At 44.3% G+C, this 111,747-nt stretch overlaps 1 protein-coding gene across 3 annotated transcripts; it reads left to right on the top strand.

Moving 5' to 3' along the window:
* The first annotated feature begins 7,000 nt into the window (after positions 1 to 7,000).
* Positions 7,001 to 91,807, top strand: RELT (RELT TNF receptor). 3 transcript variants are annotated; one of them, XM_077451474.1, is made up of 11 exons: positions 7,001 to 7,093; positions 42,190 to 42,275; positions 64,607 to 64,726; positions 65,960 to 66,138; positions 69,378 to 69,457; positions 70,972 to 71,220; positions 75,793 to 75,876; positions 77,088 to 77,169; positions 77,989 to 78,210; positions 80,472 to 80,652; positions 89,338 to 91,807. In XM_077451474.1, the coding sequence occupies exons 2-11, from the start codon at positions 42,234 to 42,236 to the stop codon at positions 89,347 to 89,349; spliced, it is 1,251 nt and encodes a 416-aa protein (XP_077307600.1). In that variant the 5' UTR covers positions 7,001 to 7,093; positions 42,190 to 42,233; the 3' UTR covers positions 89,350 to 91,807. The 3 variants fall into 3 exon arrangements, with proteins under 3 accessions (XP_077307600.1, XP_077307598.1, XP_077307599.1); XM_077451472.1 differs by having other exon boundaries at positions 77,986 to 78,210; XM_077451473.1 differs by lacking the exon at positions 7,001 to 7,093 and adding an exon at positions 12,618 to 12,711 and having other exon boundaries at positions 77,986 to 78,210.
* The last annotated feature ends 19,940 nt before the right edge of the window (positions 91,808 to 111,747 follow it).

Genomic DNA, 111,747 nt, shown 5'->3' with positions numbered 1-111,747 from the left:
TTTCAAAAACATAACGCGTGCTCTTCAGGAGCCCGCCGCTACATGTAAAAATGGTTTGGTCCATAAGAGGTTTTGAACTGGTTATAAGTATAATGGAAGACAAAACTTTGCTTTTTTAGGTTTTCTTAGCCCCTGTACACACGGTCGGAGATTTCCACAACCAAATCCGTCGGATTTTGCCCGTCGGATCTTGTCCGAAACTGTTGCATACACACGGTCGGACAAAGTTGGCGAAAAATCCGATCTTTCAGAACGTGATGACATAATTTCATTACGATGGGACTACATTCAGGCTAGTAGCCAATAGCTTTGATGTAGGAATTTGATCTGAGCATGCGTGGCACTTGGTCCGATCAAAATTCTCTACAAATGATCGGAGTATGTCCGATCAAACCAGTTGGTCGGGAAATATTTCCAACATGTTGGAAAATTGGGTCCGACGGATATTCCGACGGAATCAGTCCGATGCATACCACACACAGTCAGATTATCCGACGACACAGTCCGATAGGACACATTCCGACGGATTCTCCGACCGTGTGTACAAGGGCTTAGAGTGGAGAGAGGTTAGAAAACCTGTTATGTTTTTATTGCTTTGTGGTCACCAAATAAGTCTAAGCCCCTGTACACATGGTCGGAGATTCTGCCAACCAAATCCGTCGGATTTTGTCTGTCAGATTTAGTCTGACGGATTGTGTCCGAAACTGTTGCATACACACGGTCGGACTAAGTTGTTGAAAAATCCGATCTTTCAGAACGTGATGACGTAATTTCGTTACGATGGGACTACATTCAGGCTAGTAGCCAATAGCTTTGATGTAGGAATTTGATCTGAGCATGCGTGGCATTTGGTCCGATCAAAATTCTCTACACATGATCGGATTACGTCCGACCGGCCCAGTTGGTCGGGAAATATTTCCAACATTTTGGAAAATTGAGTCCGACGGAGATTCGGACGGAATCAGTCCGATGCATACCACACACAGTCGGATTATCTGACGACACGGTCCGATAAGACGCATTCCGACGGATTCTCCGGCCGTGTGTACAAGGCATAAGTCTTCTAATGAGGACACAAGCTCTGGTGGCCACCAAGGATTTCCCTCACGTCCTGTTTTGGCTATGGAACAGCAAGTGAAGGGAAATCTCCCCAATGGGATACATATGGCAAAAAAATAAAAATGAGAGGCGTTATTATCCACCCCCTCTAACCCTACTCTATCCAAACATTTTTGCTTTCAGTTCTACTTTAATAATATATAATGATAACGAATATCCTTGGTGGTTCTGTGGTAGATCCATGTCTATACATACAATCTTACTCAACCACCAGACATTAAATATAATTGTATATAACAAGTACTGAAAGCAGCAGCTACTACAGTGATAAATAGACCAGATTACATTATTTCATATGCAATAAAAAATAAAAAAAAATAAAAAAGCAGGGTTAGCGGAAACCCCTTGTAACGGAACATCAAGTGTGTAGAACCAGAATCTCATCAACAGTCCCTGAGAAATAGAAGGTGGTTTACATCTCCGATATCCTCCACAAACTGGACTATAGGCTTCGGATGGACCGTCTCTTTTAAATATCACCGAGTTTCTACTGGTCTACTCCCTGCGTAATAATACATCTGTATACATAACAGCCTCCCCGTAACAGTACAGAGATAATGATATGTTTTCTCCGGTTCATTCACCACCACCTGTCTGCACAATAGGTGTGTCATTTCTTCTTCATATCAACATAACAGACTATAATCCATGTGCACAATGCAGAAAAACATGCGGGAAACTGGAAGACAAAATATTTTTGGGGAGGATTGGAGTGTGGTCAGTGGCAGGAGCCTGTCTATCTATATGTTTGTGACCACTGAAGGTGTTATCGCCTCTGTCTCAGGACGATGAGTCACGAAAGGTTGGAAAAACATAATTATAGAGATAAACAAATTATTCGAGAAATAAAAATAAATAGTCTTAGAAAAGTGTTAAAGTGATCCTGTATTTTCCCCTTACAGGATATGGCAACAATGTCACAGAGGGGCCGACCCACAATGCACTTGCTCTATGTGCCATACGTTGAAGTGCCATTCATTATGATTGGCATCTCAACACATTGTACAGTAGGGTCTAACACACAACAATGCACCACCAACGCATATACTTTCCATTGTGGTGCTATTCTTTATGAATATGCAACATAATGTGCGTTAACGTGTGTGCAGCAATGCACTGTAATGGAACACATGATTGTTAATGAGCCTCTTACAGTACTCGCAAGAACACTGCTGGGTCTTCCAAGATTTCTTACAGGATCCCCGCAGGGTCTTCCAGGATTCCTAGGACCTCCACTACCAGAGCTACCTGCCATCTGCCATGACCTCTGTCTGTACCTGACTGCTCTCTTACCTGCTGCCTGCCATTACCCCTGTTTGGACCCGACTGTTCTCTTACCTGCCACCTGCCATGACTCCTGTCTAGAACCAACTACTCTCTTACTTTTTCTTTTTCTTTCTCTTACCTGCCAACTGCCATGCCTCCAGACTGCACCCAACTACGTACTCCCTTCTCGGCCACTTGCCATTACCCTCTGTCTGGACCCGACCACTCTCTTACCTTCCACCTGCCATGACTCTGGTCTATAACCAACTACCTTCTTACCTTCCACCTGCCATGACTCCTGACTGTACCCGACTACTCTCTTCTCTGCCACCTACCATGACCCTCTGTCTTAACCCAACCTGACTACTCTCTTACCTGCCACCTGCCATGACTCCTATCTGGACCCGACTATTCTCTCACCTACCACCTGCCATGACTCCTGTCTAGAACCAACTACTCTCTTACCTGCTACCTTCCATGACTCCTGTCTAGAACCAACTACTCTCTTACCTGCTACCTTCCATGACTCCTGTCTAGAACCAACTACTCTCTTACCTGCTACCTTCCATGACTCCTGTCTGGGCCCAAATACTCTCTTCTCTGTCACCTGCCATGGTCCCCTCTCTGGACCCGAATACTCTCTTCACTGTCACCTGCCATGGTCCCCTCTCTGGACCCGAATACTCTCTTCACTGTCACCTGCCATGGTCCCCTCTCTGGACCCGAATACTCTCTTCACTGTCGCCTGCCATGGTCCCCTCTCTGGACCCGAATACTCTCTTACCTGCCACCTGCCATGACTCCTGTCTAGACCTGACTACTCTCTTACCTGCCACCTGCCATGACTCCTGTCTAGACCTGACTACTCTCTTACCTGCTACCTTCCATGACTCCTGTCTGGGCCCGAATACTCTCTTCTCTGTCACCTGCCATGGTCCCCTCTCTGGACCCGAATACTCTCTTCTCTGTCACCTGCCATGGTCCCCTCTCTGGACCCGAATACTCTCTTCACTGTCACCTGCCATGGTCCCCTCTCTGGACCTGACTACTCTCTTACCTGCCACCTGCCATGACTCCTGTCTGGGCCCAAATACTCTCTTCTCTGTCACCTGCCATGGCCCCCTCTCTGGACCCGACTACTCTCTTACCTGCCACCTGCCATGACCCTCTGTCTGATCCCGACTTCTCTCTCACCTGCCACCTTCCATATCTCCTGTCTAGACCTGACTAGTCTCTTACCTGCCACCTGCCATGACTCCTGTCTGGACCTGACTACTCTCTTCTCTGCCACCTGCCATGGCCCCCTGTCTGTGCCCAACTACTCTCTCTCTTTCACCTGCCACCTTCCATATCTCCTGTCCAGACCTGACTACTCTCTTACATGCCACCTGTCATGACTCCTGTCTTGACCCAAATACTCTCTTCTCTGCCACTTGCCATGACTTCTGTCTAGAACCAGCTACTCTCTTACCTGCCAAATGCCATGACTCCTGACTGGACCCGACTACTCTCTTACTGTCCACCTGCCATGACTCCTGTCTAGACCCGACTACTCTCTTACCCGCCACAACTCTATCTAGACCTGACTATTCTCTCACCTGCCACGACTCCTGTCTAGAACCAACTACTTTCTTACCTGCCACCTGCCATGACTACTGACTTGACCAGACTACTCTCTTCTTTGCCACCTACCATGACCCTCTGTCTGGACCCAACCTGACTACTCTCTTACATTCCACCTGCCATGACTCCTATCTGGACCCGACTATTCTCTCATCTGCCATCTGCCATGACTCCTGTCTAGAACCAACTACTCTCTTACCTGCTACCTTCCATGACTCCTGTCTAGACCCAACTACTCTCTTGCCCGCCACCTGCCATGACTCCTATCTGGACCCGACTATTCTCTCACCTGCCACCTGCCATGACTCCTGTCTAGAACCAACTACTCTCTTACCTGTTACCTTCCATGACTCCTGTCTAGAACCAACTACTCTCTTACCTGTTACCTTCCATGACTCCTGTCTAGACCCAACTATTCTCTTAACTGCCATCTGCCATGACTCCTGTCTGGACCCGACTACTCTCTTCTCTGCCACCTGCCATGGCCCCTTGTCTGGACTCGACTATTCTCTTACCTGCCACCTGCCATAACCCTCTGTCTGGACCCGACTACTCTCTCACCTGCCACCTTCCATATCGCCTGTCTAGACCTGACTAGTCTCTTACCTGCCACCTGTCATGACTCCTGTCTTGACCCAACTACTCTCTTCTCTGCCACTTGCCATGACTTCTGTCTAGAACCAACTACTCTCTTACCTGCCAACTGCCATGACTCCTGACTGGACCCGACTAATCTTTTCTCTGCCGCCTACCATGACCCTCTGTCTGGACCCGACTACTCTCTACCACCAATGAAAGGGGCACTTTTCCACTGACCATTAATATAAAGAGGACCTTCAGCACTGACCACCAGTGTTAGGGGTCCTTTCTCCACTTACCATCAATATAAGGTCTGATGACCTTTTCCACTAATTACCAATGTGAGGGGGGCTTTTTCACTGAACACCAATACAAGGGGCACTACAGTGACTACCAAATGTAAGTGACCCAAACATTAATCACCAATGTAAAAGGTCTCTTCTCCACTGACCACCAACACAGGAGGGTCCTTCTTCACTGATCACCAATATGAGGGGCCATGTCTCTACTTACCACTAATGGGGTAAATAGAAGGAACTTCTCCACTGAGCCTGACTATCAATGTCATTTAAAGTGGTTGTAAACCCTTACAAACCACTTTGACCTACAAGTAAACCTAGATTAAGGCTTACCTGTAGGTCCAAGAATTATCTCCGAAAACGACACGGTTTAGGAGATATTTGCCAAAAGACAGGCACCGCTGTCTACGGCGCGTGCACCGTAGACAGCGGCGAGCAGGTGCACCGAGCGCGCCGCTGTTAACGGCGATGTGCCACGAGTGGCGGCTCCTGTGCGCATGTGCGGGAGTGAGGTCATCGCGGCTCCATCGAATGACAGCGCCGGAGCAGCGAGACCCACCAAGAAGATGGAGGCTCCGTACACAAGGGGACAGCGGTGACTTCGCTGGCTCCTGTGTCAGGTAAGTGACACATAATGGACTACTATGCAATGCATAGTAGTCCATTATGCTTTGCCTTTGCAGGGAATCAAAGAGGAAGTAAACTCATCAGGGTTTATTTCCTCTTTTACACATCTCCCACTGACACCAATGTGGGGGTGGGGTGGGGCTTTCTTCACTGAATACCAATATAAGGAGCACTACAGTACAGTGACTATGAATTGTAAGTGGCCCAAACACTGATCACCAATGTGAGAGACCCTAGAGAGGCTATCAATGTAAGTGGCCCCAGCATCAACCACCAATGTATGAGGGTTCTTCTCCACTCACCACCAGTTTAAAGGGAAATTAAAAAAGTAAAAGTTGTACAAAAATAATAATAAAGAACAATATTGTAAAAAATGATTAAAAATACAAATTATAAAAAATAATATTGAAAAAAGAATTTAAAAAATAGCAATCATAAAAATAATGAAAATATTATATAAAAAAATGTAAATGGTATAATAATAATAATAATAATAATAATAATAATAATAATATTGTAAAAATTAAAAAAATATGGTAAAAAAATTATATTGTATAAAATATTTAAGAATAAAAATTGTAAAAAAAATAATAAAAAAGAATATTGTAAAAAATAAATAAAAAATAATATTGTAATATATCATTAAAAAAAATTGAATAATATTGTAAAAAGTTATTTAAATAATACAAATTGTAAAAAACAATATTGTAAAAAATATTTAAAAAATAAAAATTGTACAAAATAATTAAAAATAATATTGTAAGAAAAATGTAAAAATAAATAATAGAAAATAATATTTAAAAAAAAATGAAAAAATAAATAAAGAAATTAAATTTGTAAAAAGATAATAAAGAATAATATTGTAAAAAATTATTTCAATAATACAAATTGTAAAAAATATTGAAAAAATAAAAATTGTACACAATAATAAAAGATAATATTGTAAAAAATATATATTTTTTAATAATATAAATTAATTTTGTAAAAAATAATGAAACTAATTGTAAAAAATAATATAAAATAATACTTTAGAATATAATTTAAAAAAAAGTTAGAAATAATAATAAAAATAATAAGAAGAAAAGAATAAAGTAAAAATGATTAAAAAAATACAAATTGTGAAAAATAATAAAAAAATAAAAATGGTAAAAAAAGAAAAAATTATACTTTAAAAAAATAAAAATGGAAAGAAATAGTAAAAATAAAAGCTGATATATGTGTTTGCGTATTGTGTTAATACATCAATTGTTTTTAACAGGACATTTTTGAGGTTATCAGTAAAAAAAAAATGTGCTCCGTCAGTAAATTTTTCATATTTTGTCAGTAAAAAGTGCTGGGGGAGGTTGGCAAGGCTGCTGGGCTCTGATTGGAAGTCTGTACGATCACCATCCCGTCCCATAGTAGTGGATCACTATATGATGAGTGGAGGGAGCGTGCTGTACCCCCGTGCGGCCACTAGATGTCGCCGGCGGGCACTGCGGTGAGGGGGCGGGGCGGAGGTGTGCGGGATATAGAGCTGAGCGCTGCGCACACATCACATTGTACCGGCAGAGGAGCTCCGTGTGATCGGCACTGTACAGGTGAGAGAACACCGGGCACCGGAGAATCCGAGCTGCCGGGACAGCTGGGAGGATGGATGGAGGGGGAGGGGGATGATCTGCAGCGGCGATGTGTGAGATGCTCTGCGGGAAAAGTTATACGGAGTGTTGGGTGAGATGCTCTGTACGGCTGGAAACTACAAAGGTGATGGGGAGGAAGTGATGCTCTGCAGTGTGTGAGTAGAAGGGGGAGGGGCGATGGTCTGCACAGCTGGAGTCAGGTGTCAGCCAGGGGACACGACTTGTGATAAGAGATGATCTGCAGGAAAGGGGGGCACACTAGTGGGAAGGATGATCTGCAGGAAAGGGGGCACACTAGTGGGAGGGATGATCTGCAGGAAAGGGGGGCACACTAGTATGAGGGATGATCTGCAGGAAAGGGGGGCACACTAGTGGGAGGGATGATCTGCAGGAAAGGGGGGGCACACTAGTGGGAAGGATGATCTGCAGGAAAGGGGGGGCACACTAGTGGGAGGGATGATCTGCAGGAAAGGGGGGCACACTAGTGGGAAGGATGATCTGCAGGAAAGGGGGGGCACACTAGTGGGAGGGATGATCTGCAGGAAAGGGGGGCACACTAGTGGGAGGGATGATCTGCAGGAAAGGGGGGCACACTAGTGGGAGGGATGATCTGCAGGGAGCAGACACTTGGTAGGAGACACACCTGCGATAGCGATGCTCTGCAGGAGGGGGGCACATTGGTGTGGTTGATGATCTGCAGGAAGGGGGGGGGGGGGACACGATGCTTACTAATGATGCTCTGCAAAGAATCCCTAAAAGTAGTATGCAGCATATAGGAACACCGATGACCCTTGTTGAGTGATGCTCTGCAGTGGGGGGAGGGGGGGGTGATGCTCTGCGGAGATGAGGGGTGATCTGTGTGACATTGGCGCCTCTGCAGAGCTTCCTCTGGGTGTCTCTTCTCTCTGATCTGTATCTCCTGTCCTCTGCATACAGGACCCCCCCCCCCCCCGTATGCCATCACATGGGGCTCATTCACCATCTACACCAACACTAGACCATCAGAATTTGCCAGTCATTACAATAGCTGGCTGCTGTGGGCATCTGCCCAGAGCCGGTGTTTGGTGTGGGTATCTGCCCAGAGCCGGTGTGTGGCTGGTGTGGGCATCTGCGATGTGTTACACCCGGATGTAGGGGGTGCATGTACACTGACATTGGGGTGTTCGGGGGGCTCAGTGACTCCACAACTCTGCGGTTTCCTGCCGGAATTTAGGAAATGAGGTCACCCGGAGTAGTGGGAGTCCTCCGCTGGTGATCCTGTATACATCTATTGGAGTGTTGTGTATATTTTGCTCATTCTGCTCAGTGCATATTATATACATTATACAGTGTCTGTTGGATATTTATTTCTATGTGAGCCCAGCTGTTCCTGATGTCTCTTCATGATTTGTAAAGGATCACTTTTTATTTTGTAAACCAAACAAACATGTTATACTTACCTGTCCTATGTAATGGTAAGTATAACGTGTTTCTCGGGTTGACCCCCTGCCACTCCTGGCTCCCCCCAACTGAGTGCCCCCCAGAGCTTGTGTGTGTGTGTGTGTGTGTGTGTGTGTGCTCGCTCCCGAGCCAGCTCTTTATGTCCTTGGGGTAGAGAGCGCCACTAAGCCCCTCTGCTCCCTCCACACTGGCTGTGATTGACAGCAGTGGAAGCAGATGGCTGTCTTTGAGCCATTGAGGAGGAAGAGAGCTGCTGCTCTCGTGCACATCGCTGGATTGAGATGGGGCTCAGGTAAGTATAATGGGGGGGGGGGGGGTAAGCTGCATTGCAGAAGACTTTTTTTTTTTTTTTTTATCGTGTGTGTGTATATACACAGAGCTTTCCCCAAAAAATTGCATTTGAAAGACCACTGCGCAAATCCAGTGTGACATAAAATATTGCACCATTTTATTCTCTAGGGTCTCTACTAAAAAAAAAAATTATATAGTTCCACTGCTAAAGAATGTTGTGATTCTTGGCAGACTGCCTGTGGGTTTTTATTTATTTATTTATTTTTTCTTCCTTTCTTTTGAAAGCTGTGGCTTCAGAAGAGCAGAGAGAATTATTTGCATAGAAAGAATTGTGAAACACTTTTTGTCAAGATCGCAACTGGGGGTGGAAAAAAAAATTGCAATAACAATTCTTGACGATTAATCGGGCAGCTCTAACCAATGGCAACCAATCAGAATACGTTCTACTAGTGTCAGATCAGTACAGGGCAGTTGCTATAGCTACTAAAAATGTTTTATATACATTTATATTATACTCCTTTTTTTTTTTTTTTTTTTTTTTTTTTTTTTTTAGAACTGCTGCATCTGCCATACTGATAATAAAATTGTAATATTGTTTGCTAGTTGCAATGTTCTTCTGGCTGGCTCGCCAATTCCTTGTCTGTACTCCTTGAGATCTTTGCACTGTCTGCTACTCTGCTTTAAAGTATATTTTGGATTTGGATAGTGAGGTGGGGGATGGGGGTTGGAACCTCTTAGGTTTTTATTGTTATCTTTGTCCCCATTAGGGAGACTCACCCTCTCTATTTGTCTCAATCACCAGAAATGAAAGTAAGGGTCAATCCAAAATTTTAAGTTGCCATGAAAAAACATTTCATGGGAAATCTTGCAGTGGGGTGGGGGATTCCCTTACATTGTAAAGATATCCCTTCACTTCCTGTAGAGTAACAGGAAATAAAGGGAAAACTCCCAATCGAAACACAGTCGGTAAATAATTACCTAACAGTGGTTTTTAACCTTCTATTTAAAAAAATAATAATATAATTTTGCTCTTTTAAATGATTAAAAATAAATTAAAAGAGCATTATTATTATTATAATTATTATTATTATTATTATTATTATTATTATTATTACATATTTTTTTTTTTTTTTTTTTTTAATAAAGTTGATTTTTGGAATAATATACCGTGTTTCCCCGAAAGTAAGACAGTGTCTGTCTTACTTTCTTTTTATCCCCAAAAGCCCCACTATGTCTTACTTTCGGGGTATGTCTTATATTGGAAAAAAATCCCAGCATGCAGAGCTGCACTGCGCTACAGAAGAGGACTACAAGTCCCAGCATGCAAGGCTGCACTGTACTACAGAGGAGGCCTACAAGTCCCAGCATGCAAGGCTGCACTATGGAGGACTACAAGTCCAAGCATACAAAGCTGCTATGCTCAGCAGAGGAGAACTGTAAGCCCACACAGCCCGGTATGTTGGGACTTGTAGTCCTCCTCAGCTGCATCTTGCGGTTACATAAGAGCTGCAGAGAATCTCTTCACACCCCCCCTCCCCCCTCCCCCCTCCTTGGTCTCTCTCTGTATGACCAGCACTGACCTGTGCCGGGAGGACACAGCGCCAGTGACACCTGTCGGCAGTGATCCGGGACCTGGCGCAATAATCCCCTTCTCTGTGGTTGCGTCGCGCCGTTCTGATCAGGCGGCGGCTGTCACTCACAGCCGAGCAGAGTGAAGCCACCTCCCCCTCCTCTTGTATGACTACACAGTGCTGTGTATGGAGGGGGAGGCGGCTTCAGTGAAGCCGCCTCCCCCTCCTTCTCCTTCATGGACAGCACTGTGTAGCCATACAAGAGGAGGGGGAGGCGGCTTCACTCTGCTCGGCTGTGAGTGACAGCCGCTGCCCGAGACTGATCAGAACGGCGCTGTCTCTTCAGTCGGAGGGGGAGGGCGCTGGCCTGGCACCCCCCCAGGGTGTGGCACCCGGTGCGGCCCGCACCCCCCGCCCCACTCTTAGTACGCCACTGGAGGCGGCAATACCCCCGTGTTTCATCGAAAGTAAGACATATGTCTTACTTTCGGGGTACGGCTTATATTAGCCGACCCCTCTGAAACTCCCGATACGTCTTACAATCGGGGGTGTCTTACTATCGGGGAAACACGGTAGCTTTGAATTCAGGAAAAGTTTCTTAGACCAGGGGTCTCCAAACTTTCTAAACTAAGGGGCTTGTTACTGTCCTTAAGACTTAAGGGGGCCCAACTTTGGCCATTGGGAGTAGGAAAGGTGCCGACGTTAGTCTGAAAAAAAACAGTGCCCCATTTTTTTGATGTCGTTGGGAGGAATTGCTCCCTGTCGTTGGCGTCATTGGGACGAATTGCGCCCCGTCAGGGGAAATTGGTGCCCCAAGGACCGGATAAAAGCAAGCAAAGGGCTGCATTTGGCCCCCACAGTTTGGAGGCCACTGCTCTAGACAAAGCTAGAAGCTGTGTTCTAATGCTGGCCTTGGTTCTCTAAAATCTTGGGTTCAGATTTGGTTGGCTCAGAAGAAAGTCCATGGATATAATTTTACACTGTTGGCCATTTTAATATTAACTAAGCTTTTTAAAGTGGAAGTCCATGCTAAAAACTAAAATCCCTGCATCTTTACCCACCAGCATTCTAACACTTGCGATTAACGCAATTTTCAAAATGGGTATACATACCTTTTTTGTCTGCAGGTGATCAGACTCGATCTCCAGCGACGGAGGCTCTGCAGAGGACGGAGCCGACAACAGCTGTGGAATGAATGGGGAGTGACGTCACCCATAGATTTACTATGGGGCTTACATTGTTGGACGTGTCGTCCTCATCCGCCTACACAGCGACGCCGCGGCTGACAGCTTAGTGTGGGATCCGTTCGGATCACCTGCAGAAAAGCTATGAATACTCCTTTTCTTTACGGGGTTGGAGAGGTTAGTGTTAGAATGATGGTGGCTATAGATGCAGTGATTTTTAGATTTAGCATGGACTTCCACTTAAACATAGCAGTAGCTTTTCAAGTACGCATGTATAAATTCCTGACACTATAAAACCATGGTATAATTTTCAGGAAAGTGCTACCTATTTATTAAATCTCAGTCTATGAGCACCAGTCCAAAGACTACCCCTAGGCCTCGATGATCAGTCTGCTGCAGGCCAGAGGAAGCATTTCCCCAGTCTCCTCTCCTCCCCCCCCCCCCCCCCAATGAACACCCTTCAACATTGTGATTTTATATTCATTCCCACGGTGAGGGGCTGATCTGTGTCCAGACATTTTGTGAATACAACTAAACTGCACAGGTACTCGGATTTATGGGATTTTGTCATCTCGGAGCAGGCATAATTTCAGGAAATAGGTGGTGACCCTGGATGGTGCCAACTTTGTTCAGGCATCATCTTTCTGTGAGGGGTAGTAAATACCTGGAAGTGTTACATTGACACCTAATTTAGCCACATTCACTGACAAGCATGTACTAAATATCCAATGCAAGGTCTACTTTAAAGTGCCCTTGTTGGCACAGGGTCATCTTATATACAGAAAAAACATTCCTGCTAAAAAGTGTGACTGTTTCCTTTCACCCTGCGACCCATTTGTTTGAAACGACGCGCTGCTGCAAGTATTTTGTGTGTGGAATTCCTGCTCCCCCCGCTGCATGCTGTGGTTTGGTCCACCAAACCATTACGTTCATACAAGACATCTGAGCCGGTAGGAGTAACACTAGCCATTTGTGGTGCTAACAAGGTATTTAACACAAGTAAATACTCGGAGCAGCCCAGGAACAGCAAAGCAGTAGAGCTTCAAGACAAAGGCCACCAGAAACGTCAGTACATTGCCTCTTCATGTAGCAGGTATGTCATTGTGGTGGAGTGATCCTGGGCTGACAGGGTGGTCACTTTTTTTTTAGTATAATCTGTTGTAGATCGATTATCTGCAGAGATGCTCTTCTGTGCTGTGTTCAGGATAGAGGCTGTTGGAAGGGTCTTTTGATGACTCTGGCCAGACCTCCTGGAAGGTTCCTTTTTGTGATCGGTATGCGCATTTGTTTCCAGCACAGGTGATTGGCCCCAGGTCACCAAAAGTACTTATGTGTTGGAGCAACACATGGCTGGATGGGGGTGATTTTGAACTCTTTTACCTAAAAATATGCAGAGATCAGATTAGACCAGCATTTCTCAACTAGGGTTCCTCCTGAGATTTTTAGGTCTGTGACTAGTGGGTAATTGCATAGATAAATAGATGGATAATCTGGATGAAAAAGACACCGGTCCAACCAGTGCAACCACATACACCCCCTCCCATATATACAATCGTATTATTACAATTAATCCAGAGAAAGGCAACCCCCCCCCCCCCCCCCAGTGGGGGGAAAACTATTTTTTTACGACCCCACAACAGGCATTCAGATATTCCCTTGATTTAACTTTATCTATAAATATTAGTTTACAGTTATATTCTGTGCATTTAGGAAAATTTCGGGCCTTTTTAAAACTATCTACTTAGCTTGGCAGAACCATAGCCCTTTGCAATGACCAATTGATCTCCCACCTTCAATAAGGTGTGGGGGGTGGGGGCAATTTATGCCTACACTGACCACCAATATAGGGGGGACCTTCTACACACTGACCACCATTGCATATGATGACCTACAGTGCCAACCATTGCAAAGGGGGACTTTCTACACCTACACCGGCCACCATTGCATATGGGCAACCTTCTACACCTACACTGGCCACCATTGCATATGGGCAACCTTCTACACCTACACCGGCCACCATTGCATATGGGCAACCTCCTACACCGGCCACCATTGCATATGGGCAACCTTCTACACCTACACCGGCCACCATTGCATATGGGCAACCTTCTACACCTACACCGGCCACCATTGTATATGGGCAACCTTCTACATCTACACCGGCCACCATTGCATATGGGCAACCACCTACACTGACCCAGTTTTTAATGGATAAGGTTGCCAAATTTTCTAGGGGAAGAATGCCATTTTAATAAACAAAACAAAAAAAACTTTTGTTCTGTTAGCCCTCATTCACTTTAACATGAGCTCATTGTGTTTTGGTCACCATAGAGTTTTAAATGGGACTGTGTAAACGTGTTTTTTGAGTTCTCCCATTTAATGCCAAAAGGGATTCTTCCCAAAAGATGGTAACATTAGCAACAGATTGCAGTTTCAGTGCACTGGCCCTCCCCATTTTGTTGTAGTACACAGTGTTGGATTTCAGTGTTTCTCCTACCCCATTCAGGTCACATGGAGGCTCCTCTGATCAGGAGGTCACCATCTCTCTTCCACCCATCTCTCTTCAGAATTCTTGTGCTGTGATGATGGAACTCCTGTAACCTGAGGAGCTCCAACTCTCCAGAATTCCTGAGTCCGTGATGAGATCTATACTATTCCTTCTAAATGGGGCCTCGCGTCATTGGAATCTCATTTTGGAACACTTATTACATTTTCTAATGCGTGATAGGGGTCATCTGGATGATCAATTTTTTTTTCTTGCCACTACAGTCAAGATTGAAGTGGAAGGATGGAAAAATTAACTGGAACGAATTACATTCTAACTGTGAATGTGGTCTTCATTCAGGAAAAATTTGTACTCATGTGCATGTCCATCCCAAAATCGAATGTACAAGTCACATGGCAGTCAAGTGAAATCTTTTGCCGCGTACACACGAGCGGACTGTATGGCGTACTTAGTCCGTCGAAACACATTTCAGCGGACAATCCGCTCGTGTGTGGGCTTCAGCAGACTTTTTCAGCGTGCAGTCCGGCGTACTAAGAATTTCGGATTTTTCGAAATTCTGTCCGTCGTACTTTGGTTTCAGCGGACAATCCGCTCATCAGTATGCTAGTTCGACGGACTAAGAATGGCGCATGCCCAGAAAGGATTTACACGGCGGAAGGGTGCTTTGCTGTGTCTTGGACTTCCTATTTCTAGTCCCGTCGTACGTGCTGTACACGTCATCACGCAAGCTTTCGACGGACTGTTTGTTTGTGCATCCGTGTGTGGTCAAGTCCGTTCAGTCGAAAGTACGACGGACTGTTTGGGCATCCGTGTGTGGTCAAGTCCGTTCAGTCGAAAGTACGACGGACTGTCCGTCGGATTGTATGACGAACTAAGTACGCCATACAGTCCGCTCGTGTGTACGCGGCATTTTAGAAATCATTTTTTTTTTTTCATAAAATTTTGTCAAGTTCGTAATGGCATCATTAAATGCTCTTAATCGTTATTCTAAATGTCCACCTGAACGTTCAAGTGAAATTCTCCTGGTGTATGTCCAGCTTTACTCTTCAGCACCTCTTTAGTGTTTGCACATCAGGAAAATCATCTCCTCCAGCCAGTGAGGCACCCATTGAGGCGTAATGACTCCTCACACAGTGATGTGATGAAATGGTGTAAATGGCAAAGTATTTCATTAGAAAAACAAGATGCTTGGCTTTCCTGGACATTCTGTATAGAATGTTTTAGAGAACTTCGCATTTCCCGTAAAGAATGTTGTGTTGGTGTAAACTCTGCAAGCTTAACATAAACTTCCCTGGAGGCGATGGGCTATGTCATTACCCATAATCCTCTACATTCACCCTTCTCCTTTTTGTCTCTTTTGTTCCTGATCGTTACTTTTGACTATTGTTTGAAGATTGGCTTTAATGCCCATTCCCTACTGATCAATTGTTATCCCCTCCATGTGTATGGCCAGCTTGAGGAACCCAAAATCAGGTTTTTCTCCCCACCAGAAATGGTCTTTTCCCATTAACAGCCAAAAACCACACAATTCAGAGAACTTTGGTTTTTGGGCCTCATGCACACTGGACGTTCAAAAAAAAAACGCCAGTAGCATTAGCTGTAGAATGAGTTTTGCAGCGTTTTTATTTTTTAGTTTTTTTTAACTCTCTAGTGTTTTCTTAGCTTTCCAAAAATAAAAACTATACTCCCACAAAAGCTTATGGCTGAAACACTGAGGCCGCGTACACACGGGCGGACTGTTCGCCCAACTTTGTCCGCTGAACAGTGTTTGGGCGGACAGTCCGCTCGTGTGTGGGCTTTCAGCGGACAGTTTCAGCGGACAGTTTGACGGACAAGGTTTTTCGGAAATTCCGTAAAACTGTCCGCTGAAACCTTGTTTCAGCGAACAGTCCGCTCGTGTGTAGGCTTGTTCGTCAAACAAAGTTGCGCGCATGCTCAGAAAGGATTTTCACGCCGAAAGCTATAATGCAGTGTATAGGACGTCGTATTTTTCGTCCCGTCGTACGTGCCGTTCACGTCATCGCGCACGGTTTCAGCAAACTGTTCGTCCGTCGTGTGTGGCCATGGCATTTCTCAGGCCGCGTACACACGCGCGGACTGTTCGCCCAACTTTGTCCGTCCAACAGTTTCGGCAAACAGTCCGCTCAAACTTAGCATGGACGGACAAAGTTGGGCGAACAGTCCGCGCGTGTGTACGCGGCCTGAGAAATGCCAAACTAGCCATGTTCTTTAGCATTTATTCAGCTTTTATCAGCGTTTGAGGTGTGTGTGTGTGTGGTATTTTTATTTTATTTTTTACAGCTGGAAAAACTCCTCTTAAAATCTGGTTTCCCCGCATCCAATTCGCATAGCAGGAGAATGTGACTGGCTTCCTATGGAGCCGGTTCACATATCTCCATTGCATGCACTGCACAAAAACGCTGTACATCTTTGGCTCAGTTTCAGGAATTCAGGCATAGAATCGGCCCTGAAATGGGGAACAGGGACGCACATCGCTCCTGTGTGATCCGCAGCGGGTTATAGTGTGAACCCGGCCTTAATGTTTCTGTAGGCCTCTTGGCAACCTCCCTGTTGGTAATGTCACTGTTGTGCCAGTCATCTCCTCCACTTGATGACTGTGTTCCATGGTATATCTAATGCCTTGGAAATTCTTTTTTACCATTCTCCTGACTGATCCCTTTTAACAATCTCTCAGATTGTAAGCTCTAAGGAGCAGGGCCCTCTGATTCCTAGTGCATTTGTACTGTCTACCCTCAAGTTGTAAATCGCTATGTAAACTGATGGCACTATATAAATCCTGTATTATAATAATAATATTATTAATAAAAATGAGATCCCTCTGATGCTTTGGAAGCTCTCTGCGGACCATGGCTTTTGCTGTAGGATGCGACTAAGAAACTGTCAGGAAAGACCTACTAGAACAGCTGAACTTTATTTGGAATTAATCAGAGGCACTTTAAATGATGGCAGGTGTGTACTGACTCCTATTTAATATGAGTTTGAATGCGATTGTTTAATTCAGAACACAGATACATCCCCAGTTTATAAGAGGGTGTGCACACTTATGCAACCACATTATTTTAGTTTTCTTTTTATTTGTACAACCCCCCCCCCCCCCCCCCCCCCCCAAAGATCCAAAGATTTCAGTTTGCTTTCCAATTGCGTTGTACAGTTTATAGGTCACATGTAGCTAGTTGCCACCCGCCCTGCCATCAAATGATGGCGGGAGTGGTGCTGCTTTCATTCTGGGACGATGTCATATGACGGTGTCCCAAAAACGGCCGCTCTCACTGGGGCCCCGATTTCTGTAAAGAGCCGATCATATGTAAACACGGGGATGCCAGTAATCGGCGCTCCTCCGCTTAAACTGACAGTGTGTGGTGAGGAGAGCCGATCAGCGGCATCTCCACGCAGGGGGACATCTACATGTAATCAGGGCATTGATCATCAGTGCCCTGATTACAATATAGTGCCAACACTGTCACCAATCAGTGTCCACCAGTGGCAGCCATCGGTGCCACCAATCGGTGTCCATTAGATGCCAATCAATGCTGGCTATCGGTGCCACATATCAGTGTCCATAAGTGCTACCTCATAAATGCCCACCAGTTCTTCACTGATAAGCACAGATAGGATGGAGAAAAATTACAACATTTACTGCAGGGATTAAATACCACCAAAAGAAAGCTCTATTTGGGTGAAGAAAATGCAAAAAAAATTTGTTTGGGTACAGTGTAGCATGACCGCGCAATTGTCATTCAAAGTGCGACAGAGCTGAAAAATGGCCTGGGCAGGAAGGTGTAAGTGCCCTGTAGGCAAGTTGTTTAGAGGTGGAAAAAGTGTGTGTGTGTGTGTGTGTGTGTGTAAAATATATATTCCACTGTACTGAATGAATTCAATTGAGGCTGGACCTTCTGCTTTACGTTTTTGGAAGATCTAAATGAGATTGTACAGTTGGCCTGTAAAGCTTTAGACATGCAGTGTACTCTTGACCTGATCAGATGGATTATTTGTTTTGTTTTTCCCCCCCATTCTTGTTGAGCTCCACTGGTGGTCGTTCCAGCAGTGAAACTGAATTGGGAGGGGGGTGCAGCAGGACGGGATAGGGAGGGGTGTGGAGACTCTCCATAGCTCAAGTAACATGGAGTCTTCTCTTGTTTCATCTCATGCTATTGGTTTGGATTCTTTCTTTACATTTTAAAAGCAGTCTGCACATTTTGGTTTCAAGTTTTGCAGCGCTAATCTTGTAAAATAGAGACGCTTTAGCATGTTTTTTTTGTTTTTTTTTTGTTTACCAATGTGACATGAATGCTAAATATGGCCCTTGGCCAGGGACTGTGTGACTGGTTTTAAGGCTCGTGTGTGTGTGTGTGTGTGTGTGTGTGTGTGTGTGTGTGTGTGTGTGTGTGTGTGTGTGTATCTGAACCGACTTGGGTGGAGCATATAATAGGATGTTGTGTGGGGCGAAGCCCTGTGTCATTACATTGTACAAGGTGAGGTAACCCGGCTGTACTACATGGCCTCTCCCTTGTCACCTGGCCATAGTTTAGAGCTGCCACCTCATCCCTTTGAACCAGAACACCTTTGAATCACACGGGTTCTGAGGATAATTAAATGCAGATAAGGCACCAAGTGAGTTTAATTACCACCTTTTTAATTGGCCACAGAACCCGTGTGTTTGGGTTCAAAGGGATGAGGTGGCAACCCTACCGTAGTTGTAGGCCCCAAGGTCTGGTATTTGAATGTCTCCTGGTGTTGTGCCATAACCAACTGCTCCGCTCTTTCTAAAATGATCTTCTAGATGTCTATTGATCTGGCTGCAGCTACGTCTCATTGACCGCACAGGTTCGCCATTCCGTTTCCTACCGCCTGTGCAATCGATGATGTGGTCTAGTATTTGCCTGCCCTTTCTTAGCTACATAAGGACAAGAGAAGAGTTTTTAGACTTTTTTTTTTTTTTTGATTATCATTGCACAATTTAATGAAAATTGGTAAGCGTCGTAGCTTTCAGTTGAAGGAAATGCTGAAGTTCAGGTTTTAATGCCCTGTCCCCAGCTACATCACTAGCTTAGTCTCAAAATACCAACCTGATCGCCCTCTTCATTCCTCACAAGTTCTCTGGCTCTCTAGCCTCTCTTCCCTCATCACCGCCTCCAGGACTTCTCTCGAGCCTCTCCCATCCTCTGGAATTCACTACCCCAATCTGTCAGACTGTCTTCAAATGTATCCACTTCTAGGCGATCCCTGAAAACTTTCCTCTTTAGAGAAGCCTATCTTGCCTCCATCTAATAACTGCACTATTTTCTCCATTAGCTCATTCCCCCCCCCCCACAGCTGTTACCCTTTTTGTATAACATGACCCTCCCTCCTAGATTGTAAACTTTAACGAGCAGGGCCCTCTGATTCCCCCTGTATTGTAAGTGTACTGTCTGCCGTAATGTTGTAAAGCACTGCGTAAACTGTCGGCGCTATATAAATCCTGTATAATAATTATTATTATTATTATTATGTATCACTTCAGTCTTGCACACTAATACTGACTCCTCTCCCATGTAGGGCGGGGGAAAAAAAATCGAGTTGAGAGGTCAAATCATATTATTTTTTTATTTTTTCTCACCAGGACCACCGCTGACACCGCGCCAGTCCTGAGGAGCTGCGGGCAGGAATTTTTAGGCCGCCGCCACAGCCTCGCCTAAACTCCTGCCCGCAGATCCTCAGGACCAGCACGGTGACCATAAAAAAAATAAAAATGTACCTCGTAAGGTGCGTCTAGGAGGCATTCTGATTGGTCGGCTCCACTCATGCGACAGCACTGACCAATCCCGTCAGTGCTGGAGAAGAGAAAGCCGCAGGGATTTACTGGACTGGTAAAGCAGCGATCTGATTTGTCGTGCGGGAGATCGTCGACTGTACTGTGGGACCGGGGAAGGGGGTCAAGTGTAAGTTTACCTTACAGATTTTTCTGTAAAAGGTGAACTTGCACTTTAATGACTCTAGCTGGCAGATGTGAAAAGACTGATCGATTAAAAACAAAAAAAAAAAACTGTACACTTCATCTGGGTTTTAAAAAAAAAAAAGAAAAAAAAAAAGATTGAACTGAATGGTCCGCATTTGTGAAAGGGGTCTTGGCAGTATTTTATTTTCTCCCTTTGCTATATTGTATGTAGATTTTTTTTTTTTTTTTTTTTTTGCAGTCTTCATTTCATTCTTCTTCCCCTTCTTTTTATTTATTTATTTTTATCTGTTGGTAGGTAAAAATAGCTCTTCGAATTATTAACCTCTGACACATCCAGGGATGATCTGACGGGTATGAACGAGGAAGTCCCACCATCCGTCTATGATGGATTTCCACCTCCTAACAAACATTTTACTTCCTCCCCCCCCCCCCCCCCATTGGTCATGTTTTGTTCTATGGAGGATTAAAGGCCTGATCTAACACACCAAGATGTCACGTTTATCAGACTCCTTCCTTGTGGCCCTCAACTGGTTTAAGGATTTAAAATCGATCTAACCTGAAAACCTGAACACTAAAATTTCATATGAGCTTTCACACAGTCATTTCAAATGGTGTTTTAAATCCCCTGTGACTTTTTTTTTTTTTTTTTTTCCTTAAATCGACACCCTTTTAACCGATTGCTGACCGCTCTATAGCAGTTTTACACAGAACGGTGGTCAGCCTATGTAAACAAGGCAGAATGTTGTTCTGTTAGTAAGGAAGGCATGGCTAGTGTGTCTCTGCCAAGCGGAGACATGGAGCCATCTCTTCCCCTAGGAGAAGCACCTCCCACACTGCAAAAAACAATGGCTAGGCGCACAGTTAACTCTTTGATTAACCCCCATGTTAACCCCTTTCCAGCCAGTGTCATTAGTACAGTGATCTGCATATGTTTTAGCACGGATCACTGTATTAGTGTCATTGTCAGTTTCTGACTGTCCACCACAGTATCGCAGTCTCTATCGTTTAGAAGTCGCTGATCGCCACCATTACTAGTAGTAAAAAAAAAATAATGTAAAAATAAAATAAAATCTCTCATAGTTTGGTTAGCGTAAAAGTTATAGCATCTACAATCAATATATGTGTAATTTATTATTATTATTATTATTATTATTATTATTATTATTATTATTCGAGAGAGATCTCGAGCGAAGGAGATCGCTATCTTTTTCAACATTTTTACTAAAAATGTAGCAGAATCAATATTGGCCTAAACTGATAAAGACATTTTTATTTTTTCAAAATTGTCGTGGGGTGTTTACTTTTTTGCACTATTAAAAAAAAAAAAAAAAAAAAAACTGCAGAGGTGGTAAAATATTAAAAAAAAGCTCTATTTGTAGGGGGGGGAGAACATATATTTTATTTGGGTACAGTGTTGCACAACCACGCAATTGTCAGTTAAAGTAATAGTGTCGTATTCCAAAAAAAATGACCTAGTCATGAAGGGAGCTGAAGTGATTAAAAATGGAACCCTGGTGATCCTGCATGTAAGTCCTTATTCAGGCACCTCCTCTTATGGGGTTAGAACCCTCTCCCAGTTTTACAAACACTGCAGCTGCTGACTTAATAAACACACTCACCTGTCCAGGGCGCCCGCGATGTCGGCCGCCCGAGGCCGACCCGTCCCTCGGCTCTCGGGTCCCGGCGCCGCCATCCCTTGTAAGGGAAACAGGCAGCGGAGCCTTATGGCTTCACTGCCCGTTTCCTACTGCGCATGCGCAAGTCCCGCAGCTACTGCGCATGCGCGAGTCCCGCAGCGCTTTCTGAATGGGACGCGCTGTGTTCTGGAACACACAGTTCCCAGAACACAGCGCGACTCATTACCCAGAAGACGCCGCGACGAAGACAGAAGATCTCCGCGGAGGAGGAAGAGGAAGATTAGGAGAAAGTGCCTAGCAACAGGCATTTCTGGTAAGTAAAAAAAAAAAAAATGTTTTCATTTTTTTTTTTTTTTTTTAGATTTTTTTGTAATTTTTAAAAAAATTTTGTTTTTCAGGGTGGCCCTCCCCTTTAAGACCCCTTTCACACCAGGGCATTTTGCAGGCGCTATAGCGTTAGAAATGGCACCTGCAAAACGCCCTAAAGAAGCTGCACCATTGTGTGTAGTGTGAAAGCCCCGAGGGCTTTCACTCTACAGCGGTGCGCTGGCAGGACGTCAGAAAAAAGTCCTGCCAGCAGCTTCTTTGGAGCGGTGTGTTTACCGCTCCTCCACCGCTGCTGCCCATTGAAATCAATGGGGCAGCGCTGTAATGCCGCCGGCAAAACGCCGCTATTGCTGCGTATTGCCGGCGGTTTTAACCCTTTCGCGGCCGCTAGCGGGGGGTAAAAGCGCCCCGCTAGCGGCCGAAATGCGCTGCAAATCCGGCGGTAAAACGCCGCTAAAAATAGCGGCGTTTTACCGCCGAAGCAAGGTGCGGTGTGGTGTGAAAGGGGTCTAAAAATGGGGTTTTAAAACTTTTCTAGGGAAAAAACATTGAATTGGTTTTGATTCACAGTGCATTAGAAAACTAAGTTTCAACCAGTTAGACCCCTTTCACACCACACCGCACCTTGCGTCGGCGGTAAAACGCCGCTATTTTTAGCTGCATTTTACAGCCGGATTTGCGGCGCATTTCGGCCGATAGCGGAGCGCTTTTACCCCCGCTAGCGGCCGCAAAAGGGTTAAAACCGCCGGCAATACGCCGCAATAGCGGCGTTTTGCCGGCGGCATTACAGCGCTGCCCCATTGATTTCAATGGGCAGCAGCGGTGGAGGAGCGGTAAACACACCGCTCCTTCACCGCTCCAAAGAAGCTGCTGGCAGGACTTTTTTCTGACGTCCTGCCAGCGCACCGCTGTAGAGTGAAAGCCCTCGGGGCTTTCACACTACACACAATGGTGCAGCTTCTTTAGGGCGTTTTGCAGGCGCTATTTCTAACGCTATAGCGCCTGCAAAACGCCCTGGTGTGAAAGGGGTCTTAGGGTTTACTTCTACTAAAAGGCCAAACTTTTGCTTTAGTTTCGGGTGGAGTGGAGAGGGATTAGAACGCTTGTCGGTTTTTATTGCTGTCTGGGTCCCCGTTAAGGAGAAGCACCTTCTCTATTTGTCTTGCTTACCTTTCTCATTCCAAGTGAAAGGAAAATCTAAAATTTTTGGGTTGTAGTAGAGGGGAATCTTCCAATGGTGATACTGGTTCTGGTGACCTGGGGGTCCCTAAGGAATTCCTCTAATCTGCAGGGATTTCCTCTCACTTCCTGTTTGGCTATGGGACAGGAAGTGAAGGGAAATCTGCGCAAGGGGACAGAGATGGCAGAAGAAAATCTGACAGGATATTACCCTCCCTGATTGTATCCAAAATGGGAAAGAAAAAAGTTTTGCCTATAGTTCTACTTTACTACTGTTTTACACTTCTACTATTTTTGTTCTAAAAATGTTTTTTCGCTTCCAACAAACATTTACAATCTATAGAATGTGATGACGGCTCACCTAAAATAAGACATTCTGGGTCACCAGCCTCGGTCTGCTTCCCAGCCACCAGCTGGCTGCCCTGGTGACACTCGGGTCACATTTTATGTAAATTACATTTTTATGCTCTAGTTAACATTTTAAAAGAGTTGGCATTGTTTCAATGGTGCTTGTGACATTTTTATCGGTGTACTCGCAACATTTGGATTTGTGTGCCATTTTATGACTATAATAATCAGTTGTAGCCAGCCCTAGTTTTATACTGGGCGGGAGGGGGATGCACCGGAATTTAGGCCACCGAAAATAGGACTTTCAGCGTTGTGCTGAAAGAAGGAAAAAAAAAAAGGGCAATAATGGCCGCCGAAAACTTAAAAAAAAAAAAAAGGGGAATAAAAAAAAAAATTCAGCAGCTACAAACACTGTAGCTGCTGACTTTGAATAAGGACGCTTATGCCCTGTACACACGGTCGGACATTCTGACGACCAAATCCGTCTGATTTTTTTTTTTTCCAACGTATATTGGCTCAAACTTGTCGCACAAAGCTGTCGGAAAATCCGAGCGTTCAGAACACGGTGACGTAGAACACGTACAACGGGACTATAAAGAGGGCAGTAGCCAATAGCTTTTGTCCCGTTATTTATTCTGAGCATGCGTGGCACTTTGTCCGTCGGAATTTAAACAATCAGATTTTGTTGTCGGAAAACTTTAGATCCAGCTCTCAAACTTTTCTGTATCGGAAATTCAGACGGAAAAAGTCCAGATGGAGCCCACACACGTTCGGCTTTTCCGACAACAAGATCCGATCGCACGTTTTCCATCGGAAAGCCCGACCGTGTGTACAGGGCAATACAGTGAACTGCCCTTTGTTCAGGAAGTTGGAGAATTCTCTGAAGGTAAGGGCACAAGCCAGCCATACGTACAGTGGGACTCCATTGTCCATGGTATTGGTACCAGCTGAGCATCATTTTAATGGCTGTAAGATACCTAAAAAATGTTGTGGGGGGGGGGGGTCACGGACTGGTGGAAATCTGTATAAAATAGCTCAGTGTCCTTGCTGGTAACCTCCATATCATCATCTACCAACTCCAACGGGAGGGAGTTTCAGATCACTGGTGTAGTCACTCTATTGTGTTGGTAATGAAGGAGCCACATTGACATTTGCATTGTTAATGAGATTTGGACGCTGTGACTCGGGAGGGAGGAGGACTGAGGAGTCATTATGCGGATCACCGGGGTGTCTTGGATCTGTGACCCAGAGCTGAATCATCACTATTCCTGAAGTCTTGAGTCTTGCTAAGATGAGTGTTATATTTTCTATTGTACTAAAACTTTTCGAAGAAATGGAGCACAACTGTCCAACAAATCTTTCTTGACTTTACTGGAATGCTGTGGTCTCCCTCCCCCCATATTTTATTTATTTTTTTAAGTGATTAACCCTCAACTTGTAAAACCACTCCATCAGTTTAACTGCTTGTCTCTTGCCCCCAGTAGTTGTACTGCAAGCAGATGGCATCTGTAGGCTGGGCGACATACTGGTACGTTGTGGCCTTTTCTTCTGGGTTTGGCCATGAGTTCGGCAGCTGATTTCAGCTAAAGCATTTTAATTTTATAAAAGTTAAAAATTAATTTTTATGACCTACAATCTGGTTGCTTGAAGTTTGAACGGGCCCCATATTGGAAGAATCCTATTCACATGTGTGGCTTGTACATCAGTGTCCTGTCTGTTTTGGGGATTTTAAAAATCGCTGCTGCGTTGATGTTTTGCTTCCAGGAAAACTTGCGGTGTGTTGGGTGTAATCTTCATGTCCAGACCTGGCCCTCCACCCTGAGTGTGCATGTTCTGTATGTGCCGACAGATAAGACTGTGTGTTTACTCTTCAGTGCCTGGATGGGTACTGGCGCAGGATAGCCGGCTCCATGATTATGGCTTGTATAGCTGTAGCCGGCTGCATATTTCAGGAAGCGTTGCTTGTAGTCCATGCATTAATGTGTATTTTTTCTCAAATTTGATTTTATTTATATTCATATTGCTGTGTGGGGTGTGTTTTTTTATTTATTTATTTTTATTATTATTTATTTATTTTTTATAAATTTTTTTTTTTTTTTTTTTTTTTTTGTGTTTGTTCGTGCGCAATGTAATTTTTTTATTTATTGCAGTGCCTTGAAAATGTATTCATACTCCTTGAAAATGTTCAAAATTTTTGTCATATTACAACCAAAAACGTAAATGTATTTTATGTGGTACTAGAGCAGCCTTTCTCAACCTTTTCAACAGACGAACCCTTGAAAAAAATTAGAAATTTTATTTTTACAAATAAATATGTGAAAAGTGTGGCGTGCATTTTGAAGTCAGGGAGGCCCCCCCCCCCCCGAGTCAATACTTTTTGTAGAACCCCCCTTTTCACTGCAATTACAGCTGCAAGTCTTTTTGGGGATATCTCTACCAGCTTTGCACATCTAGATTGAATTTATTGATTTGCATTTTAATGAATGAAATAAGTATTTGATCCCTTCGCAAAACATGACTTGGCACTTGGTGGCAAAACCCTTGTTGGCAATCGCAGAGGGTCAGACGTTTCTTGTAGTTGGCCACCAGGTTTGGAGGGATTTTGTCCCACTCTTCTCTGCAAATCGTCTCCAAGTCATTAAGGTTTCAAAGGTTGGTAAATCGAACCTTTGGCTCCCTCCATATTTTTTTCTATGGGATTAAGGTTTGGAGACTGGCTAGGCCACTCCAGGACCTTAATGTGCTTCTTCTTGGGCCACTCCTTTGGGGCCTTGGCTGTGGGTCATTGTCATACTGAATTACCCATACACAACCCATTTTCAGTGCCTCGGCTGAGGGAAGGAGGCTCTTTACCCCAGACTTAATGATACATGGCCCTGTCCATCGCCCCTTTGATGCGGTGAAGTTGTCCTGTACCCTTTGCATACCCCCCCCCCTCCAAAGCTTAATGTGTCCGCCTCCACCCCCATGGCAGCATTTCACCTCCTCCAAACACGACGAGTTGAGTTGATGCCAAAGAGTTTGATCTCATCTGATCACAACACTTTCACCCAGTTCTCCTCTCAATCATTCAGATGTTCATTAGCAAACTTCAGACAGGTCTGCACATGTGCTTTCTTAAGCAGGGGGGCCTTGTGGCGCTGCAGGATTTCAGTGCTTCATGGAGTATTGTGTTACCAATTGTTTTCTTGATGACTATGGTCCCAGCTGCTTTTTGAGATCATTGACAAGAGTCTCCCTTGTAGTTCTGGTCTGATTCCTCACCGTTCTCATGATCCTTGACACGCCAGGAGGTGAGATCTTGCATGGAGTCCCAGACCGATGGGAGATTGACAGTTATTTTAAGTTTCTTCCATTTGCGAATAATCTCACCAACCGTTACTTTCTCACCAAGCTGCTTGGTGATGGTCTTGTAGCCCATTTCAGCCTTGTGTAAGTCTACAGTATTGTCCCTGACATTCTTGGACAGTTCTTTGGTCTTTGCCTTGGTGTAGAGATTGGAATCTGATTGCTGTGTGTGTGTGTGTGTGTGTGTGGTGGCTTTTTTTTTTTTTTTTTTTTTTCAGATGACAAGCTCAGATTAAGAGTGCTCCATTTAGGAGTGTTCCTAATCTCAGCTTGTTACCTGTATAGAAGACACCTGTGAGCCCGAAATCTTGCTGATTGATGGGGAAGCAATAATTTCATTCATTAAAATGCAAATCAATCTATAACTTTTGAAATGTATTTTTCTGGATATTTTTGTTCTGTCTCTCGGTGTTTAAAATAAACCTACCATTAAAAAATATAGACTGATCATTTTTGTCAGTGGGCAAAATGTACAAAATCGGCAGGGGATCAAAACACTTTTTTTTTCCCTCACTGTATGTTTAGGGTCATTGAGACCGGGGTGGAGGTTCACCTCCCAGCAGGACAAGTTCTGTTGCAAACTCAAACGGGTTTTCTTCTAAGATTTCCCTGTATTTTGTCTCCCTCCATCTTCCCATCCACTCTGACCAGCTTCCTTGTCCCTGCTGATGAAAAGCCTCCTCAGAACATGATACCGCCACCACCATGTTTCACGGTGGGGATGGTGTGTGCAAGGTGATTGTGCAGTTTCAGTGTTATGGATTTTATTTATTTATTTGCTTTTTAGGCCAAAAAGTGGAATTTTTGGTCTCCTCTGACCAGAGCACCTTCTTCCACATGTTTGCTGTGTCCCCCATGTTTCTTGCAAACTGCACATGGAACTTCTTATGGCTTTCTTCTTGCTACTCTTCCATAAAGACCAGATTTGTGGAGTGCATGACTAATATTTGTCCTGTGGACAGATTCTCATACCTGAACCATGGATCTCTGCAGCTCCTCCAGCGTTACCATGTCCCTCTTGGCTGCTTCTCTGATTTAATGCTCTCCTTGCCTGGCCTGTCAGTTTAGGTGGACAGCCATGTCTTGGTAGGATTGCAGTTATGCCATAATCTTTCCATTTTCGGATGATGGATTGAACAGTGCTCAGTGAGATGTTCAAAGCTTGGGATATTAAAATATATACATTTTATAACCTCACCCTGCTTTACACTTCTTCACAACTTTATCCCTGACTTGTCTGGTGTGTTCCCTGGCCTTCATGATGCTGTTTGTTCACTAAGGTTCTTTAAAGCCCCATACACACTATATCAGATTTTCTGCAGATTTTTTTTTTTTCCATCAGATTTACCAAAACCATATAATATGAGGTCAAACCTTTAGGGGTTTCAATGTGTATGCAATCAGACAGGCCCTTGCACTACATGGTTTTGGTAAACCTGAAGGAAAAAATCAGCAGACAATCTGATCGTGTGTACGGGGCTTTACAAACCTCTGAGGGCTTCACAGAACAGCTGCATTTTATACTGATATTAAATTGCACACAGTTGGACTCTATTTGCTAATTGGGTGACTTCTAAAGGCAATTGGTTCAACTAAATTTTAGTTAGGGTGTATCAGAGTAAAGGGCTGAATACATATGCATGCCACCCTTTTCAGATATTTATTTGGAAAAAACCTTTTATCATTTTTCTTCCACTTCACAATTATGTGCCACTTTGTATAAAGCTGGCCATACACCATAACATTTTCTTATTCAATTCCCTTCAGCGCCTAGAGGCGATTCAGTTCGCATTGTGCGCTATATAAGTATTTCATTCATTCATTCATTTAGATTTACCTTACCAACTGTGTAGTAAAAGGGCCTGCCTGATTGCATACAAACTGAAAGTGTTTAGATTGGACCTCGTATTATATGGTTTTTGGTAAATCTAAAGGAAATCTATAGAAGAAAATTGTATAATGTATGGCCAGCCTTAGCCCTTGTACACACGGTCGGAGAATCCATCGGAATGTGTCCTATCAGACCGTGTCGTCGGATAATCCAACTGTGTGTGGTATGCATCGGACTGATTCCGTCGGAATATCCGTCGGACCCAATTTTCCAACATGTTGGAAATATTTCCCGACCAACTGGTTCGATCGGACATACTCCGATCATGTGTAGAGAATTTTGATCGGACCAAGTGCCACTCATGCTCAGATCAAATTCCTACATCAAAGCTATTGGCTACTAGCCTGAATGTAGTCCCATCATAACGAAATGACGTCATCCGTTCTGAAAGATCAGATTTTTCGCCAACTTTGTCCGACCGTGTGTATGCAACAGTTTCGGACAAGATCCGACGGATTTGGTTGTGGAAATCTCTGACCGTGTGTACAGGGGCTTAGTCTATCACTTAAAGTCCCAATTTAAATACATTTTATATTTTTGGTTGTAACAACCAAAAGGTGGAAAATGTTCATGGGGTATGAATACTTTTTCAAGGCCCTGTGTGTGTGTGTGTGTGTGTGTGTGTGTGTGTGTGTGTATATGTATGTGTGTGTGTGTGTATGTGTATATATATATATATATAATTATAATGTGTGTGTGTGTTGTACACTCACATCAGTCCCTGCCTTCAAGGAGCTTACAATCTATAGGTTCCTAACTCAAATTCATTCATATATACATAATTAACCTAGTAGCATGTTTTCGGAATGTGAGTACATGGAGGAAACCAACACAGGGAGGACATACAAACTCCTGGCAGGTAGTGCCGTCAGTGTAATGTATATGCACTTGGCTGTATACATACTAGAGACAGTCTCGGCTAAATACAGTATATAAATGTTCTTGAGGTTTTGGGGGGAAATCGGGGCATCCAGAGGGGAGACACCCAAATGCAGCCATTCGTAACCATGGAGGAACAGTGGCGCCAGAATCCCAGTGCTGCCAAGTGACCCGCTGACTTCTCATTTCATTTTCTGATTCTTTACAGAACATAAAGGTCACCTGACCATCTGAGGTTTCACATTTTGGTTATCAGGTCACCTGATCTGCAGGATGCCCTGGGGCCCTCCTGTATTATTCATTTCATTTGCTGCCGTCTTTGTGTAGCAAACAATAGAAACTCATTCTGAGAAAGCTAGTACAAGAGGCCCTGTTATAGACCAGCTCCTACATAATGGAACACAATGGCGGGAATGTGATCCCTCCCGTTACTCAAAGTAGTAGAGGTACATGGCTAAAAATTGAGAATTTTTATTGCTGGAACCATCAATCTCTGCTGCAAAGCTGGCCATACACTAGTAGAATTTTGTTAGCAAAGTTTTTTTTTTTTTTTTTTTTTTCCCTATCAAATCAATGTTCCTTTTTGACTGCAGTGATGAGAAAATTGGAAGGAGCAGGGCGGAATTTATATTTTCTCCAATGGTGAATGTGGTTTTCCTTCTGGACAATGACGGCTGGGGGCGACTTATGGGACCTGCCGTACTTTGGTTTCCTCACAAGACAAGCAAATCCCAATTCAAAATTCTCCACGGGTCCTATTTTATGCCCTCTAGACTTCATGCCGTGTCTCCCTCTCATCCTCCAGTGTGCTGGAGATGTGGTCATTCTCCCAGGTGATTTATTTCTTTATTCCCCCATGTTTTCTGGACTTGTTCAGTTATTGCCGGATTTTGGTCGGGTGCTTTCCATGATAAACATGGTGTCGGTAACTAGGATCCCTTTTTCCATGGAAATCTGTACACTGGGGCTGGTAGAAAATCGAATTCCCACTGTAGCAGAGAGAATATTGGTGGACCTTCTACCTTTTTTAAGCTAGAAAGGCTATAGTACTCGTCTACTGGAAGAAGCAGGTTCCACCTTCTATCCCCTTTTGAAAGACTTGGGTATCCTTGTAGAGTGGAAGACTATTGTTTACCAATGTGAATAGGGGTTGTCCAGCAAAATATGATAAAGGTTTGATGTAAGTGGTTGGCTGATCCCACTACAGCTACATCGTGATTTCTTGTTGGACTGCCATGGATAGTCCTCCCCTGTGATCTGCATCCCCCAACCAATGCGGGGTCATCTTTGGAGGATTTGCTGTCACTTAATGTTGCATGTATTTTGCCTTATACTTGCCATTCTGTTTTAATGCTTCGCACCAACCACACCTTGATGATCCATGTGCCACCCATGCAAGTAATATCTACCCTAATGGCATTGCTTTTGCACCCCTGTGTGGGTAGTACTGATTTTCTCTTGTGGTGTGGGTGGGTTTTTTTATTTTATTTATTTATTTTTTCGTTAAAGCAGAGTTCCGGTGAACAATTTTTTTTTTTTTTTGTCCTAGTATTATTGCTAACTAAATAAAAGTATACAATGATCTTGCTAGATTATTGAAAAATATAAATTTCTTACTGTAAAATATAATTTCTCTGTTAGTGGCCGTATCCATCATTTAATGTGGGCCTGTGAAGTCCAATCATGATAGCTTCCTGGAATATGTATGGAGAAGTGCATGCTGGGTAACCAGCATGCGCCTCTTGATTTCGCACATGCGCAATTCAACGCCGGCCGTAGCGCTGATTTATTTGTAATGTTGCCATAGAAACGGGCGGCGACTGAGGAAGGTCCCATTCCCATTGTTATGACACCTTCGATAACACTCAGTAAAAAAAAAAAAAAAATACTTAACCTTCCAAGCAGCTGAGTTATTTGCAGCGCTTGGATAAGGTGGGTTATTCCTGTCTGGTCTGTTTTGCTTGTGGTTTTTATGTACTTTTAGTTATGTATGTGAAAACTTCAATAAACACTTTTTTTTTTTTTTTTTGCTTAATCATTTAGAATGGAGAGAGTGATTCTTGTTCAGTGCGATCGTTTTATTTACATCGAATAATCTTATAAATGCATGTGTGGCCACCACTTTTTTAAAGAGGAGCTCCAGTCTACTCCCAAAAAAAAACGTATGCCTAGTACACGCGTTGAGAAAATCAGACGAAAAAAATACTGTTTTCAGAGTGATCGTCCAATAATCTGATCGTTGGTACGCGGCTTTCAAAAGCTGATAATGGCAGTTCCTGTGAAAATATCCGAAGGTTCAAGCGCAAAAAAAATAAAATAAAAATTCTTAAACCATAACGGAACAAACCATTTTTGTTTATTAATCAGTACAGTATTCGTCCATAAAAAATCAAGTGACCAAGACCGTGCATGCTCCCAAACGAAGGCATACAATACATTATCGCGGGACGTTCTATTTACAGGAATTTTTGGGACTCTAGTAACCTTCTTTTTCTATATAAGAATAGCATTAAAAAAAAACACGACCATTCATCCGCTATGCTCATCATGTGTACCGGGCATTACCTGTCTAGAGATTCAGCGCTGTCCTCACCCGGGCCGATTCTTGACTGGGCTTTGGGTTCAGGCAGCGGCATCTAGGGAAGCCGGCTGTGTCGCTGGACTTTGTGAATGGTCCGGCAGTCTTCAGGGACCTGTGATGTGTCTTAGAAGGCCGTGGGGGGTGAACTTCAGCTCGGATCACCTAGGCCAGTGATGGCGAACCTTGGCACCCCAGCTGTTTTGGCACTACATTTCCCATGATGCTAGCCTACACTGCTGAGTGTATGAGCATCATGGGAAATGTAGTTCCAAAACATCTGGGGTGCCAAGGTTCGCCATCACTGGCCTAGGCAAGCCAGGCAGAAGTGGGAGCAGGGACCTGTGAGAACCAGGTACCAGCTCTTCTCCTCAACCCCTGTCTTTTTTTTTTTTATTTATATATTTTTTTCAAATAAAGGGAAAGTTCCACTTGTTTGCCTTTCACCCTTTAACAATTGCCACTTTTTTATTTCTTTATTTTTTATTTATTTATTTATTTTTTTAGCTGAACTCTACACACCAAATTTTTCACTTAAATATATTTTTCAATATCTACCATTTTGGAACCCCCAAATTCCTATCCAAATATTGTTTGTATTAGTAGCCGTGATCCATGTGCTGTACATAGCCTGTGCAGAGCTGTGGGAGGGATCCAGTAGGCTCCACCCACTACAGGCTGCCAGCAGAAAATGACATGAGGGGCCGAGACCAGACCAGTCACCCTGCACAAAGAGAGGGAGCAGCAGTCAGTGGTCTTAATTACAGGAAGCTCCTGCACAGAGGTAAAGTGTCACGCTGGATTACTGCACAGATCTGGGAGAAATACAAAAAGCACACCAAGATTCAAAGTAGAATATACACTATGGTCCCAAAAGTATTGGGACACCTGCCTTTACACACATTAAAGTGGTTGTAAACCCTTACAACACACTTTGACCTACAGGTAAGCCTAGATTAAGGCTTACCTGTAGGTCCAAGAAATATCTCCTAAACCTATACGGTTTAGGAGATATTTGCCGAAAGACAGGCACCGCTGTCTACGGTGCACTGAGCGAGGCATGCGCATGCGTGGGAGTGACGTCATCGCCGAATGACAGCGGCGGAGCAGCGAGACCCACCGAGAAGATGGATGCGCCGGACTACAGGGGACAGCAGTGACTTCGCTGGCTCCTATATCAGGTAAGTGACACATAATGGACTACTATGTGATGCATAGTAGTCTGTTATGCTTTACCTTTGCAGGGAATGAAAGAGAAAGTAAACTCATCAGGGTTTACTTCCTCTTTAACTGTTATGGCATCCCAGTCTTGGTCCATAGGGTTCAATAGAACACCTTTTGGGATGAATTAAGAGTGGAGACAAGCCTTCTCATCCACATCAGTGCCTGACCTCACAAATGCTCTTCTGAAAGAATGGTCAGACATTTCCATAGACACACTCCTAAACCTTGTGGACGGCCTTCCCAGAAGAGTTAAAGCTGTTATAGCTGCAAAGGGCAGGCCAACTCAATACTGAACCCTACGGACTAAGACTGGGATGCCATTAAAGTGTGTGTGTGTGTGTGTGTGTGTGTAAAATATATATTATAACATTTTTATTATGTCCTGATACTTTTGGTAATATAGTGTACTGTACAAGACTCTTGTATTTTGGACGATATTGTCTCATCTCAGAGTCCAGATTTAACTAGGCCTTGTATTGTGAGCGATTACTTCCAGCATGGTGGTAGTCCAGGATATCCAACCGTCCATTTTAATGTAGACGCATCCGGAGTTTTAGAAATTCTACTGTTGTCTATAATGAGCAATGATGTGACCTCATCGTATGCCATGGATATGGGAAGTTCACATCCGGCCCGGAGCTCTACATCCTCGTACATCACTCCCTGGATGCAGCAGCGGGATGTTTTTATTTAAAGGGCCAATTCCTCGGGGTGTCATGGATGGCTCGGTGTACTATTGTTTGTTGTTTATGTTCACTAAGTAGATGTTTCCTCCCAGAATTGGCCAGGTTCAGCTTGTTCACACTTGTTTGTGATGGAAACAAATTCTGAGCAAGAATCTCTCCACCTCGAGTATTGTTTCCCATATTTTGTCCTATCACTGTACATTAGATCCACAGGACCAGAAAGAGGACGCTGTTGTGATGGTAGGTCCAGTATACTGTGACTGTGCCCTGTTTTAAAGTGAACCCATAAGCTAAGTGTAATGCACTTGGGTATTACCTCTCTCTGCGTTCTCCCCTCTGACAATCACCTTCCTCTACTTTTCTCCCCAGAAGGATGAAGGCATCACCTGGGGGGTCACTGTCTAATTTCAGGACTGAGATGCCAGCTCAAAGATGAAACATTCATGTATATCCTGGCATCCTATGCAGTTCTTGGCCGTGTTCACAAATGTCTGATGCAGATCAGCCCCTGCTGTCACCTCCCACCTTGTGACTTGCTTCAAAGTTGTAATGTAGAGTCTAAACACTGTGGGGAAATGCTTCCTTCTGTTTGCCAAGGCTGAGGAGATGCCATCAGTCTGCTGCTGCTTGTTTAGGTCTCTTGGACTGGGTAAAGCCGTTTTTACTTCCCTGATCCTACATTGGATGTAATAACGCTGAGGTATTAGCCCACTGGCGGGGGTGCTGTTTGCCGGCGGTAGTGTAAGATCGGGTTAAGGAAAAGGGGTTTTCCTATTTCTCCCTCCCCCCCCCCCCCCTGATAGATACAAGTGGGTAACCATTGTAGCGTTTCTGGGAGTTTGGGCTTTTAAGTTGTATTGATCGCCGACAACCCTGCCTTCGCTGCACTGAAATCCCAAGCAGTGTTGTCAGCCCCGCCGGAGTTCATCTCCTCTGGACTACAGCACCCCTCCTTTTATATCTCCTTGTTTTATGAAAATTAGGAGGTGTTCTATAGTGTAGGTAAGAAGAGCTAAGGCGGGGGCAGCATTGTACTGTATTTCTTTCAGATGCTTGTAGCATCTGTAAAGGGGTAAAACCTGAAGAAATGTACAAGTATTATAGAGATTTACTGAAATCTTTTCCTAGCTGTACACTTTAATAACCTAACAAGCACAGGCTCACTTTAAGTCACAGTTCTCAGAAGTGGTTCCTGTTTTCATTCCTTGTCTGAAAGAAGGATGTATCAACATAACATCCTGTGAATAACCTTCAGGATAGTTGTGTGCTTTTTGTTTTTCTCTATCTCCAGTGCTGGCGATGCTGTTGATTACACTGCCACAAGGCCTTGTAGAGCTGGCTTCCCATCCTATCATCCTGATACAGTAGGAGATGGTGGTCTCCTTGTTGGGTGGTTCATATAGGTCACATGTCCTGTTACACTCATTCTTGTTTAGTAGAATGTGATGGCCTCCATGTTTGAGGGGTTCATATAGGTCACATATCTTATCCTCCTCGTCTTTGTATAATCGTGTGATGGCCACCTTGTTGGGTGGTTCATATAGGTCACCTCTCCTGTCCCTTTAATCTTTTGCACAGTAGGAGGTAGTGGTCTCTTTGCAGTATAAATGATTTAGGTGACACTTCCTCTTGTCCATCATCTCTGTATAGTAGAAAGTGATGGCCTCCTTGTTGAATAGATCCTATAGGTCACCCATTCTGCCCCCCTAATCCTTGTACAGTAGGAAGTAGTGGCCCCCTTGCTGTATAGCTGTTCTAAGTGACCCGTCCTAGTTCCTGTATAGAAAGGGGTGGTGTTCTCCCTGCGGTGGAAATGATTTGGGTGACACTCCCTGTCCCTCTCATCCTTGTATAGTAGGAGGTAGTGGTTTCCTTGCTGTATGAGTGATATAGGTGACATATATCCTTTCCCTCTCCTCTTTGTACAGTAGAACATGATGGCCTCTTTTGTTGTAGATCATATAGGTCACATGCATTATCCTGCTTGTATTTTTTTACCGTAGGAGGTAGTGGTCATCTTTTTGTATTGATGATACCGGGGTCATGTCTTGTACCTCCTTGACATTGTATGGTAAAACCTGACGGCCTAGTCATTGAGTAGATCCATATAGGATAGGTCATTCATCCTGTCTCTTGTACATTAGGGAGTAGCCAGCTACTTGCTGTACGGGTGAGATAAGTGACTCGTCCCCCCTCATCCTTGTACAGTAGGATGTAGTGGTCCCCTTGCTTTATGCCTGATGTAAGTGACCAATCCTAGTTCCTGTACAGGTAGAGCTGGTGTTCTCCTTGTTGTGGAAATTACCTGGGTGACACTTCCTAATCCTTGTATAGTAGGAGGTTGTGGTTTTCTTGCTGTATGAGTCCTCTGCTCCTTGTACAGTAGAACATGATGGGCCCCCTAGTTGAGTGGATCCTATAGATCACATGCTCTGTCCCTCTCGTTTTTTTACAGTTGGAGGTGGTAGACATCTTGGCGTATTGCGGATATAGGGTTCATGTCTTGTACCTCTTGACCTTTTTGTATGGTGAAACGTGATGACCTGTCGTTGAGTAGATCATGTAGGTCACACATCCTGTCTCTTGTAAGTTGGGGAGTAGCAGGCAACTTGCTGTATGGATTAGAAATGACCTGTCCTACTCATCCTTGTACAGCCCTGGCCAAAAGTTTTGAGAATTACACAAATAATAATTTTCACAAAGTCTGCTGCTTCAGTGTTTTTTAGATCCTTTTTGTCAGATGTTACTATGGTATACTAAAGTATAATTACAAGCATTTCTTTGCCATTGTCAAAAGATTTAGACGCTTAAGACCCCATACACACTATTCAATTTTCTGCATATTCTTGTTTTAAGGTTTGACCTCCATATTGTATGTTTTTTGGTTAATCTGAAGAATTTAAATTTGTATGCATTCAGGCAGGCCCTTGCACTACATGGAGTCAATATTTGCAGTGTTGACCCTTCTTTTTCAAGACCTCTGCAATTCACCCTGGCATGCTGTCAATCAACTTCTGGGCCACATCATGACTAATGGCAGCCCATCAATGCTTGGAGTTTGTCAGAATTTGTGTGATTTTTCTTTTTTTTTTTTTTTTTTTTTTTTTTTTTTTTGTTCACGTGTCTGGGGGTGGACCACAAGTTCTCAATAGGATTAAGGTCTGGGGAGTTTCCTAGCCATAAACCCAAAAGTTCAATGTTTTGTTCCCCAAGCCATGTAGTTATCACTTTTTAGCCTATGGCAAGGTGCTCCATCATGCTGGAAAAAGACATTGTTCGTCACCAAACTGTTCTTGGATGATTGGGAGAAGTTGCTCTCGGAGGGTGTTTTTGTTCCATTCATTATTCATGGCTGTGTTCTTGAGCAAAATTGTGGGTGAGCCACACGCTCCCTTGGCTGAGCAGTAACCCAACACATAAATGGTCTCGGGATGCTTTACTGTTGGCATGACAAGGTTTTTTTTTTTTCGGATGGCCTCGGCTGTAGTAAAAGGTGATTTAACCTCCTTGTTGAATAGATTATCTGGTGACCTCGCTCTATTGATGATAAAGGTGACCCATGTTCCTTGTACAGTTGGAGGTGGTGGCCTCCTTACTGTATAAATTTAGGTGACACAGCCTGTCCCTTCTATGTAGTAAAAAGTGATGACCTCCTTGTTGACTGGATCATGTAAGTCATATTCTGCTCCTCTTGTCCCTATACAGTAGAAGTGTCGGTGTCCTTGCTGCATATGTGGCACTTCCTAATCTCCCCCCCCCCCCCCCCCCCCATATTCATGTCCCCATTCAGTAGGAAGTAGCAGTGTCCTTGCTGTATGGACACTAATAGATGGCATATCCCGTCCCTCTCATACAGTAGGAAGTAACATCCACCGTACAGATGACTCGGTGGCGGCTCCCATTCCTGAGCTCTCTCTCTGTCTTTCAGGTGATGACATAGCAGAAATTCCTTGCCATTCTTTTCTATATTTAGCTTCACCGCTGACTGCTTAATTTAGCAGCTGTAGGTCGAACTCGAGTGCGGCTCCCAGCGGACGGTTAGATCTATCGGTGTGTTAGAGAAGAACTCCATTATTGCTATTAAAGAAAAAGGGGGGGAAAAACACACATTCAGACAGCTCAGTAAAATTGCTGTTAAATTCGCTTACGCAAACCTGTCTGTTTTTTAATTTAAGAACTCAAGATGTATATTGATTGGTTTGCACAAAAGTATTAGTAATGGCAGCGATCTGCAATTTTTATCGCGACTGCGACATTATGTTGGACACTTTTGACTCTATTTTGGGACCATTGTCATTTTATACAGCGATCGGTGCTATAAAAATGCACTGATTACTGTGTAAATGACACTGGCAGGGAAGAGGTTAAACCCTAGGGGGCAATCAAGGGGTTAAGTGTGTCTTAGGGAGTGATTCTAACTGGGGGGGGGGGGTGGTCTACAACTCGCATTACGGCAATCGCTGCTCCCTATGACAGGGAGCAGTGATCTCTGTTGTTGCAAGGCAGAACGGGGATATGCCTTGTTTACATAGCCGCTTCCCCCGTTTTGTGTTGTTGTGTGACCCGATCGCCGGGAGACTGGCGGACAACAAATCCGCCGGTCCCGCGGGGTCACTCTGTACACAGCGAGCCCCCGACGGCTGTGCCAATTAAAGGGGACATACAGGTACGCCCATTTTCCCACCACTGCCATTGTGCCGATGTGTATCGGCGTGCAGCGGTCGCCAAGTGGTAGTAAACCAGTTATGGGGGGGGGGGGGGGGGAATCCCCTGCAAGGCAATGTCATAATGTGCTAGTTTGCATCGCATACTAGCATAATATGAAGAAACTTGCCTTAGAACAAAGCCCTCCAGCGCAGCGCTGTTGCAGCTAAGGGGGCTGACTTCTTTCCCCAGTCTTCCTTCTGGGTTTGCGTCCTCCGGCTACATGAATGGACGGGGGCGCAATGATGTAGTTTCTGCACATGCGTGCGGGAGATGCCATTTATGGCACAGACACTGAAGGTCCGACACTGTATGCCAGTGCAGCCTGTGCAGGTTTAGGAGAGATTTGCAGTGCCTACATGTATACATGTGCCTACATGTATGCCTTACTATAGGTCCGACTTTACTACCACTTTAAGAATTGGGATCTAGGTGGTGGTGGTAGCAGTTTCTCACATTGGAGTTGATTTAGTAAAGGTAAATATACTGTGCACAGAAAGTACACTTAATCCAGAGCTTGGTAAATGCGGTAAAGCTTCACTTTGCAAAGAATACTCAATCACATGCAAGGAAAATAATTAGAAAAAAACTATTACACATGATCCAGAGCTTCCCCTCGGCTCTAGAGCAATTCCCTTTGCAGTATATTTGCCTTTAATAAAGCACCGCCCTGTGCTATACTTGTTCTGTGTGTACACGGTCTCTCGTAATAGAATTTTAATTAGATCAGGCAAGGAGCCTTTTATATATAGACAGCTGAATGTCAGAGTGGTGAGCCGTTCACGTTGTGACCCGGGAGCTGTCATGAGTAAGGAGGACCACGAGAACCGTGACATCCTCTGATGAGTATAATGAAACTGCCGACGACTGCAGTATGATACCGACAGAGGCCTCCCACTGAGGTTGTCATCACTGGAGCAATATTACTGATATAAATCTGTCACTTCCGCATGGTGTGTTGTAGGGGAAGAAAGTGTGTCATTCAATGCCTCTTGACAGAACATGTCCGACAGAAACCATCTGGCCTTTGTTCAAGAAGAGACTGACGCTGTGCTGCACTGCAGCCTGTTTCTTCATAGTAAAGTAAAAGTTTGTGGTAGATGTTCTAAAATGTTCCCGGTGTGGTGCAGAGTTTGTGATTTGGGGATCCGTACACACCTAGATTTTTAAGTGATGCCCTTAGTAATAAGCAGCTTGTGTGATCTGCAGAGAAGTGCTTATTGTCCACATAGATTTCCCTGTATACTGAAGAACGTCTGCGGATTACACCGAGGGATGTCTTCAATGTATGTGAACATTCTTTTCCTGTCCTGTTGTCCTCCTTTTTAACAGCCTCTGGTCTCAAAACTATTGGCAGATCGAATTTCCTGTCGCTTAAATGTCTGGCCATCTTACAATTGAAAACCCAACATTACTACTATTATTATTATTATTATTATTATTATTATTATTATTATTATTATTATTATTATTAATAATAAAATAAATAAATATATATATATATATAAATTTCTTTTTTTGCATGCCCTGTGTTTTAAGAAGCATTCCGGATATAGACTCTTATATTTAAATTTTTTATTTTTTTTTGCACAATTTACATTGATCCAGTTTGTAACTATTGCCTCGTTTCCACTGAGTGGTTCGGGTTTGTTCGGCACGGTACGCTATTTTGAGTGTTTCCATTATGAAAGCGGCCCATACAACTGAACCGTAACGCACCATTCATGGTCCTGCTTCAGATGTGGGGCCATAGAAAATGGTATGGTTAGGGCGGAGCTACTGGCATCACACAATACATTCCACTGATTGGCGGACAGAAAAAAATCAATGCTCCCGTCATAAGGCTTATTTATTGATTTTTAAACCCCGTACCACTTGTGGCGGTCTGACTTGCAGTGGAAACTGTCACCTGAATAGGCCGGATCATTCTAACCCTTCCAAACTGTACCGACCCGAACTGTTCCACTCAGTGGAAACGAGGCATATGTGTATACCATACCTGTGGGATTCCTCTAGAAGGTGGAAGTCACTGTAGTAGTCACCGTTAGTACAATGGTCTCTATTGGGTTCTGTGTGGCACGGCTACCCTGCTGTATTGTGAACACCTGGGCACGGGCGCCCTTCGGCCTTTTCTTAATAAATGCAAAGCAATTTAGTATTGCAGGACCAAAAAATAAAAAATAAATGTTTGCACCATCCAACCATACTGCATAGCAGGGGTAGGACTGTGCAAGGCCCTGCCGCAGTGAGAGTTCAGTTAATTGGTATAGCGATGACACGGGACTCTCAAAGATCCACTTTGCGAAGCTCCAGCGGGTGGTTTGCGTCTTAAGGGTGTGTTTTTTTTTTTTTTTTTTTTTTTTTTTTTTTTTTTTTCTCCTTTTTGGTTTTTATAGTTCAGGATCGGGGCCTGGCGCTTGAAGGTTTCAAAGAGTCTTGGGTGTGGAATGGAGTCTTCAGTCCTGTGTCCGGCCTTTGCTAGATGCCTGCAGCCTGTGTTGGTGCACAACTATGCAGGGTTATCATGAGCCACATCTGAGAGTAGTTCAGGGCAGTTGCTGCCTTTGGAGAGAGAGACCCGTCAGGAAATCTGATTGTTCCTGTCAGACTGCATCCCTTGTAAGGGGGACTTCTGGCCCAAAGGACTGGGAAAGTCCGGACCACTATGCAGGCCTGGAAGACCAAAAGAGGGTCTGGGGGCTGAGGCAGCTAGCAGCTCCAGGGGGGCTGGAGGAAGTCTAAAAGTTTCTGAAAGAACAAAACCCAAGAGGGGCTGGAAAACCCTGTCAGGAGGGCCAGGATCAGGCTGTGAGGTGGTGCAACCAAGGCCAAGGGAGCTTCTGGTCAGGAAGACCAATTCTAACTGTAGCAAAGCTGCTGAAATATAGCCAGGTGAGCTAGCATTTTTCATTGTTTGGGGAAGACCCCTGCATGGGAAATTCATGTTTTGTGAACTTTTGCTTTAATTTCATTTTAATAAAATTGGGCTACCAAGCCCTTAGCTTTTGTTCCCACTTGACGTGGACTCGCTTTACAAATGCATCTACCATGAGAGCTAAACATCCCCCATATCACAAAGTGTACATTTGTTGCATCTCAAACCTTTTTGTATGATAAAACTGTTCCAATATTCATGCTTTCAGCTCCATGTAGCTGTTTAACTGCAGTTGGCATAAAAAATCCAAACTTTTTAGCTTTGGATGGAGTGTGGACGGACTAGGACCTCAGTCATCCTTTTATTTCTGCCTGTGTTTTTCATGGATACAGTGATTGAGCCCATTTTAATATTGGTTGTCTTCTTTTTACAGATCATTTCTGGTAGAAAAAAAAAAACCCTCTCCTACAAGTCAACATGAGGAACACTTGCCAAGCATTGGCCTTTTGCTTATTACTGGTGAGTAGACTAGTTTTACCCGGTACCTCGCTATAGTGGGGTGTTTATGCATCATTCGAATCAGGATTGAACACTTCCACCAATGTTATGGCCATCTTCCCACGGCTGGAATGCCACCTGGTTATATAAGTATCTAGTACAACATTGATGGACACCTTCCACCACATCCTAATGATCCTGTGTCCAGTTTAGCCCTTCACATTGGTGGTCGAATAGAAGGATCGTTTGCCTCAATTTAATGTCTGAGCAGCTCAGATGGGGGTACAATGATGGTATATGATGACTGAGACCAGATTGTTACCTACTTGCCTAAGTTCGGATGCTAAATCCAAAAGCCGTGTTGAGAGCATGTGGCTTGGCATGGTTAGGAAGGCGAGGGTGGCATACGTGCGCCTCCCACCTCCACCTCTCGTGACCAGCCAGACTACATTCTTTGATGGGGTTCTGGTATAAAGTGTGTGTGTGTTGTGTTTTTTTTTTTATTTTTTTTATTTTTTTGGTTTGTTTTTTATTTTGTTGCTTAATGTGTCAGTCCCCAGTGCCGCCCCTTTGTTTACATTCACCTGCCAGCTGGAATCCTTGTCTTATCTAAATAACAACTCCCTGGTTGTTGGGATGCTGGTGGCTGCTTAACAGCCAAGCAGGGAAATTGTCATAGCGTTCACTGAACTCCCATTGAACCCAATGCCTATCTCCATCTTCTAGCCATCTATAAGCAAATAAGAGACAGCTGCGCTCACCCAGAAAGACTAAATACCTTTCTATAAAGCTAAACGCAGGTTAATTTACTAAAACTGGAGAGTGCAAAATCTAGTGCAGCTGTGAATGGCAGCCAATCGGCTTCTAACTTCAGCTTGTTCAATTAAAGTGGCTGTAAACCATCACCTTGTAAAACAGCCCATTCAGTTTAAAATTGAAACAAAGGGCAAAACATTTGTGTATAGATATAATAAAAATGTAAAAAATTATAAATACCTTTTATTTATCGGTGTATAACACGCACCTTCATTTTAAGAGAGACGTTTCAGGCAAAAAAAACTTACATTTTAATGAACTTTTTTTTGTAAATTTATTTTTATTAACAGTTTTTCAACACAAACAACACATATAACATATGACCCAGAACCCCTGTGCAGCCCCCCAGTCAAATACAAATCACAGAACATATACATCAGCCGTATCCCTCAGAGAAAAACTGGCTCCCCAAAAAGTAATGATGCACCCTGACTCCGAATGCACAACAGAAAGACCCTTAGGTCTCATAGCATCAACCTGCCCCGTGCACCCATTGGCTATCCAGGAGTCCTCTCCCCACTCAGCAAACTAATTCAAAGTATCTTTGGCATCCAGCCAGCCCTGCCACACTTTCTCAAATTTTTTGGAGCATCCCCTACTAAGGTACGTGGCCCTGTATAGTGGAAGTGCTTTGTTAATCAGGCTTTTCCAATAGGACACAGTAGGTGGTTCAGGCTTTTTCCAATATAGCAGGATGGCTTTACGCGCATAGAACAAAGACAGAGATATCATAGTCCTTTGTGCCCTTCTAGGAGCCAACTCCTCCACCAGCCCCAGCAAACAAACCGCGACCGTAAGAGGAATCGGCACCAAGAGGACTGTTTGTATGGTGTCCGTCGCTCCCCTCCAAAAGTCCCTAATCTGTGGGCACTGCCAGAATATATGATCAAAACCAGCTCGGTCCTCCGTACACCTCCAGCACTCCGCTGCACCCGTACCATACATTCCAGCTATCCTTGCAGGTGTGTAGTGTACCCTGTATAGAATTTTATATTGAATAAGTCTATCTCTGGCCGACACCAGAGTCTGGAAAGGATAGGCCCACATGTCGTCCCAGTCCTCCCCCCCAAAGTCCGGCACCAAAGCGCTCCATGTGTCCCTACATTTTTGTACCACACTGGGTCTATCAACGAACAGCTCTTTGTAGACCGCGGACAAGGGCTTCAAAAGGTCCCCCGTCCGCAGCACTCTCTCCAGGGGAGACACACCCAGCTCCAAAGCATCAGAACCGAACTGGGTGAGGAAGGCGTGTCTCAACTGGAGGTAGCGAAAAAAAATACCAGTTCGGTAGATTGTATTTCGTTTTCAGTTGATCAAAAGTGTATAGCCTAGTTCCCCCCACTATGTGCATGAGTTGTTTGATGCCAACCCTGGCCCATATCACCGGGTCAGGGATCGCACCAAAATGCGGCAGCCTGGGATTGAACCAGAGAGGGGCGTCCGGCGACCAGCACCCCCCTCCGTGCTTCATCAAGACCTGCGCCCTGTCCCAAGCTCGCATCGTTACTCGCATGGAGACTGTCAGGGAAGGAGAGGCCCCTGGACCCCTATACACCAGGTATGATAAGCTCTCATACAAGCCCATAAGGGCTGCCTCTAGTACCGTGGCGGAATCCCCATCATCCCTTGTTAATGAACTTTGAACCAAAATAAGGATCACAGTCCATCAGTGGAGCCTCTCCATTGGCCATCAGTGGAGCCTCTCCATTGGCCATCAGTGGAGCCTCTCCATTGCAAATGAATGCAGCCTGCACATTGCCCATCTCCAGCCTCGCCAGTGCCTGATTACACAGCACTGCGATCTCCTGTGTACCTAGCGATCAGTCACACATAGTCCCGTCTCCTGTGATAGACAGAACAGTGGTCCAATGCTGGCCAGGAGGCGGGACTGTGCGTGACTGAGCGCCGGGTACAGAGGAGATTGCGGCTGTGTTTTGATCCGGTGGCGCTCTGCACTCCACTTCACCCCCCCCCCTTTTTTATTTTTAATTTTATTTTTTATTTTTTTTGGACTTTATCATACAAGTACATGGCACAACAGGCAAATATCAGTAATATGAAATGCTGGGTAAACCAATGCTTTAAGCTTTCAAAAGGTATGCAGTGCATCCACAGGAAGGTTAAAATGCATATGAATAATTGATTACCCGTCAAAGCAGGGCCTATTGTTGCTTTAAAGTGGTTGTAAACCCTTACAAACCACTTTGACCTACAGGTAAGCCTAGATTAAGGCTTACCTGTAGGTCCACAAAATATCTCCCAAACCTATACGGTTTAGGAGATATTTGCCCGAAGACAGCGGCGCGCATGCGCACTGAGTGTGGCATCCTCGATGACTAAGATGCCACGCGTCTCGTGCGCGGGAGCGATGTCATTCGGCGAAGCCACGAGACCCCACCGAGAAGATGGATGTGCCGAACTACAGGGGACAACGGTGACTTCGCTGGCTCCTGTGTCAGGTAAGTGACACATAATGGGCTACTATGCGATGCATAGTAGTCCATTATGCTTTGCCTTTGCAGGGAATGAAAGAGGAAGTAAACTCATCAGGGTTTACTTCCTCTTTAAGTAAATAAACTTTTTTTCTTCTGTATTTTCATCAGTGCCACATCACGCACACGCGCGCATGTTTAAAGTCGTCTTTGTTGATCTTTTGAGAATTCGTATGTTGCCACCCATGTAGTGTGTGTGTGTGTGTGTGTGTGTGTGTGTGTGTGTGTGTGTGTGCCGGACATGTGTCGTTGGGTGGCTGTCTGTGCTCGGAGTACGCTCGCTGAGCTTTCCTAGCACAGAGACCGACCTGTGGAAGACAGCTTCTAGTCCCCACTAACAAAAGGTAGCTGGTGGGACAGGCGCCCAGTCTTGTGACCACTGTGTCACACTATCAGAGTGGTCACATGATTGCTAATCCTTCCTGTCCCCCGGGAGTACAGAGCCTATGGGCTGGCCATATACTATACGAAAAATCAGCTGAAATTCGGTTATTTGGCCAGTTTGTTCGTTTTTGGGCCAGTTAATGGGCACAAATCGGTAATCGGTTTGGGTTGTTTTTGAGCCAAAAAAAGGATACGTTTTTTTTTTTTTTTACGGTTAATAACCTTAAAAAAAGTGTGGTGTATAATTTAATTTTTTTTTAAACTTTACAAATTAACTATTCTTAAATATCTCTATGCAGTGGTAAAGATAAATAACCAACTATATGGTTAGGGAGAAAAATATGGAATCCACTCTGAGAATAACAGACAGAAGAGATATACTGTTAGAGGAGATGTACTATTAAAGGGTGAATCTGGTAAATATCATCTGACTCAGATCAAATTTGTTTTATTTAAAAACAAAATCAACAATGTCTCTTGTCTCTCCTTCAAAAAAAATGTAATTTTAAGAACGTTCGTTCGTTTGATTTTCTAATCGTTAGTGAGGTCAAATCGACTTTCATTTTCAACTACGGTGATGGAAATATTTGGAAATAGAAAACTTCTTGGTCAAAGGAATTTTCAGATAGTGTATGTGGTTTTCGTTCAGAAATTACATTCGTTTTAAAAACAGAATGTTAAAAACAAGTGAAAATGTATATATTTTTTCATTCAGCGAATGTACAAAGATTTTTTTGCCTGAATATTCTCTTCTCTGTGGTCAGCATAAGGCTCGGTACACACCTATGCAGCTTCCTTTTGCTGCGTTTCTGCAGTGCTTTTTGCTGTGCGTTTTGCTTTTTGCGCACATGATTTTTTCTACTTGAGGGCCCCAGCCTCTCTAGCTATTCATGGTCCTAATATCTCTCGGTGCACCGATCAATTATTTTATACCCCTAATTCCCCCCCAAAAAAAAGAGGGGGTGGGGGGGGGGGGGGGGCGGTGGCGCGATGACTTGGTTTTAAAGCTCTTTTTAATGGTTGGTAAGAATGACCATAATTTAACGTCCATAGTCTGGGCACAGGTTCACTAGAGCTGGCCATACACCAATTGAATTTAGTTTTTGTATAGACGTTCTAAAAATATTGTTTCCATCTTGCTACCATTGAGTCAACCAATTTTTTTTGTTTGGAAGCCATCAAAATTTTGCCCAGATCTGCTATTTGATTGGAAATAAACCGGTATCTTTTGTACCTAGACTGTACATTACAATATGTGACTTTCTTCCAGTTAACATTTCCATCCCACTCCTAATTTTCTCATCACTTCAGTTGAAAATGATTGATGATTTGACCTCTGTGACCATTAGAAATTGGAACACACATACGAAAATAAATGTCCGTGCCAAATTCTACTGGTGTGTGGCCAACATTTTGTATGTATTATAAGGAGTCTATCTCTAGGACTGTTGATCTCCCTCAACTATCATTCTCCATATAGTATTCAAGTCAAGGACTCGGGGGAACGTCCTCTGGACGCATGCCATGTGAGTGTTTAGTAAATAGGTAGCTGGGACTTTTAGGTTGTCTTTACTGATTTCCTGCTCCGCTGTGATGTGTAAACATAAAGTTTATTGCAAAACTTCATTTACGAGAAAAGGAGTGATGCCTTGTAATCCTTATACTGCAAACCTTTTTTATAGCATGAAGTTCAATGGCGTTTGATTTTATTTTTCCTTTCATTTCCCTTTTTTATTTTTTTTGCTAGTGGCTATAGCCGCTGACAATCGCGTGTAAAAATCTGACACGTTGGTTGTCCCATAGATGGTTGAAATCTCAGCCGGTTCAACAGGTCAAACCATCTATGACCAGCTTAACCTAATGGTAACTATCAGTCAATGCAGCTAATCTGATGATTAGTCCGGGTGTGGTGTGGTGTGGTTGTGTGTGTTTCCCCCCCCCCCCCCCCCCCAACATGTGCATTGAGCAGGCCTATTATTAAAATTAGTACTAAAGTTACAAAAACTCATGTATTTCTCTCCCTCTCCCCTTTTTTAAAGTGGCAAACATTCACGTGATTGCATATTGAGAAGCATTGTTTTGTTTTTTTCAGAATGGTTCACCACAGTCTCCATGCCATACCCTGCACCACCACTTGTAATTTACAGCCCATTCATAAAATGCAGGCAGTGATGTGGAGCCTGCGATGTGTCATGAAGTTCCCCCGGTTTGGCGCATCAGAAAACGTATTAATTGGAGGAAGTGCTGGCCCCATGACCTTGACAGGTCACCTGATTGGGCTCTCCTCCCCGTGCAGGGTGAATTTTCCTAATTTTTAAAGAGCAACTGTCAGCTCTGTCCCGCAGTGGCTCCTTATCCTCTGACCCGTGGTTGACTCACCAACAGTCCCATTCACTTTAATGGGACGGCTGGTGATGCAGCAGTGACACAACAAGGTGAGGGATGTGGCGACAGCAGGTAATGGGATGCCCTCTAACAGGCACTGCCATGATGGATCTGAAATAGCAGGTGCTCTTTAAATATAAAGTTCTGGCAGTATAGGTGTGGGTGCTTTGTCATCTGGGCTGTCTATTGTTACCTGGGAGCTGCGATGCGCTCTGCGTGCCCTCCTCTTTCCCTCTCCTTCCGCCCTGGCTGGGGGGAGCGGGTGGCTGCCCTTAGAGCATCAGCGTCACTAACGCCGTGCTCCATGGCTGGATCGCGAGTTTTCCATTCCTTGCCGACTTGACTGATGCCAGCATCCCCAGCTACGGGTGCATTAGCCGTCCAGGGGCTGGGGCCCCTCCTTGCATTTGGTGTGTGCGACGTTGGTTGGAGCCCCCCCCCGTGCGGGGCATTTTCAAGGCACATCTCTGAGCACAGTTCTCTTTGCTGAACACGTGTAGACACTGCAACCTGTAGCTGTACTTTGCTTATATGCACACACCTAAGGTAATTACCTAGCGATCCCATTATATTGGTGCTTACTATGTCACTTTCTTCTTTGTCTCTAATGTTTCTTGGTAGTTGGATTCTCTTACAGTGATTTGTGTGTGTGTGTGTGTGTGTGTGTGTGTGTATATATCTTTACCCATTGTAGACCCCATTGGCTGCTATCCCTTCAATATGGAGATTGGCAAACTGTGCTGTAGGGGTGCACTTGGGCGCCCGGCCGATACGGGATTTTAGACCACTTCAGCTCCCGGGACAGACACCTTCTGGCCCCATACTTGCCATATTCCGCTTTGGTCTGCTGGACTGACAATTCTGCTCTCTCCTGTTGTGCTTATCCGATATTAGACGTAACCACTTTTCATTTTTTTATAAGTACTATGAAGCATCCGCCCCTGAGGAAGTGTTTTTTTTTATACACGAAACGCGTCGGGATTTCAGGATCTAACATCATGCTTTAACAGCAATTATCTAGAACTACCACCTTTTCATTTCTTCTAACACTATCTACACTCAATTCATTAATATTGTCACGTGCTGCCAAATTGATATGTGTTTTTATACATGCATTTTTACAGTATTGCTATGTCTGCATTATCATGTGCTGTTATATGTATACATATATTCATTATTCATGCTGTCCATGACATTCAGGCATGTTTTTTTATGACATGACTGTGTGTGTGTGTGTGTGTGTGTATATGTTTTGACATTTATATGTTAACAAACATGTCCACATAATCTTTTAAACCATAACCAGCCAATAGCCTTTCAAAGATCCAAATTCCCCTTTTTATTTACTTGAACCCGGGATGGAGGCACATATATTTATCTTCCTCATCTAAAGTCTCAAATTCCCCCATTTTTATACTTTCCTTTTATTTTTTATGGAAGGACTCATTCTTGCTGGTAGTTAGTCTTTAATATTTGCAGACAAAATGAAGGTTTCCTATTTAGAATAATAAGCTGTCAGGTTAGTAAAGCAGCAATATCAGAACCGATTCAATCATACAGATTTGCAAAACAATGGGATAAAGGAATATTCAAGAACTTTTACTCCAAAAGCATTTTATTGAGATAAATTTGATAAACATCAAAGAAAATAAATACTAAAATATATATAAAATGTATACAGGGGACAAGGTGGATTAAAAAAAAAAAATGTGTGTGTGTGTGTGTGTGTGTGTGTGTATATTTTTATTTTTAATCCACCTTGTTCCCTGTGCACTACAGCAACGCCTGCATAAAAACCAGAGCTTCTACATAGTGTTACCTTTAGAAATGTAATCCAATTTAGATTGGATTGTACTTTTTAAAACTCTAAAAGAATGACCTCAGATTGTTTGCTGTGCATTACGGCCCAATGCACCATTTTGCCTGTATGCGTTTTTCATCCACTGTATAATTTACCCCTTGGACTATAAATGGAAATCCAATGAGCTGGTATAGCTGCAGCGGAGGTGATGCTAATGGATGATGTGCAGGGAATGATGACGTCGCTGCAGCCGCCTCTGACAGACGGACGCACAGCGTGAAAGAGAATCGTGTCCTTGAGTCTGCTCTGCAGTCAGGTGCAGGTTGCTGTGATTGAGACTCTGCTCTCCTCTCCCCTCCAATGTCCTTTTTATATAATTTCTGCACAGCACAGAGGAAATGCTGAATCTACAATGTACGTTTTTCCGCTGAGCTGGGCCACAGGGAGCTAGGACAGGGAGTTCTTTTGTGACACTGCCTCCTGCATGCCAGCAGATCTGTAGTACACAGATGGGGATTAAATTGGCAGGTTGGTGTTCATGAAGCTCCTGAACTTTTACTGTAGCACATGCTTGCCTGCTTTTGTTCTGTAATTGCTAAACTACACCAATATGGTTGCACCCTTACTCTAATGCCGGCAATGCATAAGACGTTGCAGGAAATGCCTACGATTTGACCTCTGATTTTCTGCATACATTTACGGAAGGGCCTGATCTGGTGCAGGCAGTCATTTATTCAACAGATCGCAGTGTCTGTTAAAATTTTAAAGGACCCACATAATGCGCGTATTTATTTTTAAATTTTTTTTTTTTTTTCCCACGTAGCCTCCTCCCAACACCACCATATCGGGAGCCAGCTGTCTTTTCCTGGTTCTTCCAGCCAGTCCCCTAATGATGCGCACACCTGCCATTAGGGGACCGGCTGCAAATACCGTTAGGTATTCCCCTAATGTCATTAGGGGACCAGCTGCAAATATTAGCCAGCCAGCCTCCTGAAGATTTGGTGCATGCAAATTTGCTGTGTGTTGCCATAAGGCCTCCTAGGATGCCAGATGTAAGTGTGCAGCAGAAGGTATGTCAGTCCTGGAGTGAGAAACCAGACATGTGGGTGGAGAGTCTTGTAATGGAAAATGGATAAGAAGGGTGGAGGTCTGCTTTTAAGGCCTGGCCTAATGGATGGCATCATGGTACAAGACCCAGTTAGGAATCATCTCATGGACAGTCGGTACTATGAAACTCCCATTAGATGCAGTACTGAAGCCAGGGGGTCAGGTTAACAGCCAGACAGACAACTTTATCGGGAGGTCAGCAATGGTGGCCTCCTATAACTCCCAGCTGCAGCTTCTTTTGCAATGGAATTAAATACTGGAGATGTTATTACAGCAGATATCCACGGATCTAGTTATTGAAGGCTAAAATTAAAATATCATGATCCAGGGAAGTGTAATTAGAAGGAACCCCAGGTTGTAAAAAAAAATACTGGCTGTAGGTTCCCTGGGGGGGTTTATTTTGCTTCCTCTTGAAACAAGCCTACAGATGTCTTGCGAGACAGACTGAATAAATTATATATTTACAGTATCTCACAAAAGTGAGTACACCCCTCACATTTAAAAAAATATATATATTTTATTATAGCTTTTCATGTGACAACACTGAAGAAATTACTCTTTACATTGTAGCAAAGTAGTGAGTGTACAGCTTGTATAACAGTGTAAATTTCCCATCCCCCTCAAAATAACTCAACACACAGCCATTCATGTCTAAACTGCTGTCAACAAAAGTGAGTACTCACTATGTGAAAATGTCCAAATTGGGCCCAATTAGCCATTTTCCCTCCCTAATGTCATGTGACTGGTTAGTGCCACACGGTCTCAGGTGTGAATGGGGAGCAGGTGTTTTAAATTTGGTGTTATCGCTCTTGCCCTCCTCATACTGGTCACTGGAAGTTCAACAGGGCACCTCATGGCAAATTACTCTGCGGATCTGAAAAAAAGAATTGTTGCTCTACATAAAGATGGCCTAGGCTATAAGAAGATTGCCAAGACCCTAAAACTGAGCTGCAGCACGGTGGCCAAGACCATACAGCGGTTTAAAAGGACATGTTCCACTAAGAACATGCCTCGTCCCAAAGAAGTTGAGTGCACATGCTCGGCATCATATCCAGAGGTTGTCTTACAGAAATGGATGTATGAGTGCTGCCAGCATTGCTGCAGAGGTTGAAGGGTTGGAGGGTCAGCCTGTCAGTGCTCAGACCATACGCAACAGACTGAACCAAATTGGTCTGAAAGGCTGTCGTCCTAGAAGAAAGCCTCTTCTTCTAAAGATGATTCACAAGAAAGCCTGCAAACAGTTTGCTGAAGACAAGCAGACTAAGGACATGGATTACTGGAACCATGTCCTGTGGTCTGACGAGACCAAGATAAACTTATTTGGTTCAGATGGTGTCAAGCGTGTGTGGTGGCAACCAGGTGATGAGTACAAAGGCAAGTGTGTCTTGCCCACAGGTGGTGGGAGTGTCATGGTCTGGGGCTACATGAGTGCTGCCGACACTGGGGATCTACAGTTCATTGAAGGAACCATGAATGCCAACATGAACTGTGATATACTGAAGCAGAGCATGAAATCCCCCCCCCCCCCCCCTTCTAAGACTGGGCTGCAGGGCAGTATTTCAGAATAATGACCCCGAACACACCTCCAAGGCGACCACTGCCTTGCTAAAGAAGCTGAGGGTAAAGGTGATGGACTGGCCAAGCATGTCTCCAGACCTAAACCCTATTGAGCATCTGTGGGGCATCCTCAAACGGAAGGTGGAGGAGCACAAGGTCTCTAACATCGACCAACTCTGTGATGTCGTCATGGAGGAGTGGAAGAGGACTCCAGTGGCAACCTGTGAAGCTCTGGTGAACTCCATGCCCAAGAGGGTTAAGGCAGTGCTGGAAAATAATGGTGGCCACACAAAATATTGACACTTTGGGCCCAATATGGACATTTTTGCAAATATTAACACGCCTGCTCGCCATTCACAACTGATACCTTGTAACACTAACGAGTCGCATGACATCAGGGAGGGAAAATTGATAATTGGGCCCGGTTTGGACATTTTTACTCAGGGGGGTACTCAATTTTGTTGCCATCGGTATAGAAATTAATAGCTGTGTGTTGAGTTATTTTGAGGGGACAGCAAATTTACTTATACAAGCTGTACACTCACTACTTGGTGTAATTTCTTCAGTGTTGTCACATGAAGAGATATAATAAAATATTTAGAAAAGTGTGTGTGTGTGTGTGTGTGTGTGTGTGTGTGTGTGTGTGTGTTTTTATTAAAAAAACAAAAAAAACAAATTGTGGTCAGACTTGTCTCCCACAACTTAACTTCATGGTGTTTCCCTGGTAACATGGAAACCTGATGCATTATAGTAGGCCTAAGACCAGCCAGTTTTATATTTAAGTGTGGTTGATTTGTGTGTTTTTTTTTTTTTTGTTTTTTTTTTTTCCCTCCTGTTCTTACTTTTACAGCTATCCGAGGCTCCATTGGAGAGACTTCCCCCTCGCTTTCTGTCCTCCTTACGAGTGTTTATCAGATAGGAAGGCATGGAAAAATGTGCAACAGACACCTGCAGAAATGATGTAAAACAAAAAAAACACTAGTTTTGGCCTAAGAAATCACATTTTTTAGCCTTGCATTGACAGTGACAGGAAGTGAGGGGATGTCTTTATTTGAACCTCCTCATAGCTGTAAAGACTTGAACACCCTACTTACACTGAATGAGGCTTTGAAATTGCATTACTTCAGCATGATGACAAAGCCACCGGTCGGTGTGACTTAATTTGCGGCCTGCCAACAATTCTGTGCGACTTGGTAAGATGTTTATAGCACATGAAATCTTACAAAAATATTGCAGGAACCTTTTTCAAATCTGTTCAACTCTGAGTCGCACCAATTTGAACAGTTCCATGGGCACAAATGGGGTGTGACTTGTATGCACTTTGACAGGTAAAGTCGCACTGGTGTAAACTGGGGCTAAAGCGTCATCAAGAGGGTTCAAGGCCAATGGTGATGTTAAATACAAAAAATGGTCAGCACATGAAGCTGTAAAAAGCTGACGGGTGTTCTGCTCCTTCCCCATTCCATCCTAAACGTACTCTTCTACTTTAGGTTGACCTAAACGTTATACTCTACATTTGCCAGTATACAGTCCCAACCTGTCTGAGGCCCAACTGAACGTGCATGTAAACCATGCACCATTATTTACTTGTGCGAGTCTCTTGGTTTCCTCACATCGTTTTCTGAATGCAGGACACAGGCTCATGTTTGTAATAAGAAACCGCCAGATTCTTATTCTGTCAGGCTGACTTGCTGAACACAGATCTGTTCATGGCGTGTCCAGGTTGCAGGCCTTGCGCAATCGCTTTATAACCACAATCAGCTGTGTGGTGAATACATGGCTCTCTTGCTGATTTATTATGCTGTCCATGTACCACAAATGTGCGTACAGCATCTGTCTAATGTAGTCATGAAAGCAATGCGGTGATCTCAATAAGATAAAATGGCCTTCTGTGCTACACCTGGCTCTGAGGAGAAAAGTGCAGGCAGATTTAGGCTGGCTTTACAGGCGGTTTTCAGGTGTTTTGAGCTAGAAATAGCCTCTAAATAACGCCTGAAAACCGCCCCCCATTCATTTCAGTGCGACTTTTTCACACTTAGGGAAAGTCCTGCAAAAGCAGCATTTTTTGGGGCAGTTTGGGAGTGCTGTATACAGTGCTCCCAATACGCCCTGCCCATTGAAATGACTGGGCAGCACCACAACCCCGGACGCTTTTAACCCCTTTTTTGGCCATTAGCGGAGGGTTAAAAGCACCCCTCTAATGACCAAAAAGCGCAGCTAAAATGAGCAGTGCTTTAGAGCTAATGCTCGGTGACCCCAGTGTGAAAAGTAGCCTTAAGGTCCCTTCCCTCCATTAAACAAAGTTTTTATAAACCTCCAAAAAGACATTTTAAATTGTAATGCCTCCAGGGGACACAGCTGCCAGAGGAGGGGGAAGCAGAGGCTCTCTGGGAGAATGCTGATATATATATATATATATATATATATATATATATATATATATATATATATATATATATATATATATATATAATTTATTATTATAATGAGCAGGGCCCTCTGATCCCTCCTGTATTGATTTGTATTGTAACTGTACTGTCTGCCCTCATGTTGTAAAGCGCAGCGCTATATTAATCCTGTATAATTTTTTAGATATATAATGTCACTGACCAATGGCTTTTTTTGGTTTCCTTTTTTTACTGCATAAACTCAACTGTTCACCCAGATGATAGATTTGGGTGTCATTCACACCATGTGAAGAGACCAGCATATTCCTGGCGTATGGCCTCGCAAGGACACAAGGAAACCAATTGATCTCCATGTGCCCTATTCACGCCACAACACTATGCATTTAGTGTAGGTATTGTGAGGATTTTGTTCTGTGCTTAAGGCTCCATGCACACTGGACATTAAAATGGCATTATAAAAACGCCAGTAGCTTTGCAGTGAGTTTTTCAAAGTTTTTTTTAATGTTTTTGCAATAACATTTTTTTAGATTGTTGTTGTTGTTGTTGTTGTTGTTGTTATTATTATTTATTTTTTCAATGGATAAAAAAAGTTAAACGCTGGTGAGCCACATTTTATGAACGTTTATGAGCGTTTGGCATTTTTTTTGTGGTGAGAAAAATAACTCCTAAATGCGATCTTATGGCTTTCCTTAAACGGCCCAAAAAACTCCACTGCTGATAAACATCCATGTGTGCATGCATGGACACATAGGATAACATAGAAGGGAGTTGATGGGCTGTAAAAAAAAAAGTTAGTGTGGTGTTTTTTTTTTTTTTTTTTTTTATTTACTTTTTGAGCTTCAATGTGCATGAAGCCTAAATGTGCAACATTTTATGCAGTTTTCGGAGCAGAAAAAAAAACTCCAATGACCTCAACGTTGTGGTGTGAACAGGGCACATAGAAAACACTTGATTTCTTTTGTGTTCTTCCAGAGACCTACACATGCTTATGTCTCTGCACATAGTGTGAACAAACTCAAAGTATTCGATGCAAGTGAAATTTGCATGTTTTCCATCAGTTTTTATGCACATATGGTGTGAATGAGGCCTTAGTCACATTCATATAGTAACGTGTCCAGTTAGAAGAGGGAATATGTTGAGAAGCCATTTACTTGTGCGTGCTTTTTGATCTAAGGACTATGATTTCACAAGTTTGTAAAGCTGAAGTGGTTTCCGATGATAGGATGTGTGGCTGGCATCAGTTGGCAGCCATCCGGTTTTTATAAACCCTGCCAAGTTCTTTCATTTGGAGTGTTCTGTTTGGAAACCCCACATAGTAACCCAACCTCCCTTGCCCGCCACTGAGCTTTGGGCGCAATGCTGAGGCTTCTGAACTACAATCTGCGGCCTGGGAGCCTCATTTGGCTCTTTTTCTGTGCCCCTTAGTGCCCCTGCAGACACTTATCTGTGTTTCCCTAGTACCCTGTTATAGTAGTCCTAGACTGGACGCATATTGCATGAGGCTGATGGACATTGTCTTCTATAGTATGTTCCCAATCTCCCACAACTCTTTTAGCATGCTCAGTCTGTGACCATCTCCTGCAGCCTCTTTCATTGTGACTTCAGTCTCTAACCATCTCTTTGCCATGTCCCTCGTCTTTGACTATATCCTGTTGTGTGTCTGCTGTCCCTGACACTGAATGTTATATGTGGCCCTTTGATGTTGGGGGTTGCACTTAAAGACCCCCTTGTCAAGAATGTCAACCACCACTGATTTTATACATTCTTGCAATATTGCAGTTGTTGGGATACATTTCATTTAGTGCCTAATACCACGCCAAAGGCATGCCCATAGAGCCCCCACCACCATAGAAAGTTTCTTTGTTTTTTTTATTTTTTTTTCCCCATTTAAATTTTTTCTAGTAATTAAAAAAAAATGCATTTTTTTTTTTTTTTTTTTCTTTCTTAATTTTTGTTTAAAAAATGATCCACTAAAATCAAAACCCAGCTTTGTGAACTACTATGGACCAATACACAAATTTGTTCAGTACATACTGTATATGCGTCCTAAGAAAAATAAAGATAGCGCTGTAGCCCATAAGAACATTTATTCATAAACTATAAATCAGCATTGTAATGTACAGAAAATTTCCAGGCATAGGCATATTATGCAGAGTTACCTTGGACCAATGTGACTATGTACAGTATTTCACAAAAGTGAGTACACCCCTCACATTTTTGTAAATATTTTATTTTACCTTTTCATGTGACAACTCAATAACTCAACACACAGTCATTAATGTCTAAACCACTGGCAAAAAAAGTGAGTACACCCCCTAAGTGAAAATGTCCAAATTGGGCCCAAAGTGTCAATATTTTGTGTGGCCATCGGTATTTTCCAGTACTGCCTTAACCCTCTTGGGCATGGAGTTCACCAGAGCTTCCCAGGTTGCCACTGGAGTCCTCTTCCACTCCTCCATGATGACGTCACGGAGCTGGTGGATGTTGGAGACCTTGTGCTCCTCCACCTTTCTTTTTGAGGATGCCCCCCAGATGCTCAATAAGTTTGGGGTCGTTATCATGTTGGAATACTGCCCTGCGGCAGTCATGATCTGCCTTATGATATCATGGTACATGTTGGTATTCATGGTTCCCTCAATGAACTGTAGCTCACCAATGCCGGCAGCACTCATGCAGCCCCAGACCACGACACCCCCACCACCGTGCTTGACTGTAGCAAAGACACACTTGTCTTTTGTGCTCCTCACCTGGTTGCCACCACATCCACTTGACACCATCTGAACCAAATAAGTTTATCTTGACCTCATCAGACCACAGGACAAGGTTCAAGTAATCAATGTCCTTAGTCTGCTTGTCTTCAGCAAACTGTTTGTGGGCTTTCTTGTGCTTCATCTTTCTAGGGTGACAGCCATGCAGACCAATTTGATGCAGTGTGCAGCGTATGGTCTGAGGCGCACTGAAGGGCTGATTCCCCAACATGTCAACCTCTGCAGCAATGTTGGCAGCACTCGTATGTCTATTTCCCAAAGACAACCTCTGGATATGACACTGAGCACGTGAACTCAACTTTGGTCGACCATGGCAAGGCCTGTTCTGAGGGGAACCTGTCCTGTTTAAATCGCTGTGGTTTTGGCCATCGTGCTGCAGCTCAGTTTCAGGGTCTTGGTAATCTTCTTATAGCCTGGGCCAACTTTATGTAGAGCAGCAATTCTTTTTTTTTTCAGATCCTCAGAGTTCTTTGCCATGAGGTGCCATGTTGAACTTCCAGTGACCAGTTTGAGAGCCTGAGAGCGATAACAGCAAATTTAACACACCTGCTCCCCATTCACACCGGAGACCTTGTAACACTAACGAGGCATGTGACACCAGGAAGGGAAAATGGCTATTTGGGCCCAATTTGGACATTTTCACTTAGGGGTGTACTCACCTTTGTTGCCAGTGGTTTAGACATTAATGGCTGTGTGAGTTATTTTGAGGGGACAGTAAATTTACACTGTTATACAAGATGTACACTCACTACTTTACATTGTAGCAAAGTGTAATTTCTGCAGTGTTGTCACATGAAAAGATAGAATAAAATATTTACAAAAATGTGATGTGGGTACTCCTTGTGAGATACTGTATGTACCATACTTGGTTGATGCCCCTGGAAGCTGGAAATTAGTGAAGTAGATACCGCTATTCCGGTGATCTCCACTTGCTTCTGATGCCTTGTGAATAGAGGTCAGGCGCTCAGCACAGACCCCATTCTTAGAATTCTTTGCATTTTCTGAATGAATACAAAGTGTTCTCTGGATGAGGTGGCGAACATTACGTCATTGTCCGTATCTCCTCCTCCGTCCAATTATTATAGAACACTTTGCATTCATTCAGAAAAATGCATGCTTGTGCAGGGTGGCCGACCTCCTGTGTTCAGAATGCATCGGGTCGGCCAATTCGCATAGAACCCAAAAGCATTTGGAAATCGCTGGAATAGCGCGGTGTTTTACAGTGATTTCCAGGTTCTAGAGGGATCCCACAGTAATGGTTTATACATAGTTATGTTGGTCTAAGTCGGACCAATATAATGATGTATTCATGTCTATGCCTCATAGATGTACTGTAAGTCCGAGCCTTTTAATACAACATGGAGAATGCAATAATCTAACCTTGTCCGGGTGGCCTAGGCACATCTTTACCTTGTGTGTTCAGTTATGGTCTGTAAAGGCCCCAATTATTGCATAGGTATAAGCAGTGTTTCTTAAGCCGCGTACACACGGGCGGATTGTATGGCCTACTTAGTCCGTCAGACAATCCGACAGACAGTCCGTCATACTTTCGAATGAACGGACTTGACCACACACGGATGCACAAACAGTCCGTCGAAAGCTTGCGCGATGACGTGTACAGCACGTACGACGGGACTAGAAATAGGACGTCGAATACACAGCAATGCAACCTTTCGCCGTGTAAATCCTTTCTGAGCATGCGCCATTCTTAGTCCGTCGAACTAGCCTACTCACGAGCGGATTGTCCGCTGAAACCAAAGTATGACGGACAGTATTACGGAAATTCCGAAATACTTAGTACGCCAGACTGCACGCTGAAAAAGTCAGCTGAAGCCCACACACGAGCGGACTGTCCGCTGAAATGTGTTTCGACGGACTAAGTTGGCCATACAGTCCGCCCGTGTGTACGCGGCTTTAAAAACAAAACCTCAGATCAAAATGTAACATGTTGCAGTTTACCAGTCCTTAGATGTGGTCGTTGCATTTCTCCCCCCCCCCCCCCCTTTTTTTTTTTTTTTTTTTTTTTTTTACCCCTCCCAACCCCTGTGATGGAGATGAACAAAGGCAGGGAAATTTGTAGTCTAGCCTGGGTGACCACAATGGCTCCCCTCCGTAGATGCAGTGGAAGAGTGAGCATGGCCGCTCTCGAATAAAATATGAAAGTAAAGTGGGGGTGAGGGGGGAGCCTGAAAATTAGAGTGCAGCCACCTCATTTTAAGATTGGTAAGCTGCTGTATAGTAAATTGTTTTTAGATACACTTTCATGCTCCTGATAACCAATCTTCTTGTTGCTTCAATGAGGTTGATCATGAGTGCCTTGGTCTTCCCACATTAGTATTTGTATACCTATTCTTATATCTCTTCCAGATGAAAAGGATCAATAAACTGATTTGGCAATGTCAAATGAGATGATGGCAGCTCCCGGCACTTTATCAATCGGCTCAAGGTCGTACAACTATATGCCTGGCTTGAATTGGAAAAGGGCTGGCCACTCAAATGCTCTTGAATAAAAGTCCTTTATTTGGTTATATGGGTACAGGCTACGCTGACGTGTTTCGGTTAAGAAGCCTTCATCAAATGCTTTGAAGGCGGCTTAGCCGAAACACGTCAGCGTAGCCTGTACCCATATAACCAAATAAAGAACTTTTATTCAAGAGCACCCGAGTCGCCAGCCCTTTTCTGATTTAAAGTACTGCATTTTGGGGCTTGAACGTCCTGGCTAGAGCACCAGTCCACAGTTCATGGATCATCATATTGGCAGTAGAGCTGGGGTATCATTTTTGCTTCTCTTGTAACTATATGCCTGGGCTTCAATTCCCAGGAGATGCCATGTCTTAGGCCCCTTTCACATTGGGGTGGTGGGTGCGTCGGCGGTAAAATGCAGCTATTTTTAGCCAACCACCAATTTTGCAGCGCTATTCGGCCCCTAGCGGGACGCTTTTACCCCCCCCCCCCAATACTAGAGACACAGCTGCTCTTTCAGGGTGCTTTGCAGGTGCTATTTTTAGCGCTGTAGTGCCTGCAAAGTGCCCCGGTGTGAAAGGGGTCTTGGGGTTGGTCACCAGACTGTCTGTTACCCACAACCACCAATCAAATTCATCCTTTCTAAGGCCCCTTTCACACTGAGGCGTTTTGTAAACTGCCAGTAAAACGCTGAGCAATTTTGAAGAGCTTTTCAGGCGCTTTTGAAGAGCTTTCCATTCATTTGAATGGAGAGGGGCATTTTTTTCACCACCCTGCCAGCGCACTTCCCCCAATGTGAAAGCATTCATTGATTTTAACTGCTTGCCGACCAGCCGCTGTCATTATACTGCGGCAGGTCGGCACGATCCCGCAAGCCGTCGTAGCTATACGTTGGCTCCTTTAAGCGGGGTAGCAGGTGTGCGCCCACTGCTCTGCGGGGGTGCGATCGGAATTGAAACAATCTGATTTTGTTGTCGGAAAATTTTAGATCCTGCTCTCAAACGTGTGTCAGAAATTCAGACGGAAAAAGTCAGATGGAGCCCACACACGATCGGATTTTCCAACAAGATCCGATCGCACATTTTCCGTCGGAAAGTGTGTACAGGCCATAATAGCTAGGAACCATGATCGGTCATCCCCCTATTGTCAGTCCCCTCCCCCTACAGTTAGAAACATCAAGCAGGGAACACAGTTACACCCTTGATCGCCCCCTAGTGTTCACCCCTTCCCAGTCACTGACATTTTTACAGTCATCAATGCATTTTTCTAGCACTGATCGCTGTATAAATGAGGCGATTCAGTTCGCATTGTGCGCTATACAAGTATTTCATTCATTCATTCAGTGGTCCCAAAAATGTGTCAAAAGTGTCCGATGTGTCCGCCACAATGTCACAGTCCTGATTAAAAATCACAGATCACCACCATTACTAAAAAAAATAATAAAAAATAAAAATGCTATAAATCTATCCCCTATTTTGTAGACCCTATAACTTTTGTGCAAACCAATCAATATATGCTTATTGCGAGATGGTTTTTTATTTTTTTTTATTTTATTTTTTTAAACCAAAAATATGTAGAAGAATACATATCAGCCTAAACTGAGAAAAAAAGGGGATATTTATTATAGCAAAAAGTCCAAAATTGTCATTCTTTCTTTTGTTTATAGTGCAAAAGATAAAAACTGCAGAGGTGATCAAATGCCACCAAAAGAAAGCTCCATTTTGTGAAAAAAGACGTCAATTTTGTTTGGGTATAACGTCGGAAGACCGCAATTGTCAGTTAAAGCGACGCAGTGCCAAATCGCAAAAAAATGGCCGGTCATTCAGCAGCCAAATCTTCCGGAGCTGAAGTGATTAATGAAAATTGTTTTCGTGAGCTTTTCAGGCACTTTTTTTTTTTTTTTTTTTTTTTTTTTTGCGTGAAAGCGGCTCAGTGTGAAAGGGGGTCTAATAGCTGGAAACCTAAAATTTTTGAGTCTGCATTGAGCAACTCTTCATATTTACAAGGCGTTGATATGTGTTTACTTGCACAAGGTCAACGTGATGTTTTTTCCCCATTGAGTAATGAAGGCTCATTGGGCTGGGAGGCAGTTTATGCATCTCGGAGTGGGATATTTAACCTCTGCATCAATCTAATGTTCTTTATGTAATTAACGGAGTTCACCTTCAGGGCTGCAAGATTTATTGCATCTTCAAGCAGAGTCTAAACTTGGAATGGAGATGGTTAGTTAAAGATATAGTGTGTGTGTTTTTGTTTTGTTTTTATATACTTGGCTGTGGAAATGAGTATAGATCAGTGATGGTGAACCTTGGCACCCCAAATGGTTTTTTGAACTACATTTCCCATGATTCTCATGCACACTGCAGTGTAGAGGAGCATCATGGGAAATGTAGTTCAAAAACATCTGGGGTGCCAAGGTTCTCCATCACTGGTATAGATCATCTGAGTTGGATTTTGAAAAATAATGTTTTAATTGTGAAAGGCGAGCCACATAAATCTGGGAAACGTCAGACAATCCTGTGAGAGTCGAACTTCCTCGTTGGCTTACTTAAAGAGGAACTGCAATCTGCTCACGTCATTTGTAATAAAAACATCTTTGCCATTCTGAAGCTTCCCTCCAACCACTTTGCATATTATTTTATATATACTGTGATTCTGTTCTTGCCAAATATGCTGCAGAAATCTCCCTCCACTGAGTCTGGCTGCAACCATTTTAAGGCCCCTTTCACACTGGGGCGGTTTCATGGCGCCTGTGTAGCGCCTGAAAAAAAACGGCCCATTTCACTCCAGTGTGAAAGCCGGAGGGCTTTCACACTGGAGTGGTGCGCTAGCAGGACGTTGAAGAAAAGTCCTGCTAGCCGCATCTTTGGAGCGGTGTATGCACCGTTCCTAAAGCGCTCCCACCCATTGAAATCAATGGGGCAGGGCGGCTATACCATCGGCAAGCGCCGCTGCAGCGGCACTTTGCTGGCGGTTTTAACCCTTTTGTGGCCGCTAGCGGCGGTTAAAACCACCCCGCTAGCGGCCGCAGACCGCCGGTAAAGCGTTGCTAAAAATAGTGGCGCTTTACCGCCGATGCCCGCACCGCCCCATTGTGAAAGGGGCCTAACTGTGGGCAGCTGCTGCCTGTTCACTTCCTGGATTTACATAGACACACAGAGGCACACTTCCAGTTCTGCAGCTCCCATTGGCCCTCTTATGACTCATCCCCCCCCCTCCTTTCTTGCAAACGCTCACGAGAGAACGAGAGAGAGCTGTGTATGATGTCATAAGCCTAGGCTTTTTATCAGACAAGAAACAGGAAGTGGGCTGTTTAAGGTATTTACTGGCAGAAAAAAAATGTTGTAGTATCCAAAGTTAAAACAAGGACAGAAGATTTAATAGATGGAAAGTTGAAAAAATGGCTGAAGGTCCACTTTTTAAAGCGGAGTTCCACCCAAAAATGGAACTTCCATTTTTTTTTATTTATTTTTTTTTTCCTTTTTTATTTGATTTCATTTGATTATTAAAGGGTTTTTTTTTTTTTTTTTTTACATACATGGGAGGTCTATCGGGCTACTGCTTCCATGATCAGATAGGAAAAATGCAGAGCAAAATGCGTTGGGCGTTCCCCCGCGACTGCCATGTACTTTCCTATTAGTGGATCTGCAGCGATGTGTGGTCTGAGGGACCACTCCTTCACTACATGCTCTCGGTAAACTTGCCTACAGCTGTGAGAATTATTTTATTTTTGTATTTATTCTTTTCCCCTATGTTTTGGGGGGGGGGGGGTGTTTAAGTCAGGTCAGTGACCCCTCTTTGGGTGAGATCTCCCTTCACTTCCTGTCCATATGGCACTCCGGGACAATAAATGGTGTGTGGTTCTAGCCAAGACCGGTACACAGTAGTGAATATACATTGTCAGAAGTTCTACTAACCCTTCCACTCTTTACTATTGATGTGGTTTGTCTGTGGGCCTGTTGGAGAGATTTCTTACTACTTCCTGTCATGAGAGGAATGGGAGAAACTCCCCATAATGGGAACACAAATGGCAAAAACAAGAGGTTCTTACTGTTCCCTTCTCTGTTTGCATCAAAATTTTAGTTTTGGCCGGAGTTGGGCTTTAACGTCACCTTTTGTTAAGGCTGCGCACTAGTGGCAAATGTTCTAAGAATTATTTTGTCTTCCACAGGTTCAGGTCTGGGAAGCTCTGTGCCAGGAGGAAGAAGTGTGCGGAAAATTGGAGTACCAGGATGACAGCGGTCAGTGTATGCCTTGCACAAAGTGTCCTCCCGGGAAGGAGCCAGAGGGGGTAATCATCTTTTTGTTCCTTTTTTCTCTGTAGTACGGTGGACGTGGCTTGTCCCACCGACCTGTTACAGTACAGATTTTCTGGCTCGCGTGAGATTGCATTTTATGCAAAAGTAATATTTTATTAAAGGAACACTACAGTCAGACCTAAAAAAAAAAAAAAAAAAAAAAAAAAAACCTAGCATTTTAAATAGATCTGTCATTAAACTTCACACGTCGTATAAAAAAAATAGGGCACTTGTATGCATTGCTAAATCAAATTATTTTAACTAAAAAAGCACATGTTCTTTGTTCCAAATAATAAAGCTGCTATTTCTGAGCTTCTTGCTAAAACCAAGCCAAAAAAAAAGCATTGAAAAAATAAATAAAAAAAATGTGTATAAAAAAAAAAACTGCTGACACAGTCAACGCGTCATCAGTGCTGCATATTAGTGCCACTGTCACGTGACATTAAAAAAATAAAGTATCAGCAAGTACTTGGGGGGGAGGAGTACTTGTACTCAGTCTTAAAAAAGTGGAAACTGTGCAACCCTAAAAAGCATCACCATATATCATGGGCAGAAATGGCTGTCCCCATGTATGTATGTAATCACTGACTCCACATAGAAATAAAGGTTTGGAAGGCAGCACAGTGGTTAAGTGATTAGCACTTCCGCCTAGCAGCATTTGGGTTGTTGGTTTGAATCCCAGCCATGACACTACCTGCCTGGTATTTGCATGTTCTCCCCATACCTGCGTGGGTTTCCTCCGCGTACTCAGGTTTCCTCCCACACTCCAAAGACATGCTGGTAGGTTAATTGACCCCAGTATGTGTATGTAGGAGTGTGAGTTGGGGACCTTTGCCTGATAAGCCTTTGAGGGCAGGGACTGATATGAATGTACAATGTATATGTAAAGCTGTGTGTAAATTAATGGTGCAATACAAGTACTAATAATACTAATAATAATAATATAATTTAAAATATTCACTCCTCTGGTATCTTCATTAACCACTTCCTGCCAACCATATAGCAGAGCGATGGATGGAAGGTGATTTAATTATCCTGACTGGAAATAGCATGACGTCCAGCCGGATAAGCCGCACTGTTTTACTGCAGAAGAGACGTTTTATGTCTGTTCTGCATTAAAAAGTCTGCCTATTTTTGGTTCCACTCTAATATCTGGTAAACCATTCCAAGCTTGGTCAGTATCTGATTCCTGACATGTACTAATCTTTGCTTTTTAAACTTTGCAGGTTTGTGGTTTTGGCATTGGCACCAAGGTTGGATGCCGGCCCTGTGCCCCTGGCATGTTCTCCAGCCGTCATGGATTGGCCCCCTGCAGTATGCACACCCAGTGTGACAAGAAAAAGCGGATAGCGCTGAGAGTCGGTACACCAAGTGCAGATGCTGTGTGTGGAGACTGCATACCAAGGTGTGTAACGAGAACCATTTCATGGGCCGAGATGGTCCTGTGTGGTTTTGGACTTTGTGGCACAGGCTAAAAAAAATTTTTTCTTTTTTTTTCAAACACTTCTTTTTTTTTTTTTTTTTTATCCCCATAACTCCAACTGGTACATGCACAGGTAATTTTGAACATTCTGTATCTGTGGCTATGCCAATTGTTTTAGGTATTCATAGAAGTTTTATGCTGAAGTCCAAGAAGATATAAAGAACACAAATGAATGCAGCACTGTATTCATTAATATATTTTTAATGCAGGCAACAAAGTACCTGATAATGAATGTTTGTCAGCTTTTACTTAATCCATGTACATCAGAGTTTCAAGAGGGTGAAAAGCAGAGCTGTAATGCTTAGGTTTAATGAGGACCGAGAGAGCAGGAGTGACTTAGAGGAAGAGCCCAACATTCTGCTGCTTCTCCTTTCACTGTCCAGTCACAGGCTGGGATATGGGCAAGATTTAGAAGTGTTCCTGGGGTTCAACAGAAAACAAATCTGGTCTCTGACCTGCCAGACATAGTTGTGTTAAGATCTCAGGACGGAATGAAGTAGTCCCTTGGCAGGAAATCTTCCCACATATGTACTAAATTTGTGGCTTTCGATGCTTGCCCAGAGTTGACCTTTAATCTTATACCCACAGTTGATCCAGAGAAAGGTAAAATAAAACAAACAAAAAAAAAAATTAAGCATGATCTAATTTGCTGCTGGGGGGGGGGGGGGGGGGGGGGGCTTGGATAAAAAAAAAATTCAAAATTTTCCCCAGGAGGCAGTTGGTTATTCCCTGGATCAACTACCCCTGGGGTTATTTAACTTTAAATGATAATATCCAGTTATATCTTGTGCATTTAGGAATGCATTTGTGTGTGTGTGTATATCTCTGAGCTGGCCAGAACTAGTGTTCTGCTTTTTCACAGCTCTTACTGTGAAGAAGCCTTTCCATATGTGTAGGTTAAATCTATTTTCCTCCAGAAGTAAAGAGTGCCCCGTTATTGCCTGTAATGACATAAAAGTGAATAACTCTACACCAAGTTCGCCATATGGACCACTTGTGTATTTTATACATGATGATCATATCTGACTCTTAATAGAAAATAAATTAATTCCCTCTAATATTTTCTCATAGCTAAACTCCTCCATGCCCCTCTTATCAGTTTGGTTGCCCTTCTCTGCCCTTTCTCCAGTTCCACAGATTTCTTGTTGTGGACTTGTACCTAAAACTGAACTGTATATTCTAGATGGGGCCGTCTTTAACATTACCCTGTACTACTTTGGTCTGACTTTGATGTGAGTCGAGGTCCCTAAACCTCAAGTCTACACAGGCATGCCCTGAAATCGCGGCCGCGAAATCCGGGTAATATTACACGACTTTCAAGTCGTGGCAGTGTGAAAAGGACATTATGGTAAATCCCCTCTGCACTCCAAGTCCACTTGGAAGTGCAGTTGCTGTAGATCTGAGGGGAAGCTCTGAAATTGGGGGATGCTTTGCTGATTTTCTCATCCAATCACGTGCAAGCAAAAATTTATTTATTTATTTTTCTCCCTTGCATGTCCCCCTGAGATCTACAGTGACTACACTTGCAGTGCAAAGTGGATTTGCCTTTTTTATAATATGATCAATTTAAAGCCCAGTTAGTTTTTTATTTTGAATAGATGGCCATCAATTAAATAAAAATTCCAGCTTTTGCTGCAATAGTCTCTCCAGTGCTATCCTTGTAGACTTGCCGCTCTGCGATCTAGTGCTGCTCCTTTCCATGTTGAATGACACTGTCATTCAATCCACTTCTATGAGTGCAACGCATCAGAAGTCCGCATCCCGAGGCGTGGTCATCACGGCACTCTGCACTCGTAATACAGTGGAGCAGAGAACACTCTGCCCCATTGAGCACTGGAGATGAGGCCAAAAGGTCCCTGCGGGGTTGAGTTACTAAACTTGGAGAGTGCAAAATCTGGTGCAGCTGTACATGGAAGCCAATCCGCTTCTAACTTCAGCTTAATCAGCTAAGCTTTGCCAATAAAAAAAACTGGAAGCTGATTGGTTTTTATGCACAGCTGCACCAGATTTTGCACTCTCAGTTTTAGTAAATCAACCCCATGTGTCATGTTACCAGCCTGAAGACATCTAAGGCTCCATGCACACTGAAGCTCAAAAAAGCTTTTTCTGGAAGCCAGATTGCTGGCAGAAAACGCTGGTTGAAAAAACGTGCTTTTAACAGCGTTTTGTACTAGCGTTTGAGTGTTTATGGGCATTTTCAATAAAAATACACAGAGGACACTCCAAAAATTCCACATTGCATTCCAAACTCCCACAATGCATTGAAAAAATAGAATGCCGAACACTTACGCGTGTTTGAGCGTTTATCTGCGTTTGTCATTTTTTCAGCGGTGAAAAACGGCACTTTGAACGTGAATTTCTGGTGTTCAGAAAAAAGCCCATAAACTCCACTGCTCATTAAAGCTAAAAAAACGTCCATGTGTGCATGGACACATAGGCTAACATAGAGTGGAGTTTATGGACTTGGGAAAAAAAAAAACGCCCAAACTCCAATAAACTGCAGTTTGAGCTCCAGTGTGCATGGAGCCTAATGCCGCGTACACGTACTTTCCGGCAGAAAAGGTCAGACAAAATCATTTCATCGGATATTCCAATCGTGTGAGGGCTTCATCTGACTTAATTTTTGAAAAAAAAAAAAAAAAAGATGGACCTGGAATAGAACATGTTTTAAATCTTTCCGATTGAATCAATTCCTATCGGGAAAACCATTCGTCTGTATGCTATTCCGACAGACCAAAAACGACCCAAGGGCAGCTATTGGCTACTGGCTATTGAACTTCCTTTTTCTTGTCCCGTCATGCGCCATCGCGTTCTAAACGATCGGACTTTGCTGTGATCATGTGTAGGCAAGTCCATTTCAGCGGAACTCCGTTGGAAAGACCGTCAGTTTATTCTGATGGAAAGTTTGGTCTTGTGTACGTGGCATAACACAATATGTATAAATGGGGGGGGGATTGAGACTGGACTTTAAGTTGCCCTGACTTGTGGTATGTTAATATTAAAAATATACAAGTGTTAGTGTGCTTTATGCTGTGACTTTTCCCTGGTCTGATCTCAACACCTGGAACTTCACATCAGTTGTGGCACTTGGCTGTTGTGTATATTGCTGAAATGTGGGAATGCACATTAAATTTTGTCCTTTTTTGTCGGTCTCCTTTCAGGCATTTCCCTCTAGTACCCAAAAGTCCCAACGTCTGTGTCGCTTGCTGGCTGGCTCCTCCAGAAACTGTGGGATGTGAAGGTGAGCAGTTCCATACCTTTAGTGTTCACGTCAGCATGGATATCCACTGTCAGTTGAGGCTTCAATCTGTCCTGCTATTGGTCAATTCCTGGAGGTGGTACTACTGTTGGGGCAGTATTGTTGCACTGCGATTTTTCTGCACTGGTGCAAGCTGCCCTGAAACTAGCATTTCTTCCAGAATGGCATCAAGCAGAATACCATGGTCATTTAAAGGGTCAGTCCACCCAAACTAGACATTTTACTTTTATGGTGGATGCTGGAAGAGTTAAACCGTCTGATGGATTATTCTATCTTTCGGGGGGGGGGGGGGGGGGGGGGGCTCTGTTGGTGAGATCTCCGCTGTGCCCATTATGATGGGCTACCACCATCCCTGCTAGATTTTATTTATTTTATGGTATAAATCCGGTAATGGGGAGATGTTGGGAACACACAATTTCCAGGGGAACAGGAATGGAGCCTGAGATTTTGTCAGGGAGATTTCACTCTTTGATTGATATAGGCCTATACTCCAAGAGCGGACTCCGTCTACTAGGCTCCACCTTCAACTAAACTATTACTATTGGGTACTGATGCTTTAGAAAAATTTGTTTTATTGGGCAATTATCCATTCGGTTTCGCTTGAGAAGTATGGAAAAAGATCAGTTGATAATGCCAAATAGTCAGTGCTCTCATATGCATACTTTAGTCTTACTCTAGCAATGTTATCAGGAAGTATATTAGAACTACAGAACACCTCTCTCTGTGTTATAGACATTAGCAGGGGAGGTGTTTTTTTAGTGCTAACACGATGCTAGGGTGACAATGTTCCTTCATAGATCCAGTTAGTGAGCTTTGTCACGCTAGGACAGGAGGTGTGTTGGGCCAACCACACGGGAAGGGCTCCGTTGGAGTCTGCTTGCTCAGCGGTGAATCTGTCTGCTTTTTCCCACTGAACAGGTGGGCGGCTGGTCTTTGTGCGCTCCACTTTTGCAGAGCAGACACGGACGCAGCCCGTTCTCCTATATGGGTGGTTGGCTGTTAATGGACCGCCTGTCCATTTACACCTGACTGCAATCTGTTTTTAGCAGATGGGATCGGATGTAGGTGGGTCTAAACGGACATGGCTGTTTACACCCGCCGCTCCATAGAGGAGACTGGATGGTCCGATTGGGGTCCACCTGCAAAACAGACAGGCAAAGCTGATCAGTCCACTAGTGTGAAAGGGGCCTTACTTGCAGGATTGTAGGATAAAAAGGAAAAAGCGGGTTATAAGAAACTAATGAAGCCGCCTTGGGTTTAGATACATTTTTCCTATTATCTAGCAGTTTCAGAACAGAAGCTGCTTTGCACAGCTCTTCAGAGTCCAGAAACTGAAGAATGTTTAGTAACGCCTCCGGTTACTGTTTTTTACACTGGCCATTAACACCGTAATTGTTTATTCCAAAGGGCTCTGCACCCGCTTAGTATTCCTTCAATCCAGTGTGACAAATATATAAGTTAGTTAATTTTCATCTTTTTTCTTTTGCTTGGTGCAGGTGAGAGAACTCTGCGGCCTCGAGCTCCTAGGACATTAGAGGCTGCCAGTAACGCACATAAGGCCTCTCAAAACAGTACGCATAAAGGTATCCCGGATGACTCTCGGACTCAGTATGCTGTGTTGGCAATTGTGCCGGTCTTCTGTATGATGGGACTGACAGGCATTTTCCTGTGTAACCTGCTGAAGAAAAAAGGTTATCGCTGCACTTCCCATAAGCCAGACGAGGAGGCTGCTCCTGAGAAAGAAGGTGAGTTTTTGACCTGTAGACGTCACATTCGCTGGCCAACAGACCTTCCTGGCCACCAGTTTAGGTGACTGATTTTTAGCAGGTCTGCTAGATAAAGAAGGTAGGTAAAATTAAGGAGGCCACAGGGGACTTCCATCCAGAGAAACCATCAAAGTGGAACAGTGAAACCATCAAAGCTTCATTAGTTGTCTTGTTCCCGCCTTTAGGCTACCATGGCATTGATAAGTAGTGCATACTACTTACTAAAAAAAACACACAAAAAAAAAACTTGTTACTAAGCTGGGCTGTTCTGGCTGAACACAGGTTTATACCAGTGGTCTCCAAACTGCGGCCCTGTGCTTGCTTTTATCCGGCCCTTGGGGCATTATTCCTTCCACCATCAGCAACAGTGGGGCATGGTTACTGCCAATGACACAGACAATGGGGCACTATTCTTCCCACTGACACCATTGATGGGACACTAAATCGCCTGCTGATACCAACGATGGGGCACTATTACTCCCCCTATTACCAATGATAAGGCATTGTTTACTTCCACTGATACCAGGACATTTTCTTCTCCTGCTAACCACAGCCTGCCCCCCCCCCAAAGTTTGAAGCACACTAAACCGGCCCTTTGTTTATGAAGTTGAGAGACCTCTGGTTTATACGATCAGAAGATCCAGAGATGGAGGTAGCTGGACTGTAAAAGCTGTTTTCTAATCTCTCCCTCCCTCTTGCCAAGCCCACCACCCATTCCTTTAAAATGATGATTCGGTTCTTGACTAATAGGGAACCTGGTGGCAGGTGGGGGTGGTCCCAAATTTGACTTTTATAATCAAGTCAAGGTGGTTTATGGCTTTTATAGTTTTATTTGCAATTTTCTGAACTGGAGATCTGGTGACACCTAGCCTCCACCCCCTCGGTTTCCCTTCCCCATTCTTGGAGGCTAAAAGTTGAGATCTGCATGCCATGCATTGGGTTCAGTTTCTGCCAGGTCCTGCATAGCCAGTACTGGTGCTCCGATACTTTGTACTACACCCAGTTGTGACAGGTTCACTTTAGTTTCATGCACTGTGTTTGGGTGCATGACTGACGTCAGACTGGGAATGCAGTATGAAACAAGACGTAAATGAAGAATTCCTCAGAGGGTCTGCAGACCTCAGAGGAGCAGAGAACTACAGAAAGCTTCTAATGAATCTTTGTGCGCTAATAAATTGCATACTTCCCAGGTCTGTTCAGTGTTGCCTCCTTGTTACAATTTAATTCCTTTTAGCAATACGTTTATCATTTAAAAAGGACCCACTGTACAGACTTCAGGACAAGACTTCTTATCTGCTCAGCTTTAATTTGGACAACTGAGAGAATAAGATTGGTTTGCCATAACTGACTGCCAAAGAAATCCGTATTGGGCAGCAAAGATTTTTTAGACAAAAAAAAATATAGATCTGTTTGAAAAAGAATGGTAGGCAGATATAAAACAGAAATGGCCCCATGGTCCAATTATGTGTTAAAATTGTGAAATAGATTACTTTTAATATAAAATATTATAAATGGCCATATTGTTTTAATCGTCTTCATACATCTTTTTTGCATGGCAATTATCAAACGGAGTGGGTAGTCTTTTACACTGCATGCCCATAAGGCTCTACTTAATTGCACAGTTATGCCAGTGTGACATGTTTCAGATGCTGGGAGATGGGAAGTGTACAGGAAGCACAGAGGTGAGGTCAAACCTCTATCTGCGCTCTCTCCGCGAGCTCCATCTCTCTCTATCCTCCTCTCTATCCTCCTCTCTATCCTCCTCTCTATCCTCTCTCTCTCATGGATGCATACATATACACACTCATCGGCAGACACCTTATTAGGTACACCTTGCTAGTACCGGGTTGGGCCCCCTTTTTTACCTTCAGAACTGCCTTAATTCTTCGTGGCATAGATTCAACAAGGTGTTGGAAACATTCCTCAGATTTTGGTCCATATTGACATGATAGCGGCTGCACATCCATGATGCAAATCTCCTGGTTTACCACATCCCAAAGGTGCTCTCTTGGATTGAGATGTGGTGACTGTGGAGGCCATTGGAGTACAGTGACCTCATTGTCCAGTGGTGAGATAATTGGAGCTTTGTGACATGATGCATTATCCTGCTGGAAGGAGCCATCAGAAGATGGGTACACTGTAGTCATAAAGGGATGGACATGGTCAGCAACAATACTCGAGTAGACCGTGGCATTTAAACCATGCTCAATTGGTACTAAGGGGCCCAAAGTGTGCCAAGAAAATATCCCCCACACTATTACACCAACTCTACCAGCCTGAATCCTTAATACAAGGCAGGATGGATCCATGCTTTCATGTTTACACCAAATTCTGACCCTACCATCTGAATATCGCAGTTGAGATCGAGCCTCATCAGTGGCATACACCCTTAGACACTACGAGCAGCCATGCTAACACATATTGCACAGACCTGGCCCATTCTTGTTATGATCAGGTAATTGCAGACATGGTCCACCCTGATCTTGATCAGTAAATTGGACATGGTCCACCCTTGACGCAAGTCATATACCCAGTCACAATGCATGTACCTAAAGTGAACCTGAAGCAAGTGGTTGACCTGTCGCCATCGGTACATCAGTCCAGAGCAGTGATGATTAGCCGACATTGTAATGAAGTGCACCCTAATTAGCTGAAGAAGATCAACAGCACTAAAATGAAAAATTGGATTTTCAGGGGAAAAAAGCAGAGTGGTTTTATACACAGCGCTTTAGAAAGCCAAGTGCCATCTTGTTGGGGGTTTCATCTACTTGACCTTTTGTAGCCGTACAGGAAACCTTGCAGTGAGCAGTGTTCAGTTGTATGGTTACTGTGCGTCACCAGGTTAGCAAATCTATTGTTGCTATAGGAATTGAGTTGCTTCTGTCTAACAGACTATACCCACTTTCAATCAACAAGTCCCTGTGGACATTTTTAGGTTGGAGCTCCAGACATATGTGACAGATCATAAATTGTCAGCACACAGCCGTCTGCCCCTCCCGGGGAGGGAAATTGTCTCAGCACAGCTGACTTCCTATTTAAAACCCTCAGCGTCGATGGCTTTTTTGTTTGTTTTTTTCCCCCATCCATTTCTAAGGGTTGTGGATGATTTTTTTTTTTTTTTTTTTTTTTATAGTTTTGCGAATAGCAGGAGGGGCTGCAGCTTTGTGCTTATTGATTCATTATGATAGAATGCTTGTAGTGTATCTTGGATGATATATGCTGTAAATGCTAAAGCCTGGTACACACTTATTTTTATATATAAAAAAAAAACTGACAGATTGCTATACTAACTGCACAATGTTGGTACAGTGATCTCCTCCGCTTTGCTATTGTGTTCTGACGGGGCCAGAAAAGACCGGTCAGCGCTCACAGCCATTGGCTGTCAGCACCAATTGGATGCTGGTTTTCCAGCATGCCCATTTAAGAGCAGCCGGTCCTGAGACCGCTTGTCGGACAGGGAGCTGTGCACACCGGCTGAAAGTCGTCCAGTTCCTGCTGAATCGGGCCTTTCCTTTCCCTTCTTTTTTATTTTTTTATTTTGCCTGTATACCCAGCATAAGTGAGTGTAAACCATGAACTTCTCTTATTTGTTCCCTTTTGAGGTGTTAAATGTATCTTTGAAAGCATTTTATTATACCTGGTCTATAAGTGCTAAAAAATAAAAAATAAAATAAAAAAAATCTGTTCGTCCTGCCACAAAAAAGTAGGCTAACTTCCTGTGCTTGCTGCCTATGATTCACTCTTATTAGTTACATTGTTCCCAGTTATCTCTGGAATATAGAACACTTCCCCCTCTCTTATGGAGAAGAGGAGGGGGAGGTGTTCTGCAGTCCTGGTCTAGGGTGACAACTCTGAAAATAAGAGCCCAAAATGGAGCCACCAAATTAAAAACCGATGAGCAGCAATCTATTCCATTATTGCTGGTGGATATATATATATATATATATATATATATATATATATATATATATATATATATATATATATATATATATATATATATATATATATATATATATATATAAAATATATAATTTTTTTTTTTTTTACACCCAGAACAGAGGCTGTGGGGCCTTTTCTTACTATACCACCCTGTGGCAATTGAAATGGGCTTCAATGCAGCAAAAAATATGTGGCCGCCTTCTTCCTATATTTTTTTTATTTTATTTTTTTTTTTTTTTGGCACACCGCAACCTGCAGATATATTTAATGTGATTTGTACAATGAAGTCACCATGACCTATGCAAAATCTTCTACATCCCTAACACATACCATTTAAATTGCATGTTTTGAAAATCTGAGTTCTGAAAGTCATTCTGCAGTCATTTGCATATAAACTTTAATAATTGTCTAGATTGAATGCTCAGCAGACACCTTGACTAAACAATCAGCCCGTGGGTGGCCTAAGTTGCGATGATCTCCCGTGGCCTTTTGCTCGCACACCATATGCTGCACTGACATAGATTACAAACCCCAAATAAGATCCTGTTTGTATTGGAGAATGTATGACGCAGCAGAAATTTATTTTCCCTGTTTTTTATATATTTTCAGGTATTAACCCCTCCACCCTATTGGAGGAGAACGGCAATGAGGACACCATCGGGGTTCTGGTGCGTCTTATTACAGAAAAGAGAGGTCAGTGAAATATTGCCATGTTTACGTGTGGTTTAATCTGTGTTCTAATGTAAGGCTAGCAAAACGCAGCAGCGAAACACATTCAGTCTGCAGGCTGAACAAGAGAAAATCAATAGATTCCTCTATGTACATTGTTGGCCCGGGTGGAGAAATCTCCATTGCCGGCTATTGAATTTAGGCACCAATGACACTTGTGGCTGACTGAATACCTAAACCGTAACTGCATATGATAATTTTCCACCCTGCTTAGTCCATTTTTAAACCGGCCTTCTGTTGAGTTGAGTGGTGCCAACAGGGGCCACCCATGGCTAGAATTTCAGGAGATCCAGCAGGAAATGAAATCTGCCACTTGGTGCCCTATGTTTAAAAGAACAAAGTATTCTTGTAAAAAAAAAAAAAAATTTTTTTTTATTATTTAGAAATCCTTTCATTGGTTAGTTAAGTAGACATTAGCATGTTGGCGCAGTTGCACTTGTTTTACGGATGTATTAACAGATGCCGTTAACTGACTTTTTTTCTTGGGTGAGTCTCTAAGACCCAGTTCAGACCATTCATTTAAACAACCGTTTTCTATTTGAATTTATGGACATTTAACACGTTTTATGCATGTTATTCTTTGTAAAAATTTGAAAGCTCTGAGACTGCTGCCAGGGGGACACGGGCTGTAAGCTATTTGCAGGTACAACCCAAAGGGGGCACAGGCTGCGAGCTAGTTGCATAGTTGCAGGTACAGCCCGGGGGGGGGGGGCACAGGCTGCAAGCTAGTTGCAGGTACGGCCCGAGGGGGGGGGGGGGGGGCACATGCTGCAAGCTAGTTGCAGGTACGGCCCGGGGGGGGGGGGGGCACAGGCTGCAAGCTAGTTGCAGGTACGGCCCGGGGGGGGGGGGGGGGCACAGGCTGCAAGCTAGTTGCAGGTACGGCCCGGGGGGGGGCACAGGCTGCAAGCTAGTTGCAGGGACAGCCATTGTTCTCCTTAGCTGTGCCTGTTGTGGGGCTGTGGTGGTTTAAAGAAATGATAGGTTGGCGAGAGTGTGAAATGCTTGTGTGTGTGTTTATTAAAAAAAAAAAAAAAAAAAAAGCACTATTGTATGTTAAATGAGACCTGGCATAGGAAAAACGGTGTAATCCTGATCTGTTACAAATTGGCCATGTACTGAGCAATGCTGACCTCTTCTTCTAAAATGAGAAATTTCCTGCTTCCTTCCCTCAGAAAATGCTGTTGCTTTGGAAGAACTACTGAAGGATTATCAGAGCAAGCAGATCTCTGCTGTAGGAAGCAAGTCACCTCAACGGTAGGTAAAATAACCAAAACTTTAGATTTATTTTTTCTTGTAGCCATCTCTAGTGACCACTAGACACTTGTGACAGAAGGGTCACAGTGGATGGAGATTAATGCAGGAAGGGTCAGCAGACTGGTTGATTTTTAGACATTTTCTCATTATTCAGAAAAATGTAAATACATAGCTGATACCTGATGTTTTGTGCTTTCCTAATTCTGCCCTTTGGTCTAATCTTGGCTATGTTGGCTAATTGCAAGGAAGTGTAGTGCAGGGGTCTTCAAACTATGACCCATGGGCCACGTGTGGCCTGCTACAAGATTTTATCTGGCCCGCAGCCCCTTCCTCTTTCAATGCACGGGTTCCCACCTACATATTTGCAACCAATGTTGTGCTTCCCATCAGAAGTTCTGTCCTCCCTGTGAATATAGGGGGGGGGCACTGATGTGAGGGAGGAAACTCTGATGGGGACACTGATGTGAGGGGGGGACTGTCCATCTTTCTCATCTTAAAGCAGCATGTACACCAAAATATATCATCTCACAGCAGGAAATTGGGGGTGTTGCCACACACAACTAACATTTTATTATATGGTATATATTTCAGAATATGCACCCAATAAACATTGAAAATGGTCAACACACTCTTAAGGAGCCACCGTTTTCTACTTCAGTCCATCAGTCCTCTGCTGTCCATATGCAGTGGGGTGACTTTTTAAAACTTGGTGGAACATAAATGCCACTGTTGCCTTTCGGTAACCACACTCGTTTATAATAGAACTTTATATCCCTGTGAAATGTGTTTCTTCAGTTTGCTTTTTTTCCATTTCAGCAGAATGCACCTCCTCCCTCAGATGCCGAACCTCTGCAAGCACCAGCATCACCTGCACACGGTCCAGGGCCCGGCGTCCCGCTCCGGCATTTGCTGCACTCGCTGCAGCCAAAAGAAATGGCCTAATGTACTTGCCTCATCGCAGTCTGCCAACAACATAAAACTTAGCAGAAATGGGTTCAAGACCTCCAAATCTGGGGAAGTCACCATCCTTCTAGTGGGCAGGTCAGTGTCTGTTAGGCCCTAAAGTCTACAGGGTCAGTGCAATCTGTAATCTGGTGATCGTGGCAAATCCGAAATTAGGAGCAGAGTGCAATCATATCAGATCAACCTGGGAAATATACGTCACATTTTCTCCATCCAACAAATGCTGAAATATAAAATGTGAGGTGGAGTCATTAGTTGGGGTTCTTATGCATCAAACTAACTTAACCACTTCAGCCCCGGAAGATTTTACCCCCTTCCTGACCAGATCACTTTTTACAACTGGACACAGCGTCGATTTAACTGACAATTGCGCAGTCGTGTGATGCTGTATCCAAACTAAATTTGCGTCCATCTTTTCCCCACAAATAGAGCTTTCTTTTGGTGGTATTTTTAATCACCTCTGCAGTTTTTTTAAAAAATTTTTGCGCTATAAACAAAAACAAAGAATCTAATTTTGAAAAAAAAACATTTTTTTACTTTTTGCTATGATAAATATGCCCCAAAAATGTTTTTTCAAAAACAGATTTCTTCATCAGTTTAGGCCAATATATATAACGTCTACATATTTTTGGTAAAAAAAAAATCACCATTAGCATATATTAAATTTGTTTGCGCAAAAGTTATAGCGTCTACAAACTAAGGGAAAGATTTATGGCATTTTTTTTTTTTTTTTTTTTCTAGTAATGTGATTTTTAGCGGTATTGCAACGGACAGATCAGACACTTTTGGGACCATTGACATTTTATACAGCGATCAGTGCTATAAATATGCTGTGTAAATGTCACTGGCATCGAAGGGTTTAACACTAGGGGGCGATCAAGGGGTTAAAAGTGTTCCCTGGATGTGTTCTAACTGTATGGGGATAAGACTGACTAGGGGAGGAAACATATCGTTGTTCCTACTTAGGCTTCTTTCACATGACCGATCAGTTCAGGTCCACCTGTCAGTTTTTTAGGTGGACCTGAACGGATGCTCCATAGACCTCTATGGAGCGTCGGATGTCAGCGGTGACATGTCCGCTGACATCCAACCCGCTCCGAAAAAGTGTGATGGAGGAAAAACCTACTTTTCCATCCGTCATCGGATCGGGTGACGGACACTGTGGTCCCTCGTCGCCCGATCTCCCATAGGGCAGAGTGGCGCTCTGACAGGTCCATCCCTGCGCAGTGTGCAGAAACAGACCTGTCATCTTCCTGCTCAGCGGGGGAACGACGGAGCGATCCCCGCTGAGCAAGTGGATATCCATGGGGCGGATCATCACTGATCTGCCCCGTGTGAAAGAGGCCTTACTAGGAACAAACAATGGGATTTATTTACTAAAGCTGGAGAGTGCAAAATCGGGTTCATTTCTGCACAGAAACCAATCTGCTTCTAACCTCAGCTTGTTCAGTTAGGCTTTGGCAATAACATTCTTCTATTAAGAAGTGAGTCTGCTTGCGCACCCTCCAGCTTTGGTAAATAAACCCCAATATGTCTCCTCTCCCCTGACAGAATAGGGATTTGTGTGTTTACACACACAAATCCCTGTGCTGGCTCACGTGCACGTGATCGCACGTGGCCGGCGGCGATCGCTGGCTACGTGCATTTGGTCCCCCACCGCGCAGCGGGCATGCGCGTGCCCTCTGACAGTTCTTAAAGGGAACCCTGTATATGTGTGGGATTTCGTGCAACGGTGCCATTGTGCCACAGTAGATGTGAGTGAGCCGGTCGGGAACCGGTTAAAAAGACTGTTCTGGGAAAAGTGACCTTCTCATTAAAGTTCATCCCACACCCACTTATACTCTCACTGTTCTCCCCTGCCGCTGCGTTGAATACTGACACAGAACTTGCTTAGGTTTGGACTGCAGAGGAATGGAGTTCCAGGGCAGAACAGCAGAATATAAATAATTCATAGGTAGCTTCAAAGACTTTGAAAGGCCAAAATTAGAGTCTCTCTACACCAGGGATACGCAATTGGCGGACCTTCAGCTGTTGCAAAACTACAAGTCCCATCATGCCTCTGCCTCTGGGTGTCATGCTTGTGGCTGTCAGTCTTGCTATGCCTCATGGGACTTGTAGTTCTGCAACAGCTGGAGGTCCGCTAATTGCATATCTCTGATCTACACTATCAACTTGTGTGTTTTTTTTTTTTTTTTTTTTTTTTTTTTTTTTTTTACCTGCAGTAGGAAAGTTACAGCAAGAAGTTACAGTTGCTTAAGGCAATGATGCACTTGTCTTTTGATGCCTACAGAACTTAATATAATTTCAGACTTTGATAACTTTTCCTATATATTTTCCAGGTTCCGTGTGGCTCGTATACCAGAGCAGAAGACAAACCCTCCAGATGTGAACACCATTTGTGAAGTTGGTGGTGAAGACGACCGAGATGTCCCAAGCAGCGAGCCTTCTGAACAAAGAATGCTGATGTCTGACACTGTGAGGGCCAAAAACCACAGTCTAGAAGATACCAGCAAGTTGGAGGTAATGGCTGTGCTTGTCTCCCAGTGTAAAGTGAGACATAATTATGTGTATGATCTCCTTTTCAAGGTCTAAGTGACACGGACGTACCGATCCATACGCCTGTGCGAAGGTCTGTCTTCATCCTCCAGGGAAGCTCAGACCTTCTCGCACATCCCAGAGTGTACCTCTGTGCAGGCCTTTTGCATGAATCGGCATGCAGTCTGTTATCAACAAGATGCCTGCACACCCCCGCAATGAACACCCGTGCATCCCGTGTAACTGAAGAATGCCCTTTGCATGCGCATTCGTTTTAATAAGCCAATGTGACTGTGGCCTTAGAGCTACCAAAACCATGTAACGTGACCCCAGCTAAACTGTCTGGTTTTTAGTTATTCAATCAGAAAAGCCCTCACACAAAGAATTAAAAAAGTGAAAACTTTTATTTATTACTGGGCTTAAAACAAAATTGTATTGTGTTTACATAAATTTTTAGTCTGATTCCAGCCCTTTTAAAATAAGCAACTCTCCCAGCTTCAAAATACCAATATCTAAATGGCTTCTCGGACCTTTCCGTTTACGACTGTACATTGTGTCCCCTCGGCCCTCACTAATGAGCTCTCCCAGGAATGTTGTCAGCAGTCACTTCCTTCTCCAGAGAGTGTCTGAAATGGAAGCTGAAGCCTGTAATTGCCAATGCTTTTAGCACTTTTAATGCTTAATGTGTGTGTGTGTGGGGGCTGCTTTGTTTTTCTTTTTCTTTTTTTCTTTTGGGATACCCCAACCAAACGCTGCATTCAAACACACACTTAAAATAGAACTACTTTATGCACAAAACTTTTTTTTATTTTTTATAAAGCATTTATTTTTTGTAAGGAAACATAAGTTTGCCATCTGTTGTCCCATTTGAGGTTTCCCTTCACTTCCTGTCCCATATCCAGAACAGGAAGTGAGAGAAAATTGCTGCAAATTAAGGTAATCTCTTGGAGCCCCCCCCCCCCCCCCCCCAGATCACCAAAACTAGTGTCCTCATTGACAGGTTTTCCATCTACTCTTTTTTTCTAGGGACAGCCCACAAATTTTGGTTTGTGTGTTGTACACCACAACACATAATCCAAAATTGTTTTTTTTTTTTTTTTTTTTTTCTTTCAATGATGAAGGTAAACGGGACAAATAGGGTTGTTTTCCCTAAAGGGGATACAGGCATGATTGCTAACAGAGGTTCTAACGCCCCCCCAACCCCCCCCCCCCCCCACACACACACACACACACACAAAACAAAAATAAAAGCCTTTAGTTATACTTTAATCACTTGTTCTCTGGAAGATTTACACCCCCTCAACCCCCCCCCCCCCCCCCCCCATCATGACAAGGTAATTTTTTGTGATACTGCACTGCATTACTTTAACTGTGATACTGTCCACTTGTCCTCTGGAAGTTCCCTCCCATATATATTACGCATCACTTTAGCCAGTCATGCAGAAATACCAGAGTGTTTACATTTTGGTGTGTGTGTTATTATTAGCGTGTGATCCGGTACACAGCTGTCGTCCTGTAGCAGTAACACTGCTATGAGGGGGACAGAAAGTGGTTAAGCTGGCCATAGATGGTTGGCTTATTTTTTTTAATGAGCCAGTAGGCTGAACAAAGTGATCATCCACTTACAAGGTGGATGGGGGATCAAGCAGTCGGTTGAGCAGGGGTGGTCACATGCTTATTGACATTTGGCTGGTCCCTGCTGAACAGTCTGCATTTTGGTTGGTGTATATCCAGCTTTAGACCACCTCCTGCATTGTGTTCTTTGGGGGGGGGGGGGGGGCGGTGGGTGCAGAGTCCCAGTTTAGAGCCCCAGTTTAGAGCTGAATTTGCTGTTTGCAAATGGATGTTGTGCTTTTGGATTTGGAAGGCTCCTGGCTCTGTATGTAATGGGAAATCCAGAATCTTTGTGTAGCACTAACCCCCGAAGGAGCTGCTGGTTAGATTTGGGCTTACTGCTACCTTCTGTCTTCCTCGTACATCTAGGGGTGTCCCGTGGTAATGGCCTAGTAACTTGAGAGACCGACAACAGATCCACTTGAATGGATTTTATTTGCAAAATGTAGACCATGAAACGGTCTCTTAAATTGGGATCAGAGGGCTGGATAAGGAATTCAGGTACTCTTAGCCCTTGTACACACGGTCGGAGATTCCGACAACCAAATCCGTCAGATTTTGTCCGAAACTGTTGTATACACACGGTCGGACGAAATTGTCGGAAAATCTGACGTGATGACGTTATTTCGTTACGACAGCACTATGTTCAGGCTAGTAGCCAATAGTTTTGATGTAGGAATTTGATCTGAGCATGCGTGGCACTTTGTCCGATCGGAATTCTCTACACATGATCGGAGTATGTCCGATCGGAGCATTTTGTCGGAAAATATTTCCGGCAAGTTGGAAAAGTTGGTCCGATGGATATTCTGACGGAAACAGTCCGATGCAGACCACACACGGTCGGAATATCCGACAAAACGCTCCGATCGGATACATTCCGACGGAATCTCCGACCGTGTGTACAAGGGCTTGGTGTCAAAGTCAAGATGTTGAAGAACTTGCTTTGACTGCATCCAGAGAATAGCCATTCACAACTGGATGTTCACTCAAGTTGGACAGTCCCTCTCTCACAAGGCCTAGCATCCAGCAAGGTGCTTACTCAGGAACAAGTCTCTGCCACAGACGTTGTTGTAGAACACGTAGGGAAACTTAAGCTTGAAAACACTTGTAGGATACCTGGATCTTTCTGCCAGCTTGGCGATATCCACAAGACCGGATTCTCTCGGGTACTTCAGCCCTTCCAGGTTGTTGCTAAGAAACCAACCTGTACGTGGTCTTCTGAAGAGTCCTCCCCTGGAATGCTTGAAGTGACTGGGTCTCTCCCAAACCAGAGACGGCACCCAACCACCTCAGAATCCTTCCTCAGTTTCCTTGCCTCAGGCTAGCCAGCCCTGAGACATCAAAATCGGGTGGATCCGCACCCCAGGCCATAGCCTTCCTGAGGGGCTGGTCAGGAGGACCAGGACCATGAAGTCAGCACATCATTCAGGACCGGAACCCCAAACCACGTGACATCCGCATCTTAAATACCCTCTCCTAGAAAGCACAGCAAGAACGACACTCCCACTGGGCGGGCTCCAAGAGAGAGTAACTTAAAGCGGGATTCCACCCTAAAGTGGAACCTCCGCTGATCGGATCCCTCCCCCCCTCCGGTGTCACAATTGACACCTTTCAGGGGGGAGGGGGGTGGAGATACCTGTCAAAGACAGGTATTTTCACCCACTTCCGGGCATAGACTCCCGTGGGAGTCTACGCCATTTCCTGCCCTGCCGCGCTGTCTGCTGGGACACACACGGGTCCCAGTGACAGCGCGGAGATTTCCTATTGCGCGGCACGGCTCGCGCATGCGCAGTAGGGAACCGGGAAGTGAAGCCGATTCGCTTCACTTCCTGATTCCCTCACCTAGAATGGTGGCAACAGCAGCCGAGAGCCGAGCGATCGATCGGCCTTGGCTGCCGGCATCGCTGGAACCCAGGACAGGAGAGTGTCCATTTATTAAATGTCAGCAGCAGTAGTATTTATAGCTGCTGGCTTTTAATATTTTTTTTTTTTTTTTTTTGGTGGAATCCCTCTTTAAGCACCTAACCAGACCATAGTTCCATGCCTCCCAAAAGAGACAGTGCCCCCTGTGGCCAGGCTGAACATTTCACAGTCCAGTCAGACTGATGCTGAAGTCAAATTTAGATAATTGTATCCAAACCAAACTGCAGTTTAGGCAATTTTAACTTTGAAAAAACTCATAGCGTGTGCTCTTCAGGAGCCGCCGCTACATCTGCAATACAGGTGAGATGATCTTTTAGCCCACAGTGCAGCGTTTTTTTTTTTTTCTTTTTTTTTTTTTATAGTTGGTCAGACTCCCTAATAAAATGATTTACAGTAAGCTAATGACATGGCTGCCAGCAAAGCGTAACAAGGCGAAGAATCTCCATTGTGACGTGCCTGCAGTCCAGAGCTGTGAATCATTGGGGGGGCTGCACAGGCTCCGGCCTTCCATGCTGAAAGCATTTTGTGAATGTGAGCATTTGTAGGAGGCAGTGTCACAAGAGACCTCATTGTCCACGCGATGTCAGCTGATCCTGGCCCAGCTCAGCAGAAAATGTGCATTGTAGATTCAGCCTTTCGTCTGTGCTCTGCGGAAATAAGGACATCAGAGGGGAGAAGAGTCCCGAGTCCCAATCGCAGTGCTGCACGTGAATCGATCTCAAGGGCACGCCGCGCGTCCTTCGGCTGTCAGATTCGGCTGCAGCAATTTTAATGTTTCCCTGCACATCCTCCGTCTCTGCTGCAGCTAGACCAGCTGATTGATTTTTATTTATACTCTGATGGGAAAGGTCCTTGTAGATGAGCAGAAATGAAACGCCGGGTTCGGTCGCTTTAAGGGCCTCGGAGATTTCCAATAGGTTTTTCTGAGTTGCGATGAGGCTCTACAACTATTTTTTTAAAGTGAACTTCTTCATGAGTCTGCATAAAAATAACACCAAATGATTTAGACCTGTTCCCAGCACACTGAACTGGGTTAGAAGATTAAGAGAAATACTTTAAAACAGGGATATGCAATTAGCGGACCTCCAGCTGTTGCAAAACAAGTCCCATCATGCCTCTGCCTCTGGGTGTCATGCTTGTGGCTGTCAGTCTTGCTATGCCTCATGGGACTTGTAGTTCTGCAAGAGCTGGAGATCCGCTAATTGCATATCCCTGACTTATAGTAAAGGTAGAGGATCGTTTAAAAAAACAAAACAAAAAAAACAAACCTGTCATTTATACTTGCCTCCTCTGTGCAGTTTGTTTTGAACAGAGTGGCCCCGATCCTCCTCTTCTGGAGTCCCTCAGCGGCACTCCTGGCTCCTACTCTGTGCCCTGCTGCTCCGTCTATTGACAGACAGCAGGCACCACCCCACCCCCGTTAATGGATTTGATTGACAGCAGTGGGAGCCAATGGCTGCGCTAATATCAATCTATCCAATCTGGACCCGAGACACCGGCTGGAGCTGGTGTGCTCGTCGCCGTCGTGGCAAAGATCGGGTTCAGGTAACTAAAGGGGGGGCTCTGGATGGGCTGCATCACAGGATGCATAGAATGCATGAACATGAAAAACCACGAGGTTTACAACCCTTTTTAAAGTAGAATTCCAGACTAAACTTAACTAGTTTTAAAAAGGCTTCCTCCTACCTTCTAACACCTATGCGGACTAACCTGTGTAAGAACAATGCATATGTACGTACATATTTTCAGCCCACTTAGGTCCAGACACTTGATCCTCTTTGTCAGCCAGTGGCGACTGCAGGGGAGAGGAGAGAGCACTAGAGTGGCGATGTCGCCCATAGGCTCCTATGGCCTACTTGTTGCTGTCACTCCCCCTTCTCCCCTGCAGCTGCTGCTGACTGCCACAGGGGAGCCAGATCACATGACCACAGCGGAGCAGGCTGAAAAGGGAAAGTATATAAAGTTCATCTTTCCCCCACAGGTTAGTCTGTATCGGTGTTAGGAGGGGGGAGGGGACATTTTGTAAGATCAGTTAGGTTTAGCCTGTAATTTTCCCTTTTTAAAGGAAACCTAAAGACTCACAATAATTCTGCTTTCTAAAAATGCTAGCTGCTTGGCTGTCTTGCTGATACAATGGCTTTAGTGTTTTGAGTCACTCGCCATTAATAACCTACAGCTTGGGACAGAATTTGGGGTCTGAAAAGCTCTTCAAAAGACCTCAGTGTTTTACTGCCAGTTTAGAAGTGGCTCAGTGTGAAAGGGGCCTAAGTGTCAATTTCTGTCTGCTGCTTTGTTCCTTTGCTATCAGCATGAATCACTTTTAGAATAGTTTTCCTGACACCAAGAGCAAAAAGGTGACAGGGGAGGGCCCTCCAGCTGATTGACAGCCTCAGCTCTGTTCCTGTGTGATCTTTTGAAGGAGGTGTGTCTCTTCGCTCCAATCAGAGCTCTCATTGCTGAGCTCTGCAGAGTGTAACTTCAGCTATCCACCCCCTTTGTTTTCTGAACTCAGACAAGCTTTAAAAATCAGCATTATGAATGGCTGCAAAGATGAAAAGTGTGCAGATAAACAGGTAGAACTTACATAGGAGGATTAATTTCATCTCTGTGTATCATTTGAGGCCAGCCCCTTCACTGGGTATAGCTAAGGAAATGGTTGTTTGCTTATATATATATATTTTTTTTGTCCCGGTTCTTTTAGAAAACAGACATTTATAGGGGCCTGTATAGTGATTAATAAAGTGCACAGTGCACTGACAGAATTCAGATAAGCAAAAGGGGGGGGGGGGGAATAAATCAACCAATCGGCTGCACGGTGTATATTTAGCCAGTCACTAAATGTCTGTGCTGTGGGTAGATGGCAGGTCTTTGAAACCTAAACTGATATGAATGTAAAGTGTCCTCCTAGATAGGCGTCTTCTGCAATGGGAGTGTTTGTTACAGACGGGATGACAGCAGTGTCTCCATTTTCTGAATTTGGCTCTGTTATTAGGGACGGGTTGTATCCACCAGTGACGTATTTCACGTGTGTCAGGGCCGGAAACGCTGAGTCACAATTTGGGTAAAAAGGCCTTGAGGTCAGAAGAATTGGGGAATCGCCCAGACCGGTTTCCTTGCTGAGCAGATTATCATACTTGCTAAATAGAAGGGAGATTTTCCTTTTTAAATGAGGCCGTCCTATTCGTCATTTACTTCATTTACTACTTTATTCAAGGCAAAATTCGATATACAGACTAAATGAGGGCAATGTAGCCGCTGTGACTCTGTGATATTAAGTCCTACTTTTTGAGGAAGTGTAATAATGAGAATTTTAAATCCCATCTCCATTTTTTTTTTTTTTTTCTTTTTATCCCAAAAAAATAAATAAAAATAAATTAGCAAGTCTTAATCAAGTTTATTACTGTAGGGTAGGGAAGGAAAGTAAAATCTTGGCTTGCACTTTGGTCCAGTGTCACACGCTGAATGGAGCAGTGGGCGAGCAAATGAAAAGTGAAGCCTGGTACACACACGCGCACAAAAAAAACCCAGAGGATGGCGCTATGCAATGTTAGTACAGCATTCTCCCTGCTGCACTGTTGTGTTCTGACAGGGGGACGGATTGCGCCAGAACACACCGGTCACTTATTGGATGTCGATCGGCTACTGGCTTTACCAGCATGCCCGTTCAACAGAAGCTGGATAGGCTGCTGTACACACTGGCCAAATGTTACATAGTTAGGTTGGAAAGAAAACACAACTCCATCTAGTTCAACCATAAAAATAATAAATAAAATAAAAAATATCATACAATCCAATTTACCCAATCCTATATACCCACCGTTGATCCAGAGGAAGGTGGAAAAAAAAACAGAAAAGCAGGATCCAAATTTCTACAGCAGGGGAATAAAATTCCTTCCTGAATTTCCTGTTGAACCTCACGATACTGACCGATTTATTATTATTATTTTTTTCGGCCTGCGTGTGCCAGCCTTAACGCGAAGCTCCAATGGTGTCGTCCCCCCCCCACCCGCCACATTTGGCACCTTTTTGGGGGAGTGGGTACCTGTGGGCATCACCACGTCCCATCTTCTGAAAATTTGACCCCCTTCTTCCTTCTACTGCCACAGGGCCCATTCAGTAGGGAACCGGCTGTGAAGCTGCAAGGCTTCACTGCCGGTTTTCCTTAAGATTTAAAAATGGACTGGGGTGCCGACATCATGGGATCGCTGGACAGGTAAGTAAAGGGTTTTCAAAATGTCTTCCTGTGTAATTTTTACTTTTACATTTTGGTGTGTGTGTGTGTGTGTGTGTGTGTGTGTGTGTGTGTGGGGGGGGGGGGGGGTGGGGTTCTAACCCCTGTCAGTTCTTTGTCATTGGTGTCCCCATTGGCAATATTTCCCATCCCTTCCTGTCTCATAGCTAAACAGGAAGTGAGGGAATCCCTGGTTGTCACCAGAACTAGTGTCCCTATTGGAAGAGTTCCCCTCTTATACCGCGTACTCGTGATCGCACATCCCGACAACAAAATCCATGTTTTTTTTCCGACGGATGTTGGCTCAAACTTGTCTTGCATACACATGGTCACGCAAACCTTGTCGGAAACGCTGATTGCCAAGAACGTGACGTTGACGTACAACACGTACGATGAGCCAAGAAAAGAAGTTCTATAGCCTGTGCGGCTCTTATGCTTGATTCCGAGCATGCATGGAACTTTGTGCGTCGGAATTGTCTACACACAATCAGAATTTCCGACAATGGATTTTCTTGTCGAAAAATTAGAGATCCAGATCGGAATTTCGACAAACAAAATTTCAGATGGGAAAATGTTCGCTGGAGCCTACACACGGTTGGAATTTCCAACAACAAGCTTCTATCAAACATTTCCCATCGGAAAATCCAACCGTGTGTACCCGGCATTACTGTTCGAGAGTGAAAGCAAAAGAAAATTCCAAATTTTGGGTTGTCCTCAGGTGATAACAGTAAATAGAAGGTCCCAGGGACATGGACCACAATAAAAACCTGACCGGTGTTCTAATCCCTCTCCACTCTATCCACAACTATAACATTTTTTGCCTTCAGTTTAATCGTTTCTTAATGATATCAATAGATGGCGTTCCTTAACTTTCTTTTTTTTTTTTCTCTACTTATCTCTAGGATGTCATCTGACTCCGCCCAGCTTGCGTGAACAGCCATTCACCTGCACAGACCCGAATAGCGGTGGGAGGGTCCTCCTGCCGATCCCAGGAGGTGTCGCACGGGCGCACATTGTGGCGCAGATCTGTCTACAACCCGCATTGCACCGCATTTTACATTTAGTTTCCTTCAAGGACAATGCCGGAGAAATTTTCACCCGACGCAAATGCAATTCAGGGATTTCTGCGAGTCTGAGGCAGCGGGAAGTGACTTTCTGAGAGGACGCTGTTGGTTTTACATGATCATGGAGGAAATAGTCTATTTTTTACTAATTGCAGGGATGGAGAAATAGACCTTTTTATTGCAGCTAATCCGAAGCTCTCAATACGGAGGCCAGCATTCGCCAGACCTGGAGGGAACAGAAGAGTGACGGCTCGGCCTCCATCTTCAAACTCTACAAACATGTGTTGCTGCTGTTTTACTTTTTAATTTTATTGCATATGTCGCTAACACAATAGACGCTGGTTACGTCTTTACATGTTACCGAGGGGAACTTTTGCCGCTGGAATGTGTATTGTACTGAAAAATGTTTGCTGCTCGTATTTTCTAGTATAGCATAGAGCATGCTAGGAAGTATACCATTTTCAGAAGTGTTGGCCATGCTTCTGAATTCCCAGTATCCTTTGGTGCTGGCATGACTTGCTGCAGGCTGGCAAGGCATGCTGGGAGCTGTAGCTCTATATCACTTGGAGAAGTACCAGCTGCGTACAACTCGCTTTTTAAGTGTCTGAATGAGGAACAGTTGTATCCGCTAGTCATGTGATTCCTTTCATTCTCCCATAATGCAGTGGGAACTTGAAGGACCCAGGAGCCCCTTTGCATTTTCACATGGGGCACCTCTTCCTGTAGGGCAGACCGGCTTTCCTGTAGGGCAGTCCTGCTTTCTGTGCAGCCAGCAGCTCTTGTTGCTGCCAGTGGCATCACTGTCATCATGACTCCATTGCTGTAAGTGCTACAGGACTCCTTGATAAAGGTAGCTTCCCTGCAAATGGAGAGTGCCCCACCACCCACATCCTAGCCTGGAAAACGAAATAAAGTGACATTGCCTCTGCCAAATTCCCATTACCCCAACCCCCCCACAACTGCTTATACTCTACCAATGGCCAGTGAGCTCCTCCTCTGTCATAGAGCAGGGATTGAGCAGCCACTCTCTAGGCCCAAGCACTGTTGCATGACTGGGGAAATATTACCCCTCCCCAGGCTTGCCAACACCAGTCGTTTCTATGACGGCTGCAGAGAATGGAGTGCCAGGGTATGGGATGAGGGGAAGCTGTTTGCAGAGACATTGTCACTTTTTACCTTGGGCAGGGTGGGGTTGTGTATTTAAGAAAGGAAGATGGGTCTATCCGTGACATTTCGTTTCAAATAAAAATCACAGAGGGGTCCCTGCGGATAACGAAAAGTTAAAAAAAAAAAAAAAAGTTTTTTTGTTTTTTTCTTTTTTTGGAAATTCTAGGTTCACATCTTTTAAAAATAAATAAAATAAAGCTTTTCTAAATTGAAAAAAATTGAAACGTGTGCCTGGGCTTTGAGGCTTGGTTCACTCTAATATGACCCATTTATTTTCAGTGGCACCCAATCTAATCTATGCGACTCAAACCGCAGCGTCTTAAAAAGAAGTTCCTACACTACTTTGATGCGACTTGGAGTCCCAACTCTGTCGCAAACAGGTCGCACAACAATGGGGGTCGCATTAGTGTGAACCAAGGCTTAAAATCACATTTACTGGAATTGGTTCTTTGTTTTAGACCCTTAATAGGCGTACCCAAATCTGAGCTGCAGGTTCTCATGCCGGGAACAAGTCATCTAATACACGTTTATCACAGAGGCTAGCTTGGCAGTACACTAAATAGAAGGGACATGGTGAAGGCAAGCTGTCCACATATGCAGTAGGATTTTAGTGCCATAAACCTTTTCGTCATACTTTTCAAGTTTTATGCGAAAGAGGTTTTATTTTCTGATAATGTGGATATAGAGGTGACTCTAAAGGTAAAAATAATGTCTTGGTTTTATTATATTATTTTTTTTAACACAAAATGTATTTATAACATTTAATTTAATTGTCAGCATAGTGTTGGGGCTCTGGCACCTCAGTGGGTTTTCTGCTGTTGGCCCACGATAAATGCCACTGCTGCTTATTTTATCCAATGTCAATAAAGTTAAAGCCATTCAAAAGACATAGGTCCAATGAGGTGAACCAGTTCTCTGAAGACTATTCCAGCAGCTATTTTGTAACTGAAGAGGTGTTCATGGTGAACAGGGCCCAAGTCTGTGTCATGGAACCAGTGATGTCACTGGTTTGTCATGATGTCACATCATGGGCTTTATTCTCCTGGCCATTGGATAAAGCTATAAAATGGCTGCCTTCTGCATATGAGTGTATGGTACCATTTCAGTGATCTATCGTGTAGCAATAAAATTGTGAATTGAAGCTGTTTGTATCACTTTTTGCTAATTTTTTATTTTTTTGAATTGGTCTCTTAAGAGACCCAACTGGAGACTTCATTTCAACATTCTCCCACAGGTGTGATCCAGTTGTGGCATAGATATGTACTAACCACTTTCATTATCACTTTCCCATTACAGAAGTCATGCAGGGTGCGTAAATCTGCCTGTGTAGTCCCAATGGGCACTAAAGGTAGGCAAGCCATAGATTTAATTTTTTTTTCCTGCAACCACGAATTGCGGGAAAGAAAATCGTTTGATTTATTTTTTATTTTTTCCCTTAGCAACACAGTCTATTGTGTTCGGGGCAGGGAGAGCCTTCCTGGCCAGCAGAGGGGTACAACCAGCCTCCCCATAGATGGATCGAATCTTGGCCAGTCCTTGCTGAACTGAGGTTTGGTCCATTTTTGACCGGCTTTAAAACCAGTGCACTTGGTAATCAGCTGTCACCAACAGACCTGGTTGGACACGCCCCTTTTTATTTTTTTTGCAATACAAGTCTGTGTAAGGCTGGATTCACATCTATGCATTTTTAGTGCTTTTTGCATTTTACAGATTTGCACTACAGACCACTTACCATGGTTTCCTATGGTACACATTCTATAGTGCAAATTGGCAAAATGCAAAAAGCACTAAAAGTGCATAGGTGTGAATGCAGCCTAAGCAAACTTGTGCTAAGGGGTGTGGCCATTACTCAGCTCTGACAGCACAAAGCTCTGCAGTGTGAGGGCAGGACGTCTTATTTTTACTGAGAAAAACTGTATTTTAAGGCATTTCCAAGCAATGACCAGTCCTCCAAAATCATGCCATGTGTGGGAACAGGATTATAGGGGCGATAAAATGTGAGGAGTCCATTTGGATGTAAAGCTAGAACTATACTTTTGGAGCCCCCTAGGACAGGGATTGGGGAACCTTGGCACCCCAGATGTTTTGGAACTACATCTTCCAATGATGCTTAACTACACTGAAGAGTGCATGAGCATCATGGGAAATGTAGTTCCAAAACATCTGGGGTGGCAAGGTTCGCTGTCACTGCTCTAGGAGTTCTTGCTATTTGTAAATATGCATAGCATGTTTAACATTATGGTACACTTGCCTAGAAAAATGCCAAAATCCAATGATGGACAGCCATGCTCTAACTTTTTCATGGCTGCCATCTTCTGGGTCTGGCGTTTTCGTTCATTTCTATTGGCTGGGATGGCCTAACTCTTGCATGCGCACACAGGAGTAACTACATTCCCGCATCTTACTTAACTGTGTATGTACAGCTATCACTATGCAATCTGTTAAAAATATGGTTGCTCGGAGAGCTTTCATGGCAGAAGAGACATAGTCTATGTATGTATGTATGTGTGTATGTAAATATGTACTAGTATCGGTGTCGATACCGATACTAGTACCTCCGATGCCTAATCCGATACCTGAGCATTCAGGGGATTTGGTAGGGGAAGTGACAAGCACTGATCTCCCTGTATAGATTTCAATAAAGCAGCCCCCTCCCCCCCCCCCTCCCCCCCCCATGGCTGTCGGCTGCTTTATTGAAATCTATACAGGGAGATTGGTGCTTGTAACTCCGCGCACCGCCGCATTGATCATCCCTGACTGTCCCCTGTGTCCCCCCTCTGTGCTCCTTCTCTGGTTCCCCTCTGTGTCCTCTTCCATGCTCCTCCGCTCCCTCTGTCCTCCTCTGGTCCACCTTGTCCCGAATCCGTCAGGATGGAGAGCAGAGGAAGGAGCCAGTAAATCTGTCATTTATGGGCTCCTTCCTTTTCTGTATGCACAGTCGGTGATCACTGACTGTCCATTCATAACAGCATTGTAAATGATGCTTCAGTTCATAAATGGAGAGGAACCTCAGTGCAGCTGAGGCTACAGAGAAAGGGACTGGGGAATCTGTATCCTCAGTCCCTTAAATCTCACCAAAGCGCCCCACCCCCAACAGGGTTGATTAAAAAAAAAAAAATGAAAAATTTTAATAAATATTTTAAAACTAAAATTGGAAAAGTAGTATAAAAAAAAAATGGAAAAAAAAATAAAGTAAAAAAACTACTGACAGTCCACGTGTCATCAGTGCTGCGTATTAGTGCCACTGTCACATGACATAAAAAAAAAAGAGCATCTGTAACCAGTATCGGTGAGTACTTGAGAAAAAGTATTGGTACTTGTATTCGGTCTTAAAGTGGTATCAGTGCAGTGTGTGTGTGTGTGTGTGTGTGTGTGTGTGTATATATGGTTGTGGCCAAAGTGATCTTTTAGCTTAAAAAAAAAAAAAAAGACTTTGCCCTGGTTCACACTGACTTCAGCTGAACTCTCATGATTTCGTTCCATTGTCAGTCCCGATTTCAGAGACTTTCTGCACAGATGTCAATGGAAATTGCACCTCAAAATTAGCAACAGTAGTACAGAAACCACTTTTGGGAATCGTTGGCATTGCTGCTGATTTGGCATGCAAATTGACATGTCAAGTCGCTTCAACGTGAACCAGGGCTTTAACTTGTAAACAACAAATCTCAAAAAGAGGCCTGGTCCTTAAGTGGTTTGAGCGGTTTTAAACCCTTCCATATACCCAATGAAGTGACAGTCCTCGGGTGATGGAGATGAAACAAATCCTCCAAAATAAGTTTTAGCTGCGGTCATCTCTTCTCTACATCCATTCAAAGTGCTGAATTATAAAGCTTGTCTAAGAGTTTAGGAAAAAAACGTGGGCAGAGAGCTCAAGTTACTCTGCAGAGCTCAGTGAGGCGAGCTCTGAGAGCCTATTTGGAGGGATGAAACGCCCTGCCTCAAGCTGAGGCTGTCAATCGACTGAAGCTCCCTCCGCTGTCACCATTTTTCTCTTGGTGTCAGGAAAACTTGTCGGAAGCAGAGGAACGAAACGGCAGACAAAAGTGACAGTTGGTGCTCTTGCGATAAGTGCACACTATAGAGGGATATGCTTTTGTTTATATTTCATGTCTGACATTTACAACCACTTTAAGTGTTGTCCTGTAACCTTTTACAGCATCCATTACCTTCCATTTGTGTTTTGTTTGGCTGTGAGAGGCAGCAGATGATTTGGGAACACTGGTAACATTACCACCTTTGGTGCCCATCCAGACATGTCTCTTGGCCCCTCTCCTGGCTTCTGTATACTGTGATCTGGGCGTCTTTGATCCCCCTTCCTTGTCTGATCTAGTGTCCCAGCACCTTGTTTGTCTTCATGTGTGAAGTGAAGAGTATTAGAGTGATTAGAAACTATGTGTACGTGATGTGCGGCATGTGGTCCCAGGAAAGCTGGCACAGCGACGTCACTTTCATCTTAGAGAGAACGTTGTTAACTTTCAAAAATGGATGCCATTGCGCCCTTAAGAGTCCTGCAATGTGTTCTAGCTCTGTCACTTAAAGGGTCAGTCCACTCGGGGGAGTGAGGCTGGGTTCACCTTAAACAAATTGGATGTGGGTTTCTCTGCCTTCAATTCGCGAGTGTGATTGGCTCTCAATGGACCCGGTTCACACATCTATGGGGCGGCCGCGGAGCGCACTGCAGAAGGGCCCTGTGCTTCTTTGGCTCCGTTTTCAAATCCAAATTGAGGCAAAAATTCAGACCTGATTTGCCCCTGAGACTGTGAACAGGGACGCACCGGACCCCCCCTGCTGTGAGCCGCTCCGCAAATAGTGGGAACCCAGCCTTAGAGGGTGAGGTCTGACTTCCCAGCTCCACCCATCATTTCTGGACTGGTGGGGCCCTCGCAAAGAAGCCATTTTAGCGGAGGTCCTTCATCAGAGCGGACCTCTATCAATGTGACTACAACCCATAACCACCATATGCTGTGGGCATAACACTTTTAACCACTCGGGCCTGTTCTGGCACTCCTCTCCTACATGCAAAAATCATCATTTGTTTGCTTGAAAATTACTCGGAACCCCCAAACATTATATATGTTTTTTTTTTTTTAGCAGACACCCTAGGGAATAAAATGGCTTTGGTTGCAACTTTTTATCTCGCTTGTTATTTTTCAAAATGCATTTTTTTGGGGGGGAAAAAAAACAGTTTACTGAATTAAAAAAAAAAAAAAAAAAAACAGTAAAGTTAGCCCAATTTTTTTTATTTTATTTTTTTTGTATAATGTGGAAGATTATTTTACGCTGAGTAAATAAATACCCAACATGTCATGCTTTAAAATTGCGCACACTCATGGAATGGCGCCAAACTTTGGTACTTCATAGGCGACGCTTTCGATTTTTTTTTTTTTTTTTATTATTTTGATTTTTTTTTACACTTTTATTCCTATTACAAGGAATGTAACCATCCCTTGTAATAGGAATGGTTTGTTACAGGTTCTCTTTATGGAGAGATGTGGGGTCAATAAGGCCCCACATCTCTCCTCTAGGCTGGAAGGTGTGAGATCGTGGATTTTTTCGATCTCATGCTTAACGCGGCTCTGTTTACAACTGCGACCCGGACGTGATGTCATAACATCGTGCCTCCCCCCCCCGGGCCTCCGATGGTTATAGAGATGACTGGTGACCATCTGGCATAATTTGGATATTTCGACTGAAAGTCAAAGACGTCATATGATGTCCTTGGGCTGGAAGCTGTTAAAGCCTAACTCCACCTTTTAGTGACTGGCCTCAGGTGATACAGAGTTGAAACCAATCCTCCTACATAATTTGTACCCATTTATCTACAGCTGTCTATCACCTACATCCATCCAAAGTGCAGCGTTCACACAGGATCTCTCAGCTTGAAAAAGCAGGGGGCAGGGAGCTGAAGTTACATTAGTGACTAGAGCTCTGGGAGCTGATTGGAGGGAAGGGACACCCCCCCCCCCCCCCTCCACACAGGAGCAGAGCTAAGGTTGTCAATCAGCTGGAGGTCCCACCCCTGTCACCATTTTTCTCTTGGTGTCAGGAAAACTTGTCAGAAGAGATTCATGTTGACAGTAGAGGAAGGAAGCAGCAGACAGAAATTACACTTAGTGCTCTGGACTGAAACAAGTACACACTATAGGGGGATATGCTTTTCTCATATTTCATGTCTGAGGTTTACAACTACTTTGAGCTTTAAATCCACTGTCCAAGCCCAGCCTTCTCTTAAATTTTAGACATCCAGTGCTCTAGAAACTGAAAATGTTGAAGGCCATCTCTACGCAGATATGCGTGCACCGATGGCAGCTTTTTGAAGTCCTGATGTATGCAAATATTCTCAAGGAAAAATTCTTGTCCATAGCAACCAATCAGAATCCTGCTTGTTATGGGCAACAGGAATTGTTTCCTATAGCCTACTTTACATGTAAAGAAATTGGAAAATGGACTTTATAGGCACACACATAGAGTAAATAAAATAAATTGAAAATGTTATTGGATAAATCATAGTTTACAAACATATAAAAAGTAAACAACATTATAATACTATATGACCCCCAAGGACTCAAATAATACCTCCAAATTATATATTTTAATCCAAATCGGTGCAATTAGAAAAAATATTTCTAATTGCACCGATTTGGATTCGAATATATAATTTGGAGGTATTATTTGAGTCCTTGGGGGTCATTTAATATTATAATGTTTTTATTTTTTTATGTTTGTAAACCACGATTTTAACTTTATCCAATTAAAATTTCAATTTATTTTATTTACTGTATGCATGTGCCTATAAAGTCCATTTTCCAATTTCTTTGTAACAATACTGGGACGTTGGCATGTCACTACCTAATGTATCCACAATGTCACCCTGTGAGGATACACGTTAAATTCCAAATTCTTTGACAGCCTACTTTACATATCTTGGTCCCAACGGGATGTTCCTGTGGTCATTGCCCTTCCAAAGGGCCATATTTGGTGTGGTATACCCACACATGGACTTGCTAGTTATTCTGACGCACCCACCGGTAGTGTAAAAACCATAATTTGGCTTTGCAATGGCAGATGGATAAAACTGAGAATATCTCAATAGCAGAGAGCTCTAAGGCAGGCTATAGATGATGCGATTTTTCCTTCATGCGATCACAGGTGATCGCTTCTCCAATCAACACAGTCAGTGTTCATGGAGAATCCCTCCTGCAGAGTTATTGTGTCCTACCGTTGGAGGGGCACGGCGAGCTGTCTCTGCCAGGAGAACACAATGATTGTTGCTAGCGACTATAGCCACTGGCAATAATCGCATCCTATGAGTGCAACATGCTTATGATATCCAAGTCGATTGATGGATCAACTTGGGTTCTATCAGCCTGCCCATAGATGTTTTGAATCTCTGCCGGTCCCTGCTGAACCGACCAAGATTTCAACTGTCTATGGCTGGCTTATTAAGCCAGGGTTTGATTCAATGACCAGCAACCACACAGAGCTAAAATGCAGCATCAGTTCAGGTTGGAGCTTTGTATGAACGATATTGGTGTTAAGTTGGGGTCCTGCCATTACAGCACACTCCTGAATGCCCACAGAATGAATCACTGAGCTGAACATTACAGCCGCCTTGTAAGCTAGGATTATAGGCAGCAGTGTGGTCATATCTTCCTCTAATAATAAATGAAGTGGTGTATTTATAGCAAAAAACAGAAAAACGGCAGCGCTATTCATCCTGCAAATTTGTTCCTATGTGATTTGGATACACAATTTTATGTTGTTGGGCTATTTTCTCTCCAGGTCAACTGTCATTCATCATTTGGTGAATCTGGAAGATACTGCATTATGGCCACTAGATGGAGCTGACAACCATGTAATATAAATAGTTTTCTATGATTGTCCTGTCCATCTAATGGCCAAAACCATATAATATGAGGTCAAACCTTAGGAGTTTCAATGTGTATGCAATCAGACAGGCCCTTGTACTACATGGTTTTGGTCAGGGCTTTTGTTTCTCAGAGAATAGACTCCTTCCAAGTTACCTCTTGTGTCTGCCTCCGAGCACCATTCCTTGTTTCCACCCCCTACACACCCCTGAGCACCATTCCTTGGTTCCACCCCCTACACACCTCTGAGCACCATTCCTTGGTTCCACCCCCCTACACACCTCTGAGCACCATTCCTTGGTTCCACCCCCCTACACACCTCCGAGCACCATTCCTTGGTTCCACCCCCCTACACACCTCCGAACACCATTCCTTGGTTCCACCCCCTACACACCTCCGAGCACCATTCCTTGGTTCCACCCCCTACACACCTCCATGCACCATTCCTTGGTTCCACCCCCTACACACCTCCATGCACCATTCCTTGGTTCCACCCCCTACACACCTCCGAGCACCATTCCTTGGTTCCACCCCCTACACACCTCCGAGCACCATTCTTTGGTTCCACCTCCTACCACCATTCTTTGGTCCCACTCTCTTCCCACCTCAGAGCACCGTTCCTTGGTTCCACCCCCGATCCCACCTCTCAGTAATGGATACAGAACCAAGTATCAATTTGTGTGGTGCTAAGTAATTTGTATGTAATTTGTTAATTATAGGAAGTAAAATAAATCCCCTGTAGCCAGCAGCAATGGAGCACCCCCAGCAAAAATAGACCTCTCCCTCAACCGTAGATGTCTCCTAGAAACAATGGTCTCCCAGTAGCGCAAGAGCCCTCCAACAACAACAGATCCCCCACCAGCGGAAACTGACCTCCTCAGCACCAATAGACTCTCCCCCTGTAAAAATAGATCCCCTCCAGCAACAATAGATCCCCCAGCAGCCAGCATCAATAGACCCTCCAGTAAACCCCAGCACCCCTTGCCATTACATACATTCAGAGCTGGAGGTGCCGGAACTGCGTTCCCCCACGTTCCTGCTGAAAAAAAAAAAGCCCTGGTTTTGGTAAATCTGAAGGAAAAACTGATAGTGTGTATGCGGCTTTACTGTTGGCATGACACAGGACTGATGGTAGCGCTCACCTTTTCTTCTCCGGACAAGTTTTTTTCCGGATGCCCCAAACATGTAATGACACGTGTTCATCTCATTTCATGAAAGGTAAACTTCCCTCTTCTCTGAATCACAGATTTGGCTTTGTGTTGGGTTTCTCTCCCGGAGATTCACACCCTCCGCTCCCCTCCCGGCATTTCTCACTGTCTCATCATTCCAGCAATGTGATTCATAACCAGTAGCTCCTTCTACGTCCGCCCATTCTATGTACAGATCAGAATTTCTTCTCTTGCTGAGCCCCGAGGAAATTCCCGGAGACAGGTGCAGGGTATTTGGGGCCCTGTATGGTGCTGGTCTAGCTGTTCATCTACATGGTATGGTTGTACATCGGCCTTCCTGCAGACTAGTCTCTTATTTTAACAAACATTTGTTTGAAATTCATTCATTGCATGAGTAACATTTTCACAAATTCACAACTCATAGTCCTGGACAGAGGTACAATTTTAGGACCCCTTCAGACTCTGCTGTTCTGGTGGGTAGTGTTAAAGTGGTTGTAAACCTCAGACATGAAATAAGAAAAAAAACATGTAGTTTTATAGTGTGTACTTGTCTCAATCCGGAGCACTAAGGGTAATATTTGTCTGCTGCTTTGTGCCTCTGCTTTCAGCATGAATTACTTCTGACAAGTCTTCCTGACACCAAGAGAAAAAAAGGTGACAGGGGAGGAACCTTCAGCAGATTGACAGCCTCATCTCTGTTCCTGTGTGCTGTGTGAAGAGGGGTGTGTCCCTTCCCTCCAATCAGCTGTCAGAGCTCTCCTCACTGAGCTCTGCAGAGTGTAACATCATCTCTTGCCCCCCCCCCCCCCCCTTTTTCCTGAACTCTCAGATGAGCTTGAAATATTCAATGGGTGAAGAGAAGACTGCAGATAACCAGATACAACTTATGCAGGAGGATTTGTTTCATCTCTGTGCATCACCTGAGGCCAGTCACGTCACAAACAAGGCCTCTTTCACATGGGTGGTAAAAACAGGAAGTTGCGGTTTTACTGCCCACTTAGAGTCCACAGTACATCCAGACGGGACTTTTCACATGGAGTGGCCGTGATGCTTTGTGTCACGACCACAGCAAGTTTAATGCAGCATGTAAAAGTCGCCCATTCCAGTCAATGGGGCTGTGTCGCAATCAGGAGCCAAAAGCTTGGCTCGTGGTTGTGGCACCTACTCCTACTGTAAATTGACATTCACTAAAAAAACAAAGCAAAATCCAGTCATTCAGATGCAAGAATACCTCCTGAATACCTGACAGCAGCTGCTTAACCACACTCTGAAAAGCGACCCACTGTGGATCACTTTTCAGAGAATGGGCTAGTGTGAACATAATGTAAAAAATCCAAAAAATGGGCATGCGCCATGTTTGCCAACAAAATGTACACAGAGCTATAACACAAGTGCATTGGAGTGGCATTACATTTTACCAAGATTAGTGTTGCACAAAGTCAAATATATAATGTGTATTAACAAATCATATAGATTTCATATCCTGTGAGACAGGGCTGAAATTAGGGGGGGAGGGGCACAGGCTCCAGATGACACATCCAAGGGGGCACCACCAGGGATTCCGTCACCCCCACCCACACTGGGAAGCTCTGCTCTAAGGGTGTTACTACCGCCAGATCAAGTGTAATGGACAGGCAGCGCCCGCTACTGGAATACCAAATAGAGGGAAGACTACAAAGGCGCACTAGCGCTGAATCACTCTGCTACCCCCCACCCGCCAGCACTATAGAAAGGCTTTTCAGAGTGACGCTTTAGCATTGGAGAGCCTTTGTAGAGCTGGAAGGATTTTTTTTAGGACAAGGAGAGGGGGTTTGTGTGCAGAAGGCCCAGGACTAGGAAGTTGGGGTTGGAATGGCAAAGGATTGAGGGGCCTGGGGTTGCAGAGTAGACACAGGAGTCGGGGGGCAAAGGAGGCCCTGGACTGGGGGGCGCAGAGTAGACACAGGACTCGGGGGGCATAGGAGGCCCTGGACTGGGGGGCTCAGAGGAGGCCCTGGACTTGGGGGTGCAGTGGGGGCCTTGGGTTGATGGGGGGTGCAGAGGAGGCCCTGGGATGGGGGGTGCGGAGAAGGCCCTGGGCTGGGGGGTGGGGGTTGCAGAAGAGGCCCTGGGCTGGGGGTGGGGGGGGTGGTGCAGAAGAGGCCCTGGGCTGGGGGGTGGGGGGGTGCGGAAGAGGCCCTGGGCTGGGGGTAGGGGGGTGGTGCAGAGAAGGTCCTGGACTGGGGGGGTAGGGGAGGCCTGGGACTGTGGGGGTACAGAGGAGGCGCTGGAGTGGGGGCAGAGCAGAGAGCCAGAGACTGACTGTCACCAGCTCTCTGCTCAGGGAGCACTGAGAACTGAGTAATTGGTGGTGTTTGACTACTCGGTTCTCAGCCTTAGATCTGGCGGGGGGACAGATGCAGCATTCACCTAAATAAAATATGATTAAAAAATAAATAAAAAATTCCCATACTCGACATCCCCCCTTTCCTGCTATCTAGCCAAAATGGCAATTAGTCATTTTGGTTAGATAACAGAAAATGTTCCAGGGCAATGTTCCACCGATCTTAGTCTGATTCCAGATCTATCAGATATGTTTGGATGTATTAGGATACTCCTTGGTAGTGGTCCCTTTGAAGCTCCATCCACCACGCACAATCCATATATTAGGGTAAAGCAAAGTGACCTCCCATAGTGTACTAGTTAAAAATCAAAGTATTTATTAAAAAAAATAGTAACTCTTACATTCAATTTGGTAAAAAAAAGCTTGGTTATGTGCAAACACAAAGCGGCATACAGCTTTCCAACATCACTTCCGGTCCGGGATGCCCTACATGTTACGTCACAGGATGTGACTAGATCAGGGGTCTGCGGGGGACATCTCCTCTGATGAAGTCACGTCTGCCAACTGCCAACCCATCAGCGCTCTCAGCCAATGGCTAAGAGCCCTGACCGGTGTGTTCTGGTGGGGGGCCATCCCCCTGTCATAACACAAAAGCTCAGCAGAGAGATCCTTTTACTAACACCAATGGTGCCACCATTGATTTAGAAATTTGACCAACCAAGCCTTCATTTTCACCTCATGTTGCTACAGAAATGAAATTTTATGGCTGGGAATTTCCTTTTCTTTCCAGGTCACAGTTCATGCGCATTTCTTTTTCAATTATATTTCTTGCACAATTCTCCCATCATTGATTAGAAATTTGTTTGCTTTTAAAAAATTTCAAACATGTCCGATCACTTATGTAGCGGCCATAACCCTTTGTAGGGCGGCCTTAACTTTTGGGCTTACCGGTTACCTCCGCTTGGCTGGTTCTTCCACGTCTAGGGGTTCCCAGAGTTAGTACCCAACAACTTTGGACTCTGACACCATAAAAGTCCTTTAGAAAAAAAATGTATTTGCAGGAGTAACATCCAACAACACAGTCTCGTATGGGAACAGAGGGCAAGGGTGAAGAAACTCAGGCACCTTGAACTGCTAATATCAGAAAGTCTTTAATATCACCCAGAGAGTAGCCACTCACAGCTGGGAGCTTCAAGGCTGAACAAATCTCTAGCCAGAGATTATGACAGTCAGCACTTTGATCCAGAACTTGTGAAATCTTTGACCTTGAGTAACTGGTAACAGAAGTGAACAGGAACCTTTTTTCTCAGTACCTGGAACGTTCTCTGTCTCCTTGACAGTGCTGGAAAAAATGTGAATTGTCCTTCACAACCCAGCAACCAGACACTTCTCAGGATGCCAGCTTGTTGGCCCACCTCCGAAGAGTCCTCCCTCGGTCACCTACACGAGCTGCAGTGCCCCTCCAAGCCGAGAGCACACCCGGACTCCTTGAATCCTCCCTCAGTTACTGCGCCTTGGACCAGCCGGTTTCTGAGACTCGGGAACAGATGGATCCTTACCTTAGACCAGGCAGGTCTATTGGAGTTAGCCAACCAAAGCATGTTGCGGAGCAAAAAACGCTCCCGTGACCGGGACCCCTCATGGGGCTACCCCGGTCCAGAATCAGCAACAGACCGCTATGGCCTCACGAACGAACCCAGAACACGTGACTTCAACATCTTAAGTACCCTTCCCCAGACTCCTCAGTGGGGCCCGGCACACCACTGATTGGCTCCGTGGAATGCTGATACCTAAAGCATCCAACCAGGCCTGGTTCTTGGCCTGTCATGTGCACCTCACTGCTCACATGACCAGGCAGAACTCTAACACAGCCCAGCCAAACTGATGTCAAAGTTAAACCTACACAATTAACCCTCAGAACCCCATTACTGTTCTGAGGCAAAAACTAAATTTGTACATGACAGACACCTTGTCCAAAGTGTCATCGCTACACTCCAATTTGATGGCTGCACAAAAATCGTCCGTTGCAGTGGCCCACTAATGTCGTGAAATTCGAAGGAAAATTCATAATTACGATTTTCGAATTCAAATTTGTTTGGAATTTTCCAGCTTTAGGAAAATTTGTACCAAAGTCCTCAGAATGCTGTTAGAGTTCTTCTGCTTTTTGATTTTGGAGTGAATGGACTTTCCTGAATGAAAACCACATGTACTGTTATGCCCCGCACACACGAGCAGATTTTCCGTCGGATGTTTTTTCTGACGGAATTCAGCTCAAGCTTGGCTTGCATACACACGGTCACACAAAAGTTCTCTGACCTCGACCGTGAAGAGCGCGGTGACGTACACTACGACGAGCCGAGAAAATGAAGTTCAATGCTTCCGAGCATGCATCGAATTGTTTCCGAGCATGCGTAGGAATTTTTGCAAGTTGGAATTTGTACAGACGAACGGAATTTCCGATCGGAACTTTTTCCGACCAAAAAATAGAGAACCTGCTCTCAATCTTTTGCTGGTTGGAATTCTGCCAGCGAAAGTCCGATGGAGCATACACACGGTCAGAATTTCTGACCAAAAGCTCTCATCAGACTTTTGCTGGCAAAATTTCTGATGGTGTGTATGGGGCTTTAGAAATTCTTCATTCGAGAAAACATTTTGCATCCTGCTACTTTGAATTTTCTTTTTCTTTCAATAGTTTTTTATTAAGTGTTTGAAAGTAATAACAAGCAAACAAACGCAAACAAAACTCAAGTCACAGTAAATCACTTTTACAGTACTCGAATAGCGGAACAACAAGGACATAAAAAAATTGGAGCAAGCAAGAAGAATTGTGTCTGACAATACATTCCTTGAAGCTGATGGATAGGGCAATTAGAATAAACAGTCGAAAATAAGAGAGAACGAGCACTGTAGTGCCAACTCCAGTGAACCACCGTATTTCAGGGATGTCCGTCGGGGTACGAGCCCCTTCTAAAAGCGATCCCAACAGACAAAAAAGAAAAATAAGTAAACTAAAAGAAAAAGGTTACCCTGAGTAGATCAGGCGGAGGACAACAGACCAAGTGCCCTTGGCTAGAAATCGGGTGGGGGTGTAAGGGCAAGGCTCCCCCGCCGCCCCCAAAGGGCTCTCGCTGCGGAAGGGAAGGTCCCGTCCCTCATTGTCCCCACACACCGCTGTCAGCAGTAAAAATATTCAGGAAACCAATGCTAGTGCAAAAAGATAATAAAAACAAAAAAGGGCCTGGGTGACAAGCTTACAATGGTCAAAGGAGTTCTCTAGTATCGAGGAGTAAACCTCTGTCCCCTGACAACTGGGAGGAGGAGGACCCAAACCGGGGAAGTAGGTAAAACGAAATTAAAACATAAACCATAAACGGTCAGACTCAGGAGCCTCAATACGGAATAAGTAAAAGGAAATACAGGAAGAATAGGAGAAGTGGGGGGGATGAAGAAGGACAGGGGGGGAAATTAGGGTCCAGCCAGAGTGTGGATAAGGGAGGTAGAGGGTAGTTCCATCCAGGTCCTCAAACGGAGGATACTCCCGGGATTAGGGAGATGTGGCAATACTTCGCCCATGGTTCCCAGATGCATTCGAAGATTTGGGTTTTGTCTAGTGTAATGCTGACTAGCTTTTCTTGTGCCATGATCCAGGAAATGTTACGCTTCACCACTGCGATAGGAACAGATGGCTTCTTCCAGTGGGCCGCAATAGTGATTTTGGTCCCCAGTATAATGAAGAAGATAAAAGCCTGGGAGTGTTTGTCTATCCTCTCAATTTTGAGGTTAAGGAGAGCTATCTCTGGAGTTTTGGGGACCTGGACCGAAGTTACCTTATGTATCAAGTGGAAGACCTTATTCCACAAACACCAAATTTTCGGGCAGGACCACCAAACGTGAAGCATAGAGCCCAGATGGTTACAGTTCCGAAAGCACAGCGGAGAAGCATTTGGGTAGAACTTGGCTAAGAGGGAGGGGACTCTATACCACCTGGTAAGTACCTTAAGGTTCGCTTCGATAAGTGAGATATTCAAAATACGTTTAAAAGAGCGCTGGACGCATGCAAACCATACATCTCGATCCCAGGAAATGCCTAGGTCACTCTCCCAGGCTGAAGCGTAAGAGGGCTTAGAGGTCGCCGTGGCTAGGGAGGCATATATGACAGATATCCCTCCCCTCTGGTCCATGGCCTCCGCACACCAAGATTCATAGGGGGTAGCTTTGGGGGGAGCAGTCTTATGGGGCCATATTGAGCGGAAGAAGTGTAATAATTGAGAGAATCTATATCGTTCAGAAGGTGGCATTTGGAGTTTACTGGTGCAGTATGCCTCTGATATGGGGCCCGAAGGTGTGAAGCAATTTCCAATTCTAAGAAGGCCCTTGTTGAGCCACCAACTAAATGCTAGGATATTCATTCCTGGGGGGGAAAGAGGGATTGTGGAACAAATGTGTAAGGGGACAGAGGGCGGAAACAAGGGCTGTCTGTTTGTGTAGTTGGTCGCACAGGGCAATTGAGTGGGAGAGGGTGGGGGCTAAGATTGGGGGCCTAAGTTTGGAGGGGGACCAAATGATGTAGTCGATCGTATGACGTGGAATGGCTTGTCTTTCAATTGCAACCCAGTCTGGATTGGACCCTTAGAGTAGACAGTAGATATTTGTGCGAGTTGCGCCGCTTGGTAATACCAGAGGTTAGGCAAGGCTAGGCCACCTTGGGATTTTAATCTATATAAGATATGTTTCAAACAGCGCCTGCCTTTGGGGTTCCAAAGGAATTGGAGAATTTTGGTTTGCAGGGCCTGTAAATGGGATTTCCTAATCGGGATTGGGAGGGATCTAAATAGGTAAAGAAGACGGGGAAGCGGGTCATCTTGATTGCATTGATGCGGCCCAACCAGGAAATGTTCTGCTTATCCCAGCTCGTGAGGTCAGATGTGAGCTTCCGAAAGGCTGGAGGATAGTTAGAGGCGTATAAGGTGTCTATTTTAGGGGAGATGTTAACCCCAAGAAATGGAAGAGATGATTGGCACCAAGAAAAGGGGAAATGGCTCCGTAAGCTATCAAGGCGTTCTGGGGAGACCGTGATGTTAAGGGCCAGGGACTTCGAGGGATTCACACGCAGGCCCGAGACCCTGCCAAAGGTATCAAGCACAGAGAAGATGTTAGGAGTGGAGATCAGGGGAGAAGTGACATATAACAGTAAGTCGTCCACGAACAGCGCACATTTGTGTTCCTGACCTCCGCACCGAACTCCCTTAATATCGGGGTGATCTCTAATGGTTATTGCCAGGGTCTCGATCGCAATGGCGAACAGGAGGGGGGAAAGGGGACAACCCTGTCTGGTGCCTTTTTCTATTACGAGGGCATCAGAGAAGCATCCTTGGAGTCTGACTTGCGCAGAAGGGGTCGAATATAAGGATCGCAGTGATTGTAAAAAGTGTGGGCCAAAACCCCATCTCTGTAGTACATTAAACAGATAAGGCCAGGAGATGGTGTCGAAAGCTTTTTGAAGATCTATTGACAAGAGGAAACCCTCTTGACGTGGTCCGCCATCCCAGCGGGAATTGAGGAGAGAAACTATAGCTACTGTTCTCCTAATTTGGTCAGGTCCCTGTCTCCCCGGGACAAAGCCCACCTGGTCTTTGTGGATATACTGGGCTATAAAGGATGAAAGTCTGTTAGAGAGTATTTTCGTAAACATTTTAAGGTCATTATTGATAAGCGAGATAGGGCGGAAGTTAGAGACCAACGTGGAATCTTTGCCCGGTTCTGGTATCACTGAAATATATGCCAGGTTAAGGGCTTTGTCCAAGGGAGAGCCGGACCTGAGCGAGTTATAAAATTTGGCCATGAAAGGGGCAAGCGTCGACGCAAATTTTTTATAGTATCCAACTGAAAAGCCGTCCGGGCCGGGGGCGGAGTTCTGTTTTAGGCGTTTTATGACTCCCAGAACTTCCGCTTCAGAGATCGGGTCTTCCAAAAGATCCGAGTGATCCGAAGAGAGTTTCGGTAGAGGGATCGAGTCAAGAAAGTCGTCTAGTCGGGATAGGGGGACAGGGTGATCATCCTTATACAAGGAACGATAAAACTTATGAAATGTTTCCATAATGCTGTGTGGGTTATGAGACAGATCAAATGAGAGGGTACGAATTTCGGGGAAGGAGTGGACGCGTGGTCTGGGGGACAATTTTACTGCCAGTTTGGTTCCTATTTTGTCCTTTTGAGAGTAGAAGCAGGCTCCAGACCATCTAAGGTGTTTCTCTGCCATGGTGGTAAGAGCTAAGTTTAAGAAGGTTCGGGCCGATTCAAGGCAAAGCAGCGAAGCACTAGTTGGGTCGCGTTTATGAGCTTTACTCAGGGAATGAAACTCCCTTGTGAGTTTATCTATCTCAATCCTCCTTCCCTTCTTAAGCTGGGAAGAAATTTGGATAATCTTACCTGACTACCGCCTTGTGGGCTGCCCACAGGGATTCCGGGGATATTGAGCCAGTGTTATTCAGTAGGAAATATTCCTGGATGTCATGTTGTATGGATGCGCAGTGGGCTGGGTCACTTAAAAGTGCTTCATTCAGACGCCAGGTGAACCTGTGTCCTAACACGTATGATCGTTTTATATAAACTATGACCATAGAGTGGTCAGAGATGGGGGAGTCCCTAATTATAGCTTTAGTCGTGGAAGGGATGTTGTGGGATTGGATGAAGATGTGGTCGATTCTGGTGTGGAGTTGGTGAGGGGCAGAAAAGTGGGTGTAGTCTTTTGATCTAGGGTTCAGTTTTCTCCAGATGTCCACCAGACCCAGAGTATATAGCGAGGAGGCGATTTTAGTGCTCTGTCTCGGGGATTTCCGAGATTGAGGGGTCCCCTTGGACGATTTGTCTAGGGATTGATCAAAGGGGAGGTTAGTATCCCCTCCCATTACAATTTTCCCCTCCAGCAGTGGGCTAAGAGTGGACAGCATGGAGGAAAAGAAGCTGGCCTGATTCTTGTTTGGGGCATAGTAAGAAATGAATGAATATGGAGTGCCCTCTATAGAGCCCTTGACCAAGATATATCTACCATCCCGATCACTAAATGTGAATGAGTGAGAGAAGCCCACGTTTTTGGCAAAGCATATTGCAACACCCTTTGTCTTGTTAACGGCATTGGAGAGGAAGAATTGGGGATAGTGTCTGGAAAGGAATGAAGGAGTATAGGATTTCGGGAAATGAAAACATAAAATTAAGTGGACAGTTATGTATATTTTAGAAAAAAGGACAGAGCTCCTTCAGAGTAGAGTATCCGTTTCAATCAGTGAAAGAGCTCAGGAGTCCATCCCCGCCCCCCCTAGAGGAGCGGGAGAGATGAGGGGCTCCAAAAGTTAGGTAAACATGAACAGGGAACTTATGAGATGTCCAACAAGTAATGGTGCCAGTTAAATAAGAGGTGAGTCAATCAGGAAACACCAGGCCGGACTTAGGTTGCAGTCCAGACTGGGATGCCTACCCCTAAACAAGAAAAAAAAAAGGCAAGCGGAAAAAAGAGGTGAGTGATGGAAGAAAGGAAGAGTGATTAGTCATCCTCAGGTTGGGTGGCCATCCTTCGATCGTTTTGCTTGTTGCTTCTGCCAGAGGGGTTTGGGAGGGCTCGCCGGGGGAGGTCTCTTCGTTGACAGGGAGAGTTTCGGATCCAGTGGAGGGAAAGGAGAGGTAGAGATGAGGCCCAGATGAAGTAAGATGCGTTCAACAAAATTGGTAAAGCTGTAAGATTTATTCAGATAGGAGAAATTAAGTCTAAACGGAAAAGCCCATTTGTATGGGATCGATTTTTGAGACAGGACCTGCAGGAGAGGCTTCAGAGATCTCCTTTTCTGTATAGTGTAAGGGGAGAGGTCCGCAAACAGTTGGACTGGGTGGCCTTGGAATGTTAAGTTGTCAGACTCCCTAGCCTTGCATTATATCCTCTTTGACTTTGAAAAAGTGCGGCTTGACAACAATGTCTCTGGGGAGGCCATCTTGTCGGGGGGTTGCAGCGCTCTGTGAGCATGGTCCAGTTCCAGCCTGTGGTCTTGTATATCAGGGAGCAGACTTTTGATAAAGGACCAAACAACCGAGTCTGTATCTTTAAATGTTTCAGGAATTCCTCTGAGCCTGAAATTATATCTGCGATTCCTGTTTTCAAGGTCATCAATTTTAGAGTGTGCGGTTTCAAGTTGATCATGTAGATCCTGGATCCTGTCAGTATTTTGTTGGGCCATGGCGATCGTCTGGTCAGTTTTTAATTCGATCGCTTCTATTCTGGTGCCCAGATGTTGTAGATCAGCCTGTATTATGGACGTGATCTGCGATGCGTTTTGGGCTAGGCCTCTGGAAAGCATGGAAGAGAAGGTTTCCATCAGGGATGAAAAGTCTGAGGGGGCAGCTGGATGAGGCATGAGATGAGCCCTAGGGGGATCGGGGGTGGCAGAGAAATCCTCCATGGGAGTGAGTGGGGAGCCATTGAGAGTTCTGCCCAGCAAAGATTCCGTAGAGGAGGGAGATAATAAGGGCAGCTGTATGCTACTCACAGTAGTCGGATGACCATCCTCGCGCTGCACAGCCCTGGGGGACGGATCAGCGATGGATTTGTCCGGATCCTGAGGTAGGCCTCGCGCTGTTCGGGCGGTCGCCATCATAGAGAAGGGCGCAGGCGGCGGGTCGGTGGCCAGTTGTTTAGCTAGGCAGCGCCTGGCCGTGTTCCCGTTCATGCGGGGGGGTCGATCGGAGCCGCGGGGGTTTGCGGGGTGAGCGGCGATGGCTATCTCCTGCTAGTGTCAGCTGCGGCAGGATGAGCGGAGCGGAGCTCTCAGGACATGCGACCGTCCATGAAGCCCTTGAATTTTCTTTTTACATAGTTATTCTGGTTGCAAAAGACACAAGTCCATCTAGTTCAGCCAATAAAAGGGAATAAATAAAAATATATACAATCCTATATATACAGTTCTATATCCATAGTTGATCCAGAGGAAGGTAATCCCCCCCAGCAAAGCATTATCCAATTCGCTTCAGCAGGGGAGAAACGTTTCTTCCTAATCCCTTAAGAGGCAATCAGATATTCCTGGATCAACTTTACCTATAAATGTTAGTATCCAATTATATTATGTACATTTAGGAAGAATGCAGACTTTTTTAAAATAAATCTACTGAGCTGGCCAGAACCAGCTCTTGAGGGAGTCTATTCCACATTTGCACAGCTCTTACTGTGAAGAAGCCTTTCTGTATTTATTTGGAGATTAAATCCCCCCCCCCCCGACATAAAGAGTGCCCCCTTGTCTTCTATGATGACCCTATGATTTTTTTTAGGGTGGAGGGCCACCCTAAAAAAAAAAAAAAATAGCATTAATGTTCTTAAAATAAATAAAATAAAATAAAACATTTGAATTTTTTTTTTAACTTACCACAAACCCCTGTTGCTAGGCATCTGCCTCTTCCTACTCCACGTGATCTTCAGTCTTCTCTCCTCCTCGCGTTGTCTTCTGGGGAAGGTGGCGCAGTATGTTCTGGGAACGGTGTGTGTCCCAGAACGCAGCGCGCCCCATTCACAAAACGCCGTAGATAATGGGCTCCACTGCCTGTTTCCCTTAGTGAGGATGGCGGCGCCGGTACACGATACGAGGGACGTATCGGCCTCGGGGGGCCGACATCACAGGCGCCCTGGACCGGTAAGTGTCCTTATTAAACATCAGCAGCTACAGTGTTTGTAGCTGCTGACTTT

Source organism: Lithobates pipiens, unplaced genomic scaffold (assembly GCF_037356315.1).
Source record: "Lithobates pipiens isolate NorthernLeopardFrog02 unplaced genomic scaffold, aLitPip1_a1.2 Scaffold_23, whole genome shotgun sequence".
NCBI classification, from domain to species: Eukaryota; Metazoa; Chordata; class Amphibia; order Anura; family Ranidae; genus Lithobates; species Lithobates pipiens.
This window is presented reverse-complemented; position numbering and strand designations above follow the sequence as displayed.

What these genes read in the sequence shown, in the direction of transcription:
- RELT (XM_077451472.1), top strand. Translation starts at nt 42,234, where the DNA reads ATGAGGAACACTTGCCAAGCATTGGCCTTTTGCTTATTACTG. An exon ending in CCGGGAAGGAGCCAGAGGGG is followed by an intron (nt 64,727 to 65,959) that starts GTAATCATCTTT and finishes TAAACTTTGCAG; the next exon opens with GTTTGTGGTTTTGGCATTGG. An exon ending in GGCTGCTCCTGAGAAAGAAG is followed by an intron (nt 71,221 to 75,792) that starts GTGAGTTTTTGA and finishes ATATATTTTCAG; the next exon opens with GTATTAACCCCTCCACCCTA.